Source organism: Girardinichthys multiradiatus, chromosome X (genome assembly GCF_021462225.1).
Source record: "Girardinichthys multiradiatus isolate DD_20200921_A chromosome X, DD_fGirMul_XY1, whole genome shotgun sequence".
In the NCBI taxonomy this organism is placed as follows: Eukaryota; Metazoa; Chordata; class Actinopteri; order Cyprinodontiformes; family Goodeidae; genus Girardinichthys; species Girardinichthys multiradiatus.
This window is the reverse complement of record NC_061817.1, coordinates 26,748,787-26,851,064: the sequence shown is the minus strand read 5'-3', so window position 1 is coordinate 26,851,064 and position 102,278 is coordinate 26,748,787. Positions and strand designations below refer to the sequence as shown.

The 102,278-nt window shown below is 39.1% G+C and overlaps 4 protein-coding genes, 1 long non-coding RNA gene and 1 pseudogene across 5 annotated transcripts; 4 read left to right on the top strand and 2 right to left on the bottom strand.

Moving 5' to 3' along the window:
* Positions 1-307: 307 nt before the first annotated feature.
* LOC124862881 (pre-mRNA-splicing factor SYF1-like) lies at positions 308-8,387 on the bottom strand. The gene is made up of 19 exons (XM_047357073.1): positions 8,246-8,387; positions 7,784-7,932; positions 7,546-7,669; positions 7,226-7,423; positions 6,873-7,007; positions 6,603-6,767; positions 6,302-6,446; positions 6,061-6,212; positions 5,839-5,958; positions 5,614-5,745; positions 4,267-4,398; positions 4,058-4,171; positions 3,790-3,952; positions 3,499-3,689; positions 2,939-3,061; positions 2,682-2,853; positions 1,320-1,446; positions 1,106-1,215; positions 308-1,008 (listed from the first exon to the last, which is right to left on the bottom strand). The coding sequence occupies exons 1-19, from the start codon at positions 8,279-8,281 to the stop codon at positions 947-949; spliced, it is 2,550 nt and encodes an 849-aa protein (XP_047213029.1). The 5' UTR covers positions 8,282-8,387; the 3' UTR covers positions 308-946.
* A 10,833-nt stretch (positions 8,388-19,220) lies between these two features.
* LOC124862872 (myosin heavy chain, fast skeletal muscle-like) lies at positions 19,221-29,616 on the top strand. The gene is made up of 40 exons (XM_047357053.1): positions 19,221-19,238; positions 19,381-19,602; positions 19,704-19,847; positions 19,944-20,100; positions 20,187-20,214; positions 20,313-20,424; positions 20,511-20,603; positions 20,681-20,744; positions 20,904-21,002; positions 21,088-21,191; positions 21,276-21,414; positions 21,521-21,639; positions 21,761-21,910; positions 21,995-22,165; positions 22,281-22,587; positions 22,976-23,046; positions 23,128-23,215; positions 23,305-23,422; positions 23,509-23,632; positions 23,732-23,868; positions 23,974-24,229; positions 24,317-24,559; positions 24,667-24,843; positions 24,939-25,084; positions 25,167-25,257; positions 25,348-25,737; positions 26,096-26,222; positions 26,299-26,417; positions 26,542-26,738; positions 26,833-27,016; positions 27,099-27,264; positions 27,413-27,537; positions 27,657-27,965; positions 28,041-28,244; positions 28,333-28,458; positions 28,562-28,732; positions 28,859-28,963; positions 29,037-29,132; positions 29,249-29,380; positions 29,503-29,616. Exons 2-40 carry the CDS (start codon positions 19,399-19,401, stop codon positions 29,518-29,520), a joined length of 5,811 nt encoding a protein of 1,936 aa, XP_047213009.1. The 5' UTR covers positions 19,221-19,238; positions 19,381-19,398; the 3' UTR covers positions 29,521-29,616.
* A 3,364-nt stretch (positions 29,617-32,980) lies between these two features.
* On the top strand, positions 32,981-85,905 carry LOC124862871 (myosin heavy chain, fast skeletal muscle-like). Its single transcript, XM_047357052.1, has 39 exons — positions 32,981-33,199; positions 33,362-33,505; positions 33,605-33,761; positions 33,867-33,894; positions 33,984-34,095; positions 34,181-34,273; positions 34,360-34,423; positions 34,534-34,632; positions 34,723-34,826; positions 34,908-35,046; positions 35,142-35,260; positions 35,377-35,526; positions 35,609-35,779; positions 35,894-36,200; positions 36,522-36,595; positions 36,677-36,764; positions 36,854-36,971; positions 37,056-37,179; positions 37,419-37,555; positions 37,662-37,917; positions 38,005-38,247; positions 38,364-38,540; positions 38,638-38,783; positions 38,866-38,956; positions 39,060-39,449; positions 39,537-39,663; positions 39,741-39,859; positions 39,975-40,171; positions 40,270-40,453; positions 40,527-40,692; positions 40,868-40,992; positions 41,107-41,415; positions 41,927-42,130; positions 42,219-42,344; positions 42,443-42,613; positions 42,708-42,812; positions 42,916-43,011; positions 43,130-43,261; positions 85,784-85,905. Exons 1-39 carry the CDS (start codon positions 32,996-32,998, stop codon positions 85,799-85,801), a joined length of 5,814 nt encoding a protein of 1,937 aa, XP_047213008.1. The 5' UTR covers positions 32,981-32,995; the 3' UTR covers positions 85,802-85,905.
* On the bottom strand, positions 51,595-55,682 carry LOC124862918. Its single transcript, XR_007037025.1, has 5 exons — positions 55,607-55,682; positions 54,472-54,543; positions 54,041-54,092; positions 53,442-53,531; positions 51,595-52,902 (listed from the first exon to the last, which is right to left on the bottom strand). It is a non-coding gene; the product is annotated as an uncharacterized LOC124862918 (long non-coding RNA).
* On the top strand, positions 68,378-83,284 carry LOC124862883 (annotated as a pseudogene).
* A 2,256-nt stretch (positions 85,906-88,161) lies between the features above and the next one.
* LOC124862870 (myosin heavy chain, fast skeletal muscle-like) lies at positions 88,162-98,660 on the top strand. Its single transcript, XM_047357051.1, has 40 exons — positions 88,162-88,216; positions 88,325-88,547; positions 88,652-88,795; positions 88,887-89,043; positions 89,148-89,175; positions 89,265-89,376; positions 89,462-89,554; positions 89,641-89,704; positions 89,815-89,913; positions 90,004-90,107; positions 90,181-90,319; positions 90,415-90,533; positions 90,656-90,805; positions 90,886-91,056; positions 91,165-91,471; positions 91,809-91,882; positions 91,965-92,052; positions 92,142-92,259; positions 92,346-92,469; positions 92,569-92,705; positions 92,810-93,065; positions 93,160-93,402; positions 93,510-93,686; positions 93,782-93,927; positions 94,015-94,105; positions 94,197-94,586; positions 94,674-94,800; positions 94,878-94,996; positions 95,112-95,308; positions 95,403-95,586; positions 95,660-95,825; positions 96,015-96,139; positions 96,256-96,564; positions 97,076-97,279; positions 97,368-97,493; positions 97,590-97,760; positions 97,855-97,959; positions 98,082-98,177; positions 98,296-98,427; positions 98,542-98,660. Exons 2-40 carry the CDS (start codon positions 88,344-88,346, stop codon positions 98,557-98,559), a joined length of 5,814 nt encoding a protein of 1,937 aa, XP_047213007.1. The 5' UTR covers positions 88,162-88,216; positions 88,325-88,343; the 3' UTR covers positions 98,560-98,660.
* Positions 98,661-102,278: the final 3,618 nt, after the last annotated feature.

Here is a 102,278-nt window from a genome sequence, read left to right as displayed (position 1 = left end):
TGCTCACAAATGGTCTAGACAGCATGCTGTAGTAACTTTATAAGAGGATTACGTCTCAGCTATTCTAAACAATTATAAAACTATTCCAAGTCAGTATTTAATACAGGTCAAAGTTTGAATCCAATGTTGGGGTGGTTACAACTCATACATTGAGCAACTCTGCTTTCAAGACATTTGTAAGAAAATACCAAATTTATTTTCAGATTTAAGTATTGCCTCTGTATCCCATTTTATGGCATTATTACATTACATCTATATGAATAATGAGCAAATGGATCATGTAATTAGAACAAAAGAGAAACCAAACTGCTCTCTATAACAGCATTTACTGATTGAAACTTTACATAATCCCAGCATTCAACTACAAACGGTTTAATGCGTATACAGTATGCAACTGCAGCTTGAACCAAACATTTGAAAAGTTAGAATTAAAATAAATTTTTTCAACTTTTTGGAAATTCTTTAAATTACCAATTGTGACATTAAAGCCATGAATGCAAAAGTTTATTGCTTCACTTAGAAATGCGTTAAGCTGATGAAAGAATGTTCGTCCCTTATGTGTTCTGGCACATAACGTCCAGTCAAATAAAGGTCTTTAAATTTTGTACTGGTAAAAAATATGTATTAAATGCATTTATTTATTTTTCCAAAATGTTTTCCCGAAATAAAGTTAAATAGATCTGGTTTAAGTGTGAGCAATGTCATATGAAAGTCCCATTTACACAAGCATGTTGGGTTTCATGTTTAAGAATCACTGACCTGTGGTCAAAAGAGATACACCTCCTCACCAAAAAAACAGAACTTTAAAAGGACAACGCTTCTACTAATTTTTTAGGCTGTCTGTATTAGACTAATGATATATCTAAACATTCCTCCTAATCTAAAACATGTAGCCACTGAAATATTACAGAAGTCTGGATCTTTGCAAAATTCATTGAGTCATTTTTCAGTCATCCTTAAGGCCCCCAAACACAGCTGTTGGAACACTCTTCTGCTCAAGCTGCACCTCTGTAAAGACAAACAACACAGAAATTTGAATTTTAATGACTCAAAGATGTCTACAGAAATGCCTTGTTTCCCTACTTTTAATCTGTTTCACACTAACCATCAGGTCCTTGGTCCTCGTCATCTTCATCCTCATCCTCATCAATGTTTATCTCATCAGGATTTGCTTGTTTGGAAAGCTCAGCCAACTCGCTTCGAGATGTGTCACTCCTGTGCAAATGGAAAAGGAAAATAGTGATTTATTGAAAGTGAGTGGATTTAATGAAAGCCTATATTAAATTACTAATCAGCCAGTCAGAATATGAATAACAAACCTGACAAATAGAATTTTTTCTTTGGGTTTGGGCTTATCCTGCTCAGCCTCTGCAGCAAGTTGCTGAGCTTTCTGCTCCAACATTTTCATATCATCAATTCCCATTTGGCCAGGAGCAAGATCTGAAACTGATACCAAATAAGAAATACTTAGAGCAGTGTAATTCCCCCCCAGATCCTTCCTGCCCACAGCCATCAGCATCTACAACGGCTCTTTGAAGAAACCTTCATAATGAGCGACAACTGCAATTAATTTCCCTTTGGGATTAATAAAGTATTTTTGAATTGAATTGTTTCAGTTTTGTTGTGATTAAAAATTGGGTTTTCCCAAAACCTTTCTTCTGACTGGAAGTACTATTAACGTTTCGGTGTGACTCAAATTCCTGACTTGAATCTAATAGAGAATCCATGGAAGGAACTAAAGATTATGGTAATGGCAGGGAGGCCTTTCAACCTCAAACACTTAGAGCTCGTCACTAAAGGTAAATGACCAAAATAAGGCAGAAACATGCCAAAAATCTTTTTAGCAACTGTAAAAAGGGCTTTTATTGCTGTATTACAGCCAAAATGCTTCAGTTATTCACGGAGAAGAGGCTAAATAATTTTTGGCAAACTATTTTTTTAAATAAAATGTAAATAAAATGGTAAATTGTTTTTTTTTTTGTTTCAAAATTGATATTTCTTTTACATTGTTTTGCCTGTTTAATTTCCCACCAGAAATAAACGTTTTGGTTGAAATGAAATCATTTTAAATCTAAATTTATCAGGGGTTTGAATAATTTTAAGCAGAACTGTAGATTCACTTATATTTTATGTCTCTACAGGTATGCAAGTTACCCTCATGGGTATTAATGATGTGCTTACTTTATTTTAATAGAAAACAATAATTTGTTCCAAGATTGACCCTTGATGGTAACACTTGGATGTTTCTGCTTTATTTTGACTATTTAGGTTTGGTAACATCAGAGGTCTAAAGACTGTGTTCTCCCTGTTGGATAGCTTGAAAACCAATTTTATACAGTCACTATAGCGTATATGTTTCCAACATTGAAAGAGAAGGCCGAAATTTACACAATCAAATGCTCTTTACAGATCATCAAAAAGCACAGCGGAAAGTTTTTTTTTAAATATATATTTATAAAACGTCTGATGGCAGTTATTATGCTCTGCCCTTGCATGTAACCTGACTGTGCATGGCTTAAAATATAAAATTTTAAATAATACAAAAAAAGGATAGCCTTTCAACAATAGTAAAATTATTACAGCTATCCATGAGCTAGGAATTAACAAGCTACAAATACTAACAATATAAACGAAGGGAACACACAACTGATGGTCCAACTATCAAATCTGCTATTTCTTACCAGTGCCTGTAGAGCTTGTTGAAGCCTTCAGCATTTGAGAGGACATGAAGTTGACCTGAGTGTTGTATGTAGCCTGGACACTGCGTTTGATCCTCAACATCTCCCTAATGGTGTCCTCATTTCCATGGCGGATCTCAAATTCCTTCCAGGTCTGCCAGAAATTGGCTGTCACCTAAAATATGACAAAGATTTCAAAAGAAATAAAAAAAATGTCCCAGCAGTTTGGTGAGAAAATGTTAAAAGGTGTCTTTTCTCACCCTTGGGTCACAGATCTGAGAGCAGTAGGAGTAGATTGCTCTGGCACGGTCAATCTCACCAAGTTTGCACTCCATGTCAGCAAATCTCATACACATGTCCCTCGAATGCTCATCAGGAAGAACCTGGGAAAGTACAAAAGGTAATCCTCAGATATCCGTAATTTCAGCAAATACGGAACAGTAGTATTATAAGATTATAATGTAATATCTGAATTAAATAAATATTACAAACGTATTGTTCCAGGCAAACTTAGCACAGTAGTTCAGTGACCAATACTCACAATAATTATTGCAATTACACTTACTAGCCTTGGCCTTTTACATTGGAAGTGCAACTACTATGATGTTCATTATTTCCAACATTCCTAAAAAGGTAAAAAGGTTTAGCATAATTGCTGGTTTGGTTGTTAAAGATTTTTCAGGTATCAAGTTTAAATAAATGATTTTGTGAATACAGAACTTTCTTGGGAACCCTGTGACTTTGATGAGGTATACGCTGCAGAAAAATTAGAAGAAACCTTTCCAAGTATTGTTTTATGCCAATAAAAACAGTACTTCACCTCAATAGCCTTCTGGTAAATAGCTCTGGTGTATGTAACTCCATAGATTTCCGCTGCTCTCTTGATGTAGATATTAAACATATGGTGTCTCTCTTCAGTTTCCACTGCCTGTGTTGCTCTTTCATAGACAGCCATGGCGTGTCGTGCCAATCCATACTCCTCTTCCAGTTTGGCATACAATAGATAAATGGCTAAAAAAAAAACATTGATTCAAACCATTTTACAGATAGAAAAACAACACAAAATTTAATGATCTTTTTTTTTTCCAGTAATGCTATGAAAGCTATTTACTCTTAGCAAACTTGGCAGGACAGCCATCCAGGGCTTGTTCAAATAAATCTCTAGCTCGCTCCAACTTTTTGCCGCCATAACGATCAATGAACTTGGTGAGATAAGTGTTCCAGATGTCATAAACGTTGGGCCACTTGAAGAGAGCGATCCCTCGCTCATAAGCCTTCAAAGGAAAGGAGCAACATAAATATTGTCAAAGTGATCTAAGAAAAATAAAAAAATGAGTAATAAAAGACATTTTACAGAGAACTGGATCAAATGTTCTTACCTTAAAGCTTTCCTCAAAGTAGTTGTGTTCTTCAAGGAACATGGCATAATTGATGACAATTTGAGGAGTGGCAATGCGTAGATCAATAATTCGATCATACACTGCTTTTGTAGACTGATGATTAAAAACAGAATAACAGGGAAAAGGGGATAAGAAAACTATAGATCTGATTCTGAGGTTTGTCATCAACTAGATATTCATATACATACCTGGAAAGTGCCAAGACTCTCCTCGAGGTCTGCCAGCATGGACCACACCTTTAGGGACTTGTAGACTCTGTTTTGGACTGGCTCGGATGAATCAAAGTACTCTGCTTTCTTAGATGGGATTGCTGTAGCTTTCTAATACAAAAATATAACATTAGTATTCAAGCCACAATATATCTGCAACATGCCAAAGAATAGTATGATTAATTTCACTTGCTTTAGATATGAGTATTTAATTATATTTGCCTGCATTTTATAATATGTCAAGATTTTTTATTCAATAAGTTAAGACGTTTCACAATATCTGAGCAATCATGCATCTATTCTTGTTTGTGTCATTAAGAGTACAATTAGTACAACCAAACACAACGAGACATCTGTACACTCAATGTTTCCAGACAAAATATAAAATAATACATAACATTCTTTTGATGTTTTTCTTATTTCTCTGTTTCATTTGTTACCAAGTCCAAAGACATTCCTTAAAAACATTTGAAAACACGTTAGTATTTTTGCCTTTCCTAAACTTGCCAATAGATGTCGCTAAGCATCTACTTTATAGTGCATCAAGGTGCTTCTCACTTGCACTGCATCATGCTCCTTTGCTTTCTCTGTCTTTTGTTTCCTGCTTAGAGTCTGAATATAATTTTACGACATATTATCAGACATCTAGATAAATGTATCGTAAAAAAATACTTTTCAATAGGTCAAGTTCTCTCCACTTCAACCTCTTCACTGTTTCTCCCCAGCTTGATGCTTTTGTGTTTGCTTCCATCTCCCTTTTAATCTACTGGATCCCCAGTGGGTCGAGGCAGATGTCCCCCTCCTTCCTAAGTCAAGTGCGGTTGCAGTCTTTTTCTGTTATCTCTCTAATATTACCTGTTGTCCCATGCAAGCTTATGAAGTGAAAGTGATTTATAGTTCAGATTGACCATAATCTGCTGATCTAAGTTGAAATAAAACTTTTACAAACTGGGATCTAACAAATAATACTACACTCAAATAATACTACACAGAAAAAACTGCACTGTTATTGATTGGAACAATCGATAACATTTATTGTAAACCAATGCTAATATACTGAATTGATAAAAATCAGACAATACGGGCAAAAAAGATAATTTAAATTTGCATGACTGTAGAAATATTGCTCTGAAAGGAAATCACGTAAGATTTTTAAAATATTTGCCATCTTAAAAATCCTTTTTATGTGTCAGTCTCTTCCATATCTCGACCGACAAATGAGAAGAAAAAGAGGCAAAAAAAGGCATAAAGGATAAAAAATTTACAAATGTGATCATGCACACACAGCCCCTGTATTACCCAAAATATCTAACAGAACCATGTTACCCTCAGTATGCGTAGTGCCTGATCATAGTTCTCATGGCGAAGCTCCATCTCTCCATATTCACACCAAACTGCAGCGAGGTCATCCACCTGTTTGTAGTTCACTTTAGTAGCTTTCTCAAAGATCGTCCTGGCCTAAGTCAAGAAATATGAAACAAATAAATTAAAAGAAAAACAAATTTCATCAGAAGTTCAAAGAGTCTAAATAACCACTAAGGAAATACTTACGTCATCCAGCTGTTCATTTTCCTCATAGAATTTAGCAAAAGAAACCCAGAGACAATGAGGTTTGCCGGTGGCCTTCATTGGATCCACTGTCTGTACTGCCTCAGTGTATGTGTTGATGATCTGGAGTGAACACATTTTTCATGTATTCATGAGTACTCCAAGTGACACAGTAGTTGGTACATAAATGGTTTTGTGAAAATGCATACAGGTCCTAAAATCTACCTGTCGTGGATTTCCTTCATGAAGTTTTACTCGCTTTTGCCACTCATGGACATTATGGGGGTTCTGCCTCAGTAGTACACTGTTGAGCAGAAGTGGTCGCCGGGCAATTAGCTGCTCAAAGCGTGCCAGTCGAAGCTCCAGGTCTATGTCATCTGGTTAGAGGCGGGGAAAGAATTAAGCCATTCATATGTGAAACTGTGAAAGAAAGATGTGTTATCAATGTTACCTAAATAACACAAACCTTCCTCCTCTTGTCCCATCTCAGCAGTGGTCTCCATCTTTGCGGCAATCATGCTTTCCTCAAACTGAGCATAGCTATCAAACACTTGTGTGAAATCCCTTACCGTAACCACAGTAAGGATGGCTTCCTCATAAACATCCCGTGCCTGAGAATACAAAGACAATTAAATTGATACATCATGCATTCCCTTTCAAACAACCGAAAGAAACCAAATATGGAAATATACAGCAAAAGTCAGAAAATAAATTATTACAAAAACTTATTTATGCATTAAAATAGAAACTATTGAGCAAAAACACACTTTCTCAAAGTGTCCACTCCTGATGTAATAGTCAGCCAAAGAGCACCAAAGTTTTCCAAGTTGGTCTGTGAAGCGTGTGAGGCCTCCACGTATAATAGCTCCAACATTTAAAGAGGTCACTTTATCAGGATTCTGAGAGATCAGGTCGCACAACTCGTGCCACAGCTGAACAAAAACATAAAAATACATGTACAATAAGGTTTCATATGTTATTATGATCAGCCTAATACAGACACACTCGGTGGTGCTTGACATGAAATTAGATTTTACCTGATAGTTAGACTTGCCCTCTTTGGACACGAAGCTTTCATCATTTACAATTGCTGCTAATCGCACAGCTGCTTCATCCAAGCGACCAACGGACCGCAAGTAGTCTATGTAGTCCTCTGCATTCTCTGGAGATAGCTGGAAGGCATAAAGAGAAGATGGTATACTTTGAACTATGTAGTAAAATATTGCGCTTAAATCTCTAGAACATAATGTTACCTTTAGAACAATGCTTTTTTAATTTATTTTACCTTTTACCTGAGTGAAATTACTAAAAGTGTCTGTAAAGCTGATGATTGCATGAATTCTTAAATGACTGCTGCTTTGCAGAAATTTATTGTGCACTAAAATCTCACCTTAAGGTACCTTCGATACACCCGTAGGGCTGTCTCAGGCAGCGGCAGATTATGAGCGAATCGCAGATACAAAGGCCAGATCCGTGGGTGCTGGGTTACAGGTAGCGCTCTCAGAGCCCTGTCAAACGTTCTCCGACTTCTTGTGATCTTACACTGTGACACGACGAACTGACAGTAATCAATCCATATCCTGGGCATCTAATATTATGGAGAGAATTCTTGGTTAGCTCCAAAAACGATGCCCAAACTCACGCAATGTGGTCTATTATATGAGTGATCTTTATTTTACGTGAAATTGGTTCATTTTGAGACATTATTACCTTGTGCATAAACACGAGTGCCCTTTCGTGACAGTTATTGACCTCCTCATAGGCTGGATCTATAATGCATTTTCCTTTGACTTGTTTTCTCCTTTCTCTCAAATAATTGTACCACAACTTATAGCTGTACAAATTAAGGCAAATTTTGATTAAAAAAAGAGAAGATCAAAATCAGAGTGTGCAATTATCTTTCATTAACACACAACTGTCCTAATCACAGCCTTGACGTGTAAGTTACCTTCCAGGCAATTCCTTCAGAGCCCGTTCATATATCATGTTCAGCGTGGATTTGGGTCCATTCTGTTTGAATTCAATGTAGCGCATCCAACACTTGACTGAGTATGGATTCCTGATAATCTCCTCTTCATAAGGAAGATCATCATCCTCCTATAAAAACAAAAGTAATACAACACAAATGACGCTGTAAGCTAAAATATACGAAAGAGTGACGTTTGTTGTTAGTACATCACAGCAAAATATTAAGTATTTGCCTAAATTAGGTATTACAGCAACAGTGAACTTGAATTTACATTTTTTTGTATTATTACGGTGTCTTGATAAAAAAGTATTACTTTATTTTAAAAAAAGCTGTCTCTCTTAATCTTATGCACCCAGTCGAGCTAGGTTTACGCTAACTAGATACAATTAATGTTAGAAATAGTGAGAGATATTATATAATATTCTCTTTTGTATAACTTACAAATATAACGTCAGTTTTTCCATTTAAGGAAGGCATTTCTTCGTAAAGAAAACGACTACGACAGTTAAAACTCTATGCTAACTTTCGAAAGGCTAAACTAGCTTGCGAGCTCAAGGCGTGTAGTCCTCCATGTAACTTCCGGTTACCGCTACAAAGTACGCAAGCGCAGTCAAAAAAACTACAAACCTGTGGAAAGTTTGTAGTTTTTCTGCTGTTTGTTGTCCCAACGACAGGGTTTAATACTGCCACCAGCTGGTGGTGGGTGTAAAAGAGGAAAGGAAGTTAAAAAGGGAAAAGGCCAATTACTGCAATACACAGTAAACCGTTAACTTACACTGATGCTGCTCCTTCATTTTGACAACATTTTTAATATTTTTTCTATTCTGTAAGGTACAATAAAGACAGCTGTAGTCTAATGTTTTCATATAGTCACATTTATTCAGGATTGCTCATAATCCCAAAAAAGAGTTTTTTTATTTCTGGGCTATTTATAAGTTTTAAACATTTTCGCTGACTCTTGAAAGACTACACAACCCTGTAAAAATGCCAAATTTTGTAATTTAAAAAATAAAAATATGATAAATCATTTTAAGAATTTTTTATTATAAAATGGCCTTCATCCTGTGCAAGTCATCTGAAGAAAAAAAAAACTGTTAGAAGGAAAAACATATAAAAAAAATAGTCTGGTTGCATAATTGTGGTCACCTTTTTATTAAGACTTTGTTATAGCAGCTTTGGATGCAACTTCAGCATTAAGTCTTTGGAACAGTGTAACAACATACCAAACCCTAACTTGGTAATTTTTCTCTACTTGCCATTTCTGCGAATCTATCAGATTGTGTAGATGTCTATTGTCTACAGTCACCTTGAGGTGACCCAACATAACTTTTTTCTGAACTGTGTTTAGACCATTTCAAGACTTTAATTTCCTCTTATAAAGCCAATCTTTTGTTGATTTAGACTGTAATGCTGAAAACTAAAACCCTTTTTCATCTTCTGCTTTCTAGCAGACAATTGAAGGTATTTGTCAAAAACATCCCTCACCTTGAGAGCAACTTCATTGCAAGTCCTTAAGTCCTGCAGAAAAGTAAGAGCTTGATGTTGCCACCACCATTTTTACTGTCGCTATGGTATAGCCTACTATTAGTCATGTTTTGGTGCCAAACATAACTTTTGGAGATATGGCCCAAACGTTCCAGTTTGATTTCACCTGGCCAAGATACATTCTCGTACAGGGTTTTGAGAAATTCTAGCCAAGCCTGGATGTATTTTTCTGAAAAAACAAATTATGCCTTGGAACCCTATTACTTCTACTAACTACTTCTAGACAGGTGGAGATGACAGGAGATTGTTGTCACATGCAGAACACAACCAGTACTTATTTGAAATTTTTGAAGCTCCTTCAGTGTTTGCCTATGGGCAGTATTGACTGTTTCAATCATGTCACCAAAACTGTTAAAAATACACATCATGTCTTTTTATCAGAAATGTCCCGTTTTTGTATGTCCCATTATGTTTTCCAATTATTGGTGACTGCCTACACTGAGCCATGGTGTTTGTATGACACTGGATTTTTTTATACCCTTCTCTTGCTGATACCTTTACACACTGATATCCTTTCGACTTTTTGTAATTTCACAGCAAACTATGGCTTTAGACAAAGGATGCAAATGAGAAAATGTCAGGAAAAACTCAGTTAGGAATATATCAGGTTAATTAGATTAAATTTAATTGATGGTAGCCGTAAACTCAAGGATACTGATGCTGAAATTGAATCAAAATGTACTTCAACCAAGTATGAGAATCAGAATGAAAGTTATTGCCCACGATTGTGTGCACAAACAAGAAATTTGACTTCAATTTCAAGTGTTTATGGCGTATAGACTTTATTCAATTCAATTCAGTTTTATTTATATAGCGCCAATTCACAACACATGTTGTCTCAAGGCACTTCACAACAGTCAGGTACATACATTCCAATTAATCCTAACCATTGAACAGTGCAGTCGGAGTTAGCTTTTTATTCAAATTGGATAAAAGGTTTTTCTATCTAAGGAAACCCAGCAGATTGCATCCAGTCAGTGACGTGCAGCATTCCCTCCTGCCGGATGAGCATGTAGAAACAGTGGACAGTCACTGGCGTTGACTTTGCAGCAGTCCCTCATACTGAGCATGCATGTAGCGACAGCAGAGAGGAAAAACTCCCTTTTAACAGGGAGAGACCTCCAGCAGAACCAGGCTCAGTGTGAGCGGCCATCTGCCACGACCGACTGGGGGTTTGAGAGAACAGAGCAGACACACAAAAAGAACACAGAAGCACTGATCCAGGAGTACTTTCTATAGGAAGGGAAAGTAAATGTTAATGGATGTAGCTCCTTTAGTTGTTTCACCTAGAAGGAAAGAACAGATAAACTCTGAGCCAGTTTTCAAGGTTAGATTCTGAAAGAGAGCACATAGAGTTTGTTACAGTTAAGCTCAGTCAATTGCCATGTCTAGGAGAGAGATAGGATTAAACACTAAAAGACAGGGCTATGTGGATCATCGGTAGAGGGTGAGCATTAAGTTGTTGCCAGCAGAAGCTCGGACGATTCCCCTCTCCAGAAAGGTGTCACAGGTAGACACAGAGCCAGGCCAGGTGTAGCTTCTAGGAAGAGAATAGAGAGAACAAGGTTAAAAGCTGAAATAACAGCAAATAATGCAAAATTGGAGAGTAGTGTGAGAATGTAGCGAAGAGGGTGAAAGTGGTCGTTATGTCCTCCAGCAACCTAGGCCTATAGCAGCATAACTACACAGAGAGTTTCAGTTCAGATTATGTAGTTAAAGGGCGCTTATTTACAACAATGTCGTCTCAAGGAACCCCACAAAGTGTCCCACTGATGGTCATTGTTATACTAAAAACCACAAGGATTGGGATACCTCTCTCTGTCAGACTGATTATAACCATTGGAAAAGAAAAGGGGTCATACAGGTAGCAGAAATGGAGGGTGTGTTTGCACCTCAACCATAACTGAGCCGTTTAGGCTAAACCTGACTCCCCCTTACTCCAACCAACAGGGAGGGAGGAAGGCTCCCTCCCTGATAACCTAAGCCACTCGAACTATAAGATTTATCAAAAAAGAAAGTTTTAAGCCTAGCCTTAAAAGTAGACAGAGTGTCTGCCTCACGGACTAAAACTGGGAGCTGGTTCCACAGGAGAGGAGCCTGATAACTAAAAGATCTGCCTCTCATTCTACTTCTAGAGACTCTTGGAACCATCAGTAAACCTGCAGTCTGAGAACAAAGTGCTCTGTTAGGAACATATGGAACCATCAGATCTCTGATGTATGATGGAGCTAGATCATTAAGGGCTTTATATGTGAAGAGGAGAATTTTAAATTCTATTCTAAATTTAACAGGGAGCCAATGAAGGGAAGCTAAAATAGGAGAAATATGATCTCTCTTTTTAATTTTCATCAGAACTCTTGCTGCAGCATTTTGAATCAGCTGAAGGCTTTTAACTGTATTTTGTGGACATCCTCATAGTAAAGAATTACAATAGTCCAGCCTTGAAGTAACAAATGCATGGACTCGTTTTTCAGCGTCACTCCTGGATAGGATATTTCTAATTTTGGCAATGTTCCAGAGGTGAAAGAAGGAAATCCTAGAAACCTGTTTAATATAGGATTTAAATGACATGTCCTGGTCAAAAGTAACACCAAGGTGTTTTACTTTATTACCGGAGGTCAATTTAATGCCATCCAGGTTAAGTGATTGACTAAGCAGTTTCTTTTTTAAAGACTCCGGTCCAAAGACGACAACTTCTGTCTTGTCTGAATTTAGAAGCAAAAAATTTAAAGTCATCCAAGTTTTTATATCTTCAAGACATGCTTGTAGTCTATCTAACTGGTTGGGCTCATCAGGATTTATGGATAAGTAAAGCTGAGTATCATCAGTGTAACAGTGAAAATGTATCCCATGCTGCCTAATAATTTGACCTATTGGAAGCATATATATAGTAAAGAGAATTGGCCCAAGTACTGAACCCTGTGGTGCTCCACAATTAACCCTGGAGTTTAAAGATGATTTATCATTTACATGAACAAACTGGAATCTGTCAGACAGATAAGATTTAAACCAGCCTAGCGCTGTTCCCCTGATCCCTACAGCATATTCCAGCCTTTTTAAGAGAATATTATGGTCGACTGTATCAAATGCAGCACTGAGATCTAACAGAACCAGAACAGACACAAGTCCATTATCTGAGGCCATAAGAATATCATTAGTGACTTTCAGCAGAGCTGTTTCAGTGCTATGATGAGCTCTGAAGCCTGACTGAAACTCTTCAAACAGGTCATTGCTGTGTAAATGCTCACACATTTGATGAGCAACTATTTTCTCAAAAATCTTAGATAAGAATAGAAGATTGGATATAGTTCTATATTTTTTCAAGTCATCTCGATCAAGCAAAGGTTTCTTAAGTAAAAGTTTAATTACAGCTAACTTAAAAGCCTGTGGTACATATCCATTTACTAAAGATAGATTAATCATATCTAAAATGGGTCTGATAATCAGAGGGAACACTTCCTTAAATATTTTGATTGGGATTGGGTCTAACATACAAGTTGAAGGTTTAGATGAAGCTAATATTTCTGATAACTCAGGAAACTTCACAGGATCTAAACAGTCCAAACACAAATCAGGTTCTGCAGTTATTTCCAATGTTGTATCACTTGCTGAGGATGAAGTAATCATCTTCGGGAGTATGTCAAAGATTTTCTTGTTAATAGAATCAATTTTATTTAAGAAGAATCCCATAAAGTCATGACTCCTGAGAGCTAAGGGAATGGATGGCTCAACAGAGCTATGACTCTGTGTAAGTTTAGCAACTGTACTAAAGAGAAACCTCTTCTTTCTTTTCTTGTTCTCTTCTATTAATGATGAGAAATAAGCTGTTCAAGATTGGCGATGTGTCTTTTTATACAACAGTAGGCTATTTTTCCAGATTAAGTAGGAATCCTCTAGGTGTGTAGAGCGCCATTTTCTCTCCAATTTTCTAACATTGTGCTTTAAAGTATGCAGCTCTGAATTAAACCAAGGAGCCAAACCACACAGTGATGGACGAACACTTGACAGACTTAATGACTGTGTAGAAGTACAAGCTACCCCATAATGTGGTAGCTTGTACTTCTTGAGCTGTTTCAGGAAGTATAGACTCTTTGTTAGTTTAACGGCTTGAATATTTGTGCAATAACGTGATTACAATTATTAAAACATGTTTTACTCTAATAAACATGTTTGTTTTTTACTTGAATTCTACAGGATATACGTCAATTTTTATGGCAATGAGTTCGAAATAATTTAACATACTTTAACATACAGTACAGACCAAAAGTTTGGACACACCTTCTCATTCAAAGAGTTTTCTTTATTTTCATGACTATGAATATTGTAGCTTCACACTGAAGGCATCAAAACTATGAATTAACAAATGTGGAATTATATACTGAACAAAAAAGTTTGATACAACTCAAAATATGTCTTATATTCTAGGTTCTTCAAAGTAGCCACCTTTTGCTTTGATTACTGCTCCGCACACTCTTGACATTCTGTTGATGAGCTTCAAGAGGTAGTCAGCTGAAATGGTTTTCACATCACAGGTGTCCCCTGTCAGGTTTAATAAGTGGAATTTCAAGCCTTATAAATGGGGTTGGGACCATCAGTTGTGTTGTGCAGGAGGTGGATACAGTACACAGCTGATAGTCCTACTGAATAGACTGTTAGAATTTGTATTATGGCAAGAAAAAAGCAGATAAGTAAAGAAAAACAAGTGGCCATCATTACTTTGAGAAATTAAGGTCAGTCAGTCCGAACAATTGGGAAAATTTTGAAAGTGTCCCCAAGTGCAGTCGCAAAAACCATCAAGCACTACAAAGAAACTGGTTCACATGAGGACCGCCCCAGGAAAGGAAGACCAAGAGTCACCTCTGCTGCGGACGATAAGTTCATCCGAGTCACCAGCCTCAAAAATCGCAGGTTAACAGCAACTCAGATTAGAGAACAGGTCAATGCTACACAGAGTTCTAGCAGCAGACACATCTCTAGAACAACTGTTAAGAGGAGACTGTGTGAATCAGGCCTTCATGGTAAAATAGCTGCTAGGAAACCACTGCTGAGGACAGGCAACAAGCAGAAGAGACTTGTTTGGGCTAAAGAACACAAGGAATGGACATTAGACCAGTGGAAATCTGTGCTTTGGTCTGATGAGTCCAAGTTTGAGATCTTTGGTTCCAACCACCGAGTCTTTGTGCGGCGCAGAAGAGGTGAACGGATGGACTCTACATGCCTGGTTCCCACCGTGAAGCATGGAGGAGGAGGTGTGATGGTGTCGGGTTGCTTTGCTGGTGACACTGTTGGGGATTTATTCAAAACTGAAGGCATACTGAACCAGCATGGCTACCACAGCATTTTGCAGCAGCATGCTATTCCATCCGGTTTGCGTTTAGTTGGACCATCATTTATTTTTCAACAGGACAATGATCCCAAACACACCTCCAGGCTGTGTAAGGGCTATTTGACCAAGAAAGAGAGTGATGGGATGCTGCGCCAGATGACCTGGCCTCCACAGTCACCGGACCTGAACCCAATCGAGATGGTTTTGGGTGAGCTGGACCGCAGAGTGAAGGCAAAAGGGCCAACAAGTGCTAAGCATCTCTGGGAACTCCTTCAAGACTGTTGGAAAACCATTTCAGGTGACTACCTCTTGAAGCTCATCAACAGAATGTCAAGAGTGTGCAGAGCAGTAATCAAAGCAAAAGGTGGCTACTTTGCAGAACCTAGAATATAAGACATATTTTGAGTTGTTTCACACTTTTTTGTTCAGTATATAATTCCACATGTGTTAATTCATAGTTTTGATGCCTTCAGTGTGAAGCTACAATATTCATAGTCATGAAAATAAAGAAAACTCTTTGAATGAGAAGGTGTGTCCAAACTTTTGGTCTGTACTGTATGCAGGTGGATCATATACAGGTCCTTCTCAAAATATTAGCATATTGTGGTAAAGTTCAATATTTTCCATAATGTCATGATGAAAATTTAACATTCATATATTTTGGATTCATTGCACACTAACTTAAATATTTCAGGTCTTTTATTGTCTTAATACGGATGATTTTGGCATACAGCTCATGAAAACCCAAAATTCCTATGTCACAAAATTAGCATATCATTAAAAGGGTCTCTAAACGAGCTATGAACCTAATCATCTGAATCAACGAGTTAACTCTAAACACCTGCAAAAGATTCCTGAGGCCTTTAAAACTCCCAGCCTGGTTCATCACTCAAAACCCCAATCATGGGTAAGACTGCCAACTTGACTGCTGTCCAGAAGGCCACTATTGACACCCTCAAGCAAGAGGGTAAGACACAGAAAGACATTTCTGAACAAATAGGCTGTTCCCAGAGTGCTGTATCAAGGCACCTCAGTAGGAAGTCTGTGGGAAGGAAAAAGTGTGGCAGAAAACGCTGCACAACGAGAAGAGGTGACCGGACCCTGAGGAAGATTGTGGAGAAGGGGCGATTCCAGACCTTGGGGGACTTGCGGAAGCAGTGGACTGAGTCTGGAGTAGAAACATCCAGAGCCACCGTGCACAGGCGTGTGCAGGAAATGGGCTACAGGTGCCGCATTCCCCAGACTTGGGCTACAGAGAAGCAGCACTGGACTGTTGGTCAGTGGTCCAAAGTACTTTTTTCGGATGAAAGCAAATTCTGCATGTCATTCGGAAATCAATGTGCCAGAGTCTGGAGGAAGACTGGGGAGAAGGAAATGCCAAAATGCCAGAATTCCAGTGTCAAGTACCCATAGTCAGTGATGGTCTGGGGTGCCGTGTCAGCTGCTGGTGTTGGTCCACTGTGTTTTATCAAGGGCAGGGTCAATGCAGCTAGCTATCAGGAGATTTTGGAGCACTTCATGCTTCCATCTGCTGAAAAGCTTTATGGAGATGAAGATTTTATTTTTCAGCACGATCTGGCACCTGCTCACAGTGCCAAAACCACTGGTAAATGGTTTACTGACCATGGTATCACTGTGTTCAATTGGCCTGCCAACTCTCCTGACCTGAACCCCATAGAGAATCTGTGGGATATTGTGAAGAGAACATTGAGAGACTCAAGACCCAACACTCTGGATGAGCTAAAGGCCGCTATCGAAGCATCCTGGGCCTCCATAAGACCTCGGCAGTGCCACAGGCTGATTGCCTCCATGCCACACCGCATTGAAGCAGTCATTTCTGCAAAAGGATTCCCGACCAAGTATTGAGTGCATAACTGTACATGATTATTTGAAGGTTGACGTTTTTTGTATTAAAAACACTTTTCTTTTATTGGTCGGATGAAATATGCTAATTTTGTGAGATAGGAATTTTGGGTTTTCATGAGCTGTATGCCAAAATCATCCGTATTAAGACAATAAAAGACCTGAAATATTTCAGTTAGTGTGCAATGAATCTAAAATATATGAATGTTAAATTTTCATCATGACATTATGGAAAATAATGAACTTTATCACAATATGCTAATATTTTGAGAAGGACCTGTACTGAGGCTGCGAATGATGCAGCTGTCCCAGTTTCAATTTCAAGTCCTGGGTCTTTTCTATTAGTCTCTGCTCTACTTACTTTCCAACTAATAATAAATAAAGGCCAGTTGTGCCAAAAAAAGCTTAAAATATAATGACTTTTGTGCAGGTTTTAGTATTCCTGATGATATTGACAATGATGAAACATGAAAACTTTAACTTTTTAACAACATAGTAACCTGATGTTAGCATATTGACAATTTGAATCTTCTGTTCTGAGCCATCAAGGAAAGGTTTAACCTTCATAATTGTAATTTTGTTATGATTTCATCAGTTTGGATAACCTTTTTTCAAACATCATGAGGGAAATGCTGTTTTAACTGTAAACAACAATATACCTCTCAACATACTTACATAAATCTTTGTATCAACTCTATAAATTTTAAGAAACAACAAAACTAAAGAAAACTGTACTTCTACAAACACTGACACAGCTTATTGCTTTAAGACAAAAATGGTTATGTCTATGGGACAAAAATAAATATAATACCAAGATCAATATGAATGGTTATCGCAAAATTTTACTTTTCTATTTAAAGTAAGTCAGAAAAGTAAATAATTAATCAACTGTCATACAAGAATAAACAATACAAAGACAACTCCTTTGTTGTACTCTCAGATAAAAAGTAATGCTGTTAAATACAATCTAAATAAGAAATACAATGAAAAGTGCAATAAACAAGTCAGATAAATAGAACAAATTGTTTCTTTTTGTACCACCTTAATAATAGAAACTGTTCTAAAGTCTAATAAATATCACCGATCTATTGTCGTTAGTATTGTTAATCCCTTTAAAAACCATTTCGGCAGTTGTTTTCATGAATATTTCTCAAGCTTTGGCCAGTAAAGGATCAAAATCAAAGTTGCATATTTTTGCAAGGATACTAACTGTCCACAACAGCAACAATATCCTTAGAATCAATTGCAGCATGAGGTTAAACATCTTTGACATATGAGTGGTACTTATTTTAGGTCTTCTCTCACCCTGTTGCCAAATGTTCTTGTACCCCTTTTAAGGCAAGGTGTAACACCGCTTGAACTTTAAGGAAAGGCCTTACATTCAGTTTTATAAGAGGAATAGGAGCTGTGCCAGTGTCCTGCAACCGTATACCAGCACCACTTGGGAGCTTCCCCAAATGAATTTCTGTTCTTGGCTGCAGGCTTGTTTATTTGCCAGCATAAGAAGGCATAGCTTTTCACTACAAGGTTATCAGTTCTTTAAAGTTAATCTCATTTAAGTTAGTAAGATTTGAAATTTATTTGTGTAAATTATTTATTTAAGTACACATTTGTCTTAGTATCTATTTCTGGACATACTTTCAAGATTACTGTCAGACTTATGTTTCATGAGCAAATGACACATGCTTATATGAGAAACATGCATGTCTTAAGAAAACAGTATGCTATGAAGTTTTGTTAAAAATATTTGAAATCTGGACAAACTTTGCCACTTGATACAGGTGACATTTACTGAGATTTGACTATGGGCAACACATTATTGGATCCAAAATGGATGGTCATGTGACTTGATCCCAAATAGAGCAATTAAAAATTGTAATTATTTCTTGCTGTCATTATTATTGTATATTATAGAACTCAGGGCATACTGTTTTAAAACTACAGTGTTAATGTTTTGCTGCCTTATTTACTTTTTATTCCAATTCATTAGTTTCATTTGTTCATTCATCATTTGTTTTTTTACACATGTTCTGAATTATCTTGATTTATCAATAAAGTAATTCAGTTTTGTTTAAAAAGGCTTTAGTTTGAAAGCTAGTAAATGTTATATCAATAAATAGCAGAGTGATGCTGAAATCTCACACGATGGGTCTTAAGATGACAAGGATGCTTGACCAAATCGAGAGACAGACTGCTGCTGACCAGGCATTTTCAGCCTGTATAAAAGCAGTAGCCCCAGACTCCACTGAGAACTGATAGGCATCACTCACAGGTAAGTCATTTGTTGTTTACATTAACCAATACTGGTACTTTGCTTTAAGTTATTAATTTCATCTTCTTTTTCTTGTCACCTTTGTCATGTCAAGTGATTCTTTGTAATGCTGATCGGAATTATTTGAAATGAAACAACTCCCTAATTAGTCCAGGATCAAATGAAGATTCAAATGAAAGATTTTAAGATTTAAAAAATTTGAGAAAGTATTTTGAGGAAAGATTTTCAGAAGGACATAAAGGGTTTATTTGTAACAACATTTTATACAATAATGTTTGATGCTATATGTCAAGCAGTACGTCTTTAATGCAGTAGGATGTAGGAAGGGGAGCATGCTGTGTTTTTTTTATATTTAAATAATTATATAAATCTTTCTTTAATAGCACCTTTAGACATCATCATATCCGGGTAACTCAGCTGGGACGCAGGTAGGATATATATGCAATGATATAAATATAAATAATATCTAAAAAAACATTTTAACATTTTTAAAATGGGCTGAAATTATCATAAAAATTTCATGACAATATGTAGGATTAAGGATTAAAATAAAAGTCATTCTTTTTGCAGGGCTGAAAACGTGCCAAAATGAGCACAGATGCAGAGATGGAGGCTTATGGCCCAGCGGCCATTTACCTCCGCAAGCCAGAAAGAGAGAGGATAGAGGCTCAGACTGCTCCATTTGATGCCAAAACAGCTTACTTTGTGGTGGATGCTGATGAGATGTATCTCAAGTGCAAAGTTACGAAGAGGGAGGGTGGCAAAGCCACTGTTGAGATAGATGGAGGGAAGGTGGGTTCAGTTTTGTTCAATTCTATAATTTTCTAGCATTTTCTCATTCCCACTGCATGTTATATTTTAAACAGATTTGTGAAAGCTTGTTTTCTTTTCAGACTGTCACGGTGAAAGAGGATGACCTTCATCCCAGGAACCCTCCAAAGTTTGACAAAATTGAGGACATGGCCATGATGACCCACCTCAATGAGCCCTGTGTGCTGTATAACCTCAAAGATCGTTTTGCATCTTGGATGATCTATGTGAGAATTTAGAATGAATAAATCACCATAATACATCAAAAGTACAAACTCAAATATAGACTATAATTTCAAGAAGGAATATTTCTGTTTTTTCAGACTTACTCTGGCTTGTTTTGTGTCGTCGTGAACCCCTACAAGTGGCTTCCAGTGTACGATGCTGAAGTTGTTGTGGCTTATAGAGGCAAGAAGAGGATTGAGGCACCCCCTCACATCTTCTCTGTCTCCGACAATGCCTATCAGTTCATGCTCACAGGTAAGATGTCATACAGTGACAGACGGTGATTCAATTTTGCTGCATGAAACAGCATGAATGTAAATAAACATTAATGTTTCTTTCAGATCGTGAGAACCAGTCCATCCTCATCACGTAAGTAATAAAAAAAATTATTTGATGTTTATTTAGATGTGCAGAAGTGTAATAATGTGAGTAAACAATATAAATTATCAAATGTTCCTGTCCCTTAGTGGAGAATCTGGTGCTGGAAAGACTGTTAACACCAAGCGTGTCATCCAGTATTTTGCAACAATTGCAGTGACTGGATCTAAGAAGGCAGAGCCGGCGTCAGGAAAGATACAGGTATGCTTTCCTTTAAGGGTACAAAGGTCAAAGAATCATCTGTTAGGATAATATTTACTTAAATAAATTGAATTTACACTTGACAGGGTTCACTGGAGGATCAGATCATTGCAGCAAACCCTCTGCTGGAGGCCTATGGTAATGCCAAAACTGTGAGGAATGACAACTCCTCTCGTTTTGTAAGTATTAGGGGTCAGAAAGAAAGTCAATGATTTTGAGTTGAATATTGAGAATTCTAACAGTGTGACATGTTTAGGGTAAATTCATCAGAATCCATTTCGGAGCCACTAGCAAACTGGCCTCAGCAGATATTGAAACATGTAAGTCATTTTGACAAATTATTCTGTCATGTTTGAATGGGTTTTGATTTAGGTGCAGTATAATGCTGTTTGGAAAACATTTAAAGACATGCACAACTAATGTGTGATGAAATATATTATGAAGTATATTGTTTTCTTACACTGATCTGTAAAATTTAGATCTGCTTGAGAAGTCCCGTGTCACCTTCCAGCTGTCTGCTGAGAGGAGCTACCATATCTTCTATCAGCTGATGACAGGCCACAAGCCTGAGCTGCTGGGTATAATATTAGATAATTTGCTTGCAACGTTTGGATGAAAAAACACACCATGCATGTTATAGTTATTTATTCTAATCATTTACAGAGGCTTTGTTGATCACCACCAATCCCTTTGACTATCACATGATCAGTCAGGGTGAGGTGACTGTCAAGAGCATAAATGATACTGAGGAGTTCATTGCAACAGATGTAAGTTTGTATGTTTAGCTGATATAAATCCTGCTTTTCAAGGTGTGTTTTGAAGTTCAATGACATGCTTCAAATCTATTGTAGACTGCAATTGATATTTTGGGCTTCACTGCTGATGAAAAGTTTAACATCTACAAGCTCACTGGTGCTGTAATGCATCATGGCAACATGAAGTTCAAGCAGAAGCAGCGTGAGGAGCAGGCTGAACCTGATGGCAATGAGGGTACAAGCAAACATTACACAATTTTTATCTAGTTTCCAAATGCAATGCTTCATAGTGTAATGTCAAGTTGGCTTTTGTTGAACAATAACTGTCTTTTTTCCAAAAGTGGCTGATAAAATCGCCTACCTCCTGGGTCTGAACTCAGCTGATATGCTGAAGGCTCTGTGCTACCCAAGAGTCAAAGTCGGAAATGAGATGGTCACCAAAGGTCAGACCGTCCCACAGGTAAATTAAACCCATCTGTGATGCTATGATTTATTCTTGTTCAAATATAACAAAACCTCAAAAAGCTTAACAGTTGCTATAAAGGAGTTTATTACATAAAACGGGCAATTACTTCTTCCAGGTCAACAATTCAGTCAGCGCTCTGTGCAAATCTATCTATGAGAAAATGTTCTTGTGGATGGTCATCCGTATCAATGAGATGCTGGACACAAAGCAGGCAAGAGCCTTCTTCATTGGAGTCCTGGACATTGCTGGATTCGAGATCTTTGATGTGAGTAAATAAAAAAATATTTTAAAAAGTCTTATAAAAATGTCCTAACTTGCAATTAAGTTAAATGAATCTCTATAATTACAGTACAACAGTTTGGAGCAGCTCTGCATCAACTTCACTAATGAGAAACTGCAACAGTTCTTCAACCACCACATGTTTGTCCTGGAGCAAGAGGAATACAAGAAAGAAGGCATTGAGTGGGAGTTCATTGACTTTGGTATGGACTTGGCTGCCTGCATCGAGCTCATTGAGAAGGTAAGTAGCTGCATCATTCAGTGAGCTTAAATTAATCAACTCCGAATGTTTACATGAATTTAGGTGAAATGTTATTTAAGTTCAAGTTTTAATTTGAATTAACCATTGTTCTCAGCCTATGGGAATCTTCTCCATCCTTGAAGAGGAATGTATGTTCCCCAAAGCTTCGGATACAACTTTTAAGAACAAGCTGGTTGATCAGCATCTTGGCAAGACCAAGGCCTTTGAGAAACCAAAGCCTGGAAAGGGCAAAGCTGAGGCTCACTTCTCCCTGGTTCACTATGCTGGTACAGTGGACTACAACATCACTGGCTGGCTGGACAAGAACAAGGACCCACTGAATGATTCAGTGGTTCAGCTCTACCAGAAGTCTGCAAACAAACTGCTATGTCTTCTCTATGTAGCTCATGCAGGAGCTGAGGGTAAGATTGCATGTATATAAAGCATAAATTAATTATGTAAAACTCCTTCAGGCACTTATATATTTACAGTTTTATTAATTAAAACACAGATATACTGTGCTTAAAGGTGCTCTTTAATACATTAATAGCCTAGTTATGACATATTTATGGACTAAAAACATAAACTACGTTTAATTTAACAGAACAGAGAGCCACATGTTAGGTCAGATTCAGAAAGCATCTAGATATTTATTTAGTAAGATATGACAGGAAAGATTTCATTTTGCGTCGGAGTATATCCAGTATGATACTGTTTTGTAAGCAAGGCATGAGCTGTTTAAATTGGACCATTCAAAAACGTAGCTTCTGTAAATCAAACTATTTGGCTATTCATTTGTTTTTAAAACAGAATCTGGTGCTGGAAAGAAGGGTGGCAAGAAGAAGGGTGGTTCCTTCCAGACTGTGTCTGCTCTGTTCAGGGTACGTAAACGTTCATTGAGAACTATGAGAACCTCCTGTTACAATTCAACTGAAGGTTGATTTTATGATGCTGATCTACAGGAGAACTTGGGCAAGCTGATGACCAACTTGAGGAGCACTCATCCTCACTTTGTGCGTTGTCTGATTCCCAATGAATCAAAGACCCCAGGTAAGATGCCCATTTTTACTGATTTTAATGATCCAAAGTTTAAGGACACTGAGGAATTATTTTTGACTAAATATATTTCCAACAACCAGGTCTTATGGAGAACTTCTTGGTCATCCACCAGCTGAGGTGTAACGGTGTACTGGAGGGCATCAGAATCTGCAGAAAGGGCTTCCCAAGCAGAATCCTCTATGGTGATTTCAAGCAGAGGTGGCGGCTGTTTTTAATATGAACTGAATATTTGGTCATTTTAGTAAAGATCATAAAAAACTGATATACTTGTATCAACTTTGTAGATACAAAGTATTGAACGCCAGCGTCATCCCTGAGGGACAGTTTATTGACAACAAGAAGGCTGCAGAGAAACTGCTGGGCTCCATTGATGTGGACCACACTCAGTACAAGTTTGGACACACTAAGGTATGTCTCCCATCAGATAAATAAGACATACATACAGCATAATAAATCAATGAACATCCTTTCATTCTGAAATTTAATACATTTGCAATATCTGTATAGGTGTTCTTCAAGGCTGGTCTTCTGGGTACTCTTGAGGAGATGAGAGATGAGAAACTGGCTTCACTGGTCACCATGACTCAGGCTCTCTGCAGAGGATATGTCATGAGGAAGGAGTTTGTTAAGATGATGGAGAGGAGGTTGGAGTGGTATTATATTTGCAAATGAATTGCATTACCTTTTTGAAGCCAGCTCCTTCTGTAGTAGAAATAACCTTTTTTTTGTTAAACTGATTTTCCAAACAGAGAGGCTATCTATAGTATTCAGTACAACATCCGTTCATTCATGAATGTCAAGAACTGGCCATGGATGAACCTGTACTTCAAGATCAAGCCTCTGCTGAAGAGTGCTGAGACTGAGAAGGAGTTGCAGAATATGAAGGAGAACTATGAAAAGATGAAATCAGACTTGACTACAGCTTTGGCCAAAAAGAAGGAACTGGAGGAGAAGATGGTCTCCTTGCTCCAGGAGAAGAATGACTTGCAGCTCCAAGTGGCATCAGTAAGTAGGCAAATATCTAATCTTTCTAAAATATCAGTTTCTCAGAAGAACATTGACCACATATTTTCCAATCACTACAAATCATAGGAAGTTGAGAACCTTTCAGATGCTGAGGAAAGATGTGAAGGGCTGATTAAGAGCAAGATCCAGCTTGAGGCCAAACTCAAGGAGACAAGTGAGAGACTGGAGGATGAAGAGGAAATCAATGCTGAGCTGACTGCAAAGAAGAGGAAGCTGGAGGATGAATGCTCTGAGCTGAAGAAGGACATTGATGACTTAGAGCTCACCTTGGCTAAAGTGGAGAAGGAGAAACATGCCACTGAAAACAAGGTTAATATTACGCACTATTATTTGAGTACAATACACGTAAATACAAAATTTATCAACTCTAAAAAGCTTGAGTTCATTTAAAATTGTGTATTTCATGCAACCTTTAGGTGAAAAACCTGACAGAGGAGATGGCTACTCAGGATGAGGCCATTGCCAAGTTGACCAAGGAGAAGAAAGCCCTCCAAGAGGCACATCAGCAAACACTAGATGATCTCCAGGCAGAGGAAGACAAAGTCAACACTCTGACCAAGGCCAAGACAAAGCTGGAACAGCAAGTGGACGATGTAAGAAAACTGTTTATTTACCTTTATAGTTTGGCCACAAGTATGACCTGTTTTTGTTTTGATACATAAAACTGAATCTACCTCCTATGTGATAGCTTGAGGGTTCACTGGAGCAAGAGAAGAAGCTCCGTATGGACCTTGAGAGAGCCAAGAGGAAGCTTGAAGGAGATCTGAAGCTGGCCCAGGAATCCATCATGGATCTGGAGAATGACAAGCAGCAGTCTGATGAGAAAATCAAGAAGTAAATGCAGACTTTCTTTAGTTTTGAACATTCTCAATTAATGTGTACACAAAATTAACCTGCCTTTATTCTTGAATTCCAGGAAGGACTTTGAAATCAGCCAACTTCTCAGCAAGATAGAAGATGAACAGTCGCTTGGTGCTCAGCTTCAGAAAAAGATCAAGGAGCTCCAGGCAAACATAATAAAATTTGTTCCCATTTGGCCTGTTTTGGTTTCACTCTTTACAAAACGATCTTAGCCATTTAATTTACTTGTATTCTAGGCTCGCATTGAGGAGCTAGAAGAGGAGATTGAGGCTGAGAGGTCTGCTCGAGCTAAAGTAGAGAAGCAGAGAGCTGACCTCTCCAGGGAGCTTGAGGAGATTAGTGAGAGGCTTGAGGAGGCTGGTGGAGCCACAGCTGCTCAGATTGAGATGAACAAGAAGCGTGAGGCTGAGTTCCAGAAGCTGCGCCGTGATCTTGAAGAAGCCACCCTGCAGCATGAATCCACAGCAGCAGCTCTTCGCAAGAAGCAGGCCGACAGCGTTGCTGAGCTGGGAGAACAGATCGACAACCTGCAGCGTGTTAAGCAGAAGCTGGAGAAGGAGAAGAGTGAGTACAAGATGGAGATTGATGACCTGTCCAGCAACATGGAGGCTGTTGCCAAGGCAAAGGTAAGAGACCAAGTTTGCACCTTTAGAAATTATTTTTGTTTTGTCTATTAAATTTGCCGGTATGATTTGACCTGAAACACTTTTGGAAACTCTCAATAGACCTACATAAAAAAATGTATTTCTATTTATATAATTCCCTTAATATTAATATTTCTAAGTTTGCAGCTTTAGTTAAAAGTATGGGAGGGGGAGTTGGCGGTTGAGGTAGAACAGCTTGCAATTATTTTTGTCCTTCATCTTTGAGGTTACTGCCTTTTCATTGTTCCAATGATCAATACTGTGTATCAAACAGTTGAAAATTTAATAAAGAAAGTTTAACTAAATTTGCCAGTATAAAATGTATGTTTTATGACATCAGGGCAATCTGGAGAAAATGTGCAGGACTCTTGAAGACCAACTGAGTGAAATCAAAGCTAAAAATGATGAGAATGTTCGTCAGCTGAATGACATTAATGCACAGAAAGCAAGACTCCAGACAGAGAATGGTAAAACACCCAACCTTAATTTAACAAATTTTATCTGTAAAAATGTGTAAGATTAATACATGTGTGCCTTTCATAGGTGAATTTGGTCGACAGCTTGAGGAGAAAGAATCTCTTGTTTCTCAGCTGACAAGGGGCAAGCAGGCTTTCACTCAGCAGATTGAGGAGCTCAAGAGACACATTGAGGAGGAAGTGAAGGTATGGCAGTTTATTGTTCAACTCTTTAGTTTAACAGAACAATTTTAAAAAGGTTTTACACAGCAATGTCTCGTATGTGGAAGTCAATAGAAAATCATTATACTCTCAACTTTGTGTTTCCCAGGCTAAGAATGCCCTGGCCCATGCTGTTCAGTCGGCCCGCCATGACTGTGATCTGCTCAGAGAGCAGTTTGAGGAGGAGCAGGAGGCCAAGGCTGAGCTGCAGAGAGGCATGTCTAAGGCCAACAGTGAGGTGGCTCAGTGGAGGTCCAAATATGAGACTGATGCCATTCAACGCACTGAGGAGCTGGAGGAGGCCAAGTGAGTTCAAATAAATGTCTCTTAAAGAAAGTACATGTATTTTTTATTGTCTGTTTCTACTAACCTTCTTACCTTTTCTACTTCTTCACTACAGGAAAAAGCTTGCCCAGCGTTTGCAGGATGCTGAGGAGTCCATTGAAGCTGTGAACTCTAAGTGTGCCTCTTTAGAGAAGACCAAGCAGAGGCTCCAGGGTGAGGTGGAGGACCTCATGATTGATGTGGAGAGAGCTAATTCTCTGGCTGCCAACCTTGACAAGAAGCAGAGGAACTTTGACAAGGTAAGATGCTGTTCTTGAATCCAAAACTATCTTCACCCAAGGCAAGACCTGAAAATGAGTGACCTGATCCATGCGAATGTAGGTCCTGGCAGAGTGGAAGCAGAAGTATGAGGAGAGCCAGGCTGAGCTGGAAGGAGCCCTAAAGGAGGCTCGTTCTCTGAGCACTGAGCTGTTCAAGATGAAGAACTCCTATGAAGAGGCGCTGGATCAGCTGGAGACCATGAAGAGAGAGAACAAGAACCTGCAGCGTACGTCATTATTAATTATGCGTAAAGAATGAAGCAACCTAATTTTCATGCAGTACTGCAACAGCAATATTGCTTATTCACTTAAAAGAAAACTAACAATTATATATTTCTTTTTTGTTAGTAATATTTTATTTATTTTTCATTGCAGAGGAGATCTCAGATCTGACTGAACAGATAGGTGAGACTGGAAAGAGTATCCATGAGCTGGAGAAAGCTAAAAAGACTTTGGAGACTGAGAAGTCTGAAATTCAGGCTGCACTGGAAGAAGCAGAGGTAATACCTTTCTCACTAATTAATGAACCATTTAATTGATGTATTACATAAAATATGCATTTTCAAATCACTTTATTTTTCTTACAGCTAATCTTGCTCTTTGTTTAAATCTTTTTAAGGGCACTCTGGAACATGAAGAGTCTAAGATTCTCCGCGTCCAGCTGGAGCTCAACCAGGTCAAGAGTGAGATTGACAGGAAGCTGGCAGAAAAAGATGAAGAAATGGAGCAGATCAAGAGAAACAGCCAAAGGGTGATTGACTCCATGCAGAGCACTCTTGATGCCGAGGTCAGGAGCAGGAATGATGCTCTGAGAGTCAAGAAGAAGATGGAGGGAGACCTGAACGAGATGGAGATTCAGCTTAGCCATGCCAACAGGCAGGCTGCTGAGGCCCAGAAACAACTGAGGAACGTCCAAGGACAACTCAAGGTGAGGTTGGTGTTGGAGCACAAATTTAACAGATGTTTTATAGAAAAAATATTTCTGACAGACAGTTTCTTTTAGGATGCCCAACTGCACCTTGATGATGCCCTCAGAGGACAAGAGGACATGAAGGAGCAGGTGGCCATGGTGGAGCGCAGGAACGGTCTGATGGTGGCTGAGATTGAGGAGCTTAGAGCCGCTCTGGAGCAGACAGAAAGAGCACGTAAAGTGGCTGAGCAGGAGTTGGTTGATGCCAGTGAGCGTGTCGGACTGCTTCACTCTCAGGTTGGGCTTTAGTCATTAACAAGAAATAAGGGCTTTCATAGCTATGAAACTAACACATCTAAAATGTATCACCCTGATTAATTTACAGAACACCAGCCTTCTGAACACCAAGAAGAAGCTGGAAAGTGATCTGGTACAGGTTCAGGGTGAAGTGGATGATGCCGTTCAGGAAGCAAGAAACGCTGAGGAGAAGGCCAAAAAGGCTATTACTGATGTCAGTTTACTTCTTAGAAACCATCCAATTCAATTCCTTTGTTGTATTAACTGGGTTTTAGTTGTTAACTTTAATCAAAACTTGAGACAAACCATTGTTTCAGGCTGCCATGATGGCTGAGGAGCTGAAGAAGGAGCAAGACACCAGCGCTCACCTGGAGAGGATGAAGAAGAACCTGGAGGTCACAGTCAAAGACCTGCAGCATCGCCTGGATGAGGCTGAGAACCTCGCCATGAAGGGTGGGAAGAAACAGCTCCAGAAACTGGAGCAGAGGGTATGAACTGTAATACCTTTGAAATTATCTAATTCAAAGAGAACAATCAATACATTTGCCATACAATATCAAGTGATCCCAAGGCATATTTTTATTGAAAGATTTGAATTTCTTACCACAAAAAAGGTTCGTGAATTGGAGTCTGAGGTTGAAGGTGAGCAGAGACGTGGAGCTGATGCTGTTAAAGGAGTCCGCAAATATGAGAGGAGAGTAAAGGAGCTGACCTACCAGGTAATTTTTAGCTTTTACAGTAACTTTTTATGTTGTTGTCAGCGCCTACCATATATCCGTGTTACATCTCTAGACTGAGGAGGACAAGAAGAATTTGGTCAGGCTTCAGGATCTGGTGGACAAGCTCCAGCTTAAAGTCAAGTCCTACAAGAGACAGGCTGAGGAGGCTGTAAGTCAAATGTTTTATTTGAAATATTTTGTATTTTAACAAATCAAAAAAATATTACAATATTCACATATATTGGGTAAGTATCTACTTCAACAACTGACCAATTTATTTCTCAGGAGGAGCAGGCCAACACCCACATGTCCAGGCTCAGGAAGGTCCAGCATGAGATGGAGGAAGCTCAGGAGCGTGCTGACATTGCTGAGTCTCAGGTCAACAAGCTCAGAGTCAAGAGCCGTGATGCTGGAAAGGTAACATTGTTTTTTTACTAAGTATATTTCTTTATGACACTGCGTTTACATAAGTCACCAAATAAAATCCTAACTTTGAAATTTCATAATAACTAATTGATTTCCGTGCTCTTGTTTGTCAGTCGGATTCTGCAGAGTAAGAGTCATCATTTACTGAAGTCCTTTCAGCGGAGTTTATAAAATATAAGCTGGTTGTTTGGATATGTTTCTTGGTACAATAAAGATGAGAATTGTGATTGGCTTTCATGATCTTGTCATTTTTTTGTGGAATGACGTGGAGCCCTCAACAATATAGGCTTTTGTAGATTAAACAGCAGTGGCAATGAAGCACACAATATACTGGACAAGTGTTATCAAAATTGTTTTGTTTAAATCTGCTTTGAATCTTCAATGTAGATTCCTGAAATAATACCAACCCTACCATCCAGTATTGTCTGACATGACAATGACCCACCTGTTTGCACACTGCCCATTAACAGCAATTATCAGATGTTTTTTTGATTGTCTGTTTATGATTTATATTACATTTGAATACTCCACCAGATGCATAAAATAGATTTAGACAATTATAGAGGATTATAAAAGGCATTAACATAAAATAAAGAACAGTAAAACAAAATGTTAATATAATGGTATCTACCTCCCATGAATACATAAGGCGAATCAAATTCTGCTTACTACATATAAATGGCCCAGTCCCTCCTTGCATCCTAGCAATGTCCTATTTGAGATGTCACAAGCAACAAACACTGCGTTGCCAAGTCCTTCAAGTCTGTCTCATGGAAAAAAAGCTGAGGCTTGACCTGGAATCTTGGAACAGAATAATGTCTCCATGCATGCTTTTGGTGACCTTTCATCTTTGCGCCTTGGTGGGCTTTAATAAAGGGGGAGTACTTGATTTCACAGCGCTTTTGTATGCCTCTAAAGGGAGTGTATGGTGACAGGAAGACATGTCCTTGAAATGCAAGCAGCAAAAGAAATCCCCATCTCAAATCCATAAAAGTGTACTCGTTTTTTACCCAAAGAAAATCCAAAACGTGTTAATGGTAGCAGGGGGACCTGGCATCTTAGGGAAAAACAAGTCAGTTTGATAAACATTCTGATAAGTGTTAAATACTATGAAACGAAGTACTGAAGTGGAGGAGCATGGTGTTTAGCACTGCCCTTTATTTTAGTTTTGACCATAACTTTTCTGGCTGCAGTTTGCATTTGCCCCCATTGTCTTTTTTATCGGTTTTCAGATCATTATATCAAAACTGACTTTATGGGGGGGATTCCGTTTACAAAATGAATTCCCCAAGCTTTTTTTTTTTTATAACAATTAATACTAATTTCAAACCTGATACTAAACCATGTTTTAGCCCCTAAAAATCCCTTTGGAGTCATGAGCACTGTAATTTAGTTTCAATAGTGGATCATTCTATAAATATATATACATTACAATCAGTTGAATTTTGCATTTTCTAGCCAGCAAAATAAAAAAAAAATCCTTTGTCTATTAATAGTAGAGGAAGCATTTCCATTTGTTCCATTCATATGAAATGTTTTTATGGCTGGATGGTGAAGCTCAAAATAGTTTTAGGTTGGAACTTAAGTTTTACTAGAAGCCTTTGATGATGTGTCTTTAGCAGGTGCCAGTCTTGATTACATAAGGCAGCTGGAGAACATTCATTTTCCCATGGGAGGAACTTATTTTGAGCAATATCCTGTGCAAAATGCCACCTGCTTTCATGTCCATGTAGGGTGACAACTGGTGGCAGCTAAACATTTATGGGTAAGACCTCATATATAGATTTACTACAGAAATGTCAGATTCACCAGCATCCAGTAACTGGAGACTACAAGCGTTTTGGCCACATTTCCAAGCTTAAGTGCCATGTGCATTTCTGCAATAGGTCATTAAAAAGTACCAAAGTCATGCCTATTAATAAAGTGATTTCATTTCAATTTAATATTTTACTTCAATTGCATCTGTAAAGAAGAATATGTATTTAGAAGTTTCCTTTAAGTGTATTACCTCACGCATGCACACATTTTATTATTCTTTAAAGATTTAGTGAAAGCTTGTACTTAAAAACATCCGTTTTAATTAATATTATTCCAATAAGAGATCAATTTACCCCAACTTTAGTACAACCTTTGCCCATATAATTGCATATATATATATATATATTTATATATATATATATATATATATATATATATATATATATATATATATATGTATATATACATATTTGTATATTGTAATAGTAATACACTGTTATAACTATAACAATATATATATATGCTGCTAGAGCTCCATTATAACTTGAATTGCAGGGTAAGCTTTGCAGCAGGCTGAAGTTTTCATATGTTAATGTGCTCGACACCTGAAAACCAGTGGAACTTGAACATCTTTCCAAAACTAAATCCCAAAGCAGCTTACAACTGTAAAGAAAGGTTTTAATGTTCAGGACATGTCTTGGTTTTTAATATTTCTTAAATAAAAATCTGTATTTATTGGACTCATAAAGAAACCATGTTCTAGAGTGTTCAGAGAATTATTTTATTTAGTCAGCACTTCTGTTTCCTCATGTGGAGGCAGTAGTGGACCATATTTTGCAACATTTGTGGCTCTTAATTTGAAGCATTGATGCATGACCATCTGCCTAATTGTCTTTAATTATTTATACAACACTGTCATTAGAAATCCTTTAAGCAAGCCTTTGTCATGCTGAAATCCTTTTTTAATTTTTTTTGCATATTGTGCCCTAACATTGAGGATCTTAGTTTTTTACATTTTACCTCTTACAAAATTATTGTAGATTTTCCTCCAATCAGTATTTGCCATCCCATAAAATCGTTATAGGTGTATGATATGACAAAAAGCTAGTTTCAAAGCTGAACCTATGAGGAAGGTACATTTCATTTCTACAAACATCTCCGCCACAAAAAAAGCAACAGGATGATTAGAGCTCATGACCAAACTGGGTGAGTGGCATCTGCTGACCAGGCACTCCCACCCTCTATAAATGAGGCAACTCCACACTTCTGCTTGAACTGATAGGCTGCTGTCACAGGTGAGTGTATTCACTATGATATTACTTTATGCTCTTGTTTATGAAGTAGATTGTTGTGTTGCATTTTGCCCGTAGTTTTAAAGTAGAGCTACCTTTACATATCCATCAACTTGATCACATTCCATTAGAGTTCTAGTCTCATGTAGTCATGAAAACCGCTATTAGGGTCTTGTTATTTCACTAATTGTAGAGAACCCAAAAATAAGAGTGCCCAGAATTTCACCAATTAAATGAAAAAAAATTTGGCTCCATCTGGTGTTTGCTTTTTCATTATTTGTATCTCTAAACTTGACAAAAATCTCAGATAGAAATGTTAATGCTTGGGTATTTTCTTTCCCAGCATCTTTACAGGTCAGCCAATAACACATTATTTTATTTAATCGAGGAATGAATAATAAGCAGGACACTGAAGAACAAACAAATAATGCTAATTTAAATGTGAAATAGATATTACAATTGAGAAATAATTAATAATAACCAAAGCATGTGAATATGCTAACACTATTATGGACTCATTTGGACTGTCAATTTCAGCATCGACTAAATTGCCACCATGAGTACAGACGCAGAGATGGAGGCTTATGGCCCTGCAGCCATTTACCTCCGGAAGACAGAAAAGGAGAGGATTGAGGCTCAGACTGCTCCATTTGATGCCAAAACAGCTTACTTTGTGGTGGATGCTGATGAGATGTATCTCAAGTGCAAAGTTGTGAAGAGGGAGGGTGGCAAAGCAACTGTTGAAACAGATGGAGGAAAGGTAAATCTGATTAAATATACATTTACAAACTGCTTCAACCTTGTATTTATATGAGTCTACTATCACTGAGAAAATACATTTTCACTGAATTTAGAAATAAAACCGATTTGTTTATTGAATGAACTTATTTGGAAAAAAAAAATCACTCCTGTTTTTTAATAGAGCGTAACTGTAAAAGAGGATGACATCCACCCCAGGAATCCTCCAAAGTTCGATAAAATTGAGGACATGGCTATGATGACCCACCTTAATGAGCCTTGTGTGTTGTATAACCTCAAAGAGCGTTATGCATCATGGATGATTTACGTGAGTTACATACTTTATGAAAAGGGGTTTAAAAGGAAAAATCATGTCTGTGTATGCATGAAAATGGTTAAACATTGTTTATGTCTTCTACTATAACAGACATACTCCGGGTTGTTCTGTGTGGTCGTGAATCCCTACAAGTGGCTTCCTGTGTATGATGCTGTTGTTGTAGGAGGATACAGAGGCAAGAAGAGGATTGAGGCTCCACCCCACATCTTCTCCATTTCTGACAATGCCTATCAGTTCATGCTCACAGGTAAGATCAAAGCTACAAGTGTTATTCAAAAAATGAAAGTAAAACATGAACCAATGTTGACATGAAATTCAGACAGCTACTAAAGCATTACCGTGTACCTTGCAGATCGTGAGAACCAGTCTATCCTGATTACGTAAGTATTACAATCACTAAATTGGACTTTCATTTATAAACTACACAAAAATGAAGTTGAGAATTGAAAATGTGTCTCTTCTATGACAGCGGAGAATCTGGTGCTGGGAAGACTGTCAACACCAAGCGTGTCATCCAGTACTTTGCAACAATTGCAGCTCTGGGTGGCAAAAAGGAGACACAAGCTGCTGGCAAAATACAGGTGATTATGCGTTTTAAGAAGAACTGCCAACTCAGTACTTTCTTTAAATTTATGAAATATTCATGTAAATAACTGTAAAACTCAGGGCTCCCTTGAAGACCAAATTGTTGCTGCCAACCCTCTGCTAGAAGCTTATGGAAATGCCAAGACAGTGAGGAATGACAACTCTTCCCGTTTTGTAAGTTAAGACAATGTTAAAATTGTGTTTGATATTTAATGGTTGATTTCCTGCACAAAGTAACACATACTTGTATTTCTGCTTAGGGTAAATTCATCAGGATCCACTTTGGTACTAGTGGAAAACTGTCCTCAGCTGATATAGAAACATGTACGTCAAAAATGAAGTGTTTTCAGCACTTGAAGTATTTTTTTTCTATTTTATAGTTTAAAACTTAATATGGTTATCAAAGTTTTTGCTTGTATTCATGTAATTCTTAGATCTGCTTGAGAAGTCCCGTGTTACCTTCCAGCTGTCTGCTGAGAGGAGCTACCATATCTTCTATCAGCTTATGACAGGCCACAAGCCTGAGCTCATTGGTAAATGACCAAATACTTCAAATCTGAAGTTTAACAAAACTTAACCTTATAAAATAAAAAACCTATAGTGTTTTGTTTCCATTGTTTCAGATGCTCTGCTGATTACCACCAACCCCTATGACTACCCAATGGTCAGCCAGGGTGAAATCACTGTCAAGAGTATCGATGATGTGGAAGAGTTCATCGCTACAGATGTAAATTAATACTTTGGTGTCTTAAAAATGATTTACTTAAAACACATGTGTAGTGTACTTATACCTTTCTTTTCTACACAGACTGCTATTGATATCTTGGGCTTCACTGCTGATGAAAAGTTTAACATCTACAAGCTCACTGGTGCTGTAATCCATCATGGCAACATGAAGTTCAAGCAGAAGCAGCGTGAGGAGCAGGCTGAACCTGACGGTACTGAGGGTAAGTTTTAAGATATCACCAATATCTTTAGATACATTGAACAATCAGTTTAACATTGATTCATTTTTACCATGTGTTATGTTTCTTTCCAAAAGTGGCTGATAAAATCGCCTACCTCCTGGGTCTGAACTCAGCTGATATGCTGAAGGCTCTGTGCTACCCAAGAGTCAAAGTCGGAAATGAGATGGTCACCAAAGGTCAAACTGTCCCACAGGTAAATTAAACCCATCTGTGATGCTATGGTTTATTTTTATCCAAGCATAACTACATTTATCCTAACTGTTGTTATATGGTAGTTTATTACATAAAACAGACAATTTCTTCTTATAGGTCAACAATTCAGTCAGCGCTCTGTGCAAATCTATCTATGAGAAAATGTTCTTGTGGATGGTCATCCGTATCAATGAGATGCTGGACACAAAGCAGTCAAGAGCCTTCTTCATTGGAGTCCTGGACATTGCTGGATTCGAGATCTTTGATGTGAGTAAAGAAAATCTATGAATTATTTTTTTTCAAGTTAGTCCTATTTTGCTATGAAATCAATAAAATTCTATTAATACAGTACAACAGCTTGGAACAGCTCTGCATCAACTTCACGAATGAGAAACTGCAACAGTTCTTCAACCACCACATGTTTGTCCTGGAGCAAGAGGAATACAAGAAAGAAGGCATTGAGTGGGAATTCATTGACTTTGGTATGGACTTGGCAGCCTGCATTGAGCTCATTGAGAAGGTGAGTAGCTGTTTAAATGTATTTATATTCAACTGCTTACATGAGTTTTCATACAATTTGCATTAATTTATTATGGAAATTTACATTTTAATTTTAACTGCCATTTCTTCACAGCCATTAGGCATCTTCTCCATCCTTGAAGAGGAATGCATGTTCCCCAAAGCCTCCGATACAACTTTCAAGAACAAGCTGGTTGATCAGCATCTTGGCAAGAACAGGGCCTTTGAGAAGCCAAAGCCTGGAAAGGGTAAAGCTGAGGCTCACTTCTCCCTGGCTCACTATGCTGGTACAGTGGACTACAACATCACTGGCTGGCTGGACAAGAACAAGGACCCACTGAACGATTCAGTGGTTCAGCTCTACCAGAAGTCTGCAAACAAACTGCTCTGCTTCCTGTATGCAGCTCATGCAGGAGCTGAGGGTAAGAACCAGTAGAATAAACAGATAACCCCAAATTGAATAGATCAATCAATCAACTGATAAACACTCAGCCACACAGAATGATAGCCTATGATGTCCTATAAAAGGAAAACAAGAAACATCTTTCACTGCTCCTTTTATTTGTGTTTTAAATTTAATGTCACCTCTCTGCCTCTTAAAATGATATATGATGTGTTACTACTTTATTACAACTTCTATTTGTGTCTTAGCTTATCTAGTCTGATGAAATTGTACTGCTTCACTAAAGCGAGCGCGGCACAAGTGATGATTTAATAGCATTGTTATCATGTCATAATTTTAGCTGAGGCTGCTGGTGGAAAGAAGGGTGGGAAGAAGAAGGGTGGTTCCTTCCAGACTGTGTCTGCTCTGTTCAGGGTATGTAAACGTTCATTGAGAACTATGAGAACCTCCTGTTACAATTCAACTGAAGGTTGATTTTATGATGCTGATCTACAGGAGAACTTGGGCAAGCTGATGACCAACTTGAGGAGCACTCATCCTCACTTTGTGCGTTGTCTGATTCCCAATGAATCAAAGACCCCAGGTAAGATGCCCATTTTTACTGATTTTAATGATCCAAAGTTTAGGGACACTGAGGAATTATTTTTGACTAAATATATTTCCAACAACCAGGTCTTATGGAGAACTTCTTGGTCATCCACCAGCTGAGGTGTAACGGTGTACTGGAGGGCATCAGAATCTGCAGAAAGGGCTTCCCCAGCAGAATCCTCTATGGTGACTTCAAGCAGAGGTGGCTGCTCTTTCCTTCCTGAATATAAACAAATAATTTCTTATGTCAAGATGGAAAAAACAACTTCCACATTTTCGCTTGTAGATACAAAGTATTGAATGCCAGCGTCATCCCTGAGGGACAGTTTATTGACAACAAGAAGGCTTCAGAGAAACTGCTGGGCTCTATTGATGTGGACCATACTCAGTACAAGTTTGGACACACTAAGGTATGTTTGACCAAGATTATATCGTTGCCATAGCTTGAAACTATCCCTCTGTGCACATATATTTATATTATATTGTAGATATTTTTATACTGTTTAATTTGTATTGTATTGCACCGACTACGCCAAAACAAATTCCTTGTATGTCCAAAAACGTACTTGGCAATAAAGATTTTCTGATTCTGATTCTGATTCTGTATCCATGTGTTCTGACTGGCAATGTTTTTCCAATATCAATATAGGTGTTCTTCAAAGCTGGTCTTCTGGGAACTCTTGAGGAGATGAGAGATGAGAAACTGGCTGAGCTGGTCACCATGACTCAGGCTCTCTGCAGAGGATATGTCATGAGGAAGGAGTTTGTTAAGATGATGGAGAGGAGGTTGGATTGCATTAAAATATTCAAGAGACTAGCATGAAATTCTTATGCTTGGGTGTCTCTGAGGTAATATTAAGGATTTGCTTTGATGATTGGACTTTTTTCTCAGAGAGGCTATCTACACCATCCAATACAACATCCGTTCATTCATGAATGTCAAGAACTGGCCATGGATGACTCTGTACTTCAAGATCAAGCCTCTGCTGAAGAGTGCTGAGACTGAGAAGGAGCTGCAGCAAATGAAGGAGAACTATGACAAGATGAAATCAGACTTGACTACTGCTTTGGCCAAAAAGAAGGAACTGGAGGAGAAAATGGTCTCCTTGCTCCAGGAGAAGAATGACTTACAGCTCCAAGTGGCTGCAGTAAGTAGGCAAATATCTAATCTTTCTAATATATCAGTTTCTTAGCAGAACATTGACCACATATTTTCCAATCACTACAAATCATAGGAAGTTGAGAGCCTTTCAGATGCAGAGGAAAGATGTGAAGGGCTGATTAAGAGCAAGATCCAGCTTGAGGCCAAACTCAAGGAGACAACTGAGAGACTGGAGGATGAAGAGGAAATCAATGCTGAGCTGACTGCAAAGAAGAGGAAGCTGGAGGATGAATGCTCTGAGCTGAAGAAGGACATTGATGACTTAGAGCTCACCTTGGCTAAAGTGGAGAAGGAGAAACATGCCACTGAAAATAAGGTCCTCATCAAGTAGACATGTGCACACATTCAAACACAACCAAAAGTTTGATATGCCCTTTTAGTATGTAATTTAAATGTATAATTGTTTTAAATGTGCATTTCAATAACCTTTAGGTGAAAAACCTGACAGAGGAGATGGCTACTCAGGATGAGGCCATTGCCAAGTTGACCAAGGAGAAGAAAGCCCTCCAAGAGGCCCATCAGCAAACACTGGATGATCTCCAGACAGAGGAAGACAAAGTCAACACTCTGACCAAGGCCAAGACAAAGCTGGAACAGCAAGTGGACGATGTAAGAAAACTGTTTATTTGCCTTTATAGTTTGGCCACAAGTATGACCCATTTTTTTGTTTTGATACATAAAACTGAATCTACCTCTTATGTGATAGCTTGAGGGTTCACTGGAGCAAGAGAAGAAGCTCCGTATGGACCTTGAGAGAGCCAAGAGGAAGCTTGAAGGAGATCTGAAGCTGGCCCAGGAATCCATCATGGATCTGGAGAATGACAAGCAGCAGTCTGATGAGAAAATCAAGAAGTAAATGCAGACTTTCTTTAGTTTTGAACATTCTCAATTAATGTGTACACAAAATTAACCTGCCTTTATTCTTGAATTCCAGGAAGGACTTTGAAATCAGCCAACTTCTCAGCAAGATAGAAGATGAACAGTCGCTTGGTGCTCAGCTTCAGAAAAAGATCAAGGAGCTCCAGGCAAACATAATAAAATTTGTTCCCATTTGGCCTGTTTTGGTTTCACTCTTTACAAAACTTTATTGAAGGATCTTAATATTACTTCCATTTACTTGTATCCTAGGCTCGCATTGAGGAGCTAGAAGAGGAGATTGAGGCTGAGAGAGCTGCTAGGGCTAAAGTAGAGAAGCAGAGAGCTGACCTCTCCAGGGAGCTTGAGGAGATTAGTGAGAGGCTTGAGGAGGCTGGTGGAGCCACAGCTGCTCAGATTGAGATGAACAAGAAGCGTGAGGCTGAGTTCCAGAAGCTGCGCCGTGATCTTGAAGAAGCCACCCTGCAGCATGAATCCACCGCAGCAGCTCTTCGCAAGAAGCAGGCCGACAGCGTTGCTGAGCTGGGAGAACAGATCGACAACCTGCAGCGTGTTAAGCAGAAGCTGGAGAAGGAGAAGAGTGAGTACAAGATGGAGATTGATGACCTGTCCAGCAACATGGAGGCTGTTGCCAAGGCAAAGGTAAGAGACCAAGTTTGCACCTTTAGAAATTATTTTTGTTTTGTCTATTAAATTTGCCAGTATAAAATTAATGTTTTATGGCTTCAGGGCAATCTGGAGAAAATGTGCAGGACTCTTGAAGACCAACTGAGTGAAATCAAAGCTAAAAATGATGAGAATGTTCGCCAACTGTATGACATTAATGCACAGAAAGCAAGACTCCAGACAGAGAATGGTAACTGACCTGACCTTAAACCAATGTTTTACATAGACTGCAAATGTCCCAGAATAATGCATTTGTGACTTTCACAGGTGAATTTGGTCGGCAGCTTGAGGAGAAAGAATCTCTTGTTTCTCAGCTGACAAGAGGCAAGCAGGCTTTCACTCAGCAGATTGAGGAGCTCAGGAGACACATTGAGGAGGAAGTGAAGGTATGAAAGTTTATTGTTTAATTCTCTTGTTTAACAGAAAAAAACGTTTTACACAGCATTGTCTCATGTTGACATCAGTGGGAAATCATTTTACTCTCAACTTTGTGTTTCCCAGGCTAAGAATGCCCTGGCCCATGCTGTTCAGTCGGCCCGCCATGACTGTGATCTGCTCAGAGAGCAGTTTGAGGAGGAGCAGGAGGCCAAGGCTGAGCTGCAGAGAGGCATGTCTAAGGCCAACAGTGAGGTGGCTCAGTGGAGGTCCAAATATGAGACTGATGCCATTCAACGCACTGAGGAGCTGGAGGAGGGCAAGTGAGTTCAAATAACTTTGTCTTCAAGAAAATACATGTAAATTTTTTTGTCTGGTTTTACCAATAAACCTTATTACTTTTTCTACCTGTTCACTACAGGAAAAAGCTTGCCCAGCGCTTGCAGGAGGCTGAGGAGTCCATTGAAGCTGTGAACTCCAAGTGTGCCTCTTTGGAGAAGACCAAGCAGAGGCTCCAGGGTGAGGTGGAGGACCTCATGATTGATGTGGAGAGAGCTAATTCTCTGGCTGCCAACCTTGACAAGAAGCAGAGGAACTTTGACAAGGTATAGTAATTTTACAAGAAAAGCAGATTTATGCAGATAAATGCATATTCTTAATAAATTCTTATTTTTCCAGGTCCTGGCAGAGTGGAAGCAAAAGTATGAGGAGAGCCAGGCTGAGCTGGAAGGAGCCCAAAAGGAGGCTCGTTCTCTGAGCACTGAGCTGTTCAAGATGAAGAACTCCTATGAAGAGGCGCTGGATCAGCTGGAGACCATGAAGAGAGAGAACAAGAACCTGCAGCGTACGTCATTCTTAAATATGCAGAAAAATTTAACAAAATCTAAATCAATCAGATAGAGGCGATGTTTAGCTGCAGTTGTGACATTTCTTATAAGCCTAAAAGAACATCATCCATTTTAAAATCTCAGTCTTTAAAGTCATATTTTCACTTCATTCTTTTTTATTTTTCACTTCAGAGGAGATCTCAGATCTGACTGAACAGATCGGTGAGACTGGAAAGAGTATCCATGAGCTGGAGAAAGCTAAAAAGACAGTGGAGACTGAGAAGTCTGAAATTCAGGCTGCACTGGAAGAAGCAGAGGTAATACATTTCTCACCAGCTAATAAAACATTTAAATGACATAATACATGTATGTATGTTCAGATCACTTTATTGTCACAAGATTTAATCTTTATTGTATTTAAACCTTTTAAGGGCACTCTGGAACATGAAGAGTCTAAGATTCTCCGCATCCAGCTGGAGCTCAACCAGGTCAAGAGTGAGATTGACAGGAAGCTGGCAGAAAAAGATGAAGAAATGGAGCAGATTAAGAGAAACAGCCAAAGGATGACTGACTCCATGCAGAGCACTCTTGATGCCGAGGTCAGGAGCAGGAATGATGCTCTGAGAGTCAAGAAGAAGATGGAGGGAGACCTGAACGAGATGGAGATTCAGCTGAGCCATGCCAACAGGCAGGCTGCTGAGGCCCAGAAACAACTGAGGAACGTCCAAGGACAACTCAAGGTGAGTTTAGTGTTATTGTGCATTTCATTAACCTCAGAAGTCAGAACTGGTAAGTCGGAGTTCATGTCGTCTCCGAAATATAACGTTCAAGTTTCTTGCTTGTTTTTGTTAGTATGGCTGGCAACTGTAACAGCCGACAATAACAATGACAATAAACGCGGTATTAACATGGTATTTCATGTAAACAAACACCATTGAAACATCACGTCCTATAAATACTGAAATGCAGTACGTGTGTGACGGACTACTTTACATAAAAAATACAGAACTGCTGAAAACAGTCACAGTAAGAAAGTTGACACTGTTTATGCAAGTAGTAGCCATCTTGATTGTAGAAGTCGGGTATGGTCCTGTTGTTCTAACTGTCTGACTCGTAATTCCAGTTTAGGGGTGCGTTCCATTTGAAATTCCCACTTCCAAGTACAAATGGAACACACCATTAGAGCCCACTTTAAACAGAAGAATGTATGACAACCAAAATGTCTGACTCAATCATTGTTTTTGTTGTTAGGATGCCCAACTGCACCTTGATGATGCCCTCAGAGGACAAGAGGACATGAAGGAGCAGGTGGCCATGGTGGAGCGCAGGAACGGTCTGATGGTGGCTGAGATTGAGGAGCTTAGAGCCGCTCTGGAGCAGACAGAAAGAGCACGTAAAGTGGCTGAGCAGGAGTTGGTTGATGCCAGTGAGCGTGTCGGACTGCTTCACTCTCAGGTTGGGCTTTAGTCATTAACAAGAAATAAGGGCTTTCATAGCTATGAAACTAACACATCTAAAATGTATCACCCTGATTAATTTACAGAACACCAGCCTTCTGAACACCAAGAAGAAGCTGGAAAGTGATCTGGTACAGGTTCAGGGTGAAGTGGACGATGCTGTTCAGGAAGCAAGAAACGCTGAGGATAAGGCCAAAAAGGCTATTACTGATGTCAGTTCACTGTCTAGTTGAACCACTATCTTACCAAACATAAGTTTAATTTTGCAAGAACTCAAAAGTTGCAATTTAAAAAATACCCATCATTTCAGGCTGCCATGATGGCTGAGGAGCTGAAGAAGGAGCAGGACACCAGTGCTCACCTGGAGAGGATGAAGAAGAACCTGGAGGTCACAGTCAAAGACCTGCAGCATCGCCTGGATGAGGCTGAGAACCTCGCCATGAAGGGTGGCAAGAAGCAGCTCCAGAAACTGGAGCAGAGGGTATGAATATTTTGTGCTGTGAATGCACATTGTGGTTTTCATATATAACTTGTATTAATATTAAATTATTTACTTATTAAACACCTTTAAACAGGTTCGTGAACTGGAGTCTGAAGTTGAAGGTGAGCAGAGACGTGGAGCTGATGCTGTTAAAGGAGTCCGCAAATATGAGAGGAGAGTTAAGGAGCTGACCTACCAGGTGACTAGTCTTTTTCTAAAAACATTTGAAATACCACCAATACAAAAGAATATTCATCTTGTCTATTTATTTCTCTTCACAAATATTTTCTTGATCTCTGTAGACTGAGGAGGACAAGAAGAATTTGGCAAGACTTCAGGACCTTGTGGACAAGCTGCAGCTTAAAGTTAAGGCCTACAAGAGACAGGCTGAGGAGGCGGTAAGTGAAATAGTTGATTGTCCTTCACCAAACACTGCCCCATTTAAGTAAGGACAGTATAAAGCCTTCAGTTTACTTTGAATGTAAACTAAACCAATTGTTTTCTCAAAACTCTCAGGAGGAGCAGGCCAACACCCACATGTCCAGGCTCAGGAAGGTCCAGCATGAGATGGAGGAAGCTCAGGAGCGTGCTGACATCGCTGAGTCTCAGGTCAACAAGCTCAGAGCCAAGAGCCGTGATGCTGGAAAGGTGAGATGTCAAAATCAGTTTGGATTTTTGAGTTAAATTCTTTCTACAGGTCCTTCTCAAAATATTAGCATATTGTGATAAAGTTCATTATTTTCTATAATGTAATGATGAAAATTTAACATTCATATATTTTAGATTCATTGCACACTAACTGAAATATTTCAGGTCTTTCATTGTCTTAATACGGATGATTTTGGCATACAGCTCATGAAAACCCAAAATTCCTATCTCACAAAATTAGCATATTTCATCTGACCAATAAAAGAAAAGTGTTTTTAATACAAAAAACGTCAACCTTCAAATAATCATGTACAGTTATGCACTCAATACTTGGTCGGGAATCCTTTTGCAGAAATGACTGCTTCAATGCGGCGTGGCATGGAGGCAATCAGCCTGTGGCACTGCCGAGGTCTTATGGAGGCCCAGGATGCTTCAATAGCGGCCTTTAGCTCATCCAGAGTGTTGGGTCTTGAGTCTCTCAACGTTCTCTTCACAATATCCCACAGATTCTCTATGGGGTTCAGGTCAGGAGAGTTGGCAGGCCAATTGAGCACAGTTATACCATGGTCAGTAAACCATTTACCAGTGGTTTTGGCACTGTGAGCAGGTGCCAGGTCGTGCTGAAAAATGAAATCTTCATGTCCATAAAGCTTTTCAGCAGATGGAAGCATGAAGTGCTCCAAAATCTCCTGATAGCTAGCTGCATTGACCCTGCCCTTGATAAAACACAGTGGACCAACACCAGCAGCTGACACGGCACCCCAGACCATCACTGACTGTGGGTACTTGACACTGGACTTCTGGCATTTTGGCATTTCCTTCTCCCCAGTCTTCCTCCAGACTCTGGCACCTTGATTTCCGAATGACATGCAGAATTTGCTTTCATCCGAAAAAAGTACTTTGGACCACTGAGCAACAGTCCAGTGCTGCTTCTCTGTAGCCCAGGTCTGGGGAATGCGGCACCTGTAGCCCATTTCCTGCACACGCCTGTGCACGGTGGCTCTGGATGTTTCTACTCCAGACTCAGTCCACTGCTTCCGCAGGTCCCCCAAAGTCTGGAATCGGCCCTTCTCCACAATCTTCCTCAGGGTCCGGTCACCTCTTCTCGTTGTGCAGCGTTTTCTGCCACACTTTTTCCTTCCCACAGACTTCCCACTGAGGTGCCTTGATACAGCACTCTGGGAACAGCCTATTTGTTCAGAAATTTCTTTCTGTGTCTTACCCTCTTGCTTGAGGGTGTCAATAGTGGCCTTCTGGACAGCAGTCAGGTTGGCAGTCTTACCCATGATTGGGGTTTTGAGTGATGAACCAGGCTGGGAGTTTTAAAGGCCTCAGGAATCTTTTGCAGGTGTTTAGAGTTAACCCGTTGATTCAGATGATTAGGTTCATAGCTCGTTTAGAGACCCTTTTAATGATATGCTAATTTTGTGAGATAGGAATTTTGGGTTTTCACGAGCTGTATGCCAAAATCATCCGTATTAAGACAATAAAAGACCTGAAATATTTCAGTTAGTGTGCAATGAATCTAAAATATATGAATGTTAAATTTTCATCATGACATTATGGAAAATAATGAACTTTATCACAATATGCTAATTTTTTGAGAAGGACCTGTATCTTTTTATCTCACAATATCAGATGTACTTGTCACCCTACATGTGTGCATCAGGTACTGATTCATTATTTTTTTTCCTCTTGTCTTCCAGTCTGAAAGTGAATAAGCGACAGCCTCCATTTTGGGACATTCAATGCAGTTCATATAATATGAACAAGCTGTTAAATGGGTATAATATAATGTACCATTTCAATAAATAATTTCTGTAAAATGTAATGCCACTCACTTTGTTTTGTTTACTATCTTGAACGATAACTTTAGAACTATCTGCTTGTGTTTTTGTAATATTACCTGGTCTGGTCCTTTGTTTTCTGCACCCCAAGCCTACACCTGGGCTTGGGGTGCAGGTTTGGGCTTATCTGGCCGAATCTATTAGTTCTTCAAATCTCTAACAACCCAGGGTTAAGACCAGGAAGCAGGGTCGTAGTTTAACACTCCTCTCTGCAGCTTCTGTACTGCTACCCAGCCATTACCCTATTAAGACAGTGTCTCGCCTACGGCCAAAATTTAATAGATTGAAAAATAATCTAAAAGGAGGAAATCTCATAAAAATAAACACAACTCTGACTAAAAAGAAAACTAGAACAATTAAATGTGGCCTACTGAACATAAGATATCTCCCTTCAAAGACTTTGCTAGTTAGTGACCTGATTTGTGACAATCAGTGATTTATTTTCCCTCACAGAAACCTGGCTGCAGCAAGAGGATTATGTTACTATAAATGAGTCAACTCCTACTAATTATTTAAATTTACACATTCCTCAAAATACTGGGCGAGGAGGAGGAGTAGCAACCATCTTTCAGTCCGATTTATTGATTAGTTCCAGACCAATCAATAGCTACAACTCTTTTGAATATTGAATCCTTAGTTTTCCTCATCCAAATTGCAAAGCACTAAAACCACTTCTGTTTGTTGTTATGTACCGTCCACCAGGCCCTTACTCTCAATTTTTAGATCAGTTTTCAGACCTTTTATCTGATTTAGTGTTAAATACAGATAAGTTTATTGTAGTGGAGGATTTTATCATTCATGTTGAAACAAACCTAAATATAGCCTTTAATGCTATCTTAGACTCAATTGGCTTTGCTCAAAACATTAACAAACCTACCCACCTTTGTCTTCATTCTCTGGACCTTGTGCTGACATGTGGCATTGAGTGTAAAGACATAACAATATTTTCTCTTAACCCTGTCCTGTCTGACCATTTTTTAATAAACTTTGAGTTTAATTTAACCGGGTACACCACACCTTAAAGAAAATTTCATTATAGTAGATCATTATCAGACAATGCTGTAACAACCTTTAAAGAATCTGTTCCACTTTTAATTTCCTCATTATTACTGAAAAGCACAATGGAGGGCAATAATTCTGTTTCGGCCCGTTCACAAATTGATTCTCTTGTTCATAGTGTTTCTTCATCATTGCGTGATGCATTAGACAATGCAGCCCCCTTGAAAAAGAAGGTAATTATTCATGGGAGGCTGGCTTCCTCGTTTAATTCAGAGCTGCATACTTTAAAGCACAATGTTAGAAAATTGGAGAGAAAATGGCGCCCTACACCCCGTGAGGATTCCTACTTAATCTGGAAAAATAGCCTACTGTTGTATAAAAAGACACTTCGCCAAGCCAGAACAGCTTATTTCTCATCATTAATAGAAGAGAACAAGAATAATCCTAGGTTTCTCTTTAGTACAGTTGCTAAACTTACACAGTCATAGCTCTGTTGAGCCATCCATTCCCTTAGCTCTTAGCAGTCATTACTTTATAGGATTCTTCTTAAATAAAATTGATTCTATTAAAAAGAAAATCTTTGACATACTCCTGAGAGTTCATTTATAACCATTTTTCTTCCTAAAGTAAAAATTACTTTATCCCTAAAGTCAGATGACAGTCAGGCCTTGATCGAACGTCTGCCACCTATGATATTTTTTAAAGAATAAATAGCAGGAAAAATTACAGACCTATATCCAATCTTCTGTTCTTATCTAAAATTCTTGAGAAAATAGTTGCTAATCAAATGTGTGAGCATTTACACAGCAATGACCTGTTTGAAGAGTTTCCGTCAGGCTTCAGAGCTCATCATAGCACTGAAACAGCTCTGCTGAAAGTCACTAATGATATTCTTATGGCCTCAGATAATGGACTTGTGTCTGTACTTGTCCTGTTAGACCTCAGTGATGCATTTGATACAGTCGATCACAATATTCTCTTAGAAAGGCTGGAATATGCTGTAGGGATCAGGGGAACAGCGCTAGGCCAACGAGTTAGATAGACTACAAGCATGTCTTGAAGACATAAAAACTTGGATGACTTCAGACGATTCAGACAAGACAGAAGTTGTCGTCTTTGGACCGGATTCTTTAAAAAAGAAACTGCTTAGTCAATCACTTAACCTGGATGGCATTAAATTGACCTCCGGTAATAAAGTAAAAAACCTTGGTGTTACTTTTGACCAGGACATGTCATTTAAATCCCATATTAAACACGTTTCTAGGATTTCCTTCTTTCACCTCTGGAACATTGCCAAAATTAGCAATACCTTGTCCAGGAGTGACGCTGAAAAACTAGTCCATGCATTTGTTACTTCAAGGCTGGACTATATTGTAATTCTTTACTATCAGAATGTCCACAAAATACAGTTAAAAGCCTTCAGCTGATTCAGAATGCTGCAGCAAGAGTTCTGATGAAAATTAAAAAGAGAGATCATATTTCACCTATTTTAGCTTCCCTTCATTGGCTCCCTGTTAAATCCAGAATAGAATTTAAAATTCTCCTTCTCACATATAAAGCCTTTAATGATCTAGCTCCATCATACATCAGAGATCTGATTGTTCCATATGTTCCAAACAGAGCACTTTGTTCTTAGACTGCAGGTTTACTGGTGGTCCCAAGAGTCTCTAGAAGTAGAATGGGAGGCAGATCCTTTAGTTATTAGGCGCGTCCCCTGTGGAACCAGCTCCCGGTTTTGGTCCGTCAGGAAGACACCCCGTCTACGTTTAAGGCTATATATGCTCTCTTTCAGACTCTAACCTTGAAAACTGGCTCAGAGTTTATCTGTTCTTTCTTTCTAGGTGAAACGACTAAAGGAGCTACATCCATTAACATTCACTTTTCCTTCCCATAGAAAGGACTCCTGGATCAGTGCTTCTGTGTTATTTTTGTGTCTCTGCTCTGTTCTCTCAAACCCCCAGTCGGTCGTGGAAGATGGCCGCTCACACTGAGCCTGGTTCTGCTGGAGGTTTCTTCCTGTTAAAAGGGAGTTTTTCCTCTCCACTGTCGCTACATGCATGCTCAGTATCAGGGATTGCTTCAAAGTCGACGCCAGTGACTGTCCACTGTCGCTACTTGCTCATCCAGGAGGAGGGAATGCTACAAGTCTCTGACTCGATGCAATCTGCTGGGTTTCCTTTGATAGAAAAACTTTTTATCCAATTTGAATAAATAACTGAATCTGACTGCACTGTTCAATGGTTAGGATTAATTGGAATGTATGTACCTGACTTTTGTGAAGTGCCTTGAGATGACTGTTGTGAATTGGCGCTATATAAATAAACTGAATTGAATTGAACCTGTTCTATGTTTTCCCCTGATTGTCTTGTCATGTTTGTCATTGGTTCCCCCTACTGTTCAGTTTTCTATTTAAGCCTGTTTGTTTCCGTTGTTCCCCGCTGGTTTCTTATGTTATGTGTATGTGCGATCTCGTTGTTGGCTACCCTGTCTGTGTCCTGCCACGGATAATGAGACAATTCATTTATAACCATTTTTCTTCCTAAAGTAAAAATTACTTTATCCCTAAAGTCAGATGACAGTCAGGTCTTGATCGAACGTCTGCCACCTATGATATTTTTTAAAGAATAAATAGCATTAATATTTTGGAGTTTAAATATTAATCTACCCACAAATGTAACCAAAAGATATATTTTATGTGATACAAAGCTGGTAGAGAAATAGAAAATGCCAACACCTTTTACTTAATCATTTGTAAAATGATGTCAGTTACTTCATATCAAAAATACTTATTCAAACAAATAGAAATAACATTGTACATATTAGACAAAAATAATTTTACTTTAAACTAAGTTGGAGAGGTGTTGGTTTACCCACTAACTGCAAAAACAATTATTACTGACAATGACAGGGGTCATTTTCAAAATAAGTGCTCAAATACCTTAAAAACCAACCAATTACATATATGTAAACCTCTGACTATTGGTGCAAAACCAGAAACCAAAAGACTTTACAGAAAAACGTATTATAATATACTCCACACCACATAGTAAACTATGTATTTACATAGTATAATACATAGTAAACTATGTATTTAGTTATAAAACATCCTAAAATAATACAAGCAAAGCAACATGTTTTTCTTTTTTTTAAAAAGGGCAAGGGAAACATTTTCTTTCACAATATTTTTATATTTACATTCAAAAACCAAGTTCCATTAGAATTTTTAAGTATTTTTCTAACTCATGCTTTGAAATCAACATTACCTTTCTGAACTGGCAAGCAATCAAATCATCACTGCAACAGACTAAACAACCTGATGAAGAAATAAACTGAATTGCTTGGAAGCTGCAGTGCACAAGATAAAACTGTAACTAGAACATCTTTAGAGACACAATTTGGAGGTTAAAACGCAAAGACGTTTTCCAAAATGTTTGGAATGTAACAAATATTAAATTAGGTTTTTAGGTAACAATTTATTTAATGCCTTTAATGTAAAATGGATCATGCTCCACTATTTTTAAAATATAAAAAGCTTAATTATTTTCGATTATATATACTTTAGCACCAAACACACTCTTACATAAAATTAATCATGCCATTTTACATCTACTGTAAAGCAATGCTCTTTCAGGAAAAAGGGACATAAAATAAAAGCCAAACCAACAAAAAAATGCAAAGACTTTTCAAACACTTACTGTATCAGCAAGATATTTTATATTCACTGGCTACACTACCAACTGGTAAAACTGAACATGTAGCTGTAGTTAAAACAGGAGACACAAATGAGTCATTAAAGGGGTCAATGTCCACATGGTCCACCTTATAAGTACTGAAAATTCCTCTGTCATCTGTTTTGCACCCTGACACACGAGGCCACATTGGCAGATGTCGTCCTATTTTGGATCATGCTGCTCTAGCTTGTTCCCTGTTTGAAAATGTGAGCAGTCATGAAATAAATTGGCCAGGCGACCAATAAAACTTGATATCTCCCCCACAGCAGTTTCCATGCTAGGAAGAGATTTAGGGATGGATGTGTTTCTATTTTTGTAAAAAGCCAACCACAAACTGATTAACCTTGTTAAGATCTGCAATATAATGTTGCTAATGTTAATGACAGTAAGGCAACCTTAGATGTAACAAATATGTGCAACTATGTGAGATTTTGATTTTTACTAAAAGATTTAACGATTCCTTAAATGACTCAAATTTCGGAATGTCCTGAACTCTCTTTGTAGGGCAAGGAGCTTGTGTTTTACAACCACAAAAAGTAGAGTAAAAAAACTTGTGGACACTAAAAATCTTATAAAGGAAATAAATGTTTGACGCGCAAAAGGATGTGGTTGGTGATATCTTAACTCTGTGTGCCTTTGACATGTAAATGATCATTAGTTCTAAAATTGCAAAACATATTTAAATGTTTGAAATTACAAGACTGAAATCAGTTATTAATTAAAAAAGCAATTCTTGAGAGATGGTAACTTTTTGGGAGCTGGCAAAGCGCCAGATAATATAGTGGCATACCAAAACATTAATTCAAAGGGTTTTATGACTCTAACTCTATAATTTCTCAAAATGCTTCTCGCACCTGTTTGTCACAAATCAATCCACACATACTTAAAAATGCAGCTGAAGCTAAATGAAGGGAAAATTCATGTTGACCGGAGACTGGTGCATATTGTGTTCCCTTTAATGAAATACAGTATGGTCCCTGCTATATCTACACTCAAAGAGGTACATAAGCCAATGACCATCCCTGCACTCTTTTATGTGCACCATTAAGGAAGCTCTTGGGTTTGACTGAGCAACTCTAAACATGTTCACAAACTGCTTTTGACTTGGATTGCACATTTAATGATAGGATTCAACAACTGGAGAATATCGTTTCGGGCATTTATTTCTTTGTAAAGAAAAATTTAACGCCCTTGTTTTCTTAAACAAAGTTCTAAATTCTAAACATGATCAAAGGTTTTCTGTGTGCCTTTTGATCACTATATACTGCAGGAATTTCAGTTTTCATTTATTGACTTTACAAAGCTTTATGGTTCCATTGTGATCTGGAATGGCCTCAACCAGCACATTTAGTGTGCCCATCTGTAAAAAAGTGAAAGCAAATGGAGCCCATTAACCCTTGACCAGGCAGCCCCTGCACATGGATCAGTCATTAAAACAGAAACCAATGCCATTTTTAGAAAGATGCTGAGAGGGGCACATTCAGGACCACCTGCACTTCTGTGACTAAAAAGAGTTTAACACTGCGTCATATCATTTGCATCACATTACAGAGTTGAACTTTAAGGTCACACTAAAAACACCAGTACCATTTAGCTGCAGTGTTCTAATAACCAATTATCATTTCAGTTAACTAAAACAAGGAATGTAAAGTAAGTCTGCTCATGTAGTCTAACAAATTCTGGCAACTACAGGTGTACTTGTAAAACAAGTGAAAAGGTGTTGTAATATTGTGTTAAGAAAAAAAGTTAAATTATATTGTATTGTATTGTAGTGGTTTATTTGTCATTTGCAGGTTAACACACAGTCAACAATGCAATGAAATGGCTGGGATAAGACGAACCATTTAACTCACTATAAAAACAAAAGTAATAATGGTGTTCAATTAAAAAGTACACATCGTGCAGCAACAATAAGCTAATAAAGTGTCACAAATGTGGTTTGGTGCAGTATTATTGTCCAGAGTTCAGTAGTCTGACAGCTTGTGGACAATAACTGTCTTTCTTTTTGTAAGTGCTGGTAGGCACCTGTAACACCTGCCGGAAAAGTCCTTCAGCTAGGTGAGTGTGGTCCTTGATGATGCTGCGTGTTTTACGCAGACACCGGCTGTGGTACACTGAAAAAAATAATGCATTGGATTTACTCAATTCAATAGTGGACATTGGTTGCACACAAAGTTTTTACTTTGGCAGCAATCTACACTGTTGTGTTCATTTAACACAAAGTTGTTATATTCAGTAAACACAAGTATTTTATGTTACTACAAAATGATTAAAATATGTTTGAATAAATTAAGTTCTTCTATCATTTCACTTTTGTCATTTGACTTCAGCACAACTCAGTCATGACACCTTGATAATGTTAATACTTTAATATCATTAAAAATTTCAAAAATAAATGTTACTCAAAAAATAAACCTTATTCTAAATTAAAACCAAATTTTAAATGCAAATTAAGTTGTATTCTACAATCTATTTTCAACATCTTGTTACCCACTTTCCCCCCACCAAATAAGTTAACATTTAGAAAACATTTTGACACAATAAAAGCTTTTATTCAATGACTTGCAAAAAGTTAAAATGGCACATTTTACAGCCATTATAAATGGTGTATTGATTAAAAAGAATTTGCACCAAAACGTTCAACAAAACTGGTATCTGGACCCCCACACACATGAAATGTCAGTTTGTTTTTAAATGGAAACGCTCATTAACAATTATTGCATTGGCTCATTGGTGCGGTCATTTTATTTTATAACCTGGAAGAACAGTCAAACTGGCACAGCATTACATTATAAATGGTGTATTGATGCACACATTGCTCCAATACGTACAACAAAACTGGTATCAGATCCCACCACCCCTCCCTACCCACACATTATATTCTATAACCTGGACGAACTGTCAAAATGGCACATTTTACATCCGTTGTAGAACAGCATTATATTATAAATGGAGTTTGATGCACACATTGCACTTATTGTCACTGTTGGGAGTTCCTCTAGATATGTAGATTCCAACAGTTGTTGCTTCTATGGCACTGCGGTGTAGTAGAATTAGTCATGTCCTGGTGATAAAACAAGAATTTCTTTTTAGATTTTTTTTAAAACACATTTAGATCTTTTATCCTTTACAGTAGGGTTGAAACAATTGGGTTAATTCCATTTAATCGATTAAATAATCAACTAATTTAATAATCAAATAAAACATGCCATTTCCTAAAAGATGAACACACCCAGAGCAGTAATTGAGGCAAAACTGTATAAAATATGAAAAAAATATAAAAGCACACAGTGGCACACTAAGCAACTATGAAATAATTGCATGAATGCCTCAAAGTAAAATTTTATACAGATACCCACCCACACCATACATATATATATATATGTATATAGATATATATAGATATATATATATATCTAGAGATAGAGAGATAGATAGATAAATCACAAAAACCTATTCAGTTTATTCTTAAGTAACTGGAAAATACTGCTTTACACCCCAGTGATATTGAACCTTTAAAATGGTAAATAACTTAAACTTGAATCCAAGTAACATTATTAAAATATTGTGCTTAGCATATTGCCTATGTTTACACAAACTTACCATGTACTCCTGCATAAGGTCATCAGGGTCCTCGATGAGGAAAATGCAGAGTCCTCTTATGAGACTCTCCGTGGTAGTATCAATGTCATCCTGAAAGGTTATTACAACACATAACATTTTAACAAGTTGTCAAAAGAAAGACAGAAATTGGAAAAAAATAAATTAAAAACACTGTCATCAACAGGGGTTTCCACAGATTCCAGTGGAACAGCATTAGCTATTGTTATGATTTCAGGTTTAAAATTTGTTATTGAATATGAATTATGTGTTCCGCTCTTATGGAATTCAAGTGTTTCAAAGATTTTCATTTGAAAGTTGCAATCAAAAAATGGGCAAGTTACCACCTAATTTTTCTTCAAGTGTGTATAAATATGAGCCCAATAATTCCTTTCAAAGACAAGATCTTTGCAAGGACATAAATGGCAACTAAATATACGGCTCTCTTATTGACGACGGCTTTCAGACACATGAACTCTATTCAAATGAATCAAAAGTGCATTCCATGTCCTAAAATTGCAGCTTAAATGAGGACATGGAAAACGATTATTCCCATGATATCTATGTTTTTACTCTATAATGACTTAATACTTTAGACCTACTTGGTAGAACTGAGGGGCATGCTTTACAGGGCCACATTCACAGCATCATTCACTGAAAAGAAGAAAAAGGAAAATAATGGATTAGTATCTGATAAGAAATCGACCAAATGTTTTTGATTTAATAATGCATGACAAGCTGCTAAAAAGTCTATATATCAGTTAATGAAAAAAATAATTAACTGAAAAGTTAATGATTTTTTTATACGTTCTGTATATTTATACTTGTATTTACGTTCTTGTGACATTTCTTGAAAAGTTACTTCATTTATTAACATACCTGAGGGTGTAGACAATATTAAGAACACTTTTCAATATAAAGCACATATGCAGCATCTATTTATCTCCTTAACAATGAAAAAAAAAAACAGTTTCTAAAAGTAGAATTCATACATCTTCTACATTGGATTATATAAAACAAAAACTTATCTCACCACCACAAACACTAGAGTCCACAGCAAAAGACTTGACAACAGGATATCCATAGATGGATTTGGTCTGTCAATCTGCAGCAAAAACAGCAACAAAAAACAATGCAGTGAACGGAACTTTTACCTTTGCCTCAAATCCACAATCCACCAACTCAAAAACGCTCTCGTGGAACAGTTGTGAACTACATAATTACCACGCTATAAAATAATAACGTAACATCACGAGACGTAGTTGTTTTCTAGCCAAAACCTAAAGAAGTTCGGGAAACAGAACTTCGCACAGAACCTGAACTACATTCCAGAGACGGATGCTGTGCGGAGGGATTTCAAAAGCGCGCGTGGTGTACAGCTACACCCGTCCTAGGAATGTAGTTACGAGTATTTGCTTCATGTCTCGTAATATTACATAATTATACGTTATTATTTCATAGCGTGGTGAATGTGCAGGTCACAAAGTGTCCACAACAGCATTTTGAAGTTTTTAGATTGTGTATTTGATTAGGTTTGAGGGAAAAATGAGAATCCCGTATCCCTCCGCTTACAGAGTACCTGCTCTCAAGCCAGAGCCTTTGGTGATGGACAAAGCGTCTTTTTCCCGCCTCTTACTAATATGACTGCAGCCAACATTAAATACATGAGCAAACGAAAATGTACCCATTAATGGCCCCATTAAGTAATCCCTGTACTGTCGGAAAAATGGCCAGAAACACTAGATGTGCTCCTGGTTGTCCAACAACGCTAGTCAACTAAACATCAAATATTTGAGAGCATATGCTAATTTAGCAAACAGCATTAGCATGGTGAAAAACTACAAGGGAGCCACGCCTTAACGTTAATAACTTTACAAACGCCGTCGCAACAGCACGAAATATGGCACAGCTTATTTATACAAAGTCATTCATTCTGCCTCTTTATGTCCTAGTCTGTTAGATTTAACAAGTAAGGAACATTTAGTTAGCAACAAAAAGTTAGCTTGTACAGAAAGTGGCGCATTTACTAATGGCAGCTGAAACTCTGGATAGGCCCATTAAACAGCGCGACAAGAATATATCCCTTAAAAACGGGTCTTTCATGTTGCTATCCAAGAATATATTAAACATCGCTGCTTAGTTAATACTGAAATAGATTCCATACTTACCGAGCTGAGCTGCACCTTGCACTTGCTTAGTTGGGGATGTAAAGGAGTCAGATACCGTTGGGCGGGATTTTCTTTTAAACTTTCTCGTTTTAGGAGAGCAATATCGCGAGAAACCTTGTACTAACATGAGTGATTCACTTTATCCCAAGATGAATTGAACATGTTAAAACACAGACTATGTATATTATGTAGTATCTACACAATGCAATTACATTTTCGTTCAGTACATAAAACAATCTTGTTAAAGTTAATAAAGACGTTTGCATGGATTCAACAGATGCCAGTTTCCTTTTTTTCAGTGTAGATGTTCTGGATGGGGGGAGACTGCTGCCAGTGATGGCCTCTGACGTTCACACCACCCTCTGTAGTGCTTTCTATCTCTGAAGGGTACAGTTCCCATACCACACTGTGATACAGCCCATCAGCAGGCTCTTAATAATGCACCAGATTAAGTTTGTGAGGATGCTGGTGTTCATACGGAATTTCTTCAGTCTTCTCAGGAAGTAGAGTCTCCGCCGAGCTTTCTTGACCACAGGGTCTGCATTTACTGTCCAGGATAAGTCCTCATTCATGTGAATGCTGAGGAACTTGAAGCTGCTGACCTGCTTTACCTGAGTGTTATTAATATAGATGGGGGAATGTCTCCTAAAGTCCACTAATATCTCCTTAGTTTTGCTGATTATCAGAGAGAGGTTATTTTCATGACACCAACGGGTCAGTGATTTCACCTCATTCCTGTAGGCACTCTTGTCATTATCTGTAATAAGGCCCAAGATGGTGGTGTCATCAGCAAACTTGAGGATAACGTTTGAGCTGTGCCTGGCAGTACAATCATACATGAAGTGAGTAGAGAAGTGGACTGAAAACACAGCCCAGAGGTGCACCAGTGCTGAGGACTAGTGTGGAGGTGAGGTGTCTGCTGATTCTCAACGCCTGTGGTCTGTTTGTAAGAAACTCCAATATCCAGCAGCAGATGGACTTTTCCATTCCCAGGGTGGTGAGCTTGGTTATTACCTCGGATGGGATTATGGGATTGATAGCTGAGCTGTAGTCAATGAAGAGCATTCTCCCATAGGTGTTTCCCCTCTCCAGGTTGTTGAGGGAGATGTGGCAGCTATAATTATTCAGATATTATAGCGTTTCACCAGGTGATCTTGGGTGAAACTAGATTGATTTTGAATTTTAATGGTCTATAGGAAAACTGCATTTGTAGGTTGAGCTGTAGAGTTGAGTATGTAAGTCCACCCATGAAAAACATACAAAATTCTGTGTCCCAAAACCATAAAACCCTCTCAGAAAATGTTGGCATTTTAACACCTTATTCATTAAAAAAAACAGGGGCCTCAGTAGTGGTTGGAAGAATCATACAAAATGACAACAGATCGGCGCCTCTTTTATATGCTTATAAAAATCTTAGTGACACACTGCCAGGGGTTGTTATAACTTTTTTCAACCAGCCTTTGTCATCAGTAAGGCATTCTAGTTGTTTTTGTTACTCTAGCACAAACAGCACACCCAAGCTGATCAAGTGTTGAGGTCAGGGCTGTAGGCAGGGCATTCCATTCACTCCACTCCTGGAGGTAGTTTCTGATAAATGTGTGTGGGCAAGCATTGACATCTTGGAAGATAGAGTCTGGTCCTAAAGAGTAGAGATACTGAATAGGATTTCCACTGGTTGCAAAATTTTATCTTAATATCTCTTTGCATTGAGATTGCCTTGGACAATGAGAAGCTCTGATTTTCCAGTTAGGGAGATGCTATTTGACACCATCTCCACTAAGAGCTGTTTGCTGGAGAAAATCTGGTAGTTTTTTTAGGGGCACAACACACATTCTCAACTCTGATATTCAACCCAAAAATGCATTTTCCTTGCGAATGTTGCACAATTTAGGGAAAAACTAAAGGGTTTTCTGATATTACATGTATTGCTTAAAAGCAATCTGCAAAAGTATCCACCCCCTTGGCTTTTTATCTATTATGTTACATTGCAACCTCTAATTTATCGTCTGTGATTGATCTGCACAAAACTCTCTAAGTTGGTGAAGTTAAAAGAAAAAACTATATATTAATAAAAATATTTGAAGAAAAGTAAAACTCTTAAAACTTGTATGTGCAAATGTATACATCCCCTTTGTTATAAAACGTCTAAAAGGTTTTGGTGCAACCAATTACCTTCAAAAGTTACATAATTAGTAAATTAAAGTTCACCTGTGTGCAATGTAAGCATCACGTGATCTGTCAGTATAAAAAACACCTTTTCTGAAAGCCCCCAGAAGCTGCGACACCACTAAGCAAGATGAATCACATGATAAAGAACAAAGAACTCTCCAAACAAGTCAAGGACAAAGTTGTTGAGATGTACAAGTCAGGGTGGGGTCATAAAAAATATAAAAAATTTTTATGTTTCTCTAGAGCATCATCAAACCCATCATCAAATAGAAAGGGCATTTATCAGAGAGGCAGCACAGAGACCAATGGTAACCCTGATAAAGTCATGTGGGCGACTCTCCAAATGTATGGAGAAAGGTGATCTGGTCAGATGGGACAAAAATCTAACTTCTTGACCACCAAGGGAAACACAATGTCTGGAGCAAACCCGACACACACCATTACCCCGAGAGCACCATCCTGACAGTAAAACATGGTGGTGGCAGCATCATGCTGTGGGGATGTTTTTCAGCAGCAGGGACTAAAAAAACTGAGGTGCACTCTGAGGTTTTCTGTTAATTTGTCCTATTTGTTGTTTGCTTCCCAATAAAAAGTAATACATCTTTGAAGTTGTAGGCGTGTTCTGTAAATGAAATGAAATCTCTCAACATCACTATTTAACTTGTTAATATAAGGAACAGTGATGGATGACTGATGTAAACATAATGCCCTGTGATACAGAGTGTTAAGAACATGTAGACATTGAGACAAGGCATGCATATATATCACCATAGTCAAGGATAATTATTTGAAAAAACCTTTAAAAATGTACTACAGCAGATTAATTATTGATGAAGAGCAGCCAGTAGCTGTGAAACATCCCTAAAACACTGTCAACATTGGGTGGTCGTTAAAGTAAGCGGCACTCTCAGGTTTTATATGCCTCTAATTGTACGGAGCCATACAAGAAGGCCATGTCTAACTCAAGTATGTGTCGAACAGTCAGAATGAATATGCAAAAACTGAAATACAGATTAAAATACATTAAAAAGACATGAAACAGTCAAAAGAATCTCATTGATCCTAAGAATTAGTTCATATATTTAACATATGATGATTACTAGGGCTAAATGGAGCACTGACAGCACCAGTAGAAAGCTACGATTATTGTAACATGCAACATAAAGGTCAACTTTATTGTTACTATCACGACCAGAGACAGAGAACCCAAATTCAGCCAAACACAAACTGATAAGTTAAAAGGTTTATTCAGAAACTCAGGATCAGAGAGCAGGAGAACAGCAGTCAGCTTCCAGGAACCACTGAGAACAGAGAGACTAGTTAGTGGCTGAATAAAACTCAGGATTTGCAAGGAGTTAGATAAAGCCACTAACCTTCTCAGTTTGGGTATGAGGCACAGAATCCAGAGGAGGAAGTGATCCAGACAGTTAATGAGGAAGCGTCCCAACAGACTGAAGGCGGATTGCCGACTCATCCAAATCCTTCGAGGAATCAGCTGAAGCTGTGACAGGAACACAGAGAGCTGTGATTGTCCTCTTGACAATAATTCCAGGCGGACTAGAGAGCCAGGCGGGCTCAGGCTGAATAAACCAGTGGTTAGGCTGAGGCGTAAATCCAGGGACAGAAACAGGGTCAAATTCCAGGGCTAGAGGCGTCAGACAAGGGGCAGGCAGAGGCAGAAAACCAGAGGCAGAAAACAGAGTTGAAATCCAGAAATCCAATCCGTCAGACAAGGGGCAGACAAGAAGGCAAAATCCGTGAGGCAAGGTAAGGTCAGAGAACAAGATCAGTCAGGAAGGAATGCTGGATAAATACTCACAAATGTTTTCAAACATCTGGCACCGTCTGCCTGTCAGATGGCTGTATATAACTGCAGCTCCACAGCTGTGTGGCATGATGGTGATTGCGCAGCAGCACAGCAGCAGACAGGTGTAGCAGATGAGTTGATTGCATGAGTGAGAGCAGAGCAGGCAGACGGGCCAGAATCATAACAGTACCCCCTCCTCAAGGTCCAGCTCCGGACGGACCCCGAGGCTGATCAAGATGGAGGCAGTGGAAATCCTGGATGAGGGTTTTGTCCACGATGAATCGTGCAGGAATCCAGGACCTCTCCTCAGGACCATAGCCCTCCCAATCCACCAGATAACGTATGCCACGTCCCTGCCGTCTGGACCGGATGATGCGCCGGACAGTGTAGACTGGGCCATCAGCAAGAAGCAGGGCAGGTGGAGGGGGCCCAGAGGTGGGCCCGAGACGGGACACCACATAGGGCTTGATCCGGGACATGTGGAAGGTAGATTGAACAAAACTCTTTCCAGAAACGTGACACAAACTGGGGCCCTCTGTCTGAGACAATGTCTGTGGGTATGCCATGAAGGCGAAAAACCTCACGTGCCAGAATGTCCCCCATTTCCTTGGCTGAAGGCAGCTTCTTGAGAGGAACTAGGTGAACCATCTTTGAAAATCTGTCGATGACAGTTAACAGAACTGTGAAGCCAATAGAAACTGGCAAACCTGTGACGAAATGTGACCAGGGATGAGGAGGAGTGGGCAGGGGATGCAAGAGTCCAGCAGGAGGGCAACGAGAAGACTTGGCTTGGGAACATTGAGTACAGGCCGTGATGTAATCTGTGACATCTTTGACAAAGTTCGGACCATCTGCAACGTCCTGCTGATACCAGGATGACAGAACAGATGTGAATTATGGCATGAATTAAGCACCTTGGGTACGAGGCGCTCTGGGACAAAACACCAGTCAGGTGGGCATGAAGTTGGGATAGGGAGGTCTTTGGTGGCATCTCTAACCTCTCCCTCCAACTCCAACATGGTGACAGAGAGTCTCACTGAGAATAAATTCATCCTCCCCAGAGGCCTGTGACTCGGAGGGTTCCTGTATTCTGGACAGGGCATCCGGTTAGCCATTTTTGACTCCAGGTCTGAAAGACAGAGAGAAGTTGAATCTTCCATAAAATAAAGCCCACCTTGCCTGCCTGGGATTAAGGCGCTTCGCTGATCTCAGGTACTCCAGCTTCTTATGATCTGTCCATACAAGAAACGGTTCCTTAGCCCCCTCTAGCCAATGCCTCCACTCCCCGAGAGCCAACTTGACTGCCAAAAGTTCTCAGTCCCCCACATCATAATTGTGTTCTGCTTGGGACAAAGTCCTAGAAAAGAAGGCACATGGGTTAATACGATCATCAGAATTTCTTTGGCTTAGGACTGCTCCTACCCCTGTGTTTGAGGCGTCAACCTCCACAATGAACTGTTTATCGGGGTTAGGGGACCGTAGAACAGGAGCAGATGTAAATAATCCTTTGAGCTTGACAAAAGCTCTTTCTGCCGTCTTGTTCCAAACAAACCTTGTCTTAGATGATGTGAGAGCATTAAGAGGGGCTGCTGTGAGGCCATAATTCCTGATTAATTGTCTGTAAAAATTAGCAAACTCCAGAAACCTTTGAAGCTGTTTGCGGTCGGTAGGAGAAGGCCATTCCAAGACCGCCTTGACTTTGGAGGGGTCCACTATGACTTGGTCTGGAGAAATGATGAATCCAAGGATTGAAGTGGTAGTGGTGTGAAACTCACACTTTTCAGCTTTGACAAACAGATGATTTTGAAGAAGACGGAGGAGAACGGTCCGAACATGACTTCTGTGAGTTTCCAGATCCTGGGAATAAATCAGAATGTCGTCAAGGTAAACAAAAGCAAACTGTCCAACCATGTCCCTCAGGACATCCTTCACCAATGCCTGAAAAACTGCAGGGGCATTGGTTAAACCAAAAGGCATTACACAGTACTCATAGTGACCAGTGAGAGTGTTAAATGCCGTCTTCCATTCATCCCCCTCCTTGATACGAACAAGGTGGTAAGCGTTTCTCAAATCCAACTTAGAGAAGATCTTGGTGTCTTGAATCTGGTCGAAAGCAGTGTTCATAAGTGGTAGAGGGTATCAGTTCTTGATGGTGATGTCGTTTAAACCCCTGTAGTTGATACATGGTCTCAAGGAACCATCCTCCTTTCCCACAAAGAAGAAGCCTGCCCCTGCTGGAGAAGAAGAATGTCTGATAATACCAGCTTTTAGTGACTCTTCAACATACTTCCTCATGGCTTGGTTCTCTGGTCCTGACAATGAATACAATCGACCCCTAGGGGGAGAAGTGCCTGGTAGGAGCTCAATGGCGCAGTCATAGGGTCTATGAGGTGGAAGTGCCGTGGCCCTGGACTTGTTAAAAACCTCCTTAAACGTATGATATTCGGGCGGCACCTTAGACAGATCGGGGTATGTCTCCTCAATGTCATTCTCCGGAATAATATATGTAGAAGCAGAAGACAGACAAGTGGCCGAGCAGGACTTAGCCCAGCCCAATATCTCTTTGGCTTGCCAGTCAATGTGGGGGTTGTGCTTTTGTAACCAGGAGGCCCCTAAAACAATGGGTAGTTTAGGTGAGTTGATGATCCGGAATGTGACTTCGTCCCGATGATTGCCCCCCAGCGTGAGTCTTATTACCTCTGTTTTGTAGTGTGAACTGTTGATACTATGACCATCCAATGCCAGAACGTTACGGGTGACAGACGTGGGAAGGAGCTTGATGTCATGGTCCCTGGCGAACGACTCATCCATAAACTCTATGTCCGCCCCTGAGTCAATGAACACTGACACCTGATGAGAAGTAGAAGACACTTGAATGGTTGCAAGAAATGAGCATGAGGAGACAGACTTCGGCTCAGTAGAGTTCTCCTCACCTCTACTGAGCCTGGGCTTTTAACAGACACTTGAAGGTGTGATGGAAATTCTTTTTAAAACATTCCACAGTGTATGACCTTTGGGTTACCTCACTCCCTCTGAACCTCTGTGTTATTGGAGAAAGCTGTAAAAGTCATTATCAGAAGTTTAATGGTTAAGGCCATTTTTTAGGGTGATGCCTTTGGGAGAGTAGATGGTTGTTCCTAGGTAACCTTGTCACCTTTGAACCCGAGAAGGGTCTAGGGTCGTAAAATACAGACTCTTTGCAGTTGAGATAACACTGTCATGTTCTGGTATAAATACTGTGTGTAAATGTTGATCGGGGCTCTGTTCAACTGACTTGCTTTGTGACAGAGTCATTCAAATGCTGATGCCTTTGAATAAAACTTATAAAGACAAAGTCCGGATTTTCTCTTGTTATGAGTCAACTTCTACCCACTTTGATAAGAAAATTCCACAACAAAGGCAACATGACCCTGTCCACCACAATAAAAACACAAGTTAGACCCTTGGGTTCTAGGTGGGGAACAGGACTGTGAGTTGAAGAATGTTTAACCCCCCCAATGAAGCCTCTCCCTCCTCCTTTTTGTGAGCCGCAAATCGATGCGGGTTGCCAGGTCCTCAAGTTGGTGAAGGGAGGCAGGGTAGTCCCGGGTAGCAAGTTCATCCTTGATGTTCTCATTAAGACCTTGTATGAAAGCATCCATTTTAGCATGCTCGTTCCAAAAACTGTCTGCTGCCAATAAATGAAAGTCAATGATATAAGATGTGACGCTTCTCTCTCCCTGTTTAATGGAGAGTAAACCTCTGGCAGCTTCCCGATTAGGAAGAACTGGATCAAAAACCCTGATGAGCTCCTTGGAGAATGCAGAATAAGAAGCACACGTGACCGAACCATTTTGCCACTCAGCAGTGCCCCATTGCTTAGCCTTTCCAGAGAGCAGGGAAATAACAAACGCCACCTTAGAGCGCTCAGAAGGGAACGAAGATGGCTGAAGCTCAAATGAATCTCACACTGAGTAAGAAAAGCACGGCACTGGTCAGGATCTCCCTTAAACAGCTCAGGAGGCGTGAGTCTAGGTTCTCTTACCACAGCGGAAAGATCAGGAACTCTGGGGGCAACAGGCTGTGAGAGCGCTGAGGTGGAGGAAGGAATCATGGAGCGCAGCATAGAAATGATTTCCTCCATGCCGGAAACTAGACGGGCAATAGAGAGATCAACATTAATGCGCCACTGCTGTGCTGGCGATGGGTCCATCTTTTGGCCAGATTTTACTATCACGACCAGAGACAGAGAACCCAAATTCAGCCAAACACAAAGTGATAAGTTAAAAGGTTTATTCAGAAACTCAGGATCAGAGAGCAGGAGAACAGCAGTCAGCCTCCAGGAACCACTGAGAACAGAGAGACTAGTTAGTGGCTGAATAAAACTCAGGATTTGCAAGGAGTTAGATAAAGCCATTATCCTTCTCAGTTTGGGTATGAGGCACAGAATCCAGAGGAGGAAGTGATCCAGACAGTTAATGAGGAAGCGTCAAACAGACTGAAGGCGGATTGCTGACTGATCCAAATCCTCCGAGGAATCAGCTGAAGCTGTGACAGGAACACACAGAGCTGTGATTGTCCTCTTGACAATAATTCCAGGCGGACTAGAGAGCCAGGCGGGCTCAGGCTGAATAAACCAGTGGTTAGGCTGAGGCGTAAATCTAGGGACAGAAACAGGGTCAAATTCCAGGGCTAGAGGCGTCAGACAAGGGGCAGGCAGAGGCAGAAAACCAGAGGCAGAAAACAGAGTTGAAATCCAGAAATCCAATCCGTCAGACAAGGGGCAGGCAAGAAGGCAAAATCCGTGAGGCAAGGCAAGGTCAGAGAACAAGATCAGTCAGGAAGGAACGCTGGATAACTACTCACAAATGTTTTCGAAAATCTGGCACCGTCTGCCTGTCAGATGGCTGTATATAACTGCTCCACAGGTGTGTGGCATGACGGTGATTGCGCAGCAGCAGACAGGTGAAGCAGATGAGTTGATTGCATGAGTGAGAGCAGAGCAGGCAGATAGGCCAGAATCATAACAGTTACACTCATCAAGTTCATCAGTTTTTACATATTTTGTTTAATAAATTGGTAATGACTTGTTTTGAAATAACATATTTCTTACAGGTTTTGGAAACAGGGGAAAGGTAGATAGTCTGTAGCGGTAGGGTCAAAATAGGTGGTTTTAAACAGAGCTTTAGATACATATGTGTCTGCAATTGTCAACATCTACATGAATATGGATTTCTGATTAAAACCTATTCAAGCAAGACATAAAAAAGTGAAAAACATAAAAAATTATCTGACACTCAAAGCTTTATGGAAATCAGACATAAAGTAAAACTGGGTTGTGAGTAAAACATTCTCAATTATTCCAAAAGAAATAAAAATTTAGCTTAGCTTGATTTAGTTATGATTGCAACACATTCATTTTATGAGTTGCCCATGCTACTGAAAAGTTAGTTGGAGTAGGTGAATTAGTTATTGATAAAATAATCATCCTAATCATGAACCTGATCAGTTTCTATATGAAGACTTGACTCAGTTTTGTGTTCAGTAACATGATGTGTTACAACTAAAGTTCATGAAAAGACATGTTTAGAAGTCTGCATTTGTTACATCAGCTAAAAGAAGTTACAGTTCTGTTTAAAAGGTAACATACTATCATCACGGATGTGAATTTGAACACCCAAAAATGTATTTTACTAAAACCGGCTTAAAGAATAGTCCATACATTTTCAATATGGTTAGGAATGGAGATGGGAAACGCACTCTAAAAACTTAGAATTAGACTGCTTTATCCATCCAAAACTAGTTTTGATGTGTCTTTGGGATTACTGTGCTGTTGAAATACAACTGTGTCTACGTTTTAACCATATGGCCCAAATTGACAAAACTGATGAAGGAAAATTGGTCGGTATGTTCAAAAACATCCAATGAACAACCAAAGCCCAAGCCTGGCATAATCTGGACGATGCTGGAACACCACTGCCCACAGAGAGGCAAGCTTTACAGTAATGCGGACTACGTGATTGCTGACAAGTAAGAAGCTCCTGCTCAAAAGTCAACATCTGCAAACACAAATGAAAACTGTAACCCACAGATACAAAACAAATGCCTTCGGTAAACACTTTTTATCGTGAGACAAATGCTGAGTTGTTTAGCCATTATAACAAAAATTTGTTTGGTGGAGTCAAGGGAATGCTTTCAAATGGAGTTTAAACAAAAATTCAACATGGAAGACTCACCACCCCCGCCGCGTCCAATCACTCCTCACTGGGTGCTCCAATAAATGGCAGGGCCGCACTTCTCCTCGGCCAATCATCTCCCAGGGCATCACTTTTAAAAACCTTCTGCATGGAAGACACCGCTCTTCTGCTGAGCTTTGACCCTCTTCCACCCCTTCTCCACCATTGGCTCCCAACTCCTTCCGATATACCAAGGCCTATGCCACCACCAGGATCGGATCCCAGGGAGGGAAGACGTAACTAATAATAATCCTAAGATCATTATTCAAACCCACTTCATTCTTAGCGCCAAATAAATAATCTTTCATTAATAAACTCTAACTGTCAGTCTTTCCTGGTTGAAATGGAAGAACAACGTACAAACATTTGTGCAAGGTAGTGGTAGCTTTATGCAATGTTTTCTTTTTTTTTTTTTCCTATGGTACTGGTGCACTACACACGGGATAGAATTATGAAGAAGAAAGGCTACTTCTAAATTGTTTCACTTTTCATTAAATCAACAAAGAGACATTTGAATTTGTTTACAACTGGTCGTTTCAACAGTGCAATGATCCCGGACTTGTACATTAAAACTGGTCTAAGAATGGATAAAGCAGGCTAACATTAAGTTCCTGGAGTGGGCTCAACCTCCAACTATTTAAAACAATATGGACTAGGCTTTAAAGTGCTAGGAAACTGACCAGTTAAAATTAGCTCTACCATTTCTGATTAGAATAGTGTTCAAGTAGCCATTCAGAATTATGCCAGTACCTTGTTAATGGCAATAAAAAGAGGGATTTAGAGGGATTTAACCAAATGATAGAGTGGGTGTATGTTCAATTTAATGTTGACCCTTGGATCAGAGAAAAGCAACAGTTGATTCAAACTTGCACATCAAATTGTTGTTTTTGAAAATCATTGAAATAGTATGTTGTAACATCATTCAATCCCAGAAAAAGAACAACCAAAATCAATATTTAAACTGACAAAGATTAATATTTCATTCATACTAATACCATCTAAGCAACAAAGAAGCGTTTCTGTCTACACACCAGATTAATCTAACAAATCCAAAAACTGTGACAAACAAAAACACCCTATTGTTATAAGGCGACAGTGCTGTTACCCCCATTCTTCTCATGATATCCCAAAATATTTGAGAAATGTTATTTTACCAGAAACAACAGCAAAGTTGTTGCTTAGTTGTTGCTCATCTGTCTTCCTGTATCTATCATCTGCAATTGTGTAAGTATGCTTAATAACATTTGTTTTATTTAATCCTGTAATAGTTGTATTGAAATTACTTTTTAATATCTAAAAATAAACTGCCAGAATAATTTGCTCTGGAGATGATTTATTTTATGGTGCTATCAACATATCTAAATGTGCACTATAAATATATCCTCCTCTTTGCCAAACATGAATCAGTGTGCCCTGCCTAAGCTGAATTTATTTTTGACCATGGTAATATTATCATCATATACAACAAGATAGCAAATTATGAGCCAGGTCCATGCAGAACTTTAAACATGAAAATTATTCCTGGATACAAGCCAAGATTTTTTTTTTATTGATAATATTCACAATATTTACTATGCTAAATGAAGTACTCACTATATAAGTACACACCCTGTTCTTCTTTACACTAAGGTCATTAATATTATTTATAATATTAATTCAAAGCTCATTAACTGCTTTGATATCAAAGTTAACAAGACCATATCTGTCCTATAAACAAGGTAAATCTAAAATAACATTAACACATCAACATTTAAGTGTACTTTTGCTATGTACTAGTAAGAAAACTGTGAATATTGCCAATACTTTGTCTTTATAGCCACAGCTAAGATTAATTTATGTATGGAAAACTAAGCAGTTAATTGACTCATAAATTAATCAATAAATTCAGTAGCTTCTCGATTTTTTGTCAAATAAATTAAGTAAACAAAATATGCTAGTCTATGGCACATTGATTGTTTTAGAATTCACAATGTACTACTGCTGTAGATTGATATAATTAAACCGAGTCTAAACAAGCCTTTTGCTGTGTAATCCTAAATGAGATATGAAACAATTGTTTATTTCCAACAGCATCAACATCAAGCAGTGAAATGTCAAGCATTCCTGACCAAATTGAGTGGGGAGCATATTCTAAGGAGACTGGGCTGTTGTATATAAAAGCAACAGCTCCAGGCATCTGCTCTAACTGGCAGGCAACTAAGACAGGTGAGTGCAGAAAAATTTCCCAATATGTTTTTTGTGTTAGATTTACAGCATATCACGTAATTAATAGAAAACATTCTTTGATGAATGCTGTTAAATCAAATTCTATAAACACTGATAATTCCTGAAATGGAAAATTATATATCAAAACAACAATATTTTGTTAAACTATATAAAAAATTATCAAATGTTTCCTAACTCGTTTTTACTTTGTAGCATCTTGGCATACACAGGACACTGAAGTACTTCTGTTTGCATCAGCAGAGGTAATTTTTCAGGAATCAGTTATGGATTTCATGAGCGTGCTTTTGCTTTATCATTACTCTGTGGTAATATTAAAAGCTTTTCACACGTTTAGGCCCCACTAATAGTGCCACAATGAGTACATACACAGAGATGGAGGCTTATGGCCCGGCGGCCATTTATCTCCAGAAGACAGAAAAGGAGAGGATTGAGGCTCAGACTGCTCCATCTGATGCCAAAACAGCTTACTTCATGGTGGATACTGATGAGATGTATCTCAAGTGCAAAGTTGTTAAGAGGGAGGGTGGCAAAGCCGCTGTTGAAACAGATGGCGGAAAGGTAAAGGTTTGATTAAATATACATTTACAAACTGCTTCCACCTTCTACTTATATGAGTCTACTATCACTGAGAAAATACACTTTCACTGAATTTAGAAATAAAACCGATTTGTTTATTGAATGAATTTATTTGGGAAAAAAAAGATCACTCCTGTTTTTTAATAGAGCCTAACTGTGAAAGAGGATGACATCCACCGTCCTTTGGTATGATGCTGTTGTTGTAGCAGGATACAGAGGCAAGAGGAGGATTGAGGCTCCACCCCACATCTTCTCCATTTCTGACAATATCAGTTCATGCTCACAGGTAAGATCAAAGCTACAAGTGTTATTAAAAAAATGAAAGTAAAACATGAACCCATGTTGACATGAAATTCAGACAGCTACTAAAGCATTACCATGTACCTTGCAGATTGTGAGAACCAGTCTGTCCTGATTACGTAAGTATTGCAAACACTAAATTGGTCATTCTTTTATAAAATACACAAAAATGAAATTGAGAATTGAAAATGTATCTCTTCTACCTCAGGGGAGAATCTGGTGCTGGGAAGGCTTTCAACACCAAGCGTGTCATCCAGTACTTTGCAACATTTGCAGCTCTGGGTGGCAAAAAGGAGACACAAGCTGCTGGCAAAATACAGGTGATTATGTGTTTTAAGAAGAACTGCCAACTCAGTACTTTCTTTAAATTTATGAAATATTCATGTAAATAACTGTAAAACTCAGGGCTCCCTTGAAGACCAAATTGCTGCTGCCAACCCTCTGCTAGAAGCTTATGGAAATGCCAAGACAGTGAGGAATGACAACTCTTCCCGTTTTGTAAGTTAAGACAATGTTAAAATTGTGTTTGATATTTAATAGTTGATTTCCTGCACAAAGTAACACATACTTGTATTTCTGCTTAGGGTAAATTCATCAGGATCCACTTTGGTACTAGTGGAAAGCTGTCCTCAGCTGATATTGAAACATGTACGTCAAAAATGAAGTGTTTTCAGCACTTAAAGTATTTTTTTTCTATTTTATAGTTTAAAACTTAATATGGTTATCAAAGTTTTTGCTTGTAGCCACAAGCTGCTGGCAAAATACAGGTGATTATGTGTTTTAAGAAGAACTGCCAACTTAACAATTTTATTTAAATGTATGAAATGTGCTTGAAAACAACTGTAAAACGCAGGGCTCCCTTGAAGACCAAATATTTGCTGCCAACCCTCTGCTAGAAGCTTATGGAAATGCCAAGACAGTGAGGAATGACAACTCTTCCCGTTTTGTAAGTTAAGACAATGTTAAAACGGGGCTTGATATTTAATGGTTGATTTGCTGCACAAAGTAACACATACTTGTAACTTGCTCAGGGGAAACGTCAGAGTTAGACACACTGATAAACTCAGAGAAGGTATGCGATGAAGACACAAGTGGGTCAAAGTTATCTTTGGCTGGCCAGGGAAAGACAGTCCATTCTCTGTCAGAGGAGCTGCCCTGTGTCACAGCCTTTTATTAAAGAAAGGAAAAAACACTCATGTTACAGCATTGTGGGTGTGGCTACACACAGTTTCACAAATAGAAGTTTTACTGAACTGGTTCTGTCCAGATACTGATACAGCACATATGTCGACATCTGGCATTCAAGGACATGAAGATTGGCTGGGATGCGAACAGCCTTCTTCCCAGAACAACTCGCACGCACACAAGTTCCTGCTCAGTCTGCATAGCAACCACCCAAATGAAACTCTTAGACAAGATGACAATTCTGTTAAGAGTTCATAAAGGTAGTTCAAAAATAAATGTGAAAAGTATGCAAACCACTTCTCTCAAAGTTCAACAAACTAAATAAATGAAAAGGTCTTTTAATGGTAAATCATAAGGATAAAGAACATTTTTAACCTAAGCAATGATAATTTATGTACAAATCGTCCAACAGTAAATTCATCAGGACCCACTTTGGTACTAGTAGAAAGTTGGCCTCAGCTGATATTTAAGTGTTATCAGCACTTAAAGTAATATTCTTCTATTTTATAGTTTAAAACTTAACATGCCTGTTACACTGAGAGGCATCAGTGTGGAAAAGAAAACATTACTCTGGCTTTGCAGTACAGCAAACAAAGCTGATTTTGTTTACTTTTCAGGCCATCACCACACTTCTCAAAATGGCAGTCCTTCAGTCAGATCCCTACGACATCCAGTAGTCATCTTATATACATTCCAGACCCCACCCCAATTCAAAACAGCCAATCATCTCCGTCTTCCAGAGCAGGAAAAGAAACAAAGAAGTTAATTTTCACATTGATATTGAAGACATTAACAATTCTTTATCAATAGTAAAACATTTAGCAAACTTGGTATGTGTACAGATACATATTTTACAAGTCAAATCATTTTTTTAAATTACTTTGACTTTCTACCCAATTTCAACCAATCAAACTCCTGCTCTCATCAGCTCACTTCCTATATCAGAGCTGGGTTTGAGGCAGGCCTCCTCTTTAGCTGAACTCCAGATGGCTGCCACAGAAGACACACCCACATGGTAAACAAACAATTCAACAGTATATGAATACACACTGTTTGCAATTAATCCCACACTGGAACTGATGTAAAAAGGTTAAAGAAGAACTTAGTTCTTCTTGACATTTACTCATTTCCTCCCCCTCTGGTTGACAAATCTCAGGCAAACGAGAAAGGTAGTCAGCAATAGGTTTTTTTTACCTGGACAATGCTGTATGGTGAACTGGTATGGCTGGAAGGCAAGGCACCAACGTAATATTCGGGCATTCTGATGCTGCTTGGAGTGCATCCATGTCAATGGTCTGTGATCAGTTTGTAAAATAAACTCTCTTCCAAGGAGGTAATATTTTAAAGAGTCCACAGCCCACTTTATTGCCAGTCCTTCTTTTTCTACTGTAGAGTACTTTTTTTTCTCGCTCAGAGCTTCTTACTCAAGAAAAGGACAGGCATTTCTTCACCAGCCTGTCCCTGAGCCAGTACTGCTCCAACATTTGAAGCATCCACTTGTACGACAAAAGGCTTGGTAAAGTCAGGACTCTGCAACACAGGAGCTTGACATATCTGATTCTTTAAGGTTTGAAAAGCATGTTCACAGTCATCATTTCACATGATCTTAGAAGTAGATTTTTTTGTTAACTCAGTCAGGCTAGCTGCCAAAGTTGAGAAATGGGGAATAAATCTTTAATACCACCAACTAAACCCAAAAATGACCTCACTTGCTTCTTTGTTTTGGGTCTGGGGATTGCTTGTATAACTTTTATCTTTTCAACTTGTGGCTTTATTTGTCCATGTCCAACAAGTTATCCAGGGTATTTTACTTCTTCTTGTGCCCAGGCACACTTGTTCACATTTAGGGTCAAACCAGCATTCTGGATCTTTGCCATCACAACCTTTAGGTGTTGTATGTGATCCTCCCAAGACTCACTGTCAATCACAACATCATCCAGGTAGGCAGCAGCAAACTTTGAGCAGTCACTAAGGATAATATCCATTAAACATTAATGTTTTTGCTTGTATTCATGTAAATCTTAGATCTGCTGGAGAAGTCCCGTGTCAATTCAATTCAATTCAGTTTTATTTATATAGCGCCAATTCACAACACATGTTGTCTCAAGGCACTTCACAAAAGTCAGGTACATACATTCCAATTAACCCTAACCATTGAACAGTGCAGTCAGAGTTAGTTATTTATTCAAATTGGATAAAAAGTTTTTCTGTCTAAGGGAAACCCAGCAGATTGCATCCAGTCAGTGACTTGCAGCATTCACTCCTCCTGGATGAGCATGTAGAGACAGTGGACAGTCACTGGTGTTGACATTGCAGCAATCCCTCATACTGAGCATGCATTTAGCGACAGCGAAGAGGAAAAACTCCCTTTTCACAGGAAGAAACCTCCAGCAGAACCAGGCTCAGTGTGAGCGGCCATCTGCCACGACCGACTGGGGGTTTGAGAGAACAAAGAAGCACTGATCCAGGAGTCCTTTCTATGGGAAGGAAAAGTAAATGTTAATGGATGTAGCTCCTTTAGTTGTTTCACCTACAAAGAAAGAACAGATAAACTCTGAGCCAGTTTTCAAGGTTAGAGTCTGAAAGAGAGCACATACGGTTAGTTCCAGTTAAGCTCAGTCAATTGCCATGTCTAGGAGAGAGAAAGGGTTAAACACTAAAAGTCAGGGCTACGTGGATCATCGGTAGAGGGTGAGCATTAAGTTGTTGCCAGCAGAAGCTCGGACGATTCCCCTCTCCAGAAAGGTGTCACAGGTAGACAAGCCTGATAGCTAAAGGATCTGCCTCCCATTCTACTTCTAGAGACTCTAGGAACCACCAGTAAACCTGCAGTCTGAGAACGAAGTGCTCTGTTTGGAACATATGGAACAATCAGATCTTTGATGTATGATGGAGCTTGATCATTAAGGGCTTTATATGTGAGGAGGAGATGTTTAAATTCTATTCTGGATTTAAAAGGGAGCCAATGAAGGGAAGCTAAAATAGGAGAAATATGATCTCTCTTTTTAATTTTCATCAGAACTCTTGCTGCAGCATTCTGAATCAGCTGAAGGCTTTTAACTGCATTTTGTGGACATCCTGATAGTAAAGAATTACAATAGTCCAGCCTTGAAGTAACAAATACATGGATTAGTTTTTCAGCGTCACTCCTGGACAGGATATTGCTAATTTTGGCAATGTTCCAGAGGTGAAAGAAGGAAATCCTAGAAACCTGTTTAATATGGGATTTAAATGACATGTCCTGGTCAAAACTAACACCAAGGTGTTTTTACTTTATTACCAGAAGTCAATGTAATGCCATCCAGGTTAAGTGATTGACTAAGCAGTTTCTTTTTTAAAGACTCCGGTCCAAAGATGACAACTTCTGTCTTGTCTGAATTTAGAAGCAAAAAATTTAAAGTCATCCAAGTTTTTATATCTTCAAGACATGCTTGTAGTCTTTCTAACTTGTTGGGCTCATCAGGATTTATGGATAAGTAAAGCTGGGAATCATCAGCATAACAGTGAAAATTTATTCTATGCTGCCTGATAATTTGACCGATTGGAAGCATATATATAGTAAAGAGAATTGGCCCAAGTACTGAACCCTGTGGTACTCGACAATTAACCCTGGAGTTTAAAGATGATGTATCATTTACATGAACAAACTGGAATCTGTCAGACAAATACGATTTAAACAAGCCTAGCGCTGTTCCCCTGATCCCTACAGTATATTCCAGCCTTTCTAAGAGAATATTGTGATCGACTGTATCAAATGCATCACCGAGATCTAACAGGACAACTAAAGACACAAGTCCATTATCTGAGGCCATAAGAATATCATTAGTGACTTTCAGCAGAGCTGTTTATGTGCTATGATGAGCTCTGAAACCTGACTGAAAGTCATTGCTGTGTAAATGCCCACACATTTGATTAGCAACTATTTTCTCAAGAATTTTAGATAAGAACAGAAGATTGGATATAGGTCTGTAATGTTTCCTGCTATTTATTCTTTAAAAAATATCATAGGTGGCAGACGTTTGATCAAGGCCTGACTGTCATCTGACTTTAGGGATAAAGTAATTTTTACTTTAGGAAGAAAAATGGTTATAAATGAACTCTCAGGAGTATGTCAAAGATTTTCTTTTTAATAAAATCAATTTTATTTAAGAAGAATCCCATAAAGTCATGACTGCTAAGAGCTAAGGGAATGGATGGCTCAACAGAGCTATGACTCTGTGTAAGTTTAGCAACTGTACTAAAGAGAAACCTAGGATTTTTCTTGTTCTCTTCTATTAATGATGAGAAATAAGCTGTTCTGGCTTGGCGAAGTGTCTTTTTGTACAACAGTAGGCTATTTTTCCAGATTAAGTAGGAATCCTCTAGGTGTGTAGAGCGCCACTTTCTCTCCAATTTTCTAACATTGTGCTTTAAAGTATGCAGCTCTGAATTAAACCAAGGAGCTAGCCTCCTATGAATGATTACCTTCTTTTTCAAGGGGGCTGCATTGTCTAATGCATCACGCAATGATGAAGAAACACTATGAACAAAAGAATCAATTTGTGAAGGGGCAGAAACAGAATTATTGCCCTCCACTGTGCTTTTCAGTGATAATGAGGAAATTAAAAGTGGAACAGATTCTTTAAAGGTTGTTACAGCATTGTCTGATAATGATCTATTATAATGAAAATTTATTTCAGGTGTGGAGTACTTGGTTAAATTAAACTCACAGGTTACTAAGAAATGGTCAGACAGGACAGGGTTATGAGAAAATGTTATGTCTTTACACTCAATGCCATATATCAGCACAAGGTCCAGAGAATGAAGACAAAGGTGGGTAGGTTTGTTAATGTTTTGAGCAAAGCCAATTGAGTCTAAGATAGCATTAAACGCTATATTTAGGCTATCACTTTCAGCGTCAACATGAATGATAAAATCCCCCACTATAATAACTTTATCTGTATTTAACACTAAATCAGTTAAAAGGTCTGAAAACTGATTTAAAAATTGAGAGTAAGGGCCTGGTGGATGGTACAAAACAACAAACAGAAGTGGTTTTAGTACTTTGCAATTTGGATGAGGAAAACTAAGGATTAAATATTCAAAAGAGTTGTAGCTATTGATTGGTCTGGGACTAATCAATAAATCGGACTGAAAGATGGTTGCTACTCCTCTTCCTCGCCCAGTATTTCGAGGAATGTGAAAATTTAAATAATTAGTAGGAGTTGACTCATTTATAGTAACATAATCCTCTTGCTGCAGCCAGGTTTCTGTGAGGCAAAATAAATCAATCTGATTGTCACAAATCAGGTCACTAACTAGCAATGTCTTTGAAGAGAGAGATCTTATGTTCAGCAAGCCACATTTAATTGTTTTATTTTTCTTTTCGGTCTGAGTTGTGTTTATTTTTATGAGATTTTCCTGATTTCCTCCTTCTAGATGATTTTTTAACCTATTCAATATGGGCCGTGGGCAAGACACTGTCTTAATAGGGTAATGGGTGGGTAGGAGTACAGAAGTTGCAGAGACGGGTATTAAACAACGACCCTGCTTTCTGGTCTGAACCCTGGGTTGTCAGAGTTTTGGAGAACAAATAAATTCGGCCAGATTCCTAGAAAGAAGAGCTGCTCCATCCAAAGTGGGATGGATGCTGTCTCTCCGGATCAGACCAGGTTTTCCCCAAAATGTTCGCCAGTTATCAATGTAACCCACATTGTTTTCTGTCACCTTCCAGCTGTCTGCTGAGAGGAGCTACCATATCTTCTATCAGCTTATGATAGGCCACAAGCCTGAGCTCATTGGTAAATGACCAAATACTTCAAATCTGAAGTTTAACAAAACTTAACCTTATAAAATAAAAAACCTACATTGTTTTGTTTCCAGGCATGTCTTTGGACTGTGGGAGGAAGCCGGAGTACCCGGTGAAAACCCACGCATGCACAGGGAGAACATGCAAACTCCATGCAGAAAGACCCCAGGCCGGGAATCGAACCCAGGATCTTCTTGCTGCAAGGCAACAGTGCTACCAACTGCACCACCGTGCAGCCCAAAACATGCCTGTTAGGTTAATTGGTCACTCTAAATTGACCTTAGGTGTATGAATGAGTGTGTGCATGGTTGTTTGTGTGTTGCCCTGCGATGGACTGGCGATCTGTCCAGGGTGTACCCCGCCTCTCGCCCATAGACTGCTGGAGATAGGCACCAGCTCCCCCGCAACCCACTATGGAATAAGCGGTAGAAAATGACTGACTGACTGTTTTGTTTCCATTGTTTCAGATGCTCTGCTGATCACCACCAACCCCTATGACTTCCCAATGATCAGCCAGGGTGAAATCACTGTCAAGAGTATCGATGATGTGGAGGAGTTCATCGCTACAGATGTAAAATAATATTTTGGTGTCTTAAAAATTATGTACTCAAAACACATGTGCTGATGAAAAATTTAATATCTACAAGCTCACCGGTGCTGTGATGCATCATGGCAACATGATGTTCAAGCAGAAGCAGCATGAGGAGCAGGCTGAACCTGACGGCACTGAGGGTAAGTTATAAAATATCATTCTCATCTTGTAGATTGAAAAATTGGTTTAAAATTGCTTTATGTTCATCATGTTATGTTTCTCTCCAAAAGTGGCTGATAAAATCTCCTACCTCCTGGGTCTGAACTCAGCTGATATGCTGACGCCTCTGTGCTACCCAAGAGTCAAAGTCGGAAATGAGATGGTCACCAAAGGTCAGACCATCCCGCAGGTAAATTAAACCCATCTGTGATGCTATGGTTTATTTTTTTCCAATCCCAACTACATTTATCCTAACTGCTGTTATATGGCAGTTTATTACATAAAACAGAAACCTTCTTCCTATAGGTCAAAAATGCAGTCAGCGCTCTGTGCAAATCTATCTATGAGAAAATGTTCTTGTGGATGGACATCCGTATCAATGAGATGCTGGAGACAAAGCAGGCAAGAGCCTTCTTCACTGGAGCCTGGGACATTGCTGGATTCGAGATCTTCGATGTGAATAAATAAAAACTTGGAAAGGTCTTATAAAACATTCCTTGCAATTAAGTTAAACAAATCTCTATTATTACAGTTCAACAGCTTGGAGCAGCTCTGCATCAACTTCATCAATGAGAAACTGCAACAGCTCTTCAACCACCACATGTTTGTCCTGGAGCAAGAGGAGTACAAGAAGGAAGGCATTGAGTGGGAGTTGATTGTCTTTGGTATGGGCTTGGCTGCCTGCACTGAGCTCATTGAGAAGGTGAGTAGCTGTATTGGTCAGGTTAAAGTGATCATCTCCAACAATTTCTATGGATTTGACGCGTCATTTGAAATTTGTGTTCTAATTTAAATTGATAACTGCTCACAGCCATTGGGCATCTTCTCCATCCTTGAAGAGGAATGCATGTTTCCAAAACCCTCTGACTTTCAAGAACAAGCTGATTGATCAGCATCTTAGCAAGAACAAGGCCTTTGAGAAGCTAAAGCCTGGAAAGGGCAATGCTGAGGCTCACTTTTCCCTGGTTCACTATGCTGGTACAGTGGACTACAACATCACTGGCTGGCAGGACAAGAACAAGGACCCACTGAACGATTCAGTGGTTCAGCTCTACCAGAAGTCTGGAAACAAACTGCTCTGCTTCGTGTATGCAGCTCATGCCGGAGCTGAGGGTAAGAACCAGAAAAATAAGCAGACAATCCACAATGAGAAACACCCTGAAAAGACGCAGAGTGATAGAAGTTCTAAAACTATTGAATTGTGATCTTGAAAAGCTTTTCTTGTATTTAAAGTAAACTAAATTGTGCCATGATATTCATAAGTGATGTGTTGCTAATTTTACTCTATTAGCACAAATTTTGTTCTTGTCCAAGCCTTTCTAGAATTAATGTTTGATAGAATTGTACTGCTACAGTAAAGAGAGTACAGCACAAGTTATAATTTAATACCATTGTTATAAGGTCATAATTTAGCTGAGGCTGCTGGTGGAAAAAGGGTGGCATGAAGAAGGGTGGTTCCTTCCAGACTGTGTCTGCTCTGTTCGGGGTATGTAAACTTTCATAGAGAACATCCTTTTGCAATTAAACTGGAGACTAATTGTATGATTCTGATCTACAGGAGAACTTGGGCAAGCTGATGACCAAATTGAGGAGCACTCATCATCACTTTGTGCATTGTCTGATTCCCAATGAAACAAAGACCCCAGGTAAGATGCACACTTTTACAGATTTGAATGATTTAAAGTTTAGGGACACTGAGGAATTATTTTTGACTAAATATATTTCCAACAATCAGGTCTTATGGAGAACTTCTTGGTCATCCACCAGCTGAGGTGTAACGGTGTGCTGGATGGCATCAGAATCTGCAGAAAGGGCTTCCCCAGCAGAATCCTCTATGGTGACTTCAAGCAGAGGTGGCGGCTGTTTTTAATATAAACTGAATATTTGGTCATTTTAGTAAAGATCATAAAAAACTGATATACTTGTATCAACTTTGTAGATACAAAGTATTGAACGCCAGCGTCATTTTTTGAGGTCATTGTCGAGTGTTGTCGGCTGGAGCTCTGGGTAACATCACTTCCTGTTTTCGTTGTTGCACTTGGTGAATTGTGTGGGGTGTAAAGGCTCTCTCTTTGATCTGATTTCTCTCTGCTGTGATATCTCTTACTTGTTATAATACCTAAGCACGTTAAAACACATACTTTCTGTTGCTGTATTTAACGTTTGGGGACTCTCTGTGTCTTACATGGTTTTTCTAGTAGTGGTAAGGGGTCGTTAGCTTAGCGTTAGCTTTAGCTCCACCATGGCTACCCGTTCTGCTGTTTCTCTCTCTGAGTCTCCTCCTCTTCCTGCTCTCTTTGTCAGATGTTCAGTTACTCCTATGCCTCCTTTAGTGATAATGGTACGTGTAATAAATGTAGCATTTTTGTAGCTTTGGAGGCGAGGGTGTCGGAATTGGAAGCCCGGCTCCGCGCTGTTGAAAAACCAGCAGATAGCCGAGGCCCCTTAGCCAGCACAGAGCCACCGAGGGTAGTTCCCCGTACCAGTCCTCCTGCAGATCCCGTGCAGCCGGGGCCTCAGGCCGGATGGGTGACGGTACGTAGAAAGCATAGTCCTAGATCCCAGCCCACAGGTCACCACCAACCTGCGTTTCTAACAGATTATCCCCTCTCAGCGACACACCCACTGAGAAGCCAACTCTAGTAATTGGCAGCTCCATAGTCAGAAACGTGGCACTAGAGACACCAGCGATGAGGACGAGTAGCAACCATCTTTCAGTCCGATTTATTGATTAGTCCAAGACCAATCAATAGCTACAGCTCTTTTGAATATTTAATCCTTAGTTTTCCTCACCAAATTGCAAAGCACTAAAATCACTTCTGTTTTTTGTTTTGTACCATCCACCAGGCCCTTACTTGCAATTTTTAGATCAGTTTTCAGACCTTTTATCAGATTTAGTGTTAAATACAGATAAAGTTATTATAGTGGGGGATTTTATCATTCATGTTGACGCTGAAAGTGATAGCCTAAATATAGCGTTTAATGCTATCTTAGACTCAATTGGCTTTGCTCAAAACATTAACAAACCTACACACCTTTGTCTTCATTCTCTGGACCCTGTGCTGACATATGGCATTGAGTGTAAAGACATAACAATATTTTCTCATAACCCTGTCCTGTGTGACTATTTCTTAATAACCTTTGAGTTTAATTTAACCGAGTACTCCACACCTGAAAGAAAATTTCATTACAGTAGATCATTATCAGGCGATGCTGTGACAACCTTTAAAGAATCTGTTCCACTTTTAATTTCCTCATTATCACTGAAAAGCACAGTGGAGGGCAATAATTCTGTTTCTGCCCCTTCACAAATTGATTCTTTTGTTCATAGTGTTTCTTCATCATTGCGTGATGCATTAGACAATGCAGCCCCCTTGAAAAAGAAGGTAATCATTCATAGGAGGCTAGCTCCTTGGTTTAATTCAGAGCTGCATACTTTAAAGCACAATGTTAGAAAATTGGAGAGAACGTGGTGCTCTACACACCTAGAGGATTCCTACTTAATCTGGAAAAATAGCCTACTGTTGTATAAAAAGACACTTTGCCAAGCCAGAACAGCTTATTTCTCATCATTAATAGAAGAGAACAAGAATAATCCTAGGTTTCTCTTTAGTACAGTTGCTAAACTTACACACAGTCATAGCTCTGTTGAGCCATCCATTCCCTTAGCTCTTAGCAGTTATGACTTTATGGGATTCTTCTTAAATAAAATTGATTCTATTAAAAAGAAAATCTTTGACATACTCCCGAAGATGATTACTTCATCCTCAGCAAGTGAGACAACATTGGAAAGAACTGCAGAACCTGATTTGTGTTTGGACTGTTTTGATCCTGTGAAGCTTCCTGAGTTATCAGAAATATTAGCTTCATCTAAACCTTCAACTTTTATGTTAGACCCAATCCCAACCAAATTATTTAAGGAAGTGTTCCCTCTGATTATCAGACCCATTTTAGATATGATTAATCTATCTTTAGTAAATGGATATGTACCACAGGCTTTTAAGTTAGCTGTAATTAAACCTTTACTTAAGAATCCTTCGCTTGATCGAGATGACTTGAAAAATTACAGACCTAAAATTCTTGAGAAAGTAGTTGTTAATCAAATGTGTGAGCATTTACACAGCAATGACCTGTTTGAAGAGTTTGTCAGGCTTCAGAGCTCATCATAGCACTGAAACAGCTCTTCTAAAAGTCACTAATGATATTCTTATGGCCTCAGATAATGGACTTGTGTCTGTACTGGTTCTGTTAGATCTCAGTGCTGCATTTGATACAGTCGACCATAATATTCTCTTAAAAAGGCTGGAATATGCTGTAGGGATTAGGGGAACAGCGCTAGGCTGGTTTAAATCTTATCTGTCTGACAGATTCCAGTTTGTTAATGTAAATGATAAATCATCTTTAAACTCCAGGGTTAATTGTGGAGTACCACAGGGTTCAGTACTTGGGCCAATTCTCTTTACTATATATATGCTTCCAATAGGTCAAATTATCAGGCAGCATAGGATAAATTTTCACTGTTACGCTGATGATACTCAGCTTTACTTATCCATAAATCCTGATGAGCCCAACCAGTTAGATAGACTACAAGCATGTCTTGAAGATGTAAAAACTTGGATAACTTTAAATTTTTTGCTTCTAAATTCAGACAAGACAGAAGTGATCGTCTTTGGACCGAAGTCTTTAAAAAAGAAACTGCTTAGTCAATCACTTAACCTGGATGGCATTAAATTGACCTCCGGTAATAAAGTAAAAAACCTTGGTGTTACTTTTGACCAGGACATGTAATTATATCCCATATTAAACAGGTTTCTAGGATTTCCTTCTTTCACCTCCGGAACATTGCCAAAATTAGAAATATCCTGTCCAGGAGTGACGCTGAAAAACTAGTCCATGCATTTGTTACTTCAAGGCTGGACTATTGTAATTCATTACTATCAGGATGTCCACAAAATGCAGTTAAAAGCCTTCAGCTGATTCAGAATGCTGCAGCAAGAGTTCTGATGAAAATTAAAAAGAGAGATCATATTTCTCCTATTTTAGCTTCCCTTCATTGGCTCCCTTTTAAATCCAGAATAGAATTTAAAATTCTCCTCCTCACATATAAAGGCCTTAATGATCTAGCTCCATCATACATCAGAGATCTGATTGTTCCATATGTTCCTAACAGGGCACTTCGTTCTCAGACTGCAGGTTTACTGGTGGTTCCTAGAGTCTCTAGAAGTAGAATAGGAGGCCGATCCTTTAGTTATCAGGCTCGTCTCCTGTGGAACCAGTTCCCAGTTTTAGTCCGTGAGGCAGACATGCTGTCTACTTTTAAGGCTAGGCTTAAAACTTTCCTTTTTGATAAAGCTTATAGTTAGAGTGGCTTACGTTATCAGGGAGGGAGCCTGTATGACCCCCTCTCTTTTCCAATGGTTATAATCAGTCTGACAGAGAGAGGTATCCCAATCCTTGTGGTTTTTAGTATAACAATGACCATCAGTTGGACCCTTTGTGGGGTGCCGTGAGACAACATTGTAAATAAGCGCGGTGTAACTAAATAATCTGAACTGAAACTATCTGTGTAGTTATGCTGCTATAGGCTTAGGCTGCTGGAGGACATAATAACCACTTTCACCCTCTGCGCTACATTCTCACACTACTCTCCAATTTTGCATTATTTGCTGTTATTTCAGCTTTTAACCTTGTTCTCTCTATTCTCTTCCTAGAAGCTACACCTGGCCTGGCTCTGTGTCTACCTGTGACACCTTTCTGGAGAGGGGAATCGTCCGAGCTTCTGCTGGCAACAACTTAATGCTCACCCTCTACCGATGATCCACATAGCCCTGTCTTTTAGTGTTTAATCCTATCTCTCTCCTAGACATGGCAATTGACTGAGCTTAACTGTAACAAACTCTATGTGCTCTCTTTCAGACTCTAACCTTGAAAACTGGCTCAGAGTTTATCTGTTCTTTCTTTCTAGGTGAAACAACTAAAGGAGCTACATCCATTAACATTTACTTTCCCTTCCTATAGAAAGTACTCCTGGATCAGTGCTTCTTTGTTCTCTTTGTGTCTCTGCTCTGTTCTCTCTAACCCCCAGTCGGTCGTGGCAGATGGCCGCTCACACTGAGCCTGGTTCTGCTGGAGGTTTCTTCTTGTTAAAAGGGAGTTTTTCCTCTCCACTGTCACTACATGCATGCTCAGTATGAAGGATTGCTGCAAAGTCAACGCCAGTGACTGTCCACTGTCTCCACATGCTCATCCAGGAGGAGTGAATGCTGCAAGTCACTGACTGGATGCAATCTGCTGGGATTCCTTAGACAGAAAAATTTTTTATCCAATTTGAATAAATAACTAACTTTGACTGCACTGATCAATGGTTAGGATTAATTGGAATGTATGTACCTGACTGTTTTGAAGTGCCTTGAGACAACATGTGTTGTGAATTGGCGCTACATAAATAAAACTGAATTGAATTGAATCCCTGACGGACAGTTTATTGACAACAAGAAGGCCTCAGAGAAACTGCTGGGCTCCATTGATGTGGACCATACTCAGTACAAGTTTGGACACAAAAAGGTATGTCTCCCATGAGATAAATAAGACATAAATACTGCATAACATAGCAGAGGATATGTCATGAGGAAGGATTTTGTTAAGATGATAGAGAGGCCGACTGCGTTGCTGAGCTGGGAGAGCAGATCGACATCCTGCAGCATGTTAAGCAGAAGCTGGAGAAGGAGAAGAATTAGTACAAGATGGAGATTGATGACCTGTCCAGCAAGATGGAGGCTTTTGCCAAGGCCATTTATTTTTCATTTCAGAGGAGATCTCAGATCTGACTGAACAGGTCGGTGAGACTGGAAAGAGTATCCATGAGCTGGAGAAAGCTAAAAAGACAGTGGAGACTGAGAAGTCTGAAATTCAGGCTGCACTGGAAGAAGCAGAGATAATACCTTTCTCACCAGCTAATAAAGCACTTAAATGACATAATACATGTACTTATGTTCAGATCATTTTATTGTCACAAGATCTAATCTTTATATGCATTTAAACCTTTTAAGGGCACTCTGGAACATGAAGAGTCTAAGATTCTCCGTGTCCAGTTGGAGCTCCACCAGGTCAAGAGCGAGATTGACACGAAGCTGGCAGAAAAAGATGAAGAAATGGAGCAGATTAAGAGAAACAGCCAAAGGGTGACTGACTCCATGCAGAGCACTCTTGATGCCGAGGTCAGGAGCACCTGAACGAGATGGAGATTCAGCTGAGCCATGCCAACAGGCAGGCTGCTGAGGCCCAGAAACAACTGAGGAACGTCCAGGGACAACTCAAGATGAGTTTAGTGTTATTGTGCATTTCATTAACCTCAGAAGTCAGAACTGGTAAGTCGGAGTTCATGTCATCTCCAAAATATAGTGTTCACGTTTCTTGCTTGTTTTTGTTAGTATGGCTGGCAACTGAAACAGCCGACAATAACAATGACAATAAACATGGTATCCACGTGGTATTTCATGCAAACAAACACCATTGAAACATCACATCCTATAAATACTAAAATGTAGTACGTGTACGACTGACTACTTTACATAAAAAATACAGAACTGCTAAAAACAGTCACAGTAAGAACGTTTTCCACTGTTGATGCAAGTAGTAGCCATCTTGATTGTGGAAGTCTGGTATGGTCCTGTTGTTCTAACTGTCTGACTCGTAATTCCAGTTTAGGGGTGCGTTCCATTTGAAATTCCCACTTCCAAGTACAAATGGAACACACCATTAGAGCCCAATTTAAACAGAAGAATTTAAGACAACCAAAATGTCTGACTCAATCATTGTTTTTGTTGTTACGATGCCCAACTGCATCTTGATGATGCCCTCAGAGGACAAGAGGACATGAAGGAGCAGGTGGCCATGGTGGAGCGCAGGAACGGTCTGATGGTGGCTGAGATTGAGGAGCTTAGAGCCGCTCTGGAGCAGACAGAAAGAGCACGTAAAGTGGCTGAGCAGGAGTTGGTTGATGCCAGTGAGCGTGTCGGACTGCTTCACTCTCAGGTTGGGCTTTAGTCATTAACAAGAAATAAGGGCTTTCATAGCTATGAAACTAACACATCTAAAATGTATGACCCTGATTAATTTACAGAACACTAGCCTTCTGAACACCAAGAAGAAGCTGGAAAGTGATCTGGTCCAGGTTCAGGGTGAAGTGGACGATGCTGTTCAGGAAGCAAGAAACGCTGAGGATAAGGCCAAAAAGGCTTTTCACTGATGTCAGTTCGCTGTCTAGTTGAGCCACTATCTTACCAAACATAAGTTTAATTTAGCAAGAACTCAAAAGTTGCAATTTAAAAAACACCCATCATTTCAGGCTGCCATGATGGCTGAGGAGCTGAAGAAGGAGCAGGACACCAGTGCTCACCTGGAGAGGATGATTTGGATTGTTTTCATATATAACTTGTATTAATATTAAATTATTTTCTTATTAAACACCTTTAAAGAGGTTTGTGAATTGGAGTCTGAAGTTGAAGGTGAACAGAGACGTGGAGCTGATGCTGTTAAAGGAGTCCGCAAATATGAGAGTAGAGTTAAGGAGCTGACCTACCAGGTGACTAGTCTTTTTCTAAAAACATTTGAAATACCTCCAATACAAAATAATATTCATCTTGTCTATTCATTTGTCTTGTTGTTTAGTATAAGTCTTCACAAATATTTTCTTGATCCCTGTAGACTGAGGAGGACAAGAAGAATTTGGCAAGACTTCTGGACCTTGTGGACAAGCTACAGCTTAAAGTTAAGACCTACAAGAGACAGGCTGAGGAGGCGGTAAGTGAAATAGTTGATTGTCCTTCACCAAACACTGCCCCATTTAAGTAAGGACAGTATAAAACCTTCAGTTTACTTTACACTAAACTAATTGTTTTCTCAAAACTCTCAGGAGGAGCAGGCCAACACCCACATGTCCAGTCTCAGGAAGGTCCAGCATGAGATGGAGGAAGTTCAGGAGCGTGCTGACATCGCTGAGTCTCAGGTCAACAAGCTCAGAGCTAAGAGCCATGATGCTGGAAAGGTAACATTTTCAATATATTTCATGATGGAAGCAACCCTTATTCCTTCCCTTTATAGCAAGCTCATACAGTGCTTTAAACCATTCATTGCTGATTGTTTTTACCCTGTTTTTCAGAGTGATTCTGCTGAATAAGAGACCAGACCTTAATGGAGCTTTTCAGCAGAGTTCATAAAATATGAATCAAAAGTTGAATTATTTTTCCACTGTAAAACCTAAATAAAAAATAAGCACTATCATATTATGTATTAGTGTATTTTCTTTATAAAAAACACAGCATAGTTGTACAGCAAGCATCAGATTCATACTGAACATTTTACTAATCAGTAATATTATATTTAAAAAGTATGTTTGTTTCCTCATTTGCTTTCAAAATGTGTTAGACAACACATGTGCTATGTAACAGTATAGTATAGTATAATAACTAGAAATCCAAATTCTTAAGTACAAACAAAAAAAAAAAAGTTTGATTACCAACCCAAACTGTGGTAAATCCTTGAGTTTAAACAGCACTTTTCCAGTAATACTAACCATATAAAGAGGTTTACACAATAGTAAATGGCCTTCACTTGTAAAGCGCTTCATCTAGTCCGAAGAGACCTAAGCGCTTTAGTCATCCATCCTTTCATACACACATTCACACAGTGACAGTGGTAGGCTATATTGTAGCAACAGTTGCCCTGGGGAAGACTGACAGAACCAGGCCCTCTAACCACCATCAGCAGGCAAGGCATGTGAATTGTCTTGGCAAAGGACACAACGAATGACAGGGATTCCTTTTAAATGAAAATGATTCTATTAAAAATAAAATCATTGGCATACTCCCGAACATGATTACTTCATCCTCAGTAAGTAAGACAGCATAGGAGGTAACAATATTTGAATTATTTTAATCCAGTGGAGTTTTCTTGGTTATGAAAAATATTAGCTTCATCTAAACCTTCAACTTGTATGTTAGACTCAATCCCAATCAAATAATTTAAGGAAGTGTTCTCTTTGATTACCACACCAATTTTAGATATAATTAATCTATGCTCAGTAAACAGAAATGTACCGCAGGCTTTTAAGGTTATAACCACTGTTATGCTGATGATACTCTTTACGCTTTAAGTCATTGATTCGATGCAATCCGCTGGGCTTCCTTTCCATAGAAAACTTTATAACCAATTTGAATAGTAAAATAAATTTGACAGCACTGTTTGATTGTTATGGTCAAGTGAATGTATGTACATGACTTAAAATCTGTATGATTTGATGAAATTGACTTTGTAAAGTCAAAGATGACATGTGTTATGAATTGGTGCTTTATAAATGAAGTGAACTGAATGAAAACAAATTGAATTACTGCAGGGCTCCCTTGAAGACCAACAAAATGATTCCGAGACGGTTTCTCTTTGAAGGTGTTTTTGTGGTACAATGTGGTGAAGAAAATGAAGAGAGGGGATTTTTACATGTGAGCACAAAAAAGCTACACAGTCCTGAACATCTTGCATATGTGTTCAGCTGAGAAAAATGAATTGATATAACTCAAATTAGTTTAATTTAATTCTCCCACAAATGGGCATAGCTGTATGTCAAATTAATATTAGACATATGAAGCATCTGCACCCTGCAACCGTACACTGGTGACATTCTGATGCTTATGACTTCTTGAGACTCAGCACTGGCTGTGATATTAAAATTAAATTGGAGACAAGTGCATATCATAAAGTGTTTGAACTAAAGTCAGAGTCTAAATAAATCCTGGTGTTTAATGGGCAAAACACTTTGCAAACCATGCACTGCACTCATGCTATGTCGTTTAAACTGTGAACATGAGACCTTGTAAATATTTATGAACCAATTTCAGACCTAACATTTACAATTTAGAAATTTTTACAAAAGTATGTATAGGAACTGTAGTGGTACTTTATTTCTTAAACATTCTTAAAATCCTTTGGGACTTGAATTTGTATTAGTAAACACTAACTAAACAGTTCTGCATCAAAATCAAAATCTTTAAAATTGTTGTTGGTGTACACATATATAAAATTCAATTCAGCAATATTTATTGTAAATCAAATGAAAGAAGGGTAAACTGACTTTATTTATTTATGTTGTTACATAATAGCTTGACGTCATTGCATTTAATGATCGTGTCCTTATATACAGAATATGGACATGAATGGCAAGTGAAGACGTGATGAGCATTTTGCATTTTACCAAACTAAGCCACGCCCTACTGCTGAGTAGACATACTTGAGCAAATAAAAGCAGCAGCTCTAGATGCCTGAGCCATCAGGCAGGCATCGGACTCAGGTGAGAGAAGTCAATTATTTATAGTATAGATGTATGTTTTTTTCAGGTTTGTAAATTTGTAGTTAAATATATTGGTAAACAATCTAGCAAAATTTAAATGGTAAAACTGAATTAAGAAAATATATGAATAAAATATTAACATACTGTGTGTTAAGCTGTATAAAACCTTTTAATATGGGTTATTTTCTTTTTTATAGCATTTTGGGCTTTCCACAAGACATCTGTAGTTTTCAGTCAGGATCCTGTGGTAAGGTAAGCAAATCGCTTTCATGTTTAAAAAAATCTTTTTAAAAATACACACAAACACACATTAAAATAAGACTTTTTTAAATAATGAAAGGACATCTGTAAACTATGCAGGCTCCACCAAAGTGCCACCATGAGCACGGACGCAGAAATGGAGCAGTATGGCCCGGCCGCCATTTACCTCCGGAAGTCAGAAAAGGAGAGGATTGAGGCTCAAACTACTCCTTTTGATGCCAAAACCGCATATTTTGTGGTGGATCCAGAGGATCTGTACGTCAAGTGCAAAGTCACCAAGAGGGAGGGTGGCAAAGTCACAGTTGAGACAGATGCAGGAAAGGTAAGTAGTTTTGTTTTATTGTGCATTCTTTTTGTGTAGTTTTTCTTACTATCTTCTTATAAGATGCAATCATAAAACATACAAAAAACAACTTTTTGTTTTAGACTGTCACCGTCAAAGAGGATGAAATCTTTCCCAGGAACCCTCCAAAGTTTGACAAGCTTGAGGACTTGGCCATGATGACCCACCTCAACGAGCCCTGTGTGCTGTATAACCTGAAGGATCGCTTTGCATCCTGGATGATCTACGTGGGTTTGCACTTTAGTTCAAGGAAAATGATAACATGTATCATTTAAATGTCTCTTGGTGAATTAATGTTTATGTCTTCTACTATAACAGACCTACTCCGGGTTGTTCTGTGTGGTCGTGAATCCCTACAAGTGGCTTCCTGTGTATGATCCTATTGTTGTAGCAGGATACAGAGGCAAGAAGAGGATTGAGGCTCCACCCCACATCTTCTCCATTTCTGACAATGGCTATCAGGCCATGCTCACAGGTAGGACAAACTTACTAGTGGTTACCAAAGCCAAAATAAAATGTGACCACATGAAGAGTAACATCAAATAAAACATTTTTAAAGATTCTTTATTTGTATTTTAGATCGTGAGAACCAGTCTATCCTGATTACGTAAGTATAGCAAACACTAAATTGGACTTTCTTTTATAAACTCCACAATAATTAAGTTGAGAATTGAAAATGTATCTCTTCTACCTCAGCGGAGAATCCGGTGCTGGGAAGACTGTCAACACCAAGCGTGTCATCCAGTACTTTGCAACAATTGCAGCTCTGGGTGGCAAAAAGGAGACACAAGCTACTGGCAAAATACAGGTGATTATGGGTTTTAAGAAGAACTGCCAACTCAATACTTTCTTTAAATGTATGAAATGTTCATGTAAATAACTGTAAAACTCAGGGCTCCCTTGAAGACCAAATTGTTGCTGCCAACCCTCTGCTAGAAGCTTATGGAAATGCCAAGACAGTGAGGAATGACAACTCTTCCCGTTTTGTAAGTTAAGACAATGTTAAAACGGTGTTTGATATTTAATAGTTGATTTTCTGCACAAAGTAACACATACTTGTATTTCTGCTTAGGGTAAATTCATCAGGATCCACTTTGGTACTAGTGGAAAGCTGGCCTCAGCTGATATTGAAACATGTACGTCAAAAATGAAGTGTTATCAACACTTAAAGTATTTTTTTTCTATTTTATAGTTTAAAACTTAATATGGTTATCAAAGTTTCAGCTTGTATTCATGTAATTCTTAGATCTGCTTGAGAAGTCCCGTGTTACCTTCCAGCTGTCTGCTGAGAGGAGCTACCATATCTTCTATCAGCTTATGACAGGCCACAAGCCTGAGCTCATTGGTAAATGACCAAATACTTCAAATCTGAAGTTTAACAAAACTTAACCTTATAAAATAAAAAACCTACAGTGTTTTGTTTCCATTGTTTCAGATGCTCTGCTGATCACCACCAACCCCTATGACTACCCAATGGTCAGCCAGGGTGAAATCACTGTCAAGAGTATCGATGATGTGGAAGAGTTCATCGCTACAGATGTATTTTGGTGTCTTAAAAATGATTTACTTAAAACACATGTGTAGTGTACTTAAAGCTTTCTTTTCTACACAGACTGCTATTGATATCTTGGGCTTCACTTCTGATGAAAAGTTTAACATCTACAAGCTCACTGGTGCTGTGATGCATCATGGCAACATGAAGTTCAAGCAGAAGCAGCGTGAGGAGCAGGCTGAACCTGACGGTACTGAGGGTAAGTTATAAGATATCACCAATATCTTTAGATACATTGAACAATCAGTTTAACATCGATTCATTTTTACCATGTGTTATGTTTCTTTCCAAAAGTGGCTGATAAAATCGCCTACCTCCTGGGTCTGAACTCAGCTGATATGCTGAAGGCTCTGTGCTACCCAAGAGTCAAAGTCGGAAATGAGATGGTCACCAAAGGTCAAACTGTCCCACAGGTAAATTAAACCCATCTGTGATGCAATAGTTTATTTTTATCCAAGTATAACAAACCTTATCTTAACTGTTGTTATATGGCAACTGTTAAGATAAGTTTACTTAAAAGAATTTCTTCATATAGGTCAACAATTCAGTCAGCGCTCTGTGCAAATCTATCTATGAGAAAATGTTCTTGTGGATGGTCATCCGTATCAATGAGATGCTGGACACAAAGCAGGCAAGAGCCTTCTTCATTGGAGTCCTGGACATTGCTGGATTCGAGATCTTTGATGTGAGTAAAGAAAAACTTGCAAAAGTCTTATAAAACAGTCCTAACCTGCAATTAACTTGAACAAATCTCTATAATTACAGTACAACAGCTTGGAGCAGCTCTGCATCAACTTCACTAATGAGAAACTGCAACAGTTCTTCAACCACCACATGTTTGTCCTGGAGCAAGAGGAATACAAGAAAGAAGGCATTGAGTGGGAGTTGATTGACTTTGGTATGGACTTGGCAGCCTGCATCGAGCTCATTGAGAAGGTGAGTAGCTGTATTGGTCAGGTTAAAGTAATCATCTCCAATAATATATATGGATTTGAAGCTTGATTTAAAATTTGTGTTCTGATTTAAATTCATAATTGTTCACAGCCATTGGGAATCTTCTCCATCCTTGAAGAGGAATGTATGTTCCCCAAAGCCTCTGATACAACTTTTAAGAACAAGCTGGTTGATCAGCATCTTGGCAAGACCAAAGCCTTTGAGAAGCCAAAGCCTGGAAAGGGTAAAGCTGAGGCCCACTTCTCCCTGGTTCACTATGCTGGTACAGTGGACTACAACATCACTGGCTGGCTGGACAAGAACAAGGACCCACTGAACGATTCAGTGGTTCAGCTCTACCAGAAGTCTGCAAACAAGCAGCTGTGCTTCCTATATGCAGCTCACGGAGCAGCTGAGGGTAAGAACCAGTAAAAAAAGTAGATAACCCCAAACTGAGTAGATCAAATTAGAAACACCCTGAATAGACAGAGAATAATAGAACTTCTAAAAGTATAGATCAGTGCTGAAGAAAACAAATGTATAATAATATATGTATATTATAGCTTTTTTTATTTAAAGTAACCTAAATTGTGCCACAAAAATGATAAGTGATGTGGTGATAAGTTTACACTATTATTACATCTTTTGATCCTGCCTTTGGAGCAAAAATGTCTGATGAAATTGTACTGTTACAGTAAAGAGAGCTTAGGACAAGTAATGTTTTAAAACCATTGTTTACAATGTCATAATTTTAGCTGAGGCTGCTGCTGGAAAGAAGGGTGGCAAGAAGAAGGGTGGTTCCTTCCAGACTGTGTCTGCTCTGTTCAGGGTATGTAAATGTTCATAGAGAACTATGAGAAGCTAGTGTGTTAAAATTATCTAAGGACTGATGTAATAATGCTGATCTACAGGAGAACTTGGGCAAGCTGATGTCCAACTTAAGGAGCACTCATCCTCACTTTGTGCGTTGTCTGATTCCCAATGAATCAAAGACCCCAGGTAAGATGCCCATTTTTACTGATTTTAATGATCCAATGTTTAAGGACACTGAGGAATTATTTTTGACTAAATATATTTTCAACAACCAGGTCTTATGGAGAACTTCTTGGTCATCCACCAGCTGAGGTGTAACGGTGTACTGGAGGGCATCAGAATCTGCAGAAAGGGCTTCCCAAGCAGAATCCTTTATGGTGACTTCAAGCAGAGGTGGCAGCTGTTTTTAATATAAACTGAATATTTGGTCATTTTAGTAAAGATCATGAAAAACTGATATACTTGTATCAACTTTGTAGATACAAAGTATTGAACGCCAGCGTCATCCCTGAGGGACAGTTTATTGACAACAAGAAGGCTGCAGAGAAACTGCTGGGCTCCATTGATGTGGACCATACTCAGTACAAGTTTGGACACACGAAGGTATGTCTCCCATCAGATAAATAAGACATACATACAGCATAATAAATCAATGAACATCCTTTCATTCTGAAATTTAATACATTTGCAATATCTACATAGGTGTTCTTTAAAGCTGGTCTTCTGGGTACTCTTGAGGAGATGAGAGATGAGAAACTGGCTTCACTGGTCACCATGACTCAGGCTCTCTGCAGAGGATATGTCATGAGGAAGGAGTTTGTTAAGATGATGGAGAGGAGGTTGGAGTGGTATTATACTTGCAAATGAATTGCATTGCCTTTTTAAAGCCAGCTCCTTCTGTAGTAGAAATAACCTTTTTTTGTTGAACTGATTTTCCAAACAGAGAGGCTATCTATAGTATTCAGTACAACATCCGTTCATTCATGAATGTCAAGAACTGGCCATGGATGAACCTGTACTTCAAGATCAAGCCTCTGCTGAAGAGTGCTGAGACTGAGAAGGAGTTGCAGAATATGAAGGAGAACTATGAAAAGATGAAATCAGACTTGACTACTGCTTTGGCCAAAAAGAAGGAACTGGAGGAGAAGATGGTCTCCTTGCTCCAGGAAAAGAATGATTTGCAGCTCCAAGTGGCCTCTGTTAGTACAATTCTCTTCTTTTAAAGGGAAAATTTACAGTTTATCAGATGTTGATGCTCTCTTTATATCCTTTCGTATGTACATTTAATTGTAGGAAATGGAAGGTCTCTCAGATGCTGAGGAAAGATGTGAAGGGCTGATTAAGAGCAAGATCCAGCTTGAGGCCAAACTCAAGGAGACAAGTGAGAGACTGGAGGATGAAGAGGAAATCAATGCTGAGCTGACTGCCAAGAAGAGGAAGCTGGAGGATGAATGCTCTGAGCTGAAGAAGGACATTGATGACTTAGAGCTCACCTTGGCTAAAGTGGAGAAGGAGAAACATGCCACTGAAAACAAGGTTCATATTACGCACTATTATTTGAGTACAATACACGTAAATACAAAATTTATCAACTCTAAAAAGCTTGAGTTCATTTAAAATTGTGTATTTCATGCAACCTTTAGGTGAAAAACCTGACAGAGGAGATGGCTACTCAGGATGAGGCCATTGCCAAGTTGACCAAGGAGAAGAAAGCCCTCCAAGAGGCCCATCAGCAAACACTGGATGATCTCCAGGCAGAGGAAGACAAAGTCAACACTCTGACCAAGGCCAAGACAAAGCTGGAACAGCAAGTGGACGATGTAAGAAAACTGTTTATTTACCTTTATAGTTTGGCCACAAGCATGACCTGTTTTTGTTTTGATACATAAAACTGAATCTACCTCCTATGTGATAGCTTGAGGGTTCACTGGAGCAAGAGAAGAAGCTCCGTATGGACCTTGAGAGAGCCAAGAGGAAGCTTGAAGGAGATCTGAAGCTTGCCCAGGAATCCATCATGGATCTGGAGAATGACAAGCAGCAGTCTGATGAGAAAATCAAGAAGTAAATGCAGACTTTCTTTATTTCCAAAGAATGGTGTTAGTGTCATGTCACAATGTTCAACTCAACCTTTGTTTTGATAAATTCCAGGAAGGACTTTGAAATCAGCCAACTGCTTAGCAAGATTGAGGATGAACAGTCCCTTGGAGCTCAGCTTCAGAAGAAGATCAAGGAACTCCAGGTGTGAAAAAAATACTTTTATTGCTCTTGGCTAAATTGTTTCATTCTTTATTGAAGGATCTTAATATTACTTCCATTTACTTGTATCCTAGGCTCGCATTGAGGAGCTAGAAGAGGAGATTGAGGCTGAGAGGGCTGCTAGAGCTAAAGTAGAAAAGCAGAGAGCTGACCTCTCCAGGGAGCTTGAGGAGATCAGTGAGAGGCTAGAGGAGGCTGGTGGAGCCACAGCTGCTCAGATTGAGATGAACAAGAAGCGTGAGGCTGAGTTCCAGAAGCTGCGCCGTGATCTTGAAGAAGCCACCCTGCAGCATGAATCCACAGCAGCAGCTCTTCGCAAGAAGCAGGCCGACAGCGTTGCTGAGCTGGGAGAACAGATCGACAACCTGCAGCGTGTTAAGCAGAAGCTGGAGAAGGAGAAGAGTGAGTACAAGATGGAGATTGATGACCTGTCCAGCAACATGGAGGCTGTTGCCAAGGCGAAGGTAAGAGACCAAGTTTGCACCTTTAGAAATTATTTTTGTTTTGTCTATTAAATTTGCCAGTATAAAAATAATGTTTTATGGCTTCAGGGCAATCTGGAGAAAATGTGCAGGACTCTTGAAGACCAACTGAGTGAAATCAAAGCTAAAAATGATGAGAATGTTCGCCAGCTGAATGACATTAATGCACTGAAAGCAAGACTCCAGACAGAGAATGGTAATTGACCTGACCTTAAACCAATGTTTTACATATATTGCAAATGTCCCAGAATAATGCATTTGTGACTTTCACAGGTGAATTTGGTCGGCAGCTTGAGGAGAAAGAATCTCTTGTTTCTCAGCTGACAAGAGGCAAGCAGGCTTTCACTCAGCAGATTGAGGAGCTCAAGAGACACATTGAGGAGGAAGTGAAGGTATGAACGTTTATTGTTTAATTCTCTTGTTTAACAGAAAAAAACATTTTACACAGCATTGTCTCATGATGAAATCAGTGGGAAATCATTTTACTCTCAACTTTGTGTTTCACAGGCTAAGAATGCCCTGGCCCATGCTGTTCAGTCGGCCCGCCATGACTGTGATCTGCTCAGAGAGCAGTTTGAGGAGGAGCAGGAGGCCAAGGCTGAGCTGCAGAGAGGCATGTCTAAGGCCAACACTGAGGTGGCTCAGTGGAGGTCCAAATATGAGACTGATGCCATTCAGCGCACTGAGGAGCTGGAGGAGGCCAAGTGAGTTCAAATAAATGTCTCTTAAAGAAAGTACATGTAATTTTTATTGTCTGTTTCTACTAACCTTCTTACTTTTTCTACTTCTTCCCTACAGGAAAAAGCTTGCCCAGCGTTTGCAGGAGGCTGAGGAGTCCATTGAAGCTGTGAACTCTAAGTGCGCCTCTTTAGAGAAGACCAAGCAGAGGCTCCAGGGTGAGGTGGAGGACCTCATGATTGATGTGGAGAGAGCTAATTCTCTGGCTGCCAACCTTGACAAGAAGCAGAGGAACTTTGACAAGGTACAGTAATTTTACAAGAAAAGCAGATTTATGCAGATAAATGCATATTCTTAATAAATTCTTACTTTTCCAGGTCCTGGCAGAGTGGAAGCAGAAGTATGAGGAGAGCCAGGCTGAGCTGGAAGGAGCCCAAAAGGAGGCTCGTTCTCTGAGCACTGAGCTGTTCAAGATGAAGAACTCCTATGAAGAGGCGCTCGATCAGCTGGAGACCATGAAGAGAGAGAACAAGAACCTGCAGCGTACGTCATTCTTAAATATGCAGAAATATTTAACAAAATCTAAATTAATCAGATAGAGGCCATTTTTAGCTACAGTTGTGACATTTCTTATGAGCCTGAAGGAAAATCATCCATTTTTAAATGTCATTCTTTAAAGTCATATTTGGCAGATTTTCATTTTCACTTCATTCTATTTATTTTTCACTTCAGAGGAGATCTCAGATCTGACTGAACAGATAGGTGAGACTGGAAAGAGTATCCATGAGCTGGAGAAAGCTAAAAAGACAGTGGAGACTGAGAAGTCTGAAATTCAGGCTGCACTGGAAGAAGCAGAGGTAATACATTTCTCACCAGCTAATAAAACATTTAAATGACATAATACAATGTATTTATGTTCAGATCACTTTATTGTCACGTGATCTAATTTTTATATGCATTTAAACCTTTTAAGGGCACTCTGGAACATGAAGAGTCTAAGATTCTCCGCGTCCAGCTGGAGCTCAACCAGGTCAAGAGTGAGATTGACAGGAAGCTGGCAGAAAAAGATGAAGAAATGGAGCAGATTAAGAGAAACAGCCAAAGGATGACTGACTCCATGCAGAGCACTCTTGATGCCGAGGTCAGGAGCAGGAATGATGCTCTGAGAGTCAAGAAGAAGATGGAGGGAGACCTGAACGAGATGGAGATTCAGCTGAGCCATGCCAACAGGCAGGCTGCTGAGGCCCAGAAACAACTGAGGAACGTCCAAGGACAACTCAAGGTGAGTTTAGTGTTATTGTGCATTTCATTAACCTCAGAAGTCAGAACTGGTAAGTCGGAGTTCATGTCGTCTCCGAAATATAACGTTCAAGTTTCTTGCTTGTTTTTGTTAGTATGGCTGGCAACTGTAACCGCCGACAATAACAATGACAATAAACGCGGTATTAACGTGGTATTTCATGTAAACAAACACCATTGAAACATCACGTCCTATAAATACTGAAATGTAGTACGTGTGTGACGGACTACTTTACATAAAAAATACAGAACTGCTGAAAACAGTCACAGTAAGAAAGTTGACATTGTTTATGCAAGTAGTAGCCATCTTGATTGTAGAAGTCGGGTATGGTCCTGTTGTTCTAACTGTCTGACTCGTAATTCCAGTTTAGGGGTGCGTTCCATTTGAAATTCCCACTTCCAAGTACAAATGGAACACACCATTAGAGCCCACTTTAAACAGAAGAATGTATGACAACCAAAATGTCTGACTCAATCATTGTTTTTGTTGTTAGGATGCCCAACTGCACCTTGATGATGCCCTCAGAGGACAAGAGGACATGAAGGAGCAGGTGGCCATGGTGGAGCGCAGGAACGGTCTGATGGTGGCTGAGATTGAAGAGCTTAGAGCCGCTCTGGAGCAGACAGAAAGAGCACGTAAAGTGGCTGAGCAGGAGTTGGTTGATGCCAGTGAGCGTGTCGGACTGCTTCACTCTCAGGTTGGGCTTTAGTCATTAACAAGAAATAAGGGCTTTCAAAGCTATGAAACTAACACATCTAAAATGTATCACCCTGATTAATTTACAGAACACCAGCCTTCTGAACACCAAGAAGAAGCTGGAAAGTGATCTGGTCCAGGTTCAGGGTGAAGTGGACGATGCTGTTCAGGAAGCAAGAAACGCTGAGGATAAGGCCAAAAAGGCTATCACTGATGTCAGTTCACTGTCTAGTTGAACCACTATCTTACCAAACAAGTTTAATTTAGCAAAAACTCAAAGGTTGCAATTTAAAAAACACCCATCATTTCAGGCTGCCATGATGGCTGAGGAGCTGAAGAAGGAGCAGGACACAAGTTCTCACCTGGAGAGGATGAAAAAGAACCTGGAGGTCACAGTCAAAGACCTGCAGCATCGCCTGGATGAGGCTGAGAACCTCGCCATGAAGGGTGGCAAGAAGCAGCTCCAGAAACTGGAGCAGAGGGTATGAATATTTTGTGCTGTGAATGCACATTGTGGTTTTCATATATAACTTGTATTAATATTAAATTATTTACTTATTAAACCCCTTTAAACAGGTTCGTGAATTGGAGTCTGAAGTTGAAGGTGAGCAGAGACGTGGAGCTGATGCTGTTAAAGGAGTCCGCAAATATGAGAGGAGAGTTAAGGAGCTGACCTACCAGGTGACTAGTCTTTTTCTAAAAACATTTGAAATACTTCTAATACAAAAGAATATTCATCTTGTCTATTCATTTGTCTTGTTGTTTAGTATAAGTCTTCACAAATATTTTCTTGATCTATGTAGACTGAGGAGGACAAGAAGAATTTGGCAAGGCTTCAGGACCTTGTGGACAAGCTACAGCTTAAAGTTAAGACCTACAAGAGACAGGCTGAGGAGGCGGTAAGTGAAATAGTTGATTGTCCTTCACCAAACACTGCCCCATTTAAGTAAGGACAGTATAAAGCCTTCATTTTACTTTGAATGTAAACTAAATTACTTGAAATTTCAAAACTCCCAGGAGGAGCAGGCCAACACCCATATGTCTAGACTGAGGAAGGTCCAGCATGAGATGGAAGAAGCCCAGGAGCGTGCTGACATCGCTGAGTCTCAGGTCAACAAGCTCAGAGTCAAGAGCCGTGATGCTGGAAAGGTAACATTTTCAATATCTTTCATGATGGAAGCAACTCTTATTCCTCACTTTATAGCAAGCTCTTACAGTGCTTCAAACCATTCATTGTTGATTTTTCCTTTTCCTGTTTTTCAGAGTGATTCTGCTGAATAAGAGACCAGACCTTAATGGAGCTTTTCAACAGAGTTCATAAAATATGAATCAAAAGTTGAATTATTTTTCCACTGTAAAATCTAAATAAAAACTAAGCATTATCATGTTTTGTATTAGAGTGTATTTGCTTTATAAAAACAAAGCATAGTTGTATAGCATCAGATTCATACTGAACATTTTACTAATCAGTAATATTATATTCAAAAAGTATGTTTCCTAATTTTATTTCGAAATGTGTTAGACAATACGTGCAATATAATAGTATAGTATTTGTGCAATACTATGCAATCGTAGTTGAACATATTAAACACATTTGGGCATTTGCTTCTTCCATAATTACTAGAAATCCAAATTCTTAAGTACAAACAAAAGAAAAAAAAATTTATTACCAACCCAAATTATGATAAATGACTGAATTTATATAGCACTTTTCCAGTAATACTGACCAATCAAAGAGGTTTACACAATGATAAAAGGTAAATGGTGTTCACTTATATAGCCATATACATCTAGTCCGAAGAGCCCTAAGCGCTTTAGTCATCCACCCATTCACACAGTGACAGTGGTAGGCTATATTGTAGCTACAGTTGCCCTGGGAAAGACTGACAGAACCGGACCCTCTAACCACCATCAGCAGGCAAGGTGGGTTAAGTGTCTTGGCTAAGGACACAACGAGTGACGGACGGAGCAGGTGTTCAAACCGGCACCCCACCGGTTACAAGACGAACCCCTACCACCTCAGCCACATTCACCCAATCACACTCATTAACATGCAAATGTTCATAGACCAAAGCAAACTAGCTCTGCTTGTCAGTTTTTTTAATTTACCTTTTAAGAGTGCTCAAACGTACTGTACAGTAATACAAGGTTTTATGGAATGAAAACTAAAACTACAAGAAAGTTCAATGCAACTTAGTCTTCTTCTACATGGTAGAATGACTTATGATTTTTAAACCAAAAAACGTTTATACACTAAATGAAAATTGCCAATGCAATAAAGAGACACCTTCAGCAAAAAATATTAATGCATTTGTCAAAAGAATTCACATAAATGGACAGAAGCAATTCTTAGACAAAAGAGGTGGCTCAAGGCATAGCGATGGAGCGTATACTCAACATTACTGTCTGTGGTTTGATTGCCAGCTTTGGGACCCTTGCTGCATGTCTTTCCCTTTTTACTCTCTGCCCATTTCCTGTCTTATTACTGTCCAAAAATGCCACTAGCACCACAAAAAAATGTTGCCAACAAATAATGAGGGATGCAAGGCTTTTAATACTTAGTTACATCTCTGAAACTTGCTGTTTGTAGCACTTGAGTTAGTGACTTGATTTGTGATAATCAGATTGATTTATTTTGTCTCAGAAACCTGACTGTAGGTTTCTGCACTACTGCAACAAGAGGATTATGTTAGAATAAATGAGTCAATTCCTTCTAATCATTAAAATGTTCATATAATACTGGGCGAGGAGGAGTAGCGACTATCCTTCAGTCCAATGTATTGATTAGGACCCACTTTGGTACTAGTGGAAGGTTGGCCTCAGCTGATATTGAAACATGTACATCAGAGATTTAGTGTTATCAGCACTTAAAGTAATACAGGTCCTTCTCAAAATATTAGCATATTGTGATGAAGTTCATTATTTTCCATAATGTCATGATGAAAATTTAACATTCATATATTTTAGATTCATTGCACAGTAACTGAAATATTTCAGGTCTTTTATTGTCTTAATACGGATGATTTTGGCATACAGCTCATGAAAACCCAAAATTCCTATCTCACAAAATTAGCATATTTCATCCGACCAATAAAGGAAAAGTGTTTTTAATACAAAAAACGTCAACCTTCAAATAATCATGTACAGTTATGCACTCAATACTTGGTCGGGAATCCTTTTGCAGAAATGACTGCTTCAATGCGTTGTGGCATGGAGGCAATCAGCCTGTGGCACTGCTGAGGTCTTATGGAGGCCCAGGATGCTTCGATAGCGGCCTTTAGCTCATCCAGAGTGTTGGGTCTTGAGTCTCTCAACGTTCTCTTCACAATATCCCACAGATTCTCTATGGGGTTCAGGTCAGGAGAGTTGGCAGGCCAATTGAGCACAGTGATACCATGGTCAGTAAACCATTTACCAGTGGTTTTGGCACTGTGAGCAGGTGCCAGGTCGTGCTGAAAAATGAAATCTTCATGTCCATAAAGCTTTTCAGCAGATGGAAGCATGAAGTGCTCCAAAATCTCCTGATAGCTAGCTGCATTGACCCTGCCCTTGATAAAACACAGTGGACCAACACCAGCAGCTGACACGGCACCCCAGACCATCACTGACTGTGGGTACTTGACACTGGACTTCTGGCATTTTGGCATTTCCTTCTCCCCAGTCTTCCTCCAGACTCTGGCACCTTGATTTCCGAATGACATGCAGAATTTGCTTTCATCTGAAAAAAGTACTTTGGACCACTGAGCAACAGTCCAGTGCTGCTTCTCTGTAGCCCAGGTCAGGCGCTTCTGCTGCTGTTTCTGGTTCAAAAGTGGCTTGACCTGGGGAATGCGGAACCTGTAGCCCATTTCCTGCACACGCCTGTGCACGGTGGCTCTGGATGTTTCTACTCCAGACTCAGTCCACTGCTTCCGCAGGTCCCCCAAGGTCTGGAATCGGCCCTTCTCCACAATCTTCCTCAGGGTCCGGTCACCTCTTCTCGTTGTGCAGTGTTTTCTGCCACACATTTTCCTTCCCACAGACTTCCCACTGAGGTGCCTTGATACAGCACTCTGGGAACAGCCTATTCGTTCAGAAATGTCTTTCTGTGTCTTACCCTCTTGCTTGAGGGTGTCAATAGTGGCCTTCTGGACAGCAGTCAGGTCGGCAGTCTTACCCATGATTGGGGTTTTGAGTGATGAACCAGGCTGGGAGTTTTAAAGGCCTCAGGAATCTTTTGCAGGTGTTTAGAGTTAACTCGTTGATTCAGATGATTAGGTTCATAGCTCGTTTAAAGACCCTTTTAATGATATGCTAATTTTGTGAGATAGGAATTTTGGGTTTTCATGAGCTGTATGCCAAAATCATCCGTATTAAGACAATAAAAGACCTGAAATATTTCAGTTAGTGTGCAATGAATCTAAAATATATGAATGTTAAATTTTCATCATGACATTATGGAAAATAATTAACTTTATCACAATATGCTAATATTTTGAGAAGGACCTGTATTTTTCTATTTTATAGTTTAAAACTTAATATGCTTGTTACACTGAGAGGCGTCGGTGTGGAAAAGAAAACATTACTCTGGCTTTGCAGTACAGCAAACAAAGCTGATTTTGTTTAATTTTCAGGCCATCACAACACTTCTCAAAATGGCAGTCCTTCAGTCAGATCCCTACGACATCCAGCAGTCATCTTATATACATTCCAGACCCCACCCCAATTCAAAACAGCCAATCATCTCTGTCTTCCAGAGCGGGAAAAGAAACAAATAAGTTAATTTTCACATTGATATTGAAGACATTTACAATTCTTTATCAATAGTAAAACATTTAGCAACTTGGTATGTGTACAGATACATATTTTACAAGTAAAATAATTTTTTTAAATTACTTTAACTTTCTACCCAATTTCAACCAATCAAACTCCTGCTCTCATCAGCTCACTTCCTATATCAGAGCTGGGTTTGAGGCAGACCTCCTCTTTAGCTGAACTCCAGATGGCTGCCACAGAAGACA

Bases quoted from the DNA above. Each gene is read 5' to 3' on its own strand.
- LOC124862871 (XM_047357052.1), top strand. From the start codon at position 32,996: ATGAGTACAGACGCAGAGATGGAGGCTTATGGCCCTGCAGCCATTTAC. The intron at 34,424-34,533 runs GTACGTCAAAAA...TGTAATTCTTAG, and splicing joins CTCAGCTGATATAGAAACAT to ATCTGCTTGAGAAGTCCCGT. The intron at 36,765-36,853 runs GTAAGATGCCCA...TCCAACAACCAG, and splicing joins CAATGAATCAAAGACCCCAG to GTCTTATGGAGAACTTCTTG.
- LOC124862870 (XM_047357051.1), top strand. From the start codon at position 88,344: ATGAGCACGGACGCAGAAATGGAGCAGTATGGCCCGGCCGCCATTTAC. The intron at 90,320-90,414 runs GTAAGTTATAAG...TCTTTCCAAAAG, and splicing joins TGAACCTGACGGTACTGAGG to TGGCTGATAAAATCGCCTAC. The intron at 94,801-94,877 runs GTAATTGACCTG...TGACTTTCACAG, and splicing joins AAGACTCCAGACAGAGAATG to GTGAATTTGGTCGGCAGCTT.
- LOC124862872 (XM_047357053.1), top strand. From the start codon at position 19,399: ATGAGCACAGATGCAGAGATGGAGGCTTATGGCCCAGCGGCCATTTAC. The intron at 24,560-24,666 runs GTTAATATTACG...TGCAACCTTTAG, and splicing joins AACATGCCACTGAAAACAAG to GTGAAAAACCTGACAGAGGA. The intron at 25,258-25,347 runs GCAAACATAATA...CTTGTATTCTAG, and splicing joins AAAAGATCAAGGAGCTCCAG to GCTCGCATTGAGGAGCTAGA.
- LOC124862881 (XM_047357073.1), bottom strand. From the start codon at position 8,281: ATGCCTTCCTTAAATGGAAAAACTGACGTTATATTT. The intron at 4,172-4,266 runs GTATGTATATGA...TTTAATCATCAG, and splicing joins AGAGTCTTGGCACTTTCCAG to TCTACAAAAGCAGTGTATGA. The intron at 3,953-4,057 runs GTAAGAACATTT...TTTCCTTTGAAG, and splicing joins ACTTTGAGGAAAGCTTTAAG to GCTTATGAGCGAGGGATCGC.